The following is a 129,974-nucleotide window of genomic DNA, read 5'->3' as shown; positions in this document are numbered from 1 at the left end:
TGCACTCACTGTGCCCACTTGATCTCTGCTCCTCGTTCTTAATAAATCCACTCCCTTCAGAAATGCTCTGTGTCGGGAAATTCTTTTCCAACCTGCGCTCAGACCGCCTCAACACTGGCCAGCCACAGACGGCGGGCTGAGCCTGGGCTGTGAGTCCTGTGGCCCCAGGCAGCAGAGCTGAACAAGGGGCAAACCTGGCCCCCCGAGGAGCAGGGGCCACACCAGCCTGGCCTGTGACCACCTTGTCTGCACTGGGCTTCCTGGTCAGTCCAGGGCTCTCAGGTATGAAAGACTGAGATGCCCCCAGCATGGGCTCTCCTGGGGCCCGTCCCTACTCTCGGCCGATGGAGCCAAGGATGCCATCTACCTGCCCTCTGCCACAAACGAAGTGTTTGTACCTGCGGGGTCTGTTCTCAGGAGCCTTGTCAGGCTCCCGCTACATGGCACTTCCCTCCCTCGCTAGGGGACAGCTCAGCTGTGCCTGTTGTGCAGGAACTCACGTCCCCAGAGGGCTGGGCCATGGCAGGATGTGTGCTCAGGCCCTGCGCTGCGCAGACATGGCCAGGCAGGAGCGAGCCTGGCCGTGTGTCTGGGTGACACGCCTGCAGCCGTGGGGACACCTTGTAATTCATCGTGCTCTTGCCTTCCAGGCCTTCTCCAGACCTTCTCCAGGCCGTGAAGCAGAAAATACCTACTGAGGTGCAGGCTAGAGGCCAGTCCAGGGTCCTGGAGTCTCCCTGCTGGGCCAAGAGACGACCCTTTAGCTCCTATTAGGGTGAAGCCTGGAGGGGACACGCGGGGGAGCTCCGGTCAGAGCCTGTGCACCACCCTGATGAGACGTGGTGCTTCGATATTTCATGGGCAAGGCTGTTCCCGAGCGTGCCTGTGTGTTGGCAGTCTTGGGGGCATCCCCTGCCCCCTATGCCTCATCTTTCAGTCTTCCCCACAGAAAAGGGTCAAGCCTCCCATCTCCCCGTGACATAACCACAACATAGACTTGGACAAAGAAAGCAGCCATCCTAGGGGCTGCAGCTCGAAGGGCTTCAATCCAACTACCCTTCAGGATAAAGTTGGTATCAACAAGATAGCATTTGTAAACTGGTGATTGTGCGAGACGGTGGACCTCTGAACTACACGATCTCTGACTCTGTCTCAGCCAGAGAAGGGCAGCGCAGGGGTCCTTCACTGGCAGGAATGAGCCCCATTATCCTTGAGAACCGGTGCTCACCCGGGATTTGTCAGATGACAGCCTTGATGAGTGGCCCCCACGTGCCTGACATGGAGAGGCACGTGGCCTCCTAGCGAGATCCTAGGTGAAAACAATTGTCTGAAGAGTCGCAGAGGACATACGCACACCTATGGTTAATTCATGGTGATGTATGGCAGAAATCAAAGCAATATTGCAAAGCAACTATCCTTCAATTAAAAATAAATAAAAAATTTTTTGAGTTGCAGAAACCCTAGAGTTGCTGGAAATCCCAACTCACAAGGAGACAAAATGCTTAAGGAATAAGGTCCAGCTGTGGCTCTAAGAGCTGCATCATAAATACTTGCCCCAGATGTGAAGTGAGCAGGAAAAGGAATTCCGAGGTGAGAGACAGGGATTCCAGGTCAAGGGTCAATCATGGGGCCCCAGAATTGGGTGAGTGCAGATCTCCCCCTGTCCATATTCCCTAGCTGATAATCGCCCCCCTGGCCCGCTTCCTCCCACTTTTTGATGTTTACAATTTCTCCCCACTTAGTGCTGATGGAATTCCAGACTTTGACCTTGAAATCTACAAGTGGTTTCCATGTTCTGGTTCAGTCACTAAGTCTTGTCTGCCTCTTTGCAACCCCATGGACTGCAGCACGCCAGGCTTCCCTGTCCTTCACCATCTCCCAGAGCTTGCCCAAACTCATGTCCATTGAGTCAGTGATGCCATCCAACCGTCTACACCTGTCAACAAGTGGTACTGGTGGTCAAAAGAAACTCCAATGAGATAAGCATAAAATGTTCTGTCTTCCTCAAAAGCTGTAGAAGAGCAGCTTTTGAGGAAGTTTTCTATTTTTAAATTGGGATACATATAATATAAAATGGTCTCCTGGTGGTCTCAGTTCAGTTCAGTTCAGTCTCTTAGTTGTGTCTGACTCTTTGCAACCCCATGAATCGCAGCACGCCAGGCCTCCCTGTCCATCACCAACTCCCGGAGTTCACTCAGACTCACGTGCATCAAGTCAGTGATGCCATCCAGGCATCTCATCCTCTGTCCGCCCCTTTTCCTCCTGCCCCCAATCCCTCCTAGCATCAGGGTCTTTTCCAATGAGTCAACTCTTTGCATGAGGTGGCCAAAGTACTGGAGTTTTAGCTTTAGCATCATTCCTTTCAAAGAACACCCAGGACTGATCTCCTTTAGAATGGACTGGTTGGGTCTCCTTGCAGTCCAAGGGACTCTCAAGAGTCTTCTCCAACACCACAGTTCAAAAGCATCAATTCTTCGGCGCTCAGCTTCCTTCACAGTCCAACTCTCACATCCATACATGACCACTGGAAAACCTTAGCCTTGACTAGACGGACCTTTGCTGGCAAAGTAATGTCTCTGCTTTTTAATATGCTGTCTAGTTTGGTCATATCTTTCCTTCCAAGGAGTAAGCGTCTTTTAACTTCATGGCTGCAATCACCAACTGCAGTGATTTTGGAACCTCAAAAAATAAAGTCTGACGCTGTTTCCACTGTTTCCCCATCTATTTCCAATAAAGTGATGGGACCGGATGCCATGATCTTCGTTTTCTGAAAGTTGAGCTTTAAGCCAACTTTTTGACTCTCTTCTTTCACTTTCATCAAGAGGCTTTTTAGTTCGTCTTCACTTTCTGCCGTAAGGGTGGTGTCATCTGCATATCTGAGTTTCTTGAAATTTCTCCCAGCAATCTTGATTCCAGCTTGTGTTTCTTCCAGTCCAGCGTTTCTCATGATATACTTTGCATATAAGTTAAATAAGCAGGGTGACAAGATACAGCCTTGATACACTCCTTTTCCTATTTGGAACCAGTCTGTTGTTCCATGTCCAGTTCTAACTGTTGCTTCCTGATCTGCATATAGGTTTCTCAAGAGGCAGGTTAGGTGGTCTGGTATTCCCATTTCTTGAAGAATTTTCCACAGTTTATTGTGATCCATACAGTCAAATGCTTTGGCATAGTCAATAAAGCAGAAATAGATGTTTTTCTGGAACTCTTTGCTTTTTCCATGATCCAGTGGATGTTGGCAATTTGATCTCTGGTTCCTCTGCCTTTTCTAAAACCAGCTTGAACATCAGAAATTTCACAGTTCACATATTGCTGAAGCCTGGCTTGGAGAATTTTGAGCATTACTTTACTAGCATGTGAGATGAGTGCAATTGTGCGGTAGTTTGAACATTCTTTGGCATTGCCTTTCTTTGGGATTGGAATGAAAACGGACCTTTTCCAGTCCTGTGGCCACTGTTGAGTTTTCCAAATTTGCTGGCATATTGAGTGCAGCACTTTCACAGCATCATCTTTCAGGATTTGAAACAGCTCAACTGGAATGCCATCACCTCCACTAGCCTTGTTCATAGTGATGCTTTCTAAGGCCCACTTGACTTCACATTCCAGGATGTCTGGCTCTAGATGAGTGATCACACCATCATGATTTTCTGGGTCATGAAGATCTTTTTGTACAATTCTTCTGTGTATTCTTGCCACCTCTTCTTAATATCTTCTGCTTCTGTTAGGTCTATACCATTTCTGTCCTTTATTGAGCCCATCTTTGCATGAAATGTTCCTTTGGTATCTCTAATTTTCTTGAGGAGATCTCTAGTCTTTCCCATTCTGTTCTTTTCCTCTGTTTCTTTGCATTGATTGCTGAGGAAGTGTTTCTTATCTCTTCTTGCTATTCTTTGGAACTCCGCATTCAGATGCTTATATCTTTCTTTTTCTCCTTTGCTTTTCGCCTCTCTTCTTTTCACAGCTATTTGTAAGGCCTCCCCAGATAGCCATTTTGCTTTTTTGCATTTCTTTTCCGTGGGGATGGTCTTGATCCCTGTCTCCTGTACAATGTCACGAACCTCAGTCCATAGTCCATCAGGCACTCTATCTATCAGATCTAGGCCCTTAAATCTATTTCTCACTTCCACTGTAGAATCATAAGGGATTTGATTTAGATCATACCTGAATGGTCTAGTGGTTTCCCCTACTTTCTTCAATTTAAGTCTGAATTTGGCAATAAGGAGTTCATAGTCTGAGCCACAGTTAGCTCCTGGTCTTGCTTCTGCTGACTGTATAGAGCTTCTCCATCTTTGGCTGCAAAGAATATAATCAATCTGATTTCAGTGTTGACCATCTGGTGAAGTTCATGTGTAGAGTCTTCTTTTGTGTTGTTAGAAGAGGGTGTTTGCTATGACCAGTGCATTTTCTTGGCAAAACTCTATTAGTCTTTGCCCTGCTTCATTCTGCGTTCCAAGGCCAAATTTGCCTGTTACTCCAGGCGTTTTCCTGACTTCCTACTTTTGCATTCCAGTCCCCTATCATGAAAAAGACATCTTTTTTGGGTGTTAGTTCTAAAAGGTCTTGTAGGTCTTCATAGAACCGTTCAACTTCAGCTTCTTCAGCGTTACTGGTTGGGGCATAGACTTGGATTACCGTGATATTGAATGGTTTGCCTTGGAGACAAACAGAGATCATTCTGTCGTTTCTGAGATTGCATCCAAGTACTGCATTTCAGACTCTTTTGTTTACCATGATGGCTACTCCATTTCTTCTGAGGGATTCCTGCCTGCAGTAGTACATATAATGGTCATCTGAGTTAAATTCACCCATCCCAGTCCTTTTAGTTCGCTGATTCCTAGAATGTCAACATTCACTCTTGCCATCTCCTGTTTGACCACTTCCAGTTTGCCTTGATTCATGGACCTGACATTCCAGGATCCTATGCAATATTGCTCTTTACAGCATCGGACCTTGCTTCTATCATCAGTCACATCCACAGCTGGGTATTGTTTTTGCTTTGGCTCCATCCCTTCATTCTTTCTGGAGTTATTTCTCTACTGATCTCCAGTAGTATATTGGGCACCTACTGACGTGGAGAGTTCCTCTTCCAGAATCCCATCATTTTGCCTTTTCATACTGTTCATGGGGTTCTCAAGGCAAGAATACTGAAGTGGCTTGCCATTCCCTTTATGACCCTCCCATCTTGGGTTGCCCCGTGGGCATGGCTTAGTTTCATTGAGTTAGACAAGGCTGTGATTAGATTGACTAGTTTTCTGTGAGTATGGTTTCAGTGTGTCTGCCCTCTGATGCCCTCTTGCAACGCCTACCATCTTACTTGGGTTTCTCTTACCTTGGACGTGGGGTATCTTTTCACAGCTGCTCCAGGCTGCTCCAGCAAAGCACACCCACTGCTCCTTACCTTGGACGAGGGGTATCTCCTCACCACCGCCCCTTCTGACCTTGAACGTGGGATAGCTCCTCTAGGCCCTCCTGCGCCTGTGCAGCCACCACTCCTTGGACGTGGGGTAGCTCCTCCTGGCCACCGATGCTGGCCTCGGGCAGAGGGTAGCTCCTCCCAGCTGCCGGCCCTGACCTCGGGTGGGGGGTAGCTCCTCTTGGCTGCTCCTGTGCTGTTGCAGCCTGGCACTCTTGGCTGCCACCCCTGACCTCAGACGCAGGGTAGCTCCTCCAGGCCGCTGCAGCCAAGTGGAGCTACCCCACATCCGAGGTCAGGGGCAGAAGCTGGGAGGACCCCATGCCCGAAGGGAGCTGTGATGGTGCAGGAACGGCCAGGAGGAGCTACCCCACGTCCTGGTGGTCTAGGGGCTAGGATTCGTCACTTTCACCACTGTGGCCCAGGTTCGATTCCCAGTCAGGGAAGGTATGGTTTTGTGACTTCCCTGGTGGCTCAGACGGTAAAGCGTCTGCCTACAATGTGGGAGACCCGGTTTCAGTCCCTGGGTCGGGAAGATCTCCTGGAGAAGGAAACGGCAACCCACTCCAGTATTTGTTCCTGGAAAATCCCATGGATGGAGGAGCCTGTAGGCTACAGTCCATGGGGTCGCAAAGAGTCGGACACGACTGAATGACTTCACTTTCACAACATAAAATGCTAATTTTATAAACATTTATTGAAATATTAATTAGATAATAAATCAATATTATATTTTTAAAAGGATGATTCAGTGCCACTAATTCCACTCACACTGTTGAGCAACCATCACCCCAAACAGAAACTTTATGCTCATTAAGAATTAACTCTTCATCTTCCCTCCGCCCCCACCCTTGGTAATCTATTCTCGTTTCTGTTCCAATCAATTTGCTTATTCCAGATGTTTCTTACAAGTGGAACCTGTGTTTTCAAGGCCCATCCATGTTGTAGCATGAGTCAGAACTCCATTCATTCCTTTTTACGCTGAATAATATTCCCACGCATATTGTTGGCATACAATTGTGCGTGGTATTCTTTTTTCAAGTCTTTCTTCTTTAAAGACTTATTGATTATTTTTGGCTGTGCTGGGTCTTCTGTTGCTGCACGTGGGCTCTCTCTAGTTGCAGGGAGCAGGGGCTACTCTCCAGCTGTGGCGCGTGGGTTTCTCATTGCGGTGTCTTCTCTTGTTGCTAAACACAGGCTCTAGGCACACGTGGCTTCAGCAGTTGCAGCACGTGGGCTCCGAAGCTGCAGCTAGTGTGCTCCAGAGCTCAGGCTCAGCAGTGGTGGAGCACAAAAACTTAAGTTGCCCCGCGGCATGTGGGATCTTCCTGGACCGAGGATCGAACCTATGTCCCCGGCATTGGCAGGCAGATTCTTAACCACTGGACTGCCAGGCAAGTCCTAGTATTCTCTTATAACCCTTATTTCTGTAAAGTCAGTGATGATATTCCCACTTTCATTTCAGATTTTAGTAATTTGAATGCCGATTTTGTCAATTTTTTCCCCAAAGAATCAAGGTTTGGTTTTGCTGACTTTTCTCTATTTTCCTATGTTCCGTTTTGTTTCTCTCCACTGACATTTTATCGTCTTCTTCCTTCAGTTAGCTTGGAGTTTCGTTTGCTCTTTTTCTAATTCTTTAAGTGTATAGTCAGGTTACTGATTTGAAGACTTATTTTTTAATGTGGGTGTGGAAAGCTGTAAAATTCCCTCTTTGCACTACTTTTTCTGTATCCGGTAAGTTTTGTTATGCTTTGCTCTTGTTTTCATTTGTCTCAAAGCATTTTCTTTCTTTTTTAAAAAATGTTTGTTTCTTTGGCTGTGCCAGGTCTTGGCTGCAGCCCTCAGATTCTTTGATCTTCCCTTGAGACGTGTGGGAGCTAACTCCCTGACCAGGGATCAAACCTGGACCCCCTGCATTGCGAGCCTCGAGTCTTAACCACGGGACCACCATGAAAGTCTCTGAATTTGCATTTTAAGTCACACAGGGAAAAAAGGTACAAACAAAAGTGCAACAATAGAGGCTTTTAGAATTACCAATCCGTTACTTTTCCTAGTGTTCTTTACTTTTTCACATGGCTTTGAGTTACCGTCGAGGGCTTTTTCATTTGGCCTAAAGGGCTCCCTTCAGAATTTCTTGTAGGCACAACTATTCATAATAGACTCCCCTAACTTTGTTTATCTGGCAACAGCTTGATTTCCTTTCATCCTTAAAGGATAGTTTACTGGATATAGAATTCTTTTTCTTCCAACATTTGAAATATGTTATGTTATGTCAGGGAATGTTTAACAGGAGGATTCCTATGTGCTGTTTCTCAAAAACTCTCTGTTCCTTATCAGTTCCTATTCCAAGAACAAGTAGAGCTGCTCGCAGCTCTCAGGACTGAGATCATGAGAAACAGTATCTGCCTGGATTCCTTTCAGTAACTCCCTTCAATGACTCTTTTCAGCATCAGCAACCTTGTATGTATTAGACTATCCATATTGTGGCTATTGATAAAATTTCATCCTGTGTAATAGCTGAGTAATCATCTTACTAAAGATATATAAGCCTGCATTTCTGCTAATAAAATACCTTTGCTCCATCAGAGCTTGGGTCCCCATGCCTTTCTTTCTCTCTCTCTCTCTTTCTTTATTTCTCTCTCTCTCTCTTTCACTTTCTTATTGTCGACTCTGGACTGCCAGGTTCCGGTCCATTAAAGGACCCCAACAAGTGGCACCCAGAAACAGGGACCCTGGCATACGTGGCATTTTGGCCGGAGTGACCCACCGACCTATTGAGGTCGTTAAGTACTAAGACACGGGTCAAGCGGCTGGAAAGCCCCATCATTTCTCTGCTTACTTCACCATTTGTTTAAAGCTCAGGGACTCTTGGTTTCGTGCCAATGAATAGAGACTTGCTTTCAAACAGTGGTCAATTTTGATTTAGAAATTTGGCACCAGGTCAAAGGAAATGTTGAACGAGCCACCAAACAGGGAAAAAATATTCCAGTTGATTTCTGGCCCCTATGGGCTCTCATTAAAGCTGTAATTCTGCCATTTCAAGGTAAATTCTAACCCTCTCAATATTCAACAACAGATAGAACACCTATTACATGAATATAATTTAAATGATAAAACTTTACAAAAAGCCCAATTAAAACAACATAAAATATTTCAAAATTTTCTCACTAATCCTATCCTGGCTACTCCAAATTCTCCTCCTCTGCCAACAAGCACAACTCCAAAAGTCTCTTCTTTGCTAGAACCTAATAGTTCTGATAACAACTCTCCTGAGACACCTTTTGACACCAAAACCGGCAATACTTTTTTAGATAACAGTAAGTCCTCAACACAGACTCATATTTGCCAAAAAATCAGCACTTACTCACTCTCCTCCACGGCAGAGGCTCCCTGAATTACTGGCTTTGCAATCAGAAATCTCTGAAGTTGATGGTTTCTCTGCCTTTCCAGTTTTAAGAAATCCTGATGCTCAAGGACACATAATACCTCAATATGACAGTATTAATCTTCTTTACACGCAACAAATGAAAAGGGCTATAATTATGTATGGCCCACATTCGCCTTTTACTAAAGAGCTTCTAAATGCTGTGGCATCTTCTATTGGAAACGTTACTCCCTATGATTGGCGAACTTTAATAAAAGCTCCCCTTAAGCCAGGAGAATATCTTCAATGGACCATGTGGTTTCATGATAAAGCCAGAGATCATGCTAACAAGAATGCTCGAGCTGGCACTCCCCCAAACCAAATTACTTTTGAAACGTTACCTGGCACCAAGCAATTTGATACCAAAGAAGCTCAAATACAATGCCCTCCCTTATTATATGAACAATTAAAAACAGTGGCCCTTCAAGCTTGGGATCGAATTACTCCTCAAGGAGAGCCTACAGGTAGCTACACTAAAGTATCACAAAGACCTAATGAAAGTTATGCTGGTTTTCACTTTCCTGCATCGGAGAAGGAAATGGCAACCCACTCCAGTGTTCTTGCCCGGAGAATCCCAGGGACGGCGGAGCCTGGTGGGCTGCAGTCCGTGGGGTTGCACAGAGTCGGACATGACTGAAGCGACTTAGCAGCAGCAGCAGCAGCAATAAAAGTTATGTTGGTTTTTTAGCTAGATTAGAAACTGCTATTTCCCGTACTGTAATCGGAGAAGAAGCCAAAAAAACAGCTAGAGAAATCACTTGCTTATGTGAATACAAATCAGGAATGTCAAAGAGCTATGCTCCACTTTGTGAGACTGGGACTATTATTGATTATTTGAAGGCGTGTCGCAATCTAGGATCAGAATCTCAGATGCAAATGCTAGCTGAGACAATGGCTATTGCCTTTAGAAAGGGAAATGAAGGATGCTTTACATGTGGAGATAAAAACCATTTAAGAAGGCTAATAAAAAACCTCCAAGAATCTGCCCTCGCTGATGTAGAGGAATGCATTGGGCCAAAGATTGTAAATCTAAATTTGATATTGAAGGAAAACCTATTCCAGGAAACTCCAAACAGGGGACACCCCCAGGAACCCTACAACAAAAACCGGGGGCAGATTCTATCTTTTCCCTCAAACCCTCAACATCCGGCAGTGCTGCCGTCGATATACCAGCCCTAAATGATTTTTTCCTTTACCCTCAAGCAGTCCCTTCTAGAATACCTACCGGACTTTTGGGGCCCCTGACCCCACAAACCATCGGTCTTTTACTTGGCCAATCTATTTTGACCTCTAAAGAAATTGCTGTTCACCCTGAAGTAATTAATTCAGATTATAAAGGAAAGATTCAAACCATGATGTCATCTCAGATTCTATGGCAATTCAGAAAGGGGGACAAAATTGCTCAGTGACTTCTTTTGCCTTACATTTCTATTAACTCCTCTAGTGATGTACACACAGGCAGATTCAGCAGTACAGATCAAAAACAATCCTTAGGGACATCACTGGTATCTGAATATGCCCGACCAAATATAGATATCAAAATTAATGGTAAAAGATTTTCTGGTCTCCTCGACACTGGATCTAATATTACTATTATTTCCAAACATTTATGGCCCAAATCCCGGCCTATACAAAAATCTCTCGCCAAATTGCAGAAATTTCTCAAACCAAAGTACAAGAAATTTATCAAAATGTTCAAATCTACCCATATGAAGGCCCAAAAGGCCAGCCTACAACGTTAAGACTTTATGTGATAGATGCACCCCTTAATTTAACAGTAAAGGACTTCCTATGCAATGGCAAACTCAGATATACACTCCACATTTTTCTAGGGGCCACTGCTCATTTAACAAACAAAGCAATTATTAAAATAACTTAGAAGAATGACGAGCCTATTTAGAGCAATGGCCCCTTATGAAAGAAAAATTACAGGCTACTAAAGAACATCTGGTCCCATCACTTCATGGGAAATAGATGGGGAAACAGTGGAAACAGTGTCAGACTTTATTTTGGGGGGCTCCAAAATCACTGCAGATGGTGACTGCAGCCATGAAATTAAAAGACGCTTACTCCTTGGAAGGAAAGTTATGACCAACCTAAATAGCATATTCAAAAGCAGAGACATTACTTTGCCAGCAAAGGTCCGTCTAGTCAAGGCTATGGTTTTTCCAGTAGTCATGTATGGATGTGAGAGTTGGACTGCGAAGAAAGCTGAGCACCAAAGAATTGATGCTTTTGAACTGTGGTGTTGGAGAAGACTCTTGAGAGTCCCTTGGACTGCAAGGAGACCCAACCAGTCCATTCTAAAGGAGATCAGTCCTCGGTGTTCTTTGAAAGGACTGATGCTAAAGCTGAAGCTCCAATACTTTAGCCACCTCATGCAAAGAGTTGACTCATTGAAAAAGACCCTGATGCTGGGAGGGATTGGGGGCAGGAGGAGAAGGGGCCGACAGAGGATGAGATGGCTGGACGGCATCACCGACTCGAAGCACATGAATTTGAGTAAACTCTGGGAGTTGGTGATGGACAGGGAGGCCCGGCATGCTGCGATTCATGGGGTTGCAGAGTCGGACACGACTGAGTGACTGAACTTAACTGAAAGAACTTATAGACACACAATTAGAATTAAAATATATTGAGGAATCTTACTCTCCTTGGAACTCTATTTGTGTTGTAAAAAGAAATCTAACAAATAGCATCTCTTAACAGACCTTAGAAAAATTAACGCATCTATGAAACCCATGGGTGCATTACAACCAGGGATCCCATCACCTACTACTATTCCTCAAAATTGGCACATTATTATTAATGATTTACAAGATTGCTTTTTAAATATACCTTTACACCCTTTAGCCATGAAATTAAAAGATGCTTACTCTTTGGAAGGAAAGTTATGACCAACCTAGATAGCATATTGAAAAGCAGAGACATTACTTTGCCAACAAAGGTCCATCTAGTCAATGCTATGGTTTTTCCAGTGGTCATGTGTGGATGTGAGAGTTAGACTGCGAAGAAAGCTGAGCACCAAAGAATTGATGCTTTTGAACTGTGGTGTTGGAGAAGACTCTTGAGAGTCCCTTGGACTGCAAGGAGATCCAGCCAGTCCGTCTGAAAGGAGATCAGTCCTGGGTGTTCTTTGGAAGGAATGATGCTAAAGCTGAAACTCTAATACTTTGGCCACCTCATGTGAAGAGTTGACTCGTTGGAAAAGACCCTGATGCTGGGAGGGATTGGGGGCAGGAGGAGAAGGGGCGGACAGAGGATGAGATGGCTGGATGGCTTCACCGACTCGATACACATGAGTTTGAGTAAACTCTGGGAGTTGGTGATGGACAGGGTGGCCTGGCGTGCTGCGATTCACAGGGTTGCAGAGTCATCAATATTATGTAATACTTTTATTATGCCTAGGTTTAAGGTAAACTTAAGGCTTCCCTGGTGGCTCAGGTGGTAAAGCATCTGCCTACAATGTGGGAGACCCGGGTTCGATCCCTGGGTTGGGAAGATCCTCTGGAGAAGGAAATGGAAACCCACTCCAATACTCTTGCCTGGAAAATCCCATGGACAGAGGAGCCTGGTAGGCTACAATCTATGGGGTCGCAAAGAGTCGGACATGACTGAGCGACTTCACCTATTCACCTAAGGTAAACTAAATTTGTCAACAAAAGGGTAACTCTTTATATATAAACATATAAATGAGATGAAAACTTTAGATAAACTCTATTAAAAATAATTATATTTTAATAAAATAATCTATTATTATAATCTAAAATAATCTCTTAGGATTAGGGTAACTTAAATTTTTAGAATTGTACTAAACTAAATAATAAAAGTTTATTAAATAGCTAGGTCATTTCCAAATAAAATAAGATTTTAAAACATTAATTACTAAACATTAACTTCCTCTTACAGAAAGTTTTTCTTACAGAGATTTTAGACTATTAATAAATATATTATATAACATATACTATATTTTATATATTTATTAAAACAAATATATAATAAACATATTCACCAATCTATAAAATGCTCATATACAAGACACTTCATGGTTGCTAAAGAAAAATAAGATGTATATTTTTAATAAAAAGGTATAAGGTATAACAAATAAAATGATAAATACCAAAATATAAAAAAGGTTTATAACAAATGAGAGAGAATTTTATGGCACATGGATGTAACTCATTGCCCTGAATTTTCTTCCTCTTCCTTCTTCCATGTCGATACAAATTCTTCTTGTAAATGGGCCACACCTCTCCGAGGTGAAACTACACGGTATGTTATAACCCACCTGTTAGCTTACTTTGCAATAATGAGAACACCTAATTCTATAAAAACAGACAATGGCGCTGCCTATATTTCTAAGCAGTTCAAAAAATTTTTATATTCATTCTCTATTAAACAGATTATAGATATTCCTTATAATCCACAAACACAAGACATAATTAAACAAACACATTACACACTAAAACTACAAATGAAAAATTAAATACGGGGGAAAGCCCAGGAACATGTTCATCTTCCTTACCCAGAGCAGACTTTACTAGATTCTAACACAATATATTTTTTAAGCCTATAACTATTGTTTTTTTTTTTTTTAATTTCAGTACAATTTTATTTAGGTTGTATCAGATAAAATTATCTTAGAGTATACTAGATGGTGAAGGACACGGAGGCCTGGCACGCTGCACTCCATGGGGTCACAAAGAGACACAAGTGAGCACCTGAACAACACTTGGAAGGAGGGCTTCCTCGGTGGCGCTAGTGGTAAAGAACTCAACTGCTAATACGGGAGACTTGCTGCTGCTGCTAAGTCGCTTCGGTCATGTCTGACTCTGTGCGACCTCACAGACGGCAGCCCACCAGGCTCCTCTGTCCCTGGGATTCTCCAGGCAGGAATAATGGAGTGGGCTGCCATTTCCTTCTCCATATAACTATTGTTAATATAGCTTTATTTGTTTTAAATTTTTTAAACGTACCGCAAGGAGATATTTTGACAAAAGCAGAAAAACATTTCAAGACAATGCAGGACACCTCCCTTCCTTTGCCCATTTGGTATCAAGACGGGTTAACTAATCAATGGAAATCTAGGAAACTAATCTTTCAGGGAAAGGGGTATGCTTGTATTTCTGCAGGTGGATCCAACGGACTCACATGGCTTCCTCTTTGGAAGATTTGACCTAAGGGGGCCCCCGGCGTTCAAACTAGAGACGAAACAACAAAAACCCCAAGAGGAAGAAATTCCATACAAGCCATGGCGACTTTAAAAATTTCCAAAACACGCTGCACTCAATGTCCTCGACCTTATGATCTCCCTACCTGGGGACAGATAAAAACCCTTACTAATCAAGCCGAAAATCTGATTTCTCAACAGGGAATGCCTCAGAATCCTGAAAATATTTTTGTCGCTATGCTTGCTTTGCTTGCTTTTGCTCCCCCCACTCAGGCTGTGATTGATCACACTTATTGGGCTTATATACCTAACCCCCCTCCCTTTTATTGCAGGTTATAGAATGGACAGATAGAGGACCAATCATATCCACTCATGACTCAACATATACGCCCGCTCCTTGGAGCTTGGAGGGCCCCTCTCATCCTGAGGAAGAAGGAAGACTGATTCACGTTTCTGTAGGCTACGAAATCCTTCCTTTATGCATGGGCCCAACAAAACGATGTATTCATGTCAGTCGACAAACATGGGCTTTCGTCCTGCCTCCAAAAAGGAACTTCCACACATTGCTTGGCTTATCTACTGCCCTTTCTTTGTCCGTGAACCATGTTTATACTACTGAAACTTTAGGGAAAGAATTAGGGAAAGAAGAACACTATGCAGAGGGTTTACTAATGAGAACTTTAAATATACTCCTGTTTGTTGGGACAAATGTCAGGCCAAATCAGGAAAATTAATGTTTGTGGCTAATCATACAGTTGTCGATTGGGGACCCCATGGTATGTGGTTATCTAACTGCTCAGATGATATTAACAGCACTGTGTGTGATTATGCTACTCAAATAGCGTAGAAGGTTACTAACACTACAATGGACCATTACCGTGACAGAGGACTTCTTGGGTGGCTTGATGGTGGAATGGCCCCCCTCATCCTCAAATCGTCCTTGATAAACAGATTGGGCCTGAACAATGGGACACCTGGAAACTTGTTGCGAGCACCAAAGAACTTGGGACTCGGCCCGGACATTTCACAGGGACCAATCGTCATCATTATTTCTTTCACTATAATCAATCATATCTTATACATGCCTATGTTCCACTCCCTTTTGTTCTAGCTATAGGAAGCTTACAATTCAATAAGACTTTACGTTCTGTAACTTGTATAAATTGCAAATTATATACTTAACTCTTCTGTTTCCTTAAGAAATGATTCCCTTTTGATTCTTCAATCTCGACGTAGTCTGTGGTTACCAATAAATCTCCAGCGGCCCTGGGAAGAAGGCCCCACTGCTGGACTTGCTTCCAAGTTACTTACTAAACTGCTCTGGTGATCTAAACGATTCGTTGGATGGCTGGTTCTTGGCATTTGGGGATTAATAACTATTTGCACCACTGCTGCCGTCACTGGCGTTGCTTTACAAACCTAAATCCAAACACAGAATTTTATCCAAAATTGGACTAAAGATGCTCATACTATGTGGGCCTCTCAGGCTCCAACAGATGAGGGTATTCAAGATGAAATACAGGAACTAAAACCAGCCATCGAATGGGTTGGAGATCAATTAATAGATGTACAAAAACAGGTGATGTAAAATGTGATCAGAGTTCGACTCAATTTTGTGTTACTCCTGTTCAATTCAATAATAGTGCCTACGGCTGGGAAGAAATCAAATCTCATTTACAAAACATACATGATAATGCCTCTCTGAATGTACAATGCTTACAAAGAGAAATATCTGAAACCTCTTCTAAAAATCTGTCCTCTTCCACTAATTTGAAAACTTTAGCTGAACAACTAGCTGATCAATTATCTAGGCTAGACCCATGAGGATGGTTTCAAAACATTACTCATAGCATCGGGTCTGGAACTGTAATTTTGGTGATTGTCTTGACAATTATATTTGTCGTTTACCATTGCCTTCATGCAAAGATTGTTAAAACTAAACAAACTCAAATGGTCAGAACTGTTTTTACAATTATAAATAAATAAGGGGGAATTGTCAGGGAATGTTTAACAGGAGGATTCCTATGTGCTGTTTCTTATAAATTATCTGTTCCTTATCAGTTCCTATTCCAAGAACAAGTAGAGCTGCTCGCAGCTCTCCGGACTGAGATCATGAGAAACAGTATCTACTTGGATTCCTTTCAGTAACTCCCTTCAATGACTCTTTTCAGCATCAGCTATCTTGTATGTATTAGACTATCCATATTGTGGCTATAGATAAAATTTCATCCTGTGTAACAGCTGAGTAATCATCTTACTAAAGATATATGCCTGCATTTCTGCTAATAAAATACCTCTGCTCCATCAGAGCTTGGGTCCCCATGTCTTTCTTTCTCTCTCTCTCTTTCACTTTCTTACTGTCGGCTCCGGACCGCCAGGTTCCAGTCCATTAAAGGACCCCAACAATTTCACTGCCACCTGGTTGCCATGGTTTCTGATGAAAAAATATCAGCTGTTAATCTTACTGGGGACAGTCCTTCCACAGGACTGTTTTCTTTCTTGCTGCTTTCAAGATCTCCTCTTTGTCTTTAAACAACTGCGTTGTGATATGTTTTGCGTGGCTGAGTTTATCTTGCTTGGAGTTCACTGAGCTTCTTAGTGCGTAGATTTACGTCTTTCATTAAATCTGAGATGTTTTCAGCCGTTATTTCTTCAAATAATCTCTTATTCTGGGACTCTCATTATGCATATGTTGTTACATTCGATGGCGTTGCCAAAGTCCCTTGAGTCCGTTCAATTTTCTTCCCCCTTTCTCCTTTCTGCTCCTCAGACAGAATAACTTCAATTGCGGTAAGACATTACTGACCAGGCAATTTTTGCCGTAATGAACACCCTTGGCCGGCGACTTGTCATGTAAGTGTGTACTGAAATGTCTCTGGTCAATAAATGTTCAGGTAACAAAAAATATATGAATTCTTCTCTGGTCATGAGTTGTTGACTTCAAGTTCACGGATTCTTTCTTCTGCCTGCTCAAATCTGCCAGTGAACCCCTCTAGTGAGTCTTTTCCAATGAGTCAACTCTTCGCATGAGGTGGTCAAAGTACTGAAGTTTCAGCTTTAGCATCATTCCTTCCAAAGAAACCCCAGGGCCGATCTCCTTCAGTTACTGTACTTTTCAGCTCCAGAATCTCCATCTGGTTTCTCTTTGGAATTTCTACTGTAAAATTGCATGCATTTAATTTTTGGCTGCACTGGGCCTTCTTCGCTTGCTCGGGCCTTTCTCCCGCTGTGGCGAGCTTGGGTTCCTGTCCGCTGCGGGGCTTGAGCCACCCACTGCAGCGGCTGCGCCCTTTGCCGAGCACAGACTCTAGGAGTGTGGGCTTCACCACTGGGGCACGGGGGTTTCGGCACACAGGCTCTGTGGCTGCGACTTGTGGGCTCCAGAGCATGGCCTCGGCAGTTGTGGCACATGAACTTGGTTGCTCCGCAGCACATGGGAGCTTCCTGGGTCAGGGATCAAACCTGTGTCCTCTGCATCGGCAGGCAGACTCTTACCCACTGTACCACCAGGGAAGTCCCTATCATTTCTACCTTTTTACTAAATCCCCACATATTCTTACATTGTCCTCTTGATAACCTTTAGTTTCTTGTCTATGGTTTCTTTCAGCTGAGCATATTTAAGAAAGTTCACTCAATGTCTGTGATTATTTTAATATCTGAGCCTCCTCAGGTATCATCAGTTCAGTTCAGTCGCTCAGTCATGTCTGACTCTTTGCAATCCCATGAATCGCAGCACGGCAGGCCTCCCTGTCCATCACCAACTCCTGGAGTTCACTCAGACTCACGTTCATCGAGTCCGTGATGCCATCCAGCCATCTCATCCTCTGTCGGCCCCTTCTCCTCCTGCCCCCAATCCCTTCCAGCATGAGAGTCTTTTCCAATGAGTCAACTCTTCGCATGAGGTGGCCAAAGTATTGGAGCTTCAGCTTTAGCATCATTCCTTCCAAAGAAATCCCAGGGCTGATCTCCTTCAGAATGGACTGGTTGGATCTCCTTGCAGTCCAAGGGACTCTCAAGAGTCTTCTCCAACACCACAGTTCAAAACATCAGTTCTTTGGCGCTCAGCCTTCTTCACAGTCCAACTCTCACATCCATACATGACCACAGGAAAAACCATAGCCTTGACTAGACAGACCTTTGCTGGCAAAGTAATGTCTCTGCTTTTGAACATGCTATCTAGGTTGGTCATAACTTCTCTTCCAAGGAGTAAGCACCTTTTAATTTCATGGCTGCAATCACCATCTGCAGTGATTTGGGAGCCCCCCAAAATAAAGTCTGACACTATTTCCACTGTTTCCCCATCTATTTCCCATGAAGTGATGGGACCAGATGCCATGATCTTTGTTTTCTGAATGTTGAGCTTTAAAGCCAACTTTTTCACTCTCCTCTTTTACTTTCATCAAGAGGCTTTTTAGTTCCTCTTCACTTTCTGCCATAAGGGTGGTGTCATCTGCATATCTGAGGTGATTGATATTTCTCCCGGCAATCTTGATTCCAGCTTGTGTTTCTTCCAGTCCTCAGGTATAGTTTCTGTCAAATTCCCTTTTTCCTGTGAACAAGCCCTACTTTCGGTTTCTTGATGTGGTCTGTGATCTGTTGAGAACTGCATGCTGAGTGTTATAACTTGGCAGCTCTGGAAATCAGATTCTTCCCCTCCTCAGGATTTGCATTTGTTGCCTGAGGGCTACTGTTTTCCATTTCTGCGGTCACTTTCCCCAGCTGTTCTTGCAAGACCGGTATTCCTTGCTGTGTGTAGTCACTGCCTCCTCTGGCCCCTTTATTCAGGGGTCAGCGTGTGTGACCTGGCACAGAGTTCCATAACAGCTGAGGTTCAGCAGCATCGCCTTCCTTCAAGCACTCTCCTGGGTGTTGTGCCTGATAACATTCCTGAGCCCCCAAACTGTTGATTCTGATAGCTTTCCCCCAGCTCAATCGTTGTTTCCATGGAGAGACTGCCCCTCACTCCATCACTTTCTGTTGTGCCCAGCTGCGTCTGACTCTTTGCAACCCCGTGGACTGTTGCCCTCCGGGTTCCTCTGTCCATAGGACTTTTTCAGGGGAGAATACTGGAGTGGGTTGTCATTTCCTACGCCCGGGTAGGGACTGAACCTGCATCTCCTATGGTCCCTGCACTACCGGCAGATTCTCCGCCTTCCGAGCCATCAAAATGCTATTTTTTAAAACACCGGAATTCCGTAGGTTGTCACTATGCCATGTGAAAGCACTTCCAAATTCAAATACCAGGGGTTCTGAGCAGCTGTCTCAGCGTGTGGCCCAGTGTAAAGATACTGAAGTGAATATACGGTCTGTGAAAGGTGACCGTCTCTGTTTCCTAGAGAGAGCCTGAGAAGGCTGGCCGGCCCTTCTTGCTTTTCCTGCCCAAAATGGACCAATAACCCGGCCAGATTTCCTACCTGAACACAGAACGTGAGAGTCTGTGTCTCATTTACATGAGCACGGGCCCTGAAAAGAACAAATTTACCACAACTCTCAGGCTATAGTAGAAACAGGATTTTAATATAAGATTCAAGTCTAGCATTTACTATTTACAACAAATAAATATTGCCCCTCCCCAACTGGTAAACATTTTCTTTTTTCGCCTTTTATACAAATATTCAGTCCCCCTCCCTCCCCTCCATTCCTCCTTTTCCCACTAACCCCCGTCTCGTGTGGTCTTGTTAAGCCCAGGATGCGGCGGTGAGCAGCACGTGCAGGGTCAGGAGATCCGACACCAGTGGGACTCAGCCGAGACCATCCTCACTCACCAGTCAGAGCCTGGCCCGTGAAGGCGGCCTCTCTCTCCCGTCTCCCGGCGGAGGGCTGGAGTGGGCAGTGGGTGAGACCCTCTCGCCTTCGGTTGGCCCTGATGATGGAATCTTTGGTGCAGCCTGAGACAAGGCCAGAATGGTGGGAGGAGAGAACTGCAGTGGTGAGACCTGGTGAGCAGTGGGTGCCCTGGGGGTGCCCATGGGCACGGGGGCAGTGGTCCACACCTGGGAGGGTGTGTGGGCGGTGCGCGGGGGGCCGGGCCCGGCGGCAGGCAGGGCTCGGTGCCCACTGGCCGCACTCCTTGGCAAAGGTTCAGCTAGTCCTCCGGCTCCAGACAGCAGAAGGCACCTAAGGCAGCGGGTGGTCCATGGGAGGCCAGGTCAGCCCGTCGGCAGAGGCGTCAATCCCGGCTGCGGGGGAGGTCTGCGGTGAGACTGGAGTCTGGGGGTGGCCGGGGCTGGGCGGGTCGGGCAGAGGTGTCCGCCTGGCCTGGCTCACCAGTCTGTAAGTGCTGAGTTGCCTGGCTAGCCAGACCCTGGAAAGGGCGGCTCTGTGGCTGGCAGCTAAGGGTCGGTCAGAAGATGCCCTTGGCAATCTTGAGTCCCTTCTGCTTCATGCGGGGGAGGGTCGAGCTGGCTCCATGTCTGACCTTTGTCCCCTTGGTGAAGGTCCGTTTCTTTAGGACAAAGTCATAGTTGGCGGTAGAGTTCATGGCGTAGAACACGTTGGCATTGTCAGGGATCTTCAGCTCTGGTCAGGAAGGGGAAGAGGGTCAGCTGGGCTTACAGGAACCCCACAGCACGCACCACTTGAGAGCCCCAATCAGGGGCTCTGATTACCCCTGCCCGAGGGCACGCCTGATCCAGAGACATGAGGCGCCCCAGTGCGACTCCAGGGCCACCAAGGACCCCTCTTAATGACACCTGCCTGGGATGTTTTACTGAGGCACCGATGGAAACCAACAACTGTTGTTTAAAAACAGGCTCTGACTCCAGAAAGCCAGCCTGCAGTTGGCAAAGGTTTGTCCTGTCCTATCCCCTGCTGCTTCCAATGAACAGGATTCTCCAGGTGGAGTAAGTTTTCCAGAACCCAGACCACCTCCCCTGAAACCCACCCAACTTAGGACAAGGCCTCTGGGGTTCTGTGAAGAGCAGGGTTTGCCCCTGGCCCACAGCAGCGTTGCAGGGAGGCTTCCACACCCCCTGGGCGCCAGGATCTCAGCAGGCAGCTGCTCTTGGCTCTGCTTCCCACCCTCCCCTCTGCCTTGAGCCAGCTATTCCCCACAGCTGGGCTGGAATGTGTGCTCTGGGCTCCATGGTGTGGCTCTTACTCTAGTCCTTAACCTGGTTAGGCCTCAGTCTTCCTTTTCTGTAAAATGGGCGAGTCCCACCCACCCTTTTCACCTCACCTAAAATGGTGCAAGGAGGTGAGAGAGGATTTAGAAAATAACTTCCAGGGACTGTGGCTGAGATGATAAAGAATCCACCTGCAGTGCAGGAGACCCAGATTCGATCCCTCGGTCAGGAAGATCCCCTGGAGAAGGGAAAGGCTACCCACTCCAGCATTCTTGCCTGGAGAATTCCACGGACAGAGAAGCCTGGCAGGCTACAGTCCACGGGGTCACAGAGTCAGACACGACTGAACGACTAATAACACTTTCTAGGGACTGTAGGGGTCATTGCTAACTGTCGGTAATGGCTGTGCGTGGGCGGTCAGCTCATGGGAAAGATGGTAAGAGTGACGACAATATTTGCAGTTCTGCTGTGTTGACGGCATGCGTACATACGTGAGCGTATAACCCGCATACACATGGATTAGCTCACTGCCTGTTTTATCTCGGGATGGGAACACGGGCGCAAAGGACTTTAGTGAGTTGCCTCCCAAGGAAGTCTCCAAGCTGACGCTGTCTGGCTCCAAGTCTGTGCTCGCTTGCAGTCTTTTCCCGTCTCCCCTTTCTAGAATACCGAGCTGTTTCCCCGTAGTCTCTGTGTGCAGTATCTGCTACGAACTCTAACTTGTGTTCTCTCTAAATTCCCTGAAATTCCAGCTTCCAAGGTGATGGGATTGGAAGGTGGGGCCTTTGGGAGGCCATGAGGTCACGAGGGTGGAGCCCCATGAAGGGGATGTTTGCTTTTATAAAAAGGATCCCCAGAGAGCTCCCTACCCCCTTCCACTGTGTGGGGACACCAGGAACCCAGAAGAGGGGCTTCACCAGAACCTGACCACGCTGGCACCCTGACCCGGGCCTCGGAAGCCACTGCGGTGGTGTCCTGTCACGGCAGCCAGAGCAGGCTCACACAGGGTCCCAGGCACGTGGCCTTTCAGAGTCGAGGCTCTGGTCCTGGCTGGCAAGGTTCTCTCTGAAGGACACACTTTCCATCTCAGCCAGAAAGTGCCTCTTCGGACGGCCTGTGGACTCAGCCATCTGGCTGCCTGCCCCAGGAGAAAAGCCTTTTCTCGCCCTTCTTCAACAATGCCAGCGCTGATCGGAGTCTGCCACTGACTGTTCAGGAGCAGGGAAGGGCATGAGACAGGGCCCAGTGGCCAGCAGGGGCCATAGGGAGACCCTAGGCAGGTCAGTGTCTGTACAAAACCCACTTTGACCCTGGTGGGACCTTCTGGGGTGGCAGGCCTGGGGCATGGTGACTCCCCCCGCCCCCGGCTTCTCCCCCACTCCAACACCCACCCGGCCGGCCCTGACTTACTTCGATCATCCGAAATAACCTGCACCAGCTCATAGTCTTCGGGCTCGTCCTCATCCAGGTTGTGTTTGTCCATGGCCTTGCGGATTACAGCCGGAGCCTTGTCTTGGCTGGTCACCTGGACGGAGCAGGGGACAGGCCATCAGGGCAGGGGTCTGGGCTGGGCCCTCAGAGCTGTCTCAGCGCAGTGCGCACGGCTCACAGCCTCTGGCCAGGCGCCGGGTCCGTGCAGGTCACACCAGCTTCTCCTGCTCCTCTGGGGAGGCCTCCATGTGATGACGAGGGGTCTTTCCCAATCACTCTTGCCCCCCATTTCCTTCAAGCCTGCCCCCTCCTGCCACACCATCTAGGGAAACCGCCTGCCCCTGGGGGGCTGCTCCCCTCAACCTCGCCCACCCAGGTCAATGGCATCCATGTGGTCTGGGTACAGACAGCATCTGGTCCCGCCCTGGAGGGGAGAGGAGGAGCTGGCTGGATGCCCGGTGGCCGCCTCCGTGCCAGGCCTGCATGGCCTGCAGGCTGTAGTGGTGGACAGTGTGGACCCCTGCTGCCTTGATCCCGAGGGCCAGATCACAGGCAGGCCTTGGACACAGGGTCACACAGGTGACGGTGTTAAAAAGGGGCACCTGACCCAGCGGGGGTGGATAGGGGGGTTGTGGTGGGGGTGGTGTGTGCAAATGGCTCATCAGCAGCCTGAATTCTGGAGAATGAGGAGTCCCCCCAGCGACCGCCCCCCAGTACACACAGTGTTTGTGGGCGACTCGCGCTGGCTAGATGTCAGAACTTCAAATTATATCCGGTGTCTGAGACTGCCAGCACCAGCCTGGTGCAGCCCCAGCAGCCTCCTAACTGGCCTCCCTGCCCATCCCCCAGGGAGATGAGGGGGGTCCCTGCTGGTCCTCCTCTGCTCCAGCTTACAGGGGCTCCCACCTCCCTCCCCCCAGGTGCAGGTCCCTGACACTCCCCTGACCCCCTGACTTGTCCCCCGATGCTGGTTCCTAACCCAGGGCCTCCTGCTGCTCCCCTCAAGCCCCAGGCATAATGCCCCTCCCCGACTCAAACCCTTTACCACAGAGGCCCTGCCCCACTGCTGCTGAAACCCCTGGTCCACTGCCCCCAGCACTGCTCAGCATCGGTGATCAGCGCTGGCCTCTTTAGTCCTGCATCTGGTTGACCCTCCATCCTCCCCACCCCACTGGGAGGCCAGCTCCAGGAGGGGGCAGGGATGGCCACGGCAGTCAGTATGGGTCTGCGTGCCCGGGGCGGCCCCCGGCTCACCAGCCCACTGGGAGGCCAGCTCCAGCAGGGGGCAGGGATGGCCACGGCGGTCAGAACGGGTCTGCTGCCCGGGGCGGCCTGCGAGCTCACCAGGATGCTCTTGTACATGTTGCCGTTGTCCACGTCCAGGCTCACCCGGATGATGCAGGAGTCGCCCACCTGCTGGTTGTAGAGAGGCAGCGAGGAGCCGTAGCTGCAGACCCCGGACACGGAGCGCTTGTGGGTACGTGTGCTGGCCACGGGCGTGGTGGAGGCCGAGGAGGAGGACGTGCTGCTGGAGGCTGAGCTGATGCCAGAGGTCTCCGGGGATGACTGGGAGGCTGACTCCCAGAACTGTGGGCAACGGCACGGTCAGCAGGTGCCCCGGGCCGGCGTCCAGCGTGGGAGGGGCTTCTGGCATGGAGTAGGGGACCTTGGCCCTGGGAACCAAGGGCTGGGAAGGGCTGTTAGGGAAGTGTTGGGGCGAGGGGTGGTCACCTTCTTCTCCTGGCCGTCGGGGGACTCTGGGACGAAACTCATGTTGATCTCCTCCACGTCGGAGCTGGAGGAGCCGGCCGAGTGGACGCTGAGCGCGTCAGCAATGTCTCCGCTGCTGAGGTAGGGGCCGTACCTGAGTTGGTCACAGGACTTGGAGTGACAGCTGCCGCTGGTACTGAGCTCTGCGCTGGGGGCCTGGCGGCTGCACAGAAGGACTAGCTTACTATCCTGTCCCCTACCCTCTGTGCCGGGTGCTCAGGCAGTCACCCCATGGGCTCAAGCCTCCAACGGATCATTTAGCATCAACCCATTTCACAGAGGCAAAAACTGAGGCCGAGAGAAGTGAGGCAGATGGCCCCATCCCAGGGCTGTAAATGGAGGAGCTGCAATCCCAGTGCCAGCTGTCTGGATCTCCCCTCGAAGCTTCCCTCACCCCGAGGGAGCCTTCCCCCACCACCTGGGCACTCACTCGCTCCAGCGCTTGACGATGGCCGTGTTCTTCTTGACCTTGAGGGTGTTGCTGGCCGACTCGGAGGGGGGCTCCAGCTCGCATGACAACGTGTAGCTACAGGACAGAGCAGGGCCATGAGCCTACCAGAAGCCACACCCGCAGCTCTGACCCTGAGCCTGTCTGCCAGATGGAGTCCAGCGCCCCGACCATCACCCGTGGCAGAGCCCAAGGCTGACCAGGACCCCAGCCCACAGGCTCTAGGGGGTGCCCGCCACGCCCCGCGAGCTCCTGCCTGCACTCACCTCTCAGCCTCGCTGAGCCTCTCCATGGCTCGGAACCAGGCCCCGAAGTGCTCTTCGGGCGCGATGCTGTAATTGTTGCAGGCTGACTGGAGCAGCTTGATCTGCGCGATCACTTCGAATTCCTGGGGGCCAGAGGGAAGGATGGGATGCTGATGGCCGGGGCGGGGTGGGGTGGGCTTGGGGGGTCGGGCCTGGGACAGCCTCTGGGTCCCCTCTTCCCACCTTGTCCTCAGAGCTGGGGTTAAACAGCACCCCCCTCCCCGAAGCTGTTCTTGACTCGACTTCCTGTCCCACCCTCCCGTGGGAGAAGCTCCCCCACCGTTTCTGTATCTAACTCTCCTCCAAAATGTAACAGGTAGGGGGATGGCGGAGCCACGTTTCTAATCGGGTGGGACTCTGACCTCCCTACCCCCCTCCCAGCACTTGCCCCTTTCCCGTGAGGTTGCGGCTGCTCACCTTCCTCCTCTTCTCGAAGTTGATCAGTCTCCCCTGCAAAGCAGACAGCCAGCGTCCATCAGAAAGGGTCCCCCTCGCCCACGACCACCCCCTCTCCCCTGCTCAGGCTGCGCTACCCAGAACAAACACCAGAGGGCAGCGCAGCACATAGCTGGACCTGGGTGGGATCAGGGCGGTGGCCCGAGGCTCTGGGTCTGGGGACAGCTGGAGAGACTGAGGCCCAGGGCAGGAGGGCCCGGCTACCCTGTGCCCCACTGGAGGGCCCAGCCTCTTTCTACCCACAGCCACCGCCTGAGGGAGGGCTGTAGCCTGCTCCCCTTGCAGCCCCAAGCCCCACCTGCTGGCACCAAGCTCTGGTCACCCATTGCTAAGAAAGGCAGGTGTCTCCCGGACACAGGGGCGGCTGGGGGCTCTCGTGAGACGAGGCACGCCCTCTGCTGAGAGTGCAGGGCCCAGGACCCCCAGCCCAGCCCCTGGGCGCACTCACATACAGATAGTCCTTCATGGCCGTGTCCAGCATCACTAGATCGGTGAGGAATGTGCCCAGGTAGGGGACGGTGCCCTGGATGACACCCTGTGACATGGCGGGGGGCGGGGGGGGCTGATGAGTAAGGCCCAAGGCACCTCTCCCCCAGCCCCACCCAGGCCCCCACCTGGAGCACCCTGGGCACCTTTAGTCATCTTCCCCAACCCCCCTCCCAGGGTCCGCAGACCCCAAAGTCCCTCTAGTTGCCTTCAAGGCTGGTATTTGGCAAATCCCCCGATCACACAGTTCCTGGCCCCTGACCCCTATCCCCACCACCAAACGCCACTGAGCCCAGCTCTTCCAGGTCCCTGCTCTGGTGGCTACAGTCCCCTGGGACACCAGCTGGTCAGGACACCACCAGGGCCCGGAGGGGGTCTAGCTAATGGGCATGTCCAGCAATGCAGCCCCAGGAGGGGAGCTCAAGGGGCTTCCCCCACCACCCTCAGCCTCAAGCAAACTCACCGCCTCTTTCGGGCGCCTCTGGGCTCGCTTGGGGTTCATCTCCAGGGTGGCAAACTTGGATGTCCCCTCCTGCAGGGCCGAGGACAGCATCGGTGAGGCCTCCTGCCCTGTCTCCCCGCTTACGTCACCAGCAGACCGACCTCGGCCTTGGTCGCTGGTGCAAACGCTCCAGCCACCCCAGCACACCTGGCTTCTAGAACTGCACCCGACCCAGACTTCACGGGGGTGGGAACCTGGGCTGGCAGCCTGGCCTCCCCGAGCCTGTTTCCTCATCTGGAAAGAGGACTACACCCCTCCGCGGGGTCTCCCAGGATTTGGGCCACACCCACATCACCGGTGCTGCCCACCCCATCTCCCTCATCTTGGAAGGACTCAGAGGAGAGCAGGAATCCTGCCACACACACCCCTGCCCCCTGCTGCCACCCTCCAGGGACCAGGTCCTGGCCCAGAGCTCAGGCGGGCCTTGGCGAGAGGGACAGGGACTCGGGGGGGGCCTGGCTCGGGCGGGGTGTCCGCCGTGCCAAAGGCTCCACAGCCACCTGGAGCCCCTCTGGACGTCTGCTGCACAGAACTCCGCCCTCGCCCTCTCCGGAGGGGTCTCCTGGGTGCCACCTCTGACAGGGGGAGCTGGGGCAGCCACTTTGCTTCCCCTTTTCTGTGGAAGCTTCTGTGGAGGGGCCCCGGTGAATGCAGAGACCCCTTGCACTTGTCTCCAGCCATCTGGGGTATTTGTCATGGCCGAGAGAGGCCCCATGGTGAGAATCCAGGAAGTGTCCCCAGGATGCATTGGCAGGGTCTGCCCTGGGGCAGCATGAGGCCCCAGGCAGCTGCACGCTGCCAGCCCCCAGGCCCACCTCCCGGGCCAGCTCACTGGGACCCTGGGCTGGGAGCCCCTGCAGCAGGGTCCCTGGGCGGGCAGGGGGCTCAGCCCTCGGGGGACAGTGCAGACTGAGGGGCAGCAGTGCCTGGCTTCCTGGGGACAGGCTGGGTTGGGGAGGGAAGAGACCCGCAGCCTGGATCCCAACTACCCCTGGGGGGCGCAGCTGAGTGCCTGGGGGTGGGGGGAACCAGCGCGGACCCAGGGGACTCTAATCTCGCCCCTCACCCCTCCAGAGCTCTGCAGCAGCCCTGCCCCACCCCCTCCAGGGCCTCCTGTCCCCAGAGTGCCCCCGCCCCGCCACTGGCCCATGGACCAAACAGATCCCAGGAGGAGTTTTCCCAGAAACTTCCAACGGGAACGGCAGCACCCTCACCCCAGCCCAGGCCGTGCCCCCTTCTCTACCTTGATGAGCAGTTCTCTGCTTAGGGAGTAGTTGTTCTCGTCAGAGAAAATCTCCGACAGCTTCTGAAAGACGCGGAGACTGTCCCTGGCAGAGGAGAAAGTGGAGAATGGTATGTGTGTTGGGAGTGGCGTGGGGGCAAAAACATTTGAAGACCCAGAGACCCTCTCTGCCTGCGCGGCAGTGGTTTTCAAACAGGGTTCCACTGGGCGCTAAGGGCTCCTCGTGCCTGGGGAGGGTCTCTTGTGGCTTACCCGGGACCCCGTGACTGTTAGAGCATGGGGTGCTGTGTTGATATTAAGAGGACAGAATTGTGTGGCTGTGAAATAAACACAGAAAAGCCTCCAGTGAGGCTCAATCCAGTACCCGGCAGAGAAGGAAACCAAGGCCGGAGGCAGAGCCGCAGGCCTAAGGCCAGTGGGCCCTGGGGGACCCGCCCACAGGAGGCTGCATGTTCTGGCAAGTCCCAGGCTCACTGCGGGCTGGCCCCCAAACCTGCGGGAGGGCCCTCGGAGCCCCTCTGGGGAGAGGGCTGCCCACCTGGAGACCTCTTCCCACGTCTTCTTCAGCCGGTGGATGGAGTTGCTCTGCAGGGCAGAGAGGATTGCGTAGAGGGAGGAGAAGTTCTTGAGGACTCGGCACTCCTGGGGGGCAAGGGGACAGGCCATGAAGGGCACCCAGCTTCCCTGCTCCAGTTTTGGTCCCCCTCGGTGGGGAGCTCCCTCCCGGAAGAGACTGATGCCTTGGGAGGCGCTCCTGGGGCCCCGTGAGTAATGCCAACCCGCCCCCCACCAGGGGGCAGGTCTGAACTCAATCCCGTGGTAAAAAGGGGTGGGTGCCCAGGCCCTGGAGGGCATGCATACCCTGGCCACCTCGATCCAGTGCTCCACCACCCTGGCCCTGTGGCGGGCCGACACGCTCCGGTCCCCGAGGCAGGTGGTGATGACGCAGTTGGCCACGCTGTTGAACTGGGTGACGGTGGCGCGGACGGTGGGGGCCAGGTGCTCCTTCCCCTTCTTGTCCCGCTGGGACCAGATGGAGCCCAGGCAGTGGTAGGGGACCACCTTCTTGAACAGCTCCTGGGGGGAGGGGCAGGGGGAGGGTCACCCGGCTCTGCCGCACCCCAGGTATCCCCGCTCCCACCTCCCCAGGGTCCCTGGTCAGAGCTGGGAGCTCAGGAAGCTGGGGAGGTGGTGCGGGGGGTGGGGGGAGCTGACTTGGGGAGTGAAGTCTCAGGCTTTTGTTCCCCATTGACTGTGGGCGTCCAGCACGTCAATGACCCAGGATGAAACTGGCAGGAGCGAGCTAGCTGGGCCTTGTCACCAGCCCATCCTGAATCGCGGTGCCAGAAGAGGCTCACGCCTGCCCAGACCAGCGGCATCTTAGCCCGAGGTCGTGGTTCGGGCCTGTCCCCTGTGCGGACGCACCTTTACCTGGGCGCTACAACCGCAGCCTTTGCTGCAGCAGACCCGGGGCAGGGGGTGGTCTGTGGAGCTGGCCACACCTCAGCGAGCCCTCCTGTCCCCTCCCAAGGGAGCCAGACCCCACCCAACTTCCGACTGTTCCACCCAGCGTCATCCACAGTCAATGGATGAGGAGGGCAGGGTCCCAGGTCCACAGCCTGGAGGGCCACCAAGGCCTTGGGGCGAGGAAACTGGCCCAGGTGACACATTTATAACGGTGGCACTGGAACTTGGGGCGGGACGCCTGCTCTGGGCTTCCCTCATAGCTCAGTCGGTAAAGAATCTGCCTGTAATGCAGGAGAGCGGGTTTGATTCCTGGGTGGGGAAGATCCCCTGGAGAAGGAAATGGCAACCCACTCCAGTATTCTTGCCTGGAAAAATCCCGTGGACAGAGGAGCCTGGTGGGCTACAGTCCATAGAGGTCACAAGAGTCGGACACGAGTTAGTGACTAAACCACCACCAGCCGCTCTGGATGGGGCCCAGAGGGTCTGGGTGGCAGAGGCCAGAGGGAAGGGGTGCCCACGGCCACCCTTGCCGAGACAGGTTGCCTACCGCATCCATCAGCGTGAATTGCTCTGCCACAAGGTCAGGAGGGAACGCCAGGAGGTGGGGCTTCTCCTCCCCAAGCCCGTTCTCTGTAGCCACGGGCAAAGGCCAGGGGGGCTCTGGGGCTGCAGCCGGATCGAGCTCTAGAGTTTGCGAGAGAGCCGGCTCGAGCTCTGGAGGTGGCGTTGGAGCTGGCGTCGGGGCTGGCTCTGGGGCCAGTGCCGGAGCGGGCTCGAGGTCTGGGCCTAGTGTGGGCTCTGGCTCGGCAGCTGGTTTCAGAGCTGGAACTGGAGCTGGGGACAGAGCTGCAAGAGGAGAAAAGGTCAGTGACACGCCTGCCCTTCCAAGACAGAAAGCACGCCCCTGCCCTCCAGAGAAGCCTTGGCCCCAAAGCCCACAACAGGATGTCATCCCTGATGGCGGTCCCCACGCAGGCACTTGGAGGCCAGTCTCTGCTCCCAGCCCAGCAGCTGCCGTGGGGGTGCCCCCCTGAATCCAGCGCCCACCCTGCCCTCCTCACCCTCCGGCTCTGCCTCGCCGAGGTCCGCGTGCTCCAGCTGGGCCAGGAGGAGGTGGGCCCGGCGCTCCAGGTCAGAGCCGGGCATGTTGAGCTGCACGTAGGCCACCAGCTGCCTGAGGCAGGGGAAGTCGGGGGGCTGACAGAAGTCCTCCGAATACTGGTCCAGCCAGGTGCCCAGGATGGAGGAGATGGCACTGGGGGCGGGCAGGCGGGCAGCAGAGTCAGGGCCTGGCCTTTCCTTCCTCTCCATCCTCCCCTGGCACCCCCTGGGGGCGGGCTTCTGGGCTCGCCCCGCCCATCTGGACGCCAAGGCCTGGTCAGCGGTGGGGCTGGCAGTCATGGCTGGAGTGAGCCCTCCGTCCACGGTGACCACCTCTCCCTTCCTGGGAGAGCCCGACTCTCTCCTGTCTGCCCCCACCCCCACTCTGGGCACCCCCCCAACTCTGGGCCCCCCACCCTACTCGGCCCTCCACCCCCACTCTTGGCTCCCCACCCCACTCTGAACCCCTGCCCCCACTCTGGGCCCCCCACCCCACTCTGGGTCCCTCCCACTCTTGGCCCCCCACCCTACTACTGGCCCCCACCCCACTCTGGGCCCCCGCCCCCACTCTGGGCCCCTGCCCCCACTCTGGGCCCCCCACCCCACTCTTGGGCTCCCACCCCACTCTGAACCCCCGCCCCCACTCTGGGCCCCCGCCCCCACTCTGGGCCCCCGCCCCCACTCTGAACCTCCCTCCAAAGGGAACTGCAGGAGGCCAGGCTCTGTTCCCTGGTTTGGCCTGGCCGTGCTGTACACAGTAGGCGCTGCATAAACATGGGAGGGAGGAGGGGACAAGCAGAGCACCCTGCCCAGCCATCATGAGCCTCCTACACCTGAACTTGCTCTCAGGACACAGCTCTGAGCCCCCTGCCTCCCCTATGCTCCCTGGGGACCCAGGACCCCAGCCAAAGCCCTCCGACCCCTTTCATCCTGCAGAAGCGCCCAGACCTCGACCTTCCAGCGGGAATCACAAGGTGTGGGGGAGCCAGGGTTCTGCCCAGGCCTCCCCAGCCTCAGCCCCCGCTGGACCCCAACCTGTAGACGGGAGACCCTCCCACCAGACCTGAGGTGCACTCACTTTCTGAGTTGGTCCTGGGGTCCGCCGTCCTCGCTGGAGTAAGGAAGGATGCACCCGTATCTAGAGGAGGCCGTGAGGGCGTCACATCTACCGTACCTGCTATGACGTCCAGCGTTACTGGCTGACCCCCCGACTCGCATGGAAGCCCGGGAGGGCAGGATTCTATCTGCTCCCTTCCCTGAATTAAGCCAAAAGCCCAGAAAAGTGCCTGCACACAGTAGGTGCCTCATACAAATTTGGTGAATGAATGAACCCCAACCAGCACTTTACAGACACCTGAGTGGCCTGGGGCCTTCTGCCAGCCTCCAGCGATCCCTGCTCTGGCTAATCCAGAGGGGACCCCAAGATAGGAGGGGACCCCAAGATAGGCTCCTGAACTTCCTTTACAAATGAGAAGATGACTCCGCCCAAAGGCTGGAGGCAGAGAGTTTCTTCATGGGGGGAAAGCGTGAAAGCATTAGTCGCTCAGTCGTGTCTGACTCTCTGAAACCCCATGGACTATAGCTTGCCAGGCTCCTCTGTCCATGGGGTTCTCCAGGCAAGAATACTGGAGTGGGTAGCCACTGCCTTTTCCAGGGAATCTTCCTGACCCAGGGACTGGGTCTCCCACATTGCAGGCAGATTCTCTACTGTCTGAGCCACCAGGGAAGCCCCTTCATGGTGGAGGAACACCTTAATTAAAACCACACCAACCCTCAGCAGCCCTTTCCACAGGGCTGGGCATAAGGCTGCTAATCTGACGGTCCTGCCAATGCTGTGAGGTTAGGCCTCCTGCAGCCTGCTTTCACAGGAGCAGACTGAGGCTCAGAGAGGCAAGGCGACGCTCCCAAGACACACAGCCAGTGGGTGGGCAGGGAGGAGCGGGGCGCTCACCTCTTGAACAGCAGGTCCAGGACCTGCTGGGTGGTGGTGAAGGCTCGGTAGGTGCACAGGAAGATGGTGACGTAGGAGAGGTCGCTGCCCTGGAAGGCGGGCACCAGGTGCTCCACCAGCTTCTCCAGCGTGCCCGCCTTCACGGTGCGCACCTTGCAGGTCTCGTAGAGGTTCAGGGCCGACTCATTTTCACACTGGGGCGGGACAAAGGGGAGGGGATGGTCAGCTGCAGCACTGTGGCCCAAGGGGGCAGGCAGGCAGGGTGCTGGAGCTCAGAGGAGGTCCCAAGTGCTCGGTGGCCTCTGGCCAGAGATGGGAACGTGAGTGCCCCAAATGGAACGAGGGTCTCAGCTCACACTGGAGGTGGGGATGATGAAAAACTACTCCTTGAGGTCATTCTATTAGCTGAGTAGTGGTCAATATGAGGAGTATCATCCCCATGAGCTCTGGCAAAACAGACTTATTCTAGGGGTGAGAAAACAAGAGGCTCATCCCTCAGGTACCAGAACAGTACGTCTGGACACAGAGGCTGTCGGGGCAGCACTGGGGAAACAGACGCAGAAAGGAATTCAGCCCACGTCCCGGGCAGTGAAAGCCTGAGTTGCGGTGGCAACCGGCCTCCCTTCTGAAAGGCTGTGCGTCCATCAGGCCCCTGCTCCGACCTGGAGGGGTTGTGGGGCTGGGCTCCATCACAGTGACTGCAGAGAACCACGTACAGTAGCCTGAGCCCTTTGGTTTTTTTTTTTTTTTTTTAAAGCCCTATTAAGTCAAATGATGTAAGCTTGGAGAGGTGTGGAAGGGCGGTCAGGCTGATGGCCACCCGTGATAGTGCTGGGCAGGGCCTTCCCTAGCGGTCCAGTGGTTAAGACTCCACGCTTCCAACGCAGGGGGCGCAGAACCAACCCACCCGATTGGGGACCTAAGATCCCGCATGCCTGCCGTGTAGTGTGGCCAAACAATAAAACAAATCAATAAAGGTGGACACCTACCAATTATCCGCAATAGAAAAAGAAAAAAAGAAAAAACTGGGGCAAAATGCATAATCCCTGCAGGGTAACAACTTTGGAGAACAGGCCCCCTTTAGACAGTAGATTTCCACATATATGCCTGTATTTACTTACGCTTTTCTTGGGTTAGTGCAGCAGCTCACTAAACTGACTGCTGCCCCTTCTCGCCTTGTTAAAGGCGAGCCATTCCTATAAATTGCCGGTCTTGTTCTTTTTCCGAACTTTGCCTTCTCTAACTTCCTTACCCTACAATCCCAGCCTAACATGAAGGGAAAGAGTATGAAAGTGTCTTTTTGATGTTTCAGACAAATAAGAGAGCAGTGAACTGTGGACTGGGCTGTGGGGGGCAGGGTTGGGGCCCAGATCCCTGTGGGAGGCCCCGGGACCCCAGGCCCTCCCGCACTCACCCCGAGCCAGCGCTGGCCCTTGCTGGCGCCGTGGTGCACTTGGATCTTGCGCAGGGAAATGGAGTAGATGACCCCGTTGACCAGCTCCTCGCCAATCTCCTGCGTGGAGCTCTGCAAAGACAGTGCCCGGCCGCCGGGCAGGCAGGGGTGTCAGCCTGCCTGGCTGTGCGGCGATGGTGGAGGTGGGGGGTAGGGGGCGGGACACCCACGTGCCACCTTCTGTTCCCGGATGAGGCAAAGGGGGGTGGCCACAGGGACCTCCCGTCCAGAATGGAACAGGATAACAGAGAGGGGGCTGGGGACTGCCCTCGGGGCTGCTGGCACTGCCCCCAGCCCCCGCATCCTCACTCCGCCAGCCATGGCGACTGTGGACAAGATGCACCCACCAAGGTTCCAACCGCAGCCTGCTCCGGCCCTGGGTGCCCCCCCGCACCAAGACGAGAACGGTTCCTGGTCATTTCACCGCAGAGGAGGGAGATGGGAGGGACCGCCCGTCCATGGGCACACCACCATGGGCAACTAAATGGCAGACCGGGGAACCAAGGCCCTGATTCGGTCAACTGACCCTGGGGGCTCTGGTTCCCTCCCAGGGGGCCCCCCTCCACAGCTGACCCCCACCCTGGAGTCAGCGCCCCGGCTCTGCGGCAGGTGCGGGCGTCCTCGATGGCCACAAACCGAGGCGCCTCCTTCCCCTGCTGCTCATTCACGGCCTCGTGCCTCTTGGGCAACCAAGGAGTTCCCAGTTCCCTGACTGCCATCTGCATGGGCACAGCATGAGAAGGGTGACGCTGCTGGCATCCGGGCTAGCGCCCGGACTTCCACAGAACCGCAAACCACAGGACTTGCCCTGGGCCAGCAGCATCTGGCAGCTCCTGGACCCCGGGCAGAGAGGCCCTTGTTTTAAAAGGTAGCCACCCCTCCCGCAGGGCAGACAGGCTTTGTGGGGGGGGCTTCACCAAGGCCTGATCAAGGCCTTGGTCACTGCTGACCTGGAGTCCACGCCGTCTCCTCTCCCACTGCTCCTGACCTGGGATGAGGGGAGCTTGAAGTGGGGGAGGGTGGAGAGCGGGGCAGGGGCTAGGAGCAGAGACAGAACTCTTGAGTTTAGGGAGGTGCGGGGAGGTGCTCGCTGACACGGGGCCATCAGTCACAAGGTCAACACCGGTAGCTGGGATCTCAGGTCACTGCCCCCGCTGGGGGTGGGTGTAGAGCTCAGAGAAGGCCCAGTGAAAGCGCTGACTCAGCCTGGGCCTCACCAAGAGCCCTTCTCTAAGGCCCGCTGCCTCGGCTGGGGCCCTGGGAAGGAACCAGGTGCCCAGGGTCCTGTACTCCCAGACATCAGTGCCCCCTGGGCTTAGGGCTGAGGTGGGCGGGTGGCTGGGCCTCTCACCTCCTACCTCCAGGGCTCTGGGAGGGTTCTGGGAGGCCTGGAAAGCCATCCTCCGGAAATCCACTTCCTCTGACCTGAGGCTGCCCTCCCACTCCGGGCATCGCACCAGCGGGAAAGCCAGGGCAACACGCTGGGGCTCCCAGCACTTTGCTTCCTCCGGAGAGAGAGCCAGGCATTTCTGGGAAGTCAGCGGGGAATCCACAGGCGGAGGTTCCCTCAGCCCTAGCACCCCCTCCCACTCCACACACCCCCACAGCCCACGCTGGAGGAGGTCCAGCCCTGCCATCCGGAGGAGAAATCCTCCATCCTGAAACAGAAAACAAACCCCAGACAGACGCTTAGCGTCCTCCCCGGCCTCACACATCCCTCCCCCGCCTAGAGGAGGCCATGGTGCTGGGTGACGTCAGGGGCCTGCCATCCACCTGCCAGGCCAGGGGCCTGTCCACCCACCTCTGCGTCTCCTCTGGGGCTCTTGAGGGGGGCGGGGGGGGGGTGTCTGGGACTGCCTCCCACAAAGGCTGCCACCCACCCTGGAAAGGCCTGTTCCTCCCCCGGGGATTCCAGCCCCTTCTGGTCCAGCCGGGAGCCAGACAGTGTCCTGAGCATGTAAATCGCCAGCAGTCGCCAGACGTGCCTGCCAGAGGGCACTGGACTTGAACGCTGAGGATGCCCACCCGGCTCCAAGTGGGGCTCCAGCAGGGACCGCTGGACAGAAGCACCCCCTGGCCAGGCTGACCCCCAGGGAGGCCTTGCCGTTCCCCAGGCCGGTCTAAATAGCGGCTCCGCAGTGAGTGAGCCACGGGCTTCGCGGCAGCCGAGCAGCTGGCCGGCCCTGCCCGGGATTCATGTAATCCTCCAGCCCTGCCCCCACCCTAGGGGCCCCCTCCCGCCAGCGGGGTGGGGGGCGGGGCAGGACGCTGAGAGCCGCACAGGCTACCCACCAGGAAGGCGGGGCCGGGGGTGGGGGATCACCCCCTCTCCCCCTGTCGCACAGATGGGGAGCTGCACCAGCCCTGCGGAGCCCACCCGCCCTGTCCCCCTCACCGCCACCCCCAGCCCTTCACAGCAGCAGCAACAAGAAAAAAAAACAAAACACCAGATCATCCAAGCAGCGCAGAAAGCAGGCGCCATTTAAACCAACTATCGAGAGACAACAGCGGAGCGGGCTCCCAAGAGAGCTGCAGGGTTGGGGGGTGGGGGGAGCTGGGCACAAAGCAGTCGAGCGGGACATCGGCTGCCCGCTCCCACTGCTCTTCCAGGGCCAGAGAAGGAGAGTGGCCAACAGCGTTTGCCCATGGGACGCTCTGGGGCAGGAAGGGCAGGGCCCTGGTCCCAGCATGTGACCCAGGCTGATAGCAGGCAGTGCACTGGCCTGGGAACTGGGAGCCCATGTGGGCAGTGCCAAGCCCCCCCATCCGCCCCCCCCCCATGCTCTGGCTGGGGCTCAGGGCCGCAGGGGGAGGGAGTGGGCAAGCAAACAGCAGATGCCCTGAGGGGAGGTGTCCATAGAGTTGCCCAGAGCTCTTGAAAAAACTGAAAGTGTTCATCGCTCAGTCGTGTCTAACTCTTTGTGATCCTGTAGACTGCAGCCCGCCGGGCTCCTCTGTCTGTGGACTTTCCCAGGCAAGAATACTGGAGTGGGCTGCCACTTCCCTCTCCAGGGGATTTTCCCAACCCAAGGACTGAACCTGCCTCTCTGCACTGCAAGCAGATTCTTTACCGCTGAGCCACCTGGGAAGCAGCGGAAAACAGCTCCACGAGGGTGGCCGTGTCCTCAGAGGACAGCGCCTCCCGTCCTGCCCCAAGCAGGCACCCACAGACGTGTCCCCGGGGCCCCTCGGGACCCAGCTAGCAGCTGCCCAGTCTTCTACCACCTGGGTCTGGAGGGAGGGTAGTGAGATACTGCCAGGCCCTGGTGAGCAGAGGCCAGCAGGATGGGCACCAGGGTGCCCCACAGCACCCCCTGACTCCATCCCTCAGAGCACAGCCCAGAGGCTCAGGGACAAGGAAACGACTGGGGTGGCGTATGTTAGGGCACCACCTGATCAGCCTTCTCAGGGTGATGGGCAGCAAGGTGCGCCGCATCCCCAGCTGACTGCAGGCCGAGCCCTGAGCCCCTCAAGGCAGAAAAAAACAGGGATCAGCCAGGAACTGATTCCACCTGTATTTCAGGCTAGACCCGCCGGGACCCACTGGGCCTTTCCCAGCCGTCTCCTGCAGGAAGGCGCTCAGGCCTGCACACGTGGAGGTGGCCGTTCTCCCACCCTGGGGACCCCTGCACTCCCGTTCACCTGTTCATTTCTGGTGGAAACTACATCAGAGCCACGCAGGGCCTCCAGATCCATGGATACCTCTGGCTGCAGGATGCTCCCTGCCCCAGGGGACCTGGCCGAGGCAGGGAGGCAGGTGGAGAAGGAAGGCTTGAACCCACACCACAGTCTCCCTGTCCCCCCGATCCCCGGGGGGCGGGGGCTGCACATGGAGAAACCTGGTCTCGCTCAGGTCAGGCTGGGTGAGGGGCGTGGTGGTGGGCCCCACATGCACAAGCTTACTGCTCAGGGGCCTCATGGCACCCTGCTGAGGGCCATTGAGCCACAGAGGTCCCCTGAGGCCCTCAGCACCTGCAGCCCTGGGCACACAGGGCCCCTCTCCAGCGCCCACCGGGCCCCGGGGTGCTGTTTCTCCTGCTGGGTTCTGCTCCCAGCTTGGCTGAGTCCTGCAGCCCCCCAGCCTCAGTGAGCCTGTCTGAGAGAGGGGCCAAGGGCAGCAGCACTCAAACAGGATGAAGCGGGCGGGTCACGAGAAGCGACAAGTGTGAGGAAGGACCAGCTGGGCGCCAGGCATACAAAGCGCCCAGGAACGGGGCGTGAGGACACTGTTATTGGCGAGTTAACGCGGGACACGGGGCGGGAATGGGAGAATTGCCAGACGCCCCGGGAACCTGGGGGAGGGCAGGTGAAAGGGACGGTGGGCCATTCTAAAAGTGCCAGGAAGAGGGAACCAGGCCTGCGGCTTTCTGACCTCTCAGGCTTTTGTTGGAATGCCTTTTGTTGAAAAACACAAGAGCGATCAGCATCAGAGGCAGCTGCTCTGCCTTCCCGAACACAGGCTCCTGGGTTTGAAGACCAAGCCGCACACCCATTTTACACAGGTGGAGGCTGAGGCCCAGGGGAGACGGTCAAGGGACCTGGTTCATCTCTCAGAATGTGTGCCCAACAAGGCAGGGAGAACAAAAATGCCAAGCGTCCGCCACCCTCCCAGTGTGCAACAGGGCCTTGCCCTCCAGCCTGCCCCCACCTCAGATGGGTGGCCTGGGCCCTGGGCCCAAATAGAACCCTGCTGAGGGTGGACAGTCAGTACTGGATAGAGGTGGGCCACACTCCTGGTCCCCAGGAACCACACCCCAGAGGCGGCCTTGATTGGGGGAACCACATGAGGTGCCTGGGTGGCAGGGCAACCAGGGAGCTTAGTGACCCCAGAAACTGGCATTTGGGGACCGGCTTTTGGGCTGAGCCCCACAGAGGCTGACCCATCTTCCCAAGAACCTTCCTGGCCAGCTTGAGCTTCGCTGCTCATCAGCATTTAGAAGAGAAATGTGCTTCCGGGGGAGGAGGGACCAGACTCCAGGCTGGCCTTGCCCACTCAGGACCGGCTCCAGACTTTCAGGCCTCCAGGGACCAGGCCTGCAAGGGGGCCTGGCTGGTGGCAGCGGAGGGGAGGGGCACCTGTCTGGGGCAGGGGAAGTGCCAGGCAGAGCTGGCTGACAACACCACCATGGCCCACAGCATCCAGTACGTGTGGGCATCTCCTGGGTGCCACGCCCCTCGCACACCTGTCACTTGTAATCCTCCTGACACCTCACTTGTGGGTGGGAGGTGATTTCCGTCAGGAGCCAGGAAGAGGCAGCCAGGGCAGGACTGAACCCTGGCCTGGGCCCCTGGTGTCCCGTGAAGTCGCCCCCAGGCCTCCGTGCTCCAACTGGACCGTAGCTGCCACAGCCAGTCACAGGGTCCACGTGGAGTCCAGCCCCTGCTCAGACAGATGCTGGAGGGAGACCAGAGATGGGACAGGCCTCTTCAGATCACACAGCAGGTGTTGGGGGGTGCACCAGGGCCCAGCACCCTCAGACCCCCACCTCTCCACTGAGATGGGTCTGGTTGGGGCCCCTATCGTGGGATGGCCAAGGCAGCCACGGTCCAAGCTCCGCTGCAAGAACCTGGCCTGGAAGCACCACGCTGACCAGGCTAGCCAGCATCCTCCCAGAGTCCTGGGCACAGGCACTCCCCTGGCACCTTGTCAGACAACACAGTGGTGGCAGGCCTGCCTGGCCGGCCCTGACACGGCGCCAGACACTGGTGGGGACCGCTTTGTCAGGCTGCCTGTCTTGTTCAGGCCTCGCCAGAACCCTAAGCAGAGGATGGGGCATCAAACCCACTTTACAGATAAGAAAACCAAGGTTCAGGGAATGCGAGCAGGTTGAGGGCTGTGAGAGGCTGAGCCAGGCTTCCAGCCCAGCTCTCCTCCCTTCAGAGCCCAAGTCTGGTCCAGCCTATGTGGCGCTGCCCCCCGGGTCAAAAGGCCAACATCATGGCTCCAGGTGAGACCACAGAGCTGGCTGTGCCAGCATCTGAGGCTTCCCAGGGGAGGGGGGGATCAAAGAAAATGTTGGGCCACACCTGCTCCCAAGAGCTCCTCAAACCCCACACCCTGCCGGGCACCCCTGCCCGGCTCCCCTAGCACCATACCCTACCCCCGCCGCAGGCTGGCCAACAGATGGAGACTGGGACCACTTAAAGACCCCCTCCTACACCGGGCTGCAGGTTTCAACCCCCACCTCCGCAGCACACGTTTGGGGACAGTGACTTCGCTGGAGCCACAGGTCCAATAACGCAGCGCTTCTACGTCTGGGAGGCTGGGCAGCATGGTGCCATGCATGGGGACCATCCGGGCAGCCGGTCCTCGACTGCCTGGGTGCAGCCTCCTGAAACCGTCCCACTGGCCGCTTGAGGGCTGTGGGTGGCCCGTGCTAAGTCCCCCTCCAAAAGCTCCTCACCAGCAGTGAAGACGGGGCCTGCAAACAGCTAACTGCTGCAAACAGCTAACTTCCAGACTGGGCACAGGGCTGACTCCTCCCAGTGCTGATCCCCACCACTCCTGCTCCAGGGCCATCCTGGAGCCTCCGGGAAACGACCAGACCAGTGGTGAAGTCCCTCCCCCAGATAAGGAACAAAGACAAAGACGCAGTACCAGCCAGACTGGCCCCCTCCCGCCTCTTCTCCTAAGGAGGAAAGCAAGATGGGAAGTGGGGGGCCCAGCAGGTGGCAGCCGGTCAGTCCCCCTCTTGAACTTGACAGGCTCTGCAGCTATCTGAGGCTGTCCCCTTGGAGCCTACCAGGAAGCCTGCTTGGAAGAGGATGGTACACAGGCTTTTGCACACACACACAAACATACACACACACCCCTTTCAGATCATGCCTCTTGGCCTGAGGCTAATGAGCCCTGGGGGTTAGACTAGAACCCTGCACACCCTGAAATCCAGAGAACAGACAATGGGGAAGGAGGTGGGGAGGCTGGAGGGAGACAGGTTTCCTCCTCACATCTCTGAAGCCCTCCTCCTTTCATTCCACGCCCACGCTGAGCTCAGGGCTTCCAGGCTTAGTGCCTAGGGTCAGAATCCCGCCCCTGCCACTTACTGGCAAGTTTGTGCAACTTAGTGCCTTGGTTGTTCCATTTGTTAAATGGATGGCGGGTGATCGTGATCCCAAACAGACACCATGCGTGCACACTGCTCAGTGCAGAGCCTCCCACCAAGTGCAGCCTCATATGAGATGTTATTTAAACTCTCAGGGTCCAGCTGTGGGCTTATTTCTTCCGTGAAGCTCTCCTCCGTGTCTTTTGGCCCAAAGAACTTTCACCTACCTCTGGTCTCTAAGCACCCCTGCCCTTCACTGACCATGGGGGCTCCTGAGCTGCCTGGGCCTGGTTCTTGCCCCTCCACAGCTCCCCCGGCCCCCAGAGACACTTGTAACGATCTCCCCGTGAACTCAGACCCGTCCTTCTCCAACCCCCGTGGGCTCTTGCACACAAAGGCGCCCAGGAAAGAACACGGCCCAGGTTCAAATCTGGGCTGCACTCTCGCTGGTTGCATGTATTTTCAAGGACTCTACTTTTCTGAGCTCCAGAGTTAATCACTCAGTCCAACTCTTTCTGATCCCACGGACTATAGCCCGCCAGGCTCCTCTGTCCATGAGATTCTCCAGGCAAAAATACTGGAGTGGGTTGCCATTCCCTTCTCCAGGGGATCTACCCAACCCAAGGATCGAACCGGGTCTCCCGCACTGTGGGCAGATTCTTTACCGCCTGAGCCACGAGGGAAGCCTTCTGAGCCTGGCACGTAGTCAAGAGAGCTGGTCAAAGTGAGCTCAAATGAGGGAGTCATGTCTGCAGCCAGTAGGTGCTCTGGACTCTGGGACCCATCCCCGCCTGGCTGAGTTGGTGGCCTGCATGGAGACGGGGGCGCGAGCCCAGGGACCTCCACGAAGCACGGAACCGTGCCGGCCGAGCTGGGTCGGCCAGCAGTGGCTTGGCTCTGAATCATGATGACGAGCAGATACCCAGATGTGCGAGGACATCTGGCAGCCCCGAGAGGGAAGGACGGGGCGGAGGCCTAGTAGGAAAAGGGGGCCTGGGGAGGAAACAGAAACTGCCTCGTGGTTTCCAGACAGGACAGGGACCACAGGCAGCCGCCTCAGCTCTGGCAGGCCACCGCAACCAGGAAATTAGCTGCTGGGGGTGGAGGGGGGCGGTGTTGGCAGGAGGGACAGGGACTCCCCACGCCCTCCCCCAGCTCACGGTAAATGGTCATTGTGTTTGGTTTCCGGCAGTGGCCTTCTCTCCTGCCAGGACCCTGGCTTTCCTGCACTAGCCAGAAGCTTCCCCTTTGATATCTAAACAGCGGCTGCGGCCTGGAGGCCAGTGCTGGGGCCAGAAGGGAGAGGCGAGAGGGGGCGAAGGCAGGCAGACCCCCGGGCAGGGGCAGGCCTCAGATCTGCACTCTCCCTCGGTTCCTTGGGGATACAGATGGATAGGGGGAGGGAGGGAGGGAGGAGAAGCAGCCTGGCGGCCTGCCCCTGTGAGTGCGCCGGCCGGACCCTCCAGCACACAAAGCCCGAGGAGCTGCCAGACATAATGAAAGTCAGATGAGCGCCGGGCTGGTGTCAGGGCTCCCGCCCCCACCCTCCCAGGGGTCTCGGTCCAGCTGCCAATGAAGACCAGAGCTGCGGGTGGATGAGGGTCGGGGAGGAGGCCTGGCCCTGCCACCCGCCAAGCTCATCAATAAAGGGTCTCCCAGGCCTGCCGTCCTCCCACCAAGAGCTCCCTCCCCCCTCTCCCACACTGGACAAGATCCGCTTTATCCTCCCATAACTACGCATCCAGGCCCTGTCTAGGCACTGGGGTCACACAGAGAGAGGCCCAAGACTCAGGCTGGCAATTACAGCTCACCGGGGCCTAAAGTAACGACGTGGGGGATACCAGCATGGGGGATCAGGACCTCCACTGAGCCCTCTGACCCAGGAACAGCCTCCCTCCGTTTAGGCCCCAGCCCCCGGATTCTGCCACCTTGGCCCCAGGCAGGGGGTCAGAGTCAGGTGCACAGTCAGGTGGGAGGAGGGGGAGGGCACTGCTCCCCATGACCCACTGGCCCCCTCCTCCCAACACTGCACTAGAAACAGGAGTCCAGCCCTCACTGAGGTCCCGAGAGGCACACCCGCCTGCTGAATCCGACCCGACCTTCACAAATTCAGGGTGGAAGCGCATTTTCTAATCAAGCAGAAGGGAGTCACCCCTCCATCTGAGAGGCCCTTGCCCATCCTCCCCGCCTGGACACCTGGCCCACAGGTTGGGGGCCTGTCTCCCTCCCCGCCCCCCCACCCTTTTGACCAGCTCTGAACATCAGAGTCCACTTCTGCCCTCCAAGGGGGCTGCCTGGGAGGCAACTGTGGTCCCAGCCACCCCTGAGGATTCCCAGAGGCCACCGCCCTAATCACTAGTGCACCACCTGCGTTTCGAAGCCAAACCGCCTAAGCAGGCCCCCTAGCTGGCCACAGGGATGAAGTACGGCCCAGCCCTGCGGCCGGGAAAGGCAGACTCAGAACAGACGAGACCGCCCGCGGGAACACGTCTGCCGGGTTGCAGGGGCAGCAGAGCGGGCAGGCACTGGGACGGAGAGAAGGGTCCCAGAGCCGGATCTGGTCCCGAAATTGTTTTGCCCGCCGGGCGGCCGGCCCTACGCCCACCTGGCTGCCCTGGGGGTGGGCGCAAGGACGGGAGTTTCTGCGGAAGGACTCTCCCCCCGCGCAACTCCTGGGCTGGGGGGTGGTGACCACCACCACCATCGCCACCGCCACTCGTGGTGGGCGATCCCCTAAGCGCGCTGCGTCCCCACCCACTCCTCGCTCGGCCGAGCGCCGGGCCGGCGAGGCTCACCCACCTCCAGGCGCGGCAGGTCAGGGTCGAGCTGCGTGAAGCTGTGCAGCACCACCGGGCAGCTGTCGGGGCCGCCCACCTCCAGGCGCACGGCGTCCCACACGCTGCGGCTCCGCCTGGAGCCCGGAAACAGCGACTCGGCGCCGCCCGCAGGCCCGGCCGCCTCGGCCCACATGCGCTGCACCATGGGCGGCTTGAAGTGGCGCGGGCGGCCGGCCGGGCCGCGGGACCCGGGGCGGCGCGGGCGCGGGGCCGGCCCGGCGCGCAGCGGGGGCGGCGGCGGCAGGCCGCGCGGCTCGGCGCTGCCTGCGCTCTGAGCGCGCCAGCCGGCCCCGCGGAGGTCAGGCCGGGGGCGTGGCTGGCCTCCGGGGGCGTGGCCTGCGGCGTTGAGGGGCGGGGCTGGAGACGTCGGAGGGGCGGGGCTGGAGACGCTAGAGGGGCGTGTGCGCGAGCGCGTCCCCGCCGCGTGTTGCTGGCTGTGTCTTAGCGAAGAGCACGTGTGTGTGCGTGTGTGTGCGTGTGTGTGTGTGTGTGTGTGTGTGTGTGTGTGTGGCGGGCGCGGGCGCCGTGCACGGGTTGTATAGGTGTGTGGGGTACGCGTTGACATGCGGCCAAGCAGTGGGTGTCCATCTGCGACAGACTCCAGTTAAGCCCCTCACTAGCTCTGTGACCTAAGACAAATTGCTTAACTTCTCTGAGCTTCGGGTTCTTCAGGAAGATCACAGCTGATAATCGCTGTATGGCACGCTCTCAGCCAGGTGCCTGTACCTGGCTATGTGCTCCTGAGTCCTGGAGTGAGGACCGGGTCCTCCCTGCACCCCTGTATTTGGCCGTCCTGAGGGTCAGGATTATGACCAACCTAGACAGCATATTAAAAAGCAGAGACATTACTTTGCCAACAAAGATCCGTCTAGTCAAAGCTATGGTTTTTCCAGTAGTCATGTATGGATGTGAGAGTTGGACCATAAAGAAAGCTGAGCACCAAAGAATTATTTTGAACTGTGATGTTGCAGAAGACCCTCGAGAGTCCCTTGGACATCAAGGAGATCCAATCAGTCCATCCTAAAGGAAATCAGTCCTGAACATTCATTGGAAGGACTGATGTTGAAGCTGAAACTCCAATACTTTCGCCACCTGATTGTAAGAACTGACTCATGTGAAAAGGCCCTGATGCTGGGAGAGGTTGAAGGCGGAAGAAGAAGGGGCCGACAGAGGATGAGATGGTTGGATGACATCACCGAAGCAATGGACATGAGTTTGAGTAAACTCCAGGAGTTGGTGATGGACAGAGAGGCCTGGCGTGCTGCAGTCCATGGGGTCGCAAAGAGTCGGACACAGCTGAGCAACTGAAGTGAACTGACGGGTCAGGGTATGGTGCTGGGGGAAGGGCCTCTGCCGGGGCTATCTCAGCTGTAACCTGGAAGAGGTACCAGCAGAAAGGAGATGGAGGAGGGGTAGTCAGGGGAGTAAGGGGGAAGAGTCCACACTCAGCATGACCAGCTTGGGGGTCCACATTCAAGAGTGAAGGGTCACGAGGGACTCAGGCCAGCCACACACCTGCCACTAGCCTGGCTGGCTAGGACCCCTGGAAGCTTGAGTACTCGGGGTCTCCAGGTAGCCTGCCCTTGAGGATGCTGAGGGCTGGCTGGGGAGCCTCAGCTGCTCTTTCTAGAAACCAGTGAGAACGTCCCTCCCTCACACCAACACACTGCCCAGGCCTGCCCGCCTGGCCTCAGCTCTCAGCCCTCTCAGCAGTTGGCGATCGCTGTCAGCAGCCCTGGCAATGCCACCCACCTCTCCAGAACTGGTTCCGTACCCCTGGGCCTCAGTTTCCCATCTGCAAAACGAGGGGGTGGGTCCGGACTCCTCAGCCCATAGCCATATATGGCTCACCCACCCTGAGCCCCGCACAGGTATCCATGGACAGCGGGCCCCACCCGCTCCCTCTGACCTGTGTGCCCACCAGATGTGCAGCGCACATCTGCAGCAGGTGCATGGTCCTCCCTCAGGCACAAGGAAGGCTTTGACAAAGACCCACGGAAGACAGACTGAGGACTTTTATTATAGGCATTAAAAACCTTCATGCCATGAAAAAGCATGCATATATGCATAACTGAATCCCTTTGCTGTACACTTCAGAAGTTAAGATAACATTGTAAATCAACTCTGCTTCAATAAAATAAAATTTTAGAAAACACTCATGCCCTTAGATATGACAACCTCACTCTTAGGAAGTAACCTTAGGAAAGCATTCAGAGTGGGGATGTGGATTTCCATGTACTTCTCTGGATGTATACTACTCTGCCAAAGGAATTACAGGCCACAGGGCCTCAGACAGTAAAGAATCCTCCTGCATTGCAGGAGTCGTAGGAGACATTGATTCCTGGGTCGGGAGGATCCCCTGGAGAAGGGAACGGCAACCCACTCCAGTATTCTTACCTGGAGAATTCCAGGGACAGAGGAGCCCAGTGGGCTACAGTCCATGAGGTCACAACATGACTTAGAAACTAACACTTTCACTTTCAAAGGAACTCACTCTGTGCAGGCTCATTGACAAGACCCCATGTGCCATGACCCACCACAGGAGGACCGTCACACAGGGAGTTGCTGTCCAGTTGCTCAGCCGTGTCCGACTCTTTGCAACCTCATGGACTGCAGCACGCCAGGCTTCCTTGTCCTTCACCGTCGCCCAGAGGGAGATGCTCAGCTATGAAAGTGAAAGTGAAAGTGAAGTCGCTCAGTCTCTTTGTGACCCCATGGACTATAGCCTGCCAGGCTCCTCCGTCCATGGGATTTTCCAGGCAAGGATACTGCAATAGGTTGCCATTTCCTTCTCCAGGGGACCTTCCTGACCCAGGGATTGAACCGGGGTCTCCCACACTGCAGGCAGACTCTTTACCGTCTCAGCCACCAGGGAAGCCTGCAAGTCGGAAACCCAGGCTACAGCACATGCTTTCAGAAGCTGACATTACACGTGTGCATATGACTACAGGGACCCACTTTGCCAAAGTAACGGTGGTTATCTCTGGGCAGTGCTACGCATTTCTTAAGTCTCAGAATTTGCTAATTTTTCTAAAATATTTTAGTAATCACACATACATAATGATAAACACTGGGTTTTGTTTGTTTGCTGATTTTGTTTTTAAAGCAAGATTTGGCTTGGAGCAGAGATCCCAAGAAGGCTGTCTAGGAAGCCCCAGGGGAGGGTGAGACATGTGTGTTCAGAGAGGAATGAGGCTCTCCAAGAGAAGTGAGGGGTGACCTCTAGGCCGGACACTGCCTCGGGCTAGAAGCTTCTCTCTGAGTCAGTCTCTCAGAGCCTGGGGAACTAAGCACCTGACTGCACTCACTTTATCTCTTCTGGGTTCCTTTTATCTCTTCTCTCCCAGGGAGGGGCCTGGCAAGCAAGCTTCTGCCCACTTTCCAGCTGGGAAAGAGGCCGAGTGCCTTCTGAGTGCACCAGGCTCACCACCTCTCTGACCCTGAAGGTCAAGGGGACTGGGGTGAGGGGGCCCAAGCCGAGTGGAGAGGCGAGGACAGGGCGCTCCATCACCACACTCACAGCAGCACAGCTGGCGGGGCTGCCTCCCATCCAGCTGCCCAGACATCATCTGTTCGGGGCAGAGGGGTGGTTTCCTCTGGTTGGTGTCTGTTTGATTAGCGTCTGTACCCCTCCCTGCCTGTTTGCCCCTGCTTTGGGGGTCTCCTCCTGGGTCCTGAGAAGCTTGCTCACTGCTCCAGCTGCCTGCACACACACACACACACACACACTCACACACACACACACTCACACACACACACACTCCTAGTTCCCAGGGGTGCAGTGTAGTACAGAACCCGGCACTGAAATGCCTGGGTTTGCAGCCCAACTCCACTCCTTTCTTACTGTGTGGCCCTCCCTTCTGGCCAATGCCCACCCCCAACCACCCTGCCCCGCTCAAGTCACCATATTTCCAAGGCACAGCTTCCTCCCGTTTAGCAAAGGGACAGCACAGGCAAAGCGCCTTAACGGGGGCTGAGAAGGGACTTCCCTGGTGGTCCAGTGGCTAAAACTCTAAAACTCTGTGCTCCCGATGCAGGGGGCACAGGTTCGATCCTTGATCGCAGACCTGCCACAACTAAGACCAATGTGGCCAAATAAATAAATACTTAAAAACCAAACCAAACCAGGGACTGAGAATCACCGGGCACCTCGCACGTGCAAGGCCCTCTCCCCAGCCCTCAAGCACCTTGTCTCATGATGTTCCCTCAAAGCTGCCAGGGAGACGTCTTCCCAAGGGCAGGGCAGCCCTAAAGGGAGGGAACCGGCACTGCAGGTACCGCAGGGAAGACCACAGAGCCACCCAGGAAAGTGCTCTTGCTGAAAACCTAACCTGAATCCAGCCAGGCCTCTGCGCGCAACAGCCACTGGGGGAATGACAGGGCGCAGAAGAACACGTTAAACGCACACGAGGACGCACCCCGCAAATTCCAGACGCTGCGAATCTTCGCAGGACAGACCACCCAGTTCCTTCAACAAATACATTTCAGGGGGAAACGCAAGGGGGAAAATGTAGATTAAAATAAAGGTGTGACATGCAACCAAATGCAACATGTGGATTCTGGGCTGGGATTCGAACAGGGCAACTGTTTAAAAAAACAAAACACACACACACACACACACAAACAACCTAAGGAACAACTGGGATGATTTGAACACTACTGGGTATCTGTTTGAGCAAACTCTGGGAGACAGTGAAGGACAGGGGAGCCTGGCACGCTGCTGTCCACGGGGTCGCAAAGAGTCGGACACGGCTGAGTGAGTAAGCAGCGACTGGCTCTCTGACGATAGCTGACATCGTTTTTTGGGTGTGATCATGGGATTTTGCTTACTATTAGAGTAACCTATTGAAGTATTGACGGCCGGAGCCGTGTGCCTGAGGTCTGGTCAACGTGGTCCGTGGTGGGGAAGGAGGGTCCACAGAGAGGCAGCAAGAGCGGCCCCGCAGGGGGATGAGGAGAGCTGCGTGTCTTTACGCCATTTTCTCCACTTTTGTGTTCTGGGGAATTTTTCATAATAGATGTTAAGAAAGAAAAAGGAGACAGTTTGTTTCAATTCATCCTCTAATGCTGCTGAGGCTCCATCAGCCCTGAAGGGAGGGCAGCAATCCCCAGACCTGGAGCCCACCGCAGTGACCCCCACCTGCTTCACCACTTCCCACGCGCCTGTGGCTCTCAGAGCATCCAGACAACACAATGGCCCGATGCAGTGGGCAGAATCGGAATCACGAGGCTCAGATGGGGCTCGTGACCTCAGGTCAGTCTGAAATCGAAGCCCTGCTGACCTAGGCCCTTGGAGGGTCTGCTGGGAGGGAGACACGAAGCTGTGTATAAAATGCAGGGTTATATGAATGGGGGTCGCTCCCTGCTTTCCTGCTCCTGCTCACAGCTCATCCCATCCTAGCCATCCCAGGTTTCCAACCTTTCCCTGGGGAGGGGGGGTGCACCCGTCCCTCCCTGGAGATCACAAGGAGCCCTGGATAACATCGCTGTACAGACCGCTCCTGTAATCAGGATGCTCCCCGCACAGGAAGCCTAAAAGACAGGTTTTGAGCTGACAGCCAGGAAGAGAACCAGGCCAAATCTAGCCCACAGGTGTTTTGGTTGGCATGCAAAGTGTTTTTCAACTTTTGAGCCAACAGTAAAAGGTCAGGTGACTTCATATAAAAGTCCCCATTTCTGGCTGCTCCCGTAACTTGGGACAATCCAGCCACACCGGGTCTGTGTCCCCATGTGACAGGAGGCTGGGTGGGAGCTGACGGACACTTGTCCTTTGCAGCCGGGCCTTGTGCCCATGGGTTTGCCCCAGACCCCACTGGGCCTCCCATCACTCCCTGGCTCACAGGCCCCTCAGTAGCCGCCTTCAGTTTGAGAGAAAGGTGTGCTCAGGCCAAACCTCTGGGGCCCCTTTCCCTTCCTGCTATTATCCAATCACTGGTGCCCAGACATACAGCAGTCAGAGCGGGTCTTGACCCTTCAAAGCTCGCACCCCCCCCCCAACCTCTGCCTTCAGACAAAAGACCAACTCCTTGGTATGAGCTCAGCTGGTATCTCTGGGGTCCTTTCTCACGATGCCCAGGGAGGCTCACACAGAAAGGCTGCAGTCCCCAGAGCTTCAAGCCATCCTCTCTCTGCCTGGCCCATGCTTCCCACTTTTAATCCACCCCTTTGCTTGGCACAGGGTCCCAGGGAATGGGGTTTGGGCCTCGGGTGCCACTCCAGGTACCTGGTGGCTCAGAGCAAGAACTGGCTAAAGGCCACATCCAGGTGACAAGGGTCTTGGCCATCACCTCCTCCAACTTCGGTCACGGTGCCGAGGGAGCTGGTGACCCAGTGAGGGACAGGAGTCAGGGACCCAGACTCAGTTTGAGCAAGCTTCGGGAGTTGGTGATGGACAGGGAGGCCTGGTGTGCTGCAGTCCATGGCGTCACAGAGAGTCAGACATGACTGTGCGACTGAACTGAACTGACCTAGACTCAGGTCAGGCCTTGCTAGAAAACCTTTCATCTCTCACTGAGTGGGTGGAGGTCACCTGGTCTGTCTTTTCTGATCTATATTTAGAGTCTGGGGAGTTCACGGATGGGGCGTGGCCTGGCCAGGCTCCTTAATCGTTTCCCTGACCTGATGTCACCATTCCTGGCTGCCTGGATCCTGGGGTGGCCCTCTGTGGGCAGGTGAGCACGCACCTTGGCAGGAGGTGACACACCTGGGCTGAGTGTGGGAGCTGTTGGCACAGCGGGCCACCTCCTCCGCCTCTGGTTCCTGGGAACTTCCAGGGACGGCCTCCTCCTCGGGGCAACAAGGAGTCCCCAGGGGCTGGAGGCCAAGCTCAGAGATGGTCAGGAGGCAGGACATGAAGCTTCCAAACAACCAGGAGACCATCCGGGGTGGAGGGGTTTGACATCATTACCCCAAATCTCTGACCTCACAGGGCGTTGCTGTCCCAGCGTGAGCAGGACAAGATGAGTCAATGCCCGGATCTGTGGCAACGGCCCAGGACTTGGATTCCAGCATTCTGGACCAGCCATGAGTTGGCTCCCCATCCTCCCCTGGAGAGGGGTGGGTACGGCCCCCCGACTCTGACTTTCAGGATGCTGGGGGTGGGGGGCACTCAAGACGAGCACACATGATGTCCAGGGTCTTACAGGGTAAGACCAAGGACCACTCTGCTAACTGTCCTCCACTTCCAGAGCGCTCAGGGCCCAACACCCCTAAAGGCCACCTGTCCAACAGGTGCTGGGCGCAAGGTGGGGGTGCAGGAGAGGAGGGAGGAAGAGAAACAGAAGGGAGAGGGACTCCCGTGGTTAAGACTCCTGGATCCCAATGCAGGGGGCATGGGTTTGACTCCTGGTCGGGGAACTAAGATCCTGCATGCCGCATGGGGTGGCAGGGAAAAGGAGAGGACATAAACAGGAGGAAATGGCCACTGAGACTTGCAACTGAGCCCGACACATGAGAACAGAGAGAGATCAGAGAGGCAGGGTCTCGTCCCTTGAAAAGCCCACAATGACCGGCAGACTGCTGCACCCAGGGCGGAGGAGGGGGCCTGCAGGTTTGGGAAACTCTCTTAAAATGCAGAGCCCAGGTCTGTATTCAGGTCCCTGCTCTGCACCTTCCTAGCTTCAGTTCCCTCTCCCAGAGCCTCAGTTTCTCCATCAGGAGGATGGAGATAATAGTAAGAATAGTAATACCACTACCACTTGGCTCTCAGGGGAGCAGAAGATAAAACAGTGCACAGAAGCTTTGTAATCTGAGAAGAATTACTCGAACAGGAGCCGCTAAGACAATCCCCAGCCACGCCACCCTGCCCAGGCGGGAGCAGGGAGACAGGCGGCCAGCCGGGTGGGCATACACGGGTACCAGTGGCAAGCAAGCCTCTTCCCCACCCCGCCCCCCACCAGCCGCTTCACTCACATCCATATTGGGAGATGGAGCCTCTCCAGGCAATTTCCAGCCAAACTCCTTCAACCAGTTCTGATGGGAGGGGAGGAAGTCGAGGGCGCCGGCCACAACCTAGAAGCACCTGTTGCCCTGGAAACTCACCTCAGTGGCGGGTGCCGGCAGAGGTGTCTTTGGCCAAGATGTGGGGCTCTGGAGGGCAGCGTGGCGGGCGATGGCCCACCTCCTGGCAGTCACCACAGAGACACAGGCGAGGAACACCCAGCCCTTCCTGCCCCTAGGCTCGGCGGGCCTGGCTTGCGGGGCCATCACAGGGAGGCAGGTGGGCCTGGGATGGGCTCCCGGGGAGGCCCTCTGCCAGTCTGCCTGCCCGTCCGCTGGCCCCAGTGGAGTTAGGCTCCCGAGTACCTAGGCCTGGCATTACCCGCGTGGCTGTCATACCTGCTCCTGTGACAAGCAGGGCCAGGAATTCCTGCTCCTACCAGGCTGAGGGCCAGCCAAGGGCGGGTGGACTGTCCCAAGCCCGGCCAGTAGTTCCAGCTCAGATCTGCTGTCTTGCGGGGAGGGCCCAGCTGTGTCCCCAACACCCTGAGGCCCTGTCCTCACTTCCCCTGCTTGGGAGAAAAAAATCACCACCCAGGGACAAGTCACAGAGATCAAGACAGCTCAGCCAGTGCAGCCACCAGCCAGGAGTGAGTCCAGCTGGGTGCTGTGAGACCTGCCTGAACCCCTCTGTTTCCTCTTAAGCCACTGTCTCATTTTGGAAGCCTTCCCCATCACTCAGCCCTCAGAACTCCTCCACGTCTGCCACCTAGACATGGGATTTAATTTTAAATGGCCGGGACCAATCTAGGGTTAGCAACTGTTTATTTTGCCAAGTAGGGTAGTTAAAAAAAAACCAAAAAACTGTCACCATCATCATTATCATCATTTCAGAAAAGATCCCCCAAAAGTAACTAAGAGGGCATACGATCAAAAAAGAACAGGCAGTCACTAAATGAATATATTTGGCTTTAAGGCAAACTCATGACCTTGTCTCCATTTCTCTCATTTTGCCACAGACCAGACACTGAAACCTATGAGTTGAGTCCAACATACCCATTTGACAAATGGAAAAACTGAGGCCGCAGGGAGCAGGGACTTGCCCAAGATGTCATAGGGAGAGTCCGGGTCCTATGTCTGTGCACACCTCTGCAGAGCCCACATATGTACCTTCCCTGCCTCAGCGTTCAGAGCCCAGATCCCCACAGCTAAAGATACCAGTGTGACCCAAAGGCTGGGCTGCCTCCTTACCCTTCTCGGGCCCTGGTGGGTGGCCGGCTGGGCACACAGGATCGCGGGGGCCGAGAGGAGAGGGGGGTGGACCGGGGCTCCGGAGCCAGCCCACAGGCACATCAGGCCCCCAGTTCCTGGAGGAGAGGCAGGGGCCCAGACTGCCTGCCTGGCGCCAAGCCCTGCCTCTCCAAGCTAGCTAGCATTTCACATCCTCTTCCGGTGGCTTTGGGGGCGCAGGGGACCCAGCAGAGGAGGCCGCTCAGAGCCGGGGAACCGAGACCTAGTTCCTGCCCCCATCTGACACTGCCTTCCTCTGGGACAGGCACGTTCCTCTTCTCTCTGAGCCTCACTGTTTTTGATCCGTTATGGGAGGGGGTGTGGTATACAGAGGTTTTCAAATTACAGTTTCACATACCCCAACCACACCGTTGGAGCAGGAGAATTTCTTTCATGGAAGGACGCCCTGGACGGGGGAGCTCTGCAGCAGGGGTTCTCTAGGGCAGAGGTCCCCAACTTTTTGGTACAAGGGACCGATTTCATGGAAGACAGTTTGTCCACGGACTGGGGGTGAGCGGTATGGTTTGGGGATGATTCAAGCATGTTACATTTACTGTGCACTTTATTTCTAACCTGAGGCCGCCGCTGATCTGACAGGAGGTACTAGTCCACAGCCCGGAGGCTGGGGACCCCTGCTCTAGGGGATGTGGGTGGGCATCTGGAGGTGGGTGGGCTAAGGGGCAGGGGGTTTCAGGTAGACCCTGAGGCTGCAGCCTTCCTGCCCCCCCCCACACCCTCCCTCAAGCCTGCACCCAGTACGTGTCTCCCACACTAAAACTCCTCCAAAGGCTTCTGTCCAACCCACAAAAGAATTCAGAGTCCTCGCTGTACCCACCTCCAGACTCCTCTGAGTCAGCCCCAAGCTCACCTCCCCTTGGACCCCCTGCTCCTTCTCCCCAGCCACCTTGGCCCTTCTGCTCACAGAGACACTTAATCTGGACCTTTGAGAAACAGCAGAGGTGACTGGGCTCTCTGTTAGCAGCTCTGGGACTCTGGGCCAGCGACTTGGCGGCCTTGGTTTCCTCATCTGTCAAATGAGCACAAGGACACTGCCGGATTCAACAAGAACTCAGCACAGGCCTGGTTTCTGGGCGACACTCTGATCGTTTCCCATGGTCATGCGCCTGCCCCGGGGCCTGGCACTCAACACACACTCCGTGGATGTTGGCGGAGATTAGCCCTGCACCGGGGGTACCATGGCCTGGCTCTGCCTCCAAGAGCAAGCTCCAGAGGACACTCTGAGGCCTGTTGGGTGCTCAGCATGCAGCCCTACAACCGGGTCCCAGGGGATAACTTGGAAACGTTTGTCTAAAAGCAGCAAGCATACACTGGGCACCGCAAGGCAGCCCTGGTCCCACAGAGGTGAGGCCAAGAGGGCTGGCAGACATGGTCTGATCTACCTTCCTGAGGACAGGCTGGTATAGCAGGGCTCCCCTGAGTGCTCAATCTTGTTGGGGAGAAGCCCCGGGCAGGCCCCAGCAGGACCTGGGTGAGGTGGGGGACAGCCCTGGGTGGGGGGCAGGGCCCTGGGAGGACCCCACCCTTGGCCTCTCTCTGCCATGTTGCCAGTTGACTGGTCGTATGACCTCGGGCATCCCTTGATGTGGTTTGCCTGCCCTGGACATGGACCAGTGAGCTCTCCCCAGCCTTTGGAACAGTGGGTGAAAAAGGAGACCCGGGCCCAGTGCCCGTGGCAGGGATCAGTGGGCAGTGTGGGGACCAACAAGCCTTTCCAATTGTGTGGACACATTTGAGGGTGAGGGGGGGAGTGTCCAGAGGCCCTTGAGGAAGCGAGGGTGGGGTTACAGGAACCAACAGGGAACAGGCTGCCCAGTGAGGTATGCCTGTGTGTTCATGCCTTAGATTCGACAGGCATTTATTGAGCGTTTTCCCTGGTACCAAGCTCCGTGCCAATTGGCACGTCTACCTCCCATGGCTCCTGAGCGCTCTTCTCCAATGACCCCAACCTTCTGCACAGGTCAACCTGGCCTCGGAGCCATTTAGGCCATTCCTCTGCGAGCTAGGCCAGGCCCAGGCAGGGCTGCCGCAGAGCAGTGGGCCCCGAGCCGCTCGGAAGGCCGAGGGCCTGAGTCACAGGCTAGGGGGCAGGACAGGACCAGCTGCAGGCAAGAAAGGCCGGAGCCCCGAAGAGGCGGGGCCTGGTGCAGGGCGGGGCGTGGGGCGGGGCCCGCCCACCCCACCTCCCACCCGCGTTGCGGGACGGCAGAGGCGCCTTTGTTCCCTGCCGGCCTTGTGTCACCACATGGCCTATCCCATCACTGTCACAGCCTGGAACGGAGATGGGACATGGACGGCCAGGGCTCTCGGGCTGGGACGGTTAGGGGCGTTCCACTTGCAACACCGGCCGCCCGCCCAACACTTTTCTCCACCTCCATCCCCGTGCCCCTACAGTGCATGGAGCTCCGGGTGGGCGCGGCTTCGGGGAACATTCACACCAGCCCTGTGATGCTAACCTGCCTCCCACACTTGTCCCAGGACACCTTGGGCATGTGACCTGCCGTTAGCGCTCTGCCCACGATGCAGGTGGCCCCAGAATAAGGCACGTGTTCAGCCACACACGGAGCTCAGATCGACAAAACCCCACTGGTGGACACGCGTGTACGCACAGACGTGAGCGCTGAATTCCGCTCTTGGGGGGGGGGGGCAGGGATTCCAGGGTGGAGGGAGAGGGTCCTGCTGCCTCCTGCATCTGGGCATCCCCTCCAGGCTCAGGGCGGGGGTGGGGGCGGGGTGCAGGCCCCGCGCGAAACGCACTGTTTATAAACACTGCTGGGCTGTCGCTAGGCGCGCTGTGACTCAGAGCCAGAGTGGTGACTCCTCTTCAGGCTGTTTGCTCAGCACAACATCCTGTCCAGGAAGCAGCCAGCAGAGGCCCAGGGCCAGGTTTTCACTCCTCTTTCCTGCAGGCTCGACTTGACTCCGGGTCCTGCTGGGGGTTGGGGGGCAGCCCCGGTTCTCCTCCCTCTCGTTTCTGGGAACCCGAGGCACATCATCAAGTCACTCAACAGACGGTCACCACCGGCCTGGCTCTGCAAGGTAGGGGTGACGCTGCAGCCATGCATGCCACTGACTCAGCCCCCCAAATCGGGAAAGGGGCTGTGGTCCGGGGCGGGGGTTCCCTCCAAGGCAAACGCCCACATTTAGAAGCCTCGCAGGCAGAAGCAGCTACTGACGTCCCCCCAGTCCCAGCCCAAACCCCAGAACCCAGCTTGGCCCTGTCCCTGGTGCTCCTCAGTGGGACAAAGCACCTTTGCACTCAGCGTTTGTGAAACAGATGAAGCCACTGTAATTATACTCTGTTGTAAAACTGAGACAGTTGAGGCCCAGAGAAGGCAAACAAGTTGCCTGAGACTACACAGTGGGTCAGTGCCATGCCCAGGGCTATGCCTGGGCCTGTCAGGTCCCCAGGGCAGCCTGCTTTCCTCTGTTCAGTTCTGGGTTAAAGTGGATTTGTTCCTGGCAGCACAAGTCCAGCTTGGCGCTGCTGGGTCCCTGTCAGCAGGGAGGATGGTTGGTCCCTTGTATGACGTCCAGCTTCATGTCCTTCTCTGCCTCCCCCACATGCAACTTCTAAGCCGGAGTCAGGGGTCCACCCCGCCTCCCCCTCATCTCTGCTGTTCACTGATGTGCCAGTGTGGGTATCGTTTAACAGTCACAATGTATGAGGCAGGTTTGCAGGTGAGCAGCTTGGGGCCAGAAGCTCAGAGACAGCTGCAGACTCACCCAAAGCCACACAGCAGGCTGGCTTTTGAGGCTGGTGTTCCCAAACTGCTCCCAGCTTTTTCTAAGAGCTGAGGATGATTCTGCTCTTATTTCCACTGGCAGGGGTTCCTCTTTAGAGGAGGACCATCAGGGGCCAGAGCCTCAGAGTGACTTGTATGAAAGGTCACATGCCTTAACGGGGAGGCTCTGTCCCCTCTTCCAGGCTGGGGAGAAGTAAGGGCCTGTCAGAAAGGCAGAGGAAAGTGAAAGTCGCTCAGTCCGACTCTGGGACTCCATGAACTACATAGTCCATGGGATTCTCCAGGCCAGAATACTGGAGTGAGTAGCCTATCCCTTCAGCAGATCTTCCTGACCCAGGAATTGAACCGGGGTCTCCCGTTTCCTGTATTGCAGGCAGATTCTTTACCAGCTGAGCCAACAGGACCGCAGAGGGGGCAGTGCTTATTTTGGCAGCTGAGGCTTGGCCCCGCCCCAGGCGGGACAGTAACCCCGCGGTCGCTGCTCTGATTACTGATTCACCCGCTGCAGGGCTCCCCTGCTCCGGCTGCCCATCCGCTGGCCCACTGAGTCACACAAGTTGCCAAGAAGCCAAGAATCTGAGAATCCGGGCCTTGCCCCAGCCGCTCCCACTGGCTTCGTGCCCAGCAGGATCTAGCTGGGGCTCTTCGCTAGTGGCTCAGACGGTAAAGAACCCACCTGCCAATGCAGGAGACTGGGATTTAATCCCGGGCTTGGGAAGATCCCCTGCAGAAGGGAATGGCAACGCACTCCAGTATTCTTGCCTGGAGAATCCCATGGGCAGAGGAGCCTGAAGGTTAACGTCCATGGGGTTGCAGAGTCGGACACGACCTAGTGACTGAACGATGGGACTGGAGAGCTGCAGCTCTGAATAAGGAGGAGCTAAGAAAGTAACATTAATAAAATGTCAATAAAAGAACCATCCACTGTGGGATTGGTTTGTGTCCCCCAACTCAGTTGGGCTCTAGCTCAATCTGCCCTGTTCGCCCCTCATGCCCAAGTGGCTGGAATGATGCCTGGCCCAGTCGATCAGTAGATGGATGACTATGTCACTCACACACGCACGCATACACCATCACAGGAGCACAAAAGATACTGGTGTTCTGAGCATTTTTTAGTTCTTTCCTCTCTTGAAAATGGGAATGGGAGTGAGCTCCTTGAGAGCAGGGAGTCTGTTCCCCTGACACATCGATGCCTAGAACGGTCCCCTGGCACACTGTGGGCTCTCAACAAACACTCCCTGGTCCAGGTGGCTCCTCCAGCTTCCAAGTTCCAGGACTTGAAAATATTCAACAGTTCGGGGCCACCTACTTTGTTCTGGGAAGATGACCAGGAAAGCTTCCTGGAGGAGGCAGCAAGGCAGGAGAGGCACATGATGGACGGTAAAGCAGAAGGGCAAGTCCCTGTCTGCCAACCTGTTACTAAAATGTTTTCCAGAGAACACAGCTGGGAGCGGAGATGGGAGGCAGGGCCGGTCAGAGGAGTCAGAGCAGCAGGTCAGCCAGGTTTTCCGGGAAACAGGGGCCTGGAGGTTCCCAGAAGCCCGCCTGCCTGGGGATATCGGTTGGGGGAGGTGGGCAGTCAGTTCAGCTCTGGTTCAATCCGGAGATTTTTTTCCTCGTTCCTGAATTCCCTGCTCAGTAATGATTCTTGGGGAATGGAACTCTGCTCACCGGCTACAAAGAGTTTGCTTTGCAGTGGTCTGGCCATGAAGAAGCCCCTTCCCGAAGGGAAGCCAAGCCTGTGGGGCAGGAAGCCGAGCCCACAGTCAAGCCCCTGTGCCCAGCTCAGCCTGGTCACTTGGGAGCTTCAGGGCCAGGGGAGGCAGGACAAACGGGCTCTTGTGGTGAGAAGACTGCCTGCCGTGCCAGGGACACTGAGTGCCCGGTGCCACCACCCACCCCGCCACCCGCCTGCGGGGGGCCAGGGCTGCCCTTTCAGAGGGGACCTCTTAAGCTGTCCCGGCCTCTGGAAAGGACCTGGAGCTCCAGATGGCTGCCAGGTGGTGGTGGGGGGTGCCCGCTGCCCTCTTTCCCACACTTCTTCTCCAGCAATGGAGTTCCTGCCGGCCGTGGGGGTGGCAGGGTGAAGACGCCTTGGGTTTCCAGGTTCTGGGGCTGAGCTGCACAGCCTCTGTCCCACCCTCCTGCCACCCACTGTCCCTCTGCCCAGCCCTGGACTTTGCTCCTTCCCTGGTATCTCCCACAGAAGGCAAGACGCCAGGGCCTTCCCTCTCGACCTCCGCCTGCTCATACCTGGGACTGGCGAGAGGGCATCAAGGCACCAGGTGGCCTCCCCTGCCGGGGGAGTCTCCACGAGCTGGACAGGTCTCCGTGCGACTGCCGGGCGAGAGCACACCAGCATGTGCCAGGTGTGCGCCAAGCACCTTAGAGCCCTGTGAGCTGGTGAGCTCGCCTGCCCATTCAAAGATGAGAGGCCGGGGGGTCTGGCATGAACACTCAGGCCTCCTCACGGCCGAGGCTCGGGCCTGGTGCCTTGAACAAGCAAGATGCCCGCATGCGTGTGCACACGCTTTCTCAATGCGCGCTCTCCCTTCCCCAGGCACCTGCCATGTGTCTGCACATGTCCTTTCACACATGTGCTCGCTCAACTACCGCCGGGTTGACACACGGTCACATATTCACTCAGAGGCCGGGGAGGCTCCCAAGGTACACAGGTGTAAGACGGCACACCCAGGCCCACGACCCCCGCCCTACTGGCAGACGCCGCCACCTCGTGCCCCCAGGCCTGGAAAGCACACTTCCTCAGGGACGCTCCAAGCCCACTCCTGGCAGGGTGAGTGAGAGGGGAATGAGGCCTGACCCTGTGCAGGGATTTCCTGGACCCAACGGGCTGCGGAGGAAACTGCTCTTGAAATCCTGGAGCACTGCCATCATCTGCTGCCAGTCCAGCCCTTCCACACCCGGCACTGCCCACCTGCCAGCTCCCGAGCCAGCCAGGACCTCAGGCCAGGTGGACTGCCTCACCCTTGAACTACAACTCCCAGTAACTAGAAGATCAAAGGGCAACCTCCTGGTCAGTATACCTTATGATAGGGTGGGGTGGTGGAGTGCTGGAGGTCAGAGGCCTGGAACACCAGCCTCAGGGAGGAAGGCCATCTCACCATATGGCCTGGGCAACTGTCTCAACTTCTCGGGCCCCCTGTTTCCCCACAGGGGTGAATTCAAGTTGGGGCCCTGCCTCCAGCTCCTCGAGGGCAGTCACGGCTTGTCCACACAGCCAATGGACCACCTGGCCACCTGCCTTCCTGGAGGGGAAAAGACATCTCCTGCCACCTATGGGCTTCCCAGGTGGTGCTAGCGGTAAAGAACCCACCTGCCAATGCAGGAGACATAAGAGATGCGGGTTCGATCCCTGGGTTGGGCTGGGGAATCCCATGGACAGAGGAGTTGGTGGGCTATAGTCCCCAAGTTCACAAAGAGTCAAACACGACAGAAGCGAGTGAGCACGCACATGCACGGCACCTGTATAGGGCTTGCTTGTGCCTGGGCCAGACGCTTCACACACTCTGACTTCCAGGAGTCCACAAGGTGAGACTGCCAAGACACCTAAGAGTGCAGGGACCCACCTGCCTGGATGCTGCAAACCCTAGCCAGTCTCCCTGGTTCTTGCCTCCTCTTGGAGGACGCAGCAAGGCAGGAGAGGCGCATGAGGGATGGTCAAAGCAGAAGGGCAAGGCCCCGTCTGCCAACCTGTCCCTAAAATGCTTTCCAGAGAACGCAGTTGGGAGCGGAGACAGGAGGCAGGGCCAGTCAGGGGAGTTGGAGCAGCGGGTCAGCCAGGTTTTCCGGCAAACAGGGGCCTGGAGGTTCCTAGAAGCCCGCCTGCCTGGGGACGTTGCTCAGGGAAGGCAGCCTTCCAGGGCCTGAGTTTCCCCAACCCAGACTTCTCTCTCCCTTCTGACCTCTAGACAGCCTCACCTCCCAATGCCCTGGGGAGTCAGGGCCTCCCTGATAGATGGCGAGGGGGATGGTCCAGGCTGGGCTCCCCCACCCTTTGCCACAGCCCAGACAGATGGGAGTGGACCCCGGCAAGAATCTCTCTGGAATGGAGTCAGGCGCAGGCAGCCCTGGGGATTAAAGAGCGTCCTCTGCCCCTCCCCTCCACCACATTCTCACTCTCAGTTCTGAGCTGGACAGTTACTGGGAAAGGGCCTCCTGGGACAAGACCGGTGATCAGGGGAGACTCCCAAGAGGGGAGGAGGTGGATGGGGGGGGGGGACGGTTCCTGGGCTCAGGGCCACTCACTGGCCAGGCCAGACGACTGCCCCTCCCCATCCCAGCTCCAAACAGTCAGGTGGGCACATCTGGACTGACCGGTGGTACCAGAAGAGTCCCTGTGCCTTCTCCAAGCCAACCGGTTCTGGATCCCCAAGCCAGAAAGTGGGAGAGGATCTGGGGTGCCCCCAGACCCCGGGGTGGGACCCTCCGCCTCTTACCCTGAGGGGGCAGTGGGGCGGGGTGAGTAGGAGAGCCCAGCGGCTTCAATTCGGTAAACGGCGCTCCCGCCCGGGGGCAAAACCCAGGAGGTGGCAGCGCCCCCGCCCTGTGGTTCCCTCCTGCCCCTCCTCCCGGGCCGCCCGCTGGGCCGTGGCTCACCTCATCCGCCCGCGCGCCCGGCGGCGGGACCACCAGCATGAACCCGGGCAGAGGAGCGCCGCCGGCTCTCGCCGCCAGGCCGGCCGCGCCCCCGCGCCCCGCTCCGGGCACAGCCGCCGGCGCCCCGGACCCGGGCCATTGTCTGCGCCGCCCTCGCCCCGCCCCCTCCTCCCGCGGCGCTCCACAGGGCCGGGGGTGGGGCTGGGCAGTCAAGGCCAGGGTGGTCAGGACCCCCTACCCCGCGTATAGCCCGCACGCCCAGCACATTACCGGGTACCACCGGAGCCTCCCCCAACTCCGGCGGTGGGCACGCCCCCTCCGCCTTTGACAGGTGCGGCCAGGGGGGCACAGATGGTGACGGCTTGAGGTCACTTAGAGAGTGCATGGACCCGCTCATACTAGGATGCTGGCTCCCTGAGGGCACCCAGAAACCCCTGTGTGTATGGGGGTGGGGGGCGGTCACCAGCAGTCCCATCCCTCACTGCCCTCCCCAGAGAATGTCTGAGGGGCTCACACCCTGCCCAGCTCCCAAATCCAACCCCTGGGTGGCCTGGCCCCAACCAGGCTCCCTCCATTCCAACATGCCCTTCTCTCCTGGGGTCAGGGGCTCCATCCCGGCCAGACACGGCCCTTATCCATGGGCTTGGCTCTGTTGGACACAGGATCAGCTCCCACAAAGTAAAGCGTCCCATGGGAGGCCCACAGGGCCGGATTGTCTTCCCTCCCCACGGCACCCCCGTGTCCTCACACCAGGGATTAGTGCCGGGTCCAGGCCACTCGAGGCTAAGCCCTGAGCTGGGGTACAGACACAGGTGTCCGTCTCCAAAGCCAGTGGCCTTCCCCACAAGGCCGCCTGCCTCCCCTTGAGCATGGAGATGGATGCAGGTGGGCAGAGGAAGAAGAAACGGTGGCTGGCCTGGTCCTGGCCGCCCCCCCCACCCCAGGGCCCCATAAGTGGCACCATTGACGCACTGAATGGTGAACACAGAGATACAAGGGTAGATGGGGCTACAGATGGGGAAACTGAGGCTAGCAAGAAGGGGCATGCCAGGGTCACACAGCCAGTCTCAAAACTGGCCCAGAACCAAAATCCCCTATTCCAGAGGCTCCACCTACTGCCCCCCTCCATCCACAGCCTGCCTGGCCATCCTGCTCCAGGCTAGCTTGCTCATGGTTTCAGGTTGCAAGGGGTACAAAGCATAAGGCGCCGTGCTCTCCCCAGCTCTGGCTGATGCCTGGCTCCATCCACTGTGCCCTCTGACCCTGCATTTTATGACATTCTGCTACCATCAGCTGTCACACAGGTTTTCAGGAAATGGATGTTGCTAGGGGCCAGGCCTGATGCCAGATGGCTGGCTGGCAGGCTGGGGTGATGGGGAGTAGGGGAGAAGGCTAGGGTTTCCCTCAGGAAAGCTCAGAGGGTGAAGCTGCTGGGTGGAAGTAGAGGCTGGTGTGGGTCAGCCACAAAGAGTAGCTAAGGTGTACACACAGGCCATGGGAAAGCCCCGGCCCTGAGCCTTCCTGCAGGCAAGTATTTTGGGGACCTGCAGTTGCCAAGCGACTGCTCCAGGTTGCCATGGGAACTCTTTCTCCCGGGGCTTATCATTTTTAGGGGGATGCCCTCTTATCTCCACCTCCCTCTCCCTGGCTTGGCTGCCCCAGGAGGATTCATCAAGTTCCCCAAACCTCATTCGCCCCCTGCCCAGGGAGACCTCCCAGCCATGACCCTAGGAGAAGATTTTTTGAGGTTCAAAAACCCAGAATCCTGAGAAAATGCAGAGCACAGAGTCCAAGGCCTTCATTATAGTGGGGAGAGGGCGAAAGGGGTTCATTAGCTCTGTTTACGTCTCTGCTCCGGCTGTTAACCACCACCTTGGGGCCGGCCCTGCCCTGACCGTTGGGAGCCCGCTGTAATTGGAAGGAATTTGGCCCCAGCACCCACGCCCAGCCCCTCCCAGGCTTGTCTGCACACAGAGACGTGCCCCTACCAGCCCTGCCGCCAGCTGGCTGTGGGAGCCCCCTTGGACTTCCAGGGCCTCAGTTTCCCCAACCATCAGTGGCTATGGCAGACGAGCCATCCTGCAGATAGAACGAGACGTTGTGGCCAAAGCGTGGGCAGAGGGAAAGTGCCACGGGCTGGCTCTCGTTAGCAGGCACGCGCCCTGCGACGGATGGAGGTGTGGGGTCACTCCACGGAGGGCTGGCCTCATGGCTGGTGTGCCCCTGACGGCAGAGTGGCCAGCAGAGCCAGGTCTCCAGGCTCCCGGCCCAGCGCCTTCCCCATGGATTTATCACTTGCCCTGTCCCCTGTCCCTGCGTTCTTCCTCTACAGGGTCTTATCCCCTTGGATGGAAGCCAAGGTGCTCCGTGCAGGCCAATTGCTCAGCTCTGAGTCTCCATGGATAAGGATCTGCTGTGTGAACCAGTCAGTGACCCACCGCCAAGGGCTGTTGGCCCCGGCCTCGTAAGATTCAGAAGCACCCGAGAGCCGCGGTAAGAGATGGCTTCCATTTCCTAGGCCAGGGCCACGCGGGGCACTTTGCTGCATCTCACTGATGCCTGGCGATGCCCACTCTCCCTCGGGGAGCCCAGAGCCCCTGCTTCGCAGCTCCAAAGGGAACGCCCAGCTTTGTACAACAGGGCAGAACCCCCCCAGGTGGGCAGCAGGAAAATCAACGCAGCATCGCCTCTTCTTTGGGCAGGGTCTCTGGGGAAGGGGCTTCTCCAGCCGCCACCTGCATGCCCATCCATCTCCGTGGTTGCCTTCAGGGTCCCTCTCCCCCCGCCCCCTCCACATCTGGGACACACGGTCCCTGGCCCTGCAGTAATGGGAGAACTGTCTGGAAACCGCCAGGGTAATCATAGCTGCAGGGGCCCCTGCGAGCAGCTGAGAACAGCCGGCTCGGCTTGCAGGTAAAGCAGGAAAAATGCAGAACTGACAACCCACGTGGGTCTGACCCGGGCCGGGCTCACTGGCTGCCCATCCAGGTCGCCACCCAGTCACTCCCCTGCGGCCCCGCCCTGTTTGGTTTCCTCCACCGTGCGTCACCCCTGAAATGACTGCGGGCCTGGTCTGTTTACAATTTTGAGCGTCTCCTCGCAACTACAAGGTGAGACCTTTGTCTCTGTCATGTGGCCTCTGAGGGTGGCCACCAGCAGGGCACGGTGCCACCTGCTGGTGCTGTGCCAGGACACCCCCAAGCCAGGGAGCTGGGCTGTCCCTGACCGGGCACCCCCAGGCTCCACTCACACCCCACAGCCCTGTGCCAGGGGCCACATCCTAGAGACCTGATCAGACCCAAACGCTCCCCCAGCCCTGCGGACATGTGGGAACCTGGCCTTCGGGGGTAGGATCACTCCAATGCCCTTGTCCTGTGTTCCCACAACATATAAGTTGGAGTCCTAACCTCATGCACCTGTGAATAAGACCTGATGTGGAAATAGGATTTTTTAGAAGCACTTAAAAAAAATTTTTTTTAATTGGAGTATAGTTGATTTACAATTTTGTGTTCGTTTCTACTTACTGTACAGCAAAGTGACAATTTATATTGATACATATACACATATTCAGGCTTCCCCAGCGGCTCCGTGGTAAAGAATCCGCCTGCAACGCAGGAGACTGCGGTTTGGTCCCTGGGTCAGGAAGATCCCCTGGGGAGGGCATGGCAACCCACTCCAGTTTTCTTGCCTGGAGAACCCCATGGACAGAGGAGCCTGGCGGGCTATGTAGTTCCTGGCGTCACAAAGCATCAGACATGACTGAAGGGACTTGCCACACGTATACATACATTCGCTCTTTTTTAGATTCTTTTCCTGTACAGGCCGTTACAGAGCACTGAGTGGAGGTCCCTGTGCTATGCAGTGGGTTCTTATTAATGACCTACCTTATGTATGGTTGTGTGTATACGTCAACCCTAGTCTCCCAAGTTATCCCTCCCGCCGCCTCCACCCTTGGTAACCGTAAGTGTGTCTTCTACATTGGTGATTCTGTTTGTGTTTTGTAAATAAGTTCATTTGTACCATTTCTTTTTTAAGATTTCACATAGAAGTGATATAGGGCCTTTGCAGATGTGATCAAAATGAGGTCATTCAGGAGTGGGCAGAGCCCTAATCAAATGGCCAGTGTCCTTATAAGAAGACAAGACTGAAGACTGGACACAAACACACCAAGGAGGCCAAGTGAGGACAGAAGCGGACTTTGGAGCGGTGTGCTTACAAGGCGAGGAACATTAAGGGTTGCTGACAACCACCAGAGGCTGGCAGAGGCGAGGAAGGATCCCCCTTCTAGAGGCTTCAGAGGGCCTGGTGCTGCCGACACCTTGATTTTGGACTTCTGGCTTCCCGAACCAAGAGACTATAAATCTGTTGATTTGAACCACACGGTTTATGGTACTTTGTTACCGCAGCCACATTAAACGAATAAACCTGGCTCCTGGGGCCAAGCCATCTCTCCGCTACCCCGGCCAAGTACAGCCAGGGCACTCAACAGACGCCAGACCCAGGCATCACCCTCACATACAGCATCACATTCCCCTCCTCAAATCATCCCTGAACACAGGGCATCTCCTTCCAGAATGAATACCTCTCTGCACATCCACTGCCTCGGTGAATCCCACCGATAACCCATGAATGGTTTCACAGACGGACCCACCCCGGCTGAGACCCCAGCCCAGCCCCCTGGTCCCAGACACCGTGAGATGGTCGATGTGTGTCCCTGTAAGCACCCAGGGAGGGGGATTCTGTCACATGGCACAGACCGCAGGATACCCTTCCACCTCTCGCCCTGCCCTCCTCTCTGCCCTCCGCCCACAGCTCTCAGCCACGCTGGCCCCTGTCTCACTTCCTCTCCGGCCAGCATGTCTTCTGTCTCCAAGTCTCTGCATCTCTGACCTTCTTCCAGACTCCTCACAGAGTGCGCAAGGCTGGCGCCTCTTGTCCTTCTGGTCAAGGCATCAGTGTCACCATGGTGGCCTTTTAGACACCACCCCCCACAGGGGTTCTTGACCCTCCTTCTGGGACCCTGACTCATTTCCCAGGAGCACACGCTGTTCTCTCGCCCATGGATTCACTTTCCTGCTTTTTGTCCATCTGCCCTCTGAGCCGTAAGCTCCTGGGTGAATGCCCGGGGCACAGTCGCTGAATCTACAGAGGATCTCAGAGCCCCCTCCTGCCTCTGGGCCGCTCATATTGCGGACGTGGAGTCTAGTAATAAAAGCTGCCTGTTGGGTGGGAGGCAGCCGGACTCCCCGGGGTCCCTTCCCTGGGCCAGTCGCCACCACTGAGCACTGTGGGCACAGCCCGCCCCCTCGTGATCAGCCCCAGCACTGCAGACCCAGACAGGGAAAAACCAGAAAACAAAACACACACCTTTGTTTGGGTGTAGTCAAGGCAGCAGCTCTCTCTCCCTCACAGGGGCAAAGGAGCCGGACCGGCTGGCTCCAGGGGCGTTGTGCAGGACCTCAGAAGCTGCCCTTGTCTCCCTGTTTCCCTCCACTGTCCTGGTGCCCAGGTCCCTCCGGAGGCCTCCTCATTCCAGCCGGGGGTAACTAACTCCACCCCCTTCCAAATGAGGAACCCCAGGTGCCAACAGAGATGGCACTTTGCCCCTGGAAGAGTGATCCAGGGCTTTGCCTCCTTCTGCACCACCCAGGTCCCCAGCCCTCCAGGCTGCCATGTGTTCAGAAGGACCTGAAGGGAACAGATAGTATTTTCCAAGGACTCGGAGCACAGTGGGTCATGGATGGAGAACCAAGGCCAACAGACTCTTCTACAAGCTGTAGAACCCTCGAGATCACCCCAGCCATGCACCCTAAATTACAGCGGAGTAAACTGAGGACTTCTCTCCCGTAGCTCCCTCTCCACTAGGGGCGAACCTCATCGTGGCTCCAGGTGCCCAGAGCAGTGGATGCAGGACCCCAGAAACTGTCCTCTCCAGGCTGCTCTGGGGATGCTCCCTGCCCAGGTCGACTCCCAGGAACCTGCCCACCTGCCCCTGGCATCTCTGTCCTTCAGCCTGGGGCCCTGAGCCTGTTGCCAGGAGACCGGATGGTCCTGACCCCTGGTGGAGCTGCTTCCTACAGCTTTCTTCTTTCCCCCTTGTCATCTCCGTGTCCACTGCTCCCCTGAATGTATGCCACGGTCTCCACCTGTGAGGTCACTGTGTGTGTCTGTGGGCACGTCGGGAGGCCGAGAGGACAGGGCCCCTCGTGGGAGGGGGAGGGGATGGACAAGGGTCCCCCCAGGATGTCAGGGGCTCTCCTTCCCCAAGGAAACTCCATGGGAGTGGCTGAGCCCTGAACTAGGAGGCTGGAACCTTTCCTTCTCTTCTGGAGTCTGCCCCCCCCCTCCCACGCGACTCCGCGTGGGCCCCGGGCCAGCCCCTGTACCTCTCCTGGCCTCAGTTTCCCAATCGTACCAGGAGGGGCTGGACATGGAACTGCGTAAGCGCGTGCTCTGCGTGGACTCTCCCTCCCGGCTGGGTCCGGTGTGGGCGGGGTAGTCGGGGTAGGGGGGCAGACGGTCCTCCCTCCACCCGCGACGACTGGGAGGGCGATCGCGGCCGGGCGGGGCACTCACCTGGCAATCTACCATCATTCTCAGCCCCAGCAGCACATCGCCGGCCCCAGGGTGGGGCCCCGGGCTAGCAGAGGCCGCTCGCCTCGGCCCGCGCGCGGCGCAGGGGGGCGCCCGGCTGCGGGGCTCATGGCGCGGCCTCCCGTCCCCGCCGGGCCCAGGGCTCCGCCGGCGCCGGCGCCCGCGCCGCTCCCATTGTCTGCGCCCGCGCCGCGCCACCGGCCGCTCGGGCCGCGCCGCTCGGTTGCGCCCCGGCTCCCGGGCTCCGGCCGGGTGGGCGGGCCCCGCCGCGGCCCCGCCTCCGCTCGTCCCGCCCCCCGCCCGCCGCAGGTGTGAGGGGCGGGCCCCGCCGCGCGCAGCGGCCTCCCTCCTGCGGGAGGACCGTGGGGGTGGACACCGGCGGAGGCAAGGCGGGCCGCGAGCCTGCGGCCGCGCGCGCGCGCGCACAGCCAGGGCCTGCGCGGGCCCGCGGGCGGCGCGTGCACCGGAGCCCCGCCTGGCCGCGGGCTCGCGCGCCGCGCCCCGAGGGCTGACCGCGCGCTGCGGACCCGGCGCGTCCCCCAGCCCCCGCCGCTTGCTGCGTTCCTCCAGTGCCCCCTAGCGCTTCCGGCCACCCCTACCCTCACCGGGCGTGGGTGCTGGGCCGGTGGTCGTGTAGCCCTGGAGATGTGGGAGTCACGGATTGTGCACCCCCATCCTTCTGTCCCCGGAGAAGGCGATGGCACCCCACCCCAGTACTCTTGCCTGGAAAATCCCATGGACGGAGGAGCCTGGTGGGCTGCAGTCCATCGGGTCAAGAAGAGTCGGACACGACTGAGTGACTTCCCTTTCATTTTTCACTTTCATGCATTGGAGAAGGAAATGGCAACCCACTCCAGTGTTCTTGCCTGGAGAATCCCAGGGATGGGAGAGCCTGGTGGGCTGCCGTCTATGGGGTCGCACAGAGTCGGACACGACTGAAGCGACTTAGCAGCATCCTTCTGTCCTGCACCTCGTGTCTGGGCCAGCTCGATGCACGGCTGGGACAGCAGTCCTGAAGGAGGAGTAGGAAAAGGAGATCACGCTCCCCCTACCCCAACTCCCTGTCTCCTGGACTTCCAGACAGGAGGTCCAGCCTTTCTCCAGCTGCAGCGCTGGTTGGCAAATGGGGGGCTGGAGCCCAGGGATGAGGGGGGCGGCCCACCTGGGCTGAACGCCTGTCAGTGGGCGTTAGTGTGACTAAGGATACCCCTGGGTGCTCAGGGATTTTGCACCTTTTATGAACAGTGACCTCAGCTCTCAAGGTCACTCAGCTGTAAGTGAGCAAGGCCAGCTGTGAACAGAGGACTCAGAATCACTGCCCCTCACCTTTGCTCAGCCCATGGCGCTGACCATCAGAGAGGCCTTGTCATGGGTTGGGCTCTCCCAGCCAGGCCACGTCCTGAGCCCAAATCCTCTGGGTGTCTTCCTCTCCTTGCTTTAATCCCCAGCCCACCTTCCCAAGGGCAGAGTTCAGTAGAGTTCAGTTCAGTCGCTCAGTCGTATCCGACTCTGCGACCCCATGAATCGCAGCATGCCAGGCCTCTCTGTCAATCACCAACTCCTGGAGTTCACTCAGATTCACGTCCATCAAGTCAGTGATGCCATCCAGCCATCTCATCCTCTGTCGTCCCCTTCTCCTCCTGCCCCCAATCCCTCCCAGCATCAGTCTTTTCCAATGAGTCAACTCTTCTCATGAGGTGGCTCAAGTACTGGAGTTTCAGCTTTAGCATCATTCCTTCCAAAGAAATCCCAGGGCTGATCTTCAGAAAGGACTGGTTGGATCTCCTTGCAGTCCCAGGGACTCTCAAGACTCTTCTCTAACACCACAGGTCAAAAGTATCAATTCTTCGGCGCTCAGCCTTCTTCACAGTCCAGCTCTCACATCCATACATGACCACTGGAAAAACCATAGCCTTGACTAGACGGACCTTAGTCAGCAAAGTAATGCCTCTGCTTTTGAATATGCTGTCTAGGTTGGTCATAACTTTTCTTCCAAGGAGTAAGCATCTTTTAATTTTCTGCAGTGATTTTGGAGCCCCCCAAAAATAAAGTCTGACACTGTTTCCCCATCTATTTCCCATGAAGTGATGGGACCGGATGCCATGATCTTCGTTTTCTGAATGTTGAGCTTTAAGCCAACTTTTTCACTCTCCTCTTTCACTTTCATCAAGAGGCTTTTAGTTCCTCTTCACTTTCTGCCATAAGGGTGGTGTCATCTGCATATCTGAGGTGATTGATATTTCTCCCGGCAATCTTGATTCCAGCTTATGTTTCCTCTAGCCCAGCGTTTCTGATGATGTACACTGCATAGAAGTTAAATAAGCAGAGTGACAATATATAGCCTTGACGTACTCCTTTTCCTATTTGGAATCAGTCTGTTGTTCCATGTCCAGTTCTAACTGTTGCTTCCTGACTTGCATACAGATTTCTCAAGAGGCAGGTCAGGTGGTCTGGTATTCCCATCTCTTTCAGAATTTTCCACAGTTTATTGTGATCCGCACAGTCAAAGGCTTTGGCATAGTCAATAAAGCAGAAATAGATGTTTTTCTGGAACTCTCTTGCTTTTCCATGATCCAGCGGATGTTGGCAATTTGATCTCTGGTTCCTCTGCCTTTTCTAAAACCAGCTTGAACATCAGGAAGTTCACAGTTCACGTATTGCTGAAGCCTGGCTTGGAGAATTTTGAGCATTACTTTACTAGCATGTGAGATGAGTGCAATTGTGCGGTAGCTTGAGCATTGCCTTTCTTTGGGATTGGAATGAAAACTGACCTTTTCCAGTCCTGTGGTCACTGCTGAGTTTTCCAAATTTGCTGGCATATTGAGTACAGCACTTTCACAGCATCATCTTTTAGGATTTGAAAATAGCTCAACTGGAATTCCATCACCTCCACTAGCTTTGTTCGTAGTGATGCTTTCTAAGGCCCACTTGACTTCATATTCCAGGATGTCTGGTTCTAGATGAGTGATCACACCATCATGATTATCTGGGTCATGAAGATCTTTTTTGTACAGTTCTTCTGTGTATTCTTGCCACCTCTTCTTAATATCTTTTGCTTCTGTTAGGTCCAGACCATTTCTGTCCTTTATCAAGCCCATCTTTGCATGAAATGTTCTCTTGTTATCTCTAATTTTCCTGAGGAGACCTCTAGTCTTTCCCATTCTGTTCTTTTCCTCTATTTCTTTGCATTGATCACTGAAGAAGGCTTTCTTATCTCTTCTTGCTATTCTCTGGAACTCTGCATTCAGATGCTTATATTTTTCCTTTTCTCTTTTGCTTTTTGCCTCTCTTCTTTTCACAGCTATTTGTAAGGCCTCCCCAGACAACCATTTTGCTTTTTTGCATTTCTTTTCCATGGGGATGGTCTTGATCCCTGTCTCCTGTACAATGTCATGAAACTCCGTCCATAGTTCATCAGGCACTCTATCTATCAGATCTAGGCCCTTAAATCTATTTCTCACTTCCACTGTAGAATCATAAGGGATTTGATTCAGGTCATACCTGAATGGTCTAGCAGTTTCCCCTACTTTTTTCAATTTAAGTCTGAATTTGGCAATAAGGAGTTCATGATCTGAGCCACAGTCAGCTCCTGGTCTGTTTTTGTTGACTGTATAGAGCTTCTCCATCTTTGGCTGCAAAGAATATAATCAATCTGATTTTGGTGTTGACCATCTGGTGATGTGTAGAGTCTTCTCTTGTGTTGTTGGAAGAGGGTGTTTGCTATGACCAGTACATTTTCTTGGCAAAACTCTATTAGTCTTTGCCCTGCTTCATTCTGCGTTCCAAGGCCAAATTTGCCTGTTACTCCAGGTGTTTCTTGACTTCCTACGTTTGCATGCCAGTCCCCTATCATGAAAAAGACATCTTTTTTGGGTGTTAGTTCTAAAAGGTCTTGTAGGTCTTCATAGAACCGTTCAACTTCAGCTTCTTCAGGGTTACTGGTTGGGGCATAGACTTGGATTACCGTGATATTGAATGGTTTGCCTTGGAGACAAACAGAGATCATTCTGTCGTTTTTGAGATTGCATCCAAGTACTGCATTTCGGACTCTTTTGTTGATCATGATGGCTACTCCATTTCTTCTGAGGGATTCCTGCCTGCAGTAGTAGATGTAATGGTCATCTGAGTTAAATTCACCCATTCCAGTCCATTTTAGTTTGCTGATTCCTAGAATGTTGACATTTACCCTTGCCATCTCCTGTTTGACCACTTCCAATTTGCCTTGATTCATGGACCTGACATTCCAGGTTCCTATGCAATATTGCTCTTTACAGCATCGGACCTTGCTTCTATCACCAGTCACATCCACAGCTGGGTATTGTTTTTGCTTTGGCTCCATCTCTTCATTCTTTCTGGAGTTATTTCTCCTCTGATCTCCAGTAGCATATTGGGCACCTACCGACCTGGGGAGTTCCTCTTTCAGTATCCCATCATTTTGCCTTTTCATACTGTTCATGGGGTTCTCAAGGCAAGAATACTGAAGTGGTTTGCCATTCCCTTCTCCAGTGGACCACATTCTGTCAGACCTCTCCACTGTGACCCGCCCGTCTTGGGTTGCCCCGCGGGCATGGCTTGGTTTCACTGAGTTAGGGCAGAGTTACTGACCCCATTTTCAGTGGAGGAGACTGAGGCCTGAGAGTCACCACACGAGCTGGCCTGGCACAGGACCGTGAGGTGGCTCCACCGTGGGTTTGAGCCCAGGTCGTTCTGATCCCAACGGCTGTGCTTTCACAGGAGCCTGCGGAGGTGGCCTCTCAGCCCGGCCTTGGAGGTGAGTCCCTGCTGGATGGGGGGGCTGTGGGGAGGGGCACTGCAGGCAGGGGGCTGTGAGGGGGAGGGCATGGTGGGGGCGGGTCCCTGAGGGAGCAAGGCTGCAGGGAGGCTGGGTGGGGGAGGTGAGGGGTGCTCCGTGGGGAGGGTGTCTGGACCAGCCTGCACAGGGCTCTGAGTGCAGGGTAAGAAGTCGCGGGTCACCGCTGGTTGGTGGGGGTCATCGCAGGCTGCAGCCGCAGTTCACACGGTCTCCAGGTGATTTTGTCAGAGCCGCAGCACCTCAGCCGGGAGGAGCTTAGCAAGAGTGTTATTCACCCCACCACTCAAGCATGCACCCCTGCAATGCCACCAGGGATGGGGCCTGCTCCTCCTGTGCACAGAGGGGGCTGTGGTGGTTGTCTGCCTCTTCCCAGGGCTGGGCATATTCCCTGGCTTCTTCTCCAAGTGCCTGCCCAGAAGGCAGTGCCCAGAGGGCTCCCAGCCATAGTCCCATTTGATCATCGCCTCAGGCCTCAGGGTGGTGGAGTGGCCTGCTGAGCATTCCATGTGTGCTGCTGCTACTGCTAAGTCACTTCAGTCATGTTCGACTCTGTGTGACCCCATAGACGGCAGCCCACCAGGCTCCTCTGTCCCTGGGATTCTCCAGGCAAGAATACTGGAGTGGGTTGCCATTTCCTTCTCCAATGCATTAAAGTAAAAAGTGAAAGGGAAGTCACTCAGTCGTGTCCGACTCTTCGAGACCCCGTGGACTGCAGCCCACCAGGCTCCTCCATCCATGGGATTTTCCAGGCAAAAGTACTGGAGTGGGGTGCCATAGCCTTCTCCCCTGACGTGTACCAGGACAGACTAAAACCCGATTTCTTTCAGCTGCCTCACGTTCATGCAGTCATTCAACAAACATTCAAAGAATGCATCCTGGGTTTCAGGTACTGGGGTAAACCTGGTTGACCACCACCTGTATCCTCTTGGGGTTTACGAACTGGGAAAGTGGTGGAGGTGGACAGAACATTGTAACTGATGACATAGGGATGAGGATTTATGGGAACACCAAAAGGCACTCACTCTGGAAGGGGGAGCAAATCAAGGCAGGCTTCCTGGAGGAGGTGATGTCATGAATATATTCCTGGAATTGGGCCAGGTGATTGGACAGGGAGGCCTGACCAGTAGGCAGCATGAGCGAAGGTATGCTGGTCCTGGCCCTGTGGCAGAGCAGCGATGTTGGACTGTAAGGCGTGGGGAGGAGGTAGTTGGTCATGAGGGGACAGGAAGCTTACGTTTCAGGGGCCTCCATTGCAGGGGACACCGCAGACATTTTGCATTTGTGATTCTGTTGATTTCTATTTCTGTACTCCCCCTCTCTCTGCTGGGTCAGGCCTGTCTCCCGCCACCCCTCCCACTCCTGCCAGGCCCTGTACTTCTTCCCACCCACAGAGCAGCTCTGGCCCCAAGCCCTCAGCTCTCTGGGAAAGGAGCCTGGACCCTGTTTTAGGTATAGGAGTTGGGTAGTCATTCACTCAACTGTGTCTGAGGGCCATGCCTGGGATGTGGTCCAGGGTAGCCATAGTGCCTGGGGGCTTGGGCCGAGGCTGAGAAGGGCCCATCAGCTGGACCCAGAGCTGGGCTGGAGTGAGCAAGGGTTCATTTCTCTCCTGCGATGCTGCCCAGGCTCAGGGCCACCTCCTCCTCCTCTGATCTCCACGTCAAGGGCCTTTTCCCTGCTCCAGCACAGAAGCTTGGTGAAGGCAGGGCCTGCCCCTTCAACACTGCCAGCTTCATACACTCCCCAGGGCAGGGCTGGGCACCCTGGGAAGGTGAGGACACACGGGCCCTCTGCCCGGGGAGCACCCCAGGGCCTTTCTGACTCGTCCTCTCCGGCTCAGGCTATCTCCCCACGTGGTCGCTCAGCCTGTCCGTGCGCCTGCGGTCTGTCCTGGCTTGCCAGCCAAGCGCCGGCTGCAGGAAGAGTAGCTTCGGGCTGGCCCCAGCTTTGCTCAAGGCGCCCAGGTGGGTGGGTTCCTGCTCCTCATGACTTGGCCACAGACCATACCCCCTGCCCTCTACCTTATGTGGCAAGGATGCTGCTGCCCCCAGGGGAGTGCATACTGGGCCCCCCGCCCCCCTGCCCACCGCTTCTGTCCCACCAGGCAGATGCGACCACCGCAGGGCTCTGAAGCCCCTCTATTCCTAGGCCTGCCTTGTGGCCTAGTGCCCCACGCCCACCAGGAGTCCCCCAGGCTGAGGTTGATAGCAGAAGCATCAGACACACGTGCTCTGCACTTAGGGACCAAGAGCCCAAAGGACATCCAGCTGGGGGGCAGGGGCTCTGCTTCCCCCGACTCAGGAGAGCTGCATAGCCGGTGATGTTTTCACTTCACCCATCTCCCAGGAGAACTGGGATGGAATCCTGCCTGTTGCAGTGGCCAGCAGCAGCCCAGGCTTTCTAGAAAACTGTACCCTACCCTCCCACCCACGCTGACTGTACTTACAATCCAGGCTGCCTATATCCCTAGGGGCCTGGCAGCCCGGATGCTCAGAGATGCAGGTGAAGAAAGCCCGGTTAGGGCCTAGCACACGCTACTTTTATTAAACGCTGCCCAAACCCTCTTACAGAAGAGGTGCTTGGTGCCGGGGACCGTCCACCTTGAGTGAGGCAAGGACAGGAAACCAGAGGGCCTAGAAGGCTTCCTCTGGGTCCTGAGTGAAGAACTGGCAGGGACACAGCAGGGGCCCCTGCAGCCAGAGAAAAGCAGGGTGGGGATGCCTTTCCTATGAGTGTTAGAAAGTGCAGCTTCAAGGGCAGCAGGCAGCGAATGGGCCAGCGGCAGAGAGGGGATTTGGGGCGCTCGGTGGGGCTGCCCCGAAGGCTCGTAGGCTGGCAGAGGCCCCATCTTCTTCCACCTCTGGCCTCCCCTCCTTGGGCCTCGGACAGTGTGATCTTTGCGTTCTCCTCCACGTGGACACCGCTCTTCACAGTGGACAGAGGCCTTTCCAGGCCCGTCTTCCCGCTGGATTCCACCAGCAGAGGCGGAGGTTAGAAGGCACAGGGCTGGTCCCACCTAAGGCTTGAGGAGTGAGGCCCTGGTGCCCGGAGGCTCTGGTGAGCTGGGTGCTCGCTGGGGTTCCCCCGTCCATGGCGGCCCCGCCTCTGCTGTCAGCTCCGCAGCCAGGCAGTGTCCTTGTTCAGGGTGGAGAAGCGGATCAGCTTCAGGCTGGGGGGCTGGGGCTTCCTGTCATCCCAGAGGTACTCAGGGGACAGCACCTTGGAGGGCTTGTGCGAGAGGAAGCGGCGGTTCAGGTGGCTCTCCTCCTGCCAGGCTGCCATGATGCCGTTGGCCTTGTCTGCCAGGATGCCCATGTGGCAGCCCCTGGTGAACTCGTACACCCTGGCCACCCGCCCTCCGAAGACTGCCCCGCCATAGTAGAAGTCCCCCTCGCCGTGTGCCACGAAGGCGGTGGAGACAGGCCGGCGTTCGTAGGGGAACTGGTGGCGGGGGACGGTGAAGTAGCCCGGGTGGATGGCAGCCACAAGGTCCCCCAAGGTCTCGGGGCCCCACGGGTTCCGGAATGCCATGTCCACATCCAGGCAGAAGAGGTAGTCCACCTCCCGGTGCGCCCTCTTGGCGATGTGCACGCTGATGGCTTCCATCCGGCGCATGGAGGCCTCCTCCCACTGGGAGGGCCCGGGGACTGGGATGACACTGAGGTGGCGGCCGGGGCCCAGTGGGACCCGAGGAATGGCCTGGGGGTCGTGAGTGAAAATGTAGTAGTGCACGCGGTACCCCTGCATGAAGAACCGCTCGGCCGACTCCAGGAAGTGCTGGACGAAGTGTGTGTACCTGCTGGAGAGGACCCGTCATGTACCACAGCCTCCGCAGGGCGCACCCTGCCCACCCAGCTTCCCGTCTCAAGAAGTCATACCTGGTCTGCCCCTCGTCTGTCAACTTCCCTTGATCACAGTACCAACCTCTAGGGACTGTCCTAATGATATCTTGATGATATTCACAGGCTGCACGCCCTGACTTTTTCTGAGCACTTACAAGTGCCAGGCAATGTTCTAAGGGATTACCTCCTGGCCTCACAAACTCCCCGCTTTACAGACAAGCACACTGAGGCTCAGAGAGAAAAAAGTAGCAGAGAAAGTGGCTGTACATCAAGGGGAAGTGAGTGGTGCTGGGTGCTGACTGGTCTTGGGGGGAGGGAGCCCCGTGACTCCAGGTGGGCCATCCATTAGCTTTAGTCATTGGCCACCCCCGCATTGGGGTCCCTCTCTCAGGAGTCCCAGAAAGGAAAGGCCAGGTGGGTAAGGGAGGAGGGGGGAAAACAGGGGGCGTCCAGAGAGCAGTCAGGCCTAGGGGCGGAGGAGAGAGGGTCCCCAAGGCAGGGCCAGCTCTCTCTTGACCTGCCTGTGGCCTGACCGTGGACCCTCCATTTCTGGGGACTTGCCATTCCTTTACACCTGCCTGGACGGTTCAGGGGAAACAGACGGGGTGAGGCAGCAAGGCGTCTCCTGACAAAGGCTCCTGGTGCTCCCTCACTGGGCTGCCTCCCCTCCCCGCTTGCATGCCAGGCCCAGACCACCTCCTTCCTCCAGGAAGCCCTCTCCCACCATCACACTCTGCTCTGTCGCTTCCCACCTGGCACAGCCTCCCTGGTGCCCGGGCAGAGTCCTGTCTCTTCCCAGACCCCACTCCCACCCCCACCCCCAGCCCAGCCACCTACTCACTTTCCCACGGCAAACGCCGTAAGCCCGATGGTCAGGTTCAGTGGCTGGTAGATGTGACGCAGAAGCTCGGCGTTAAAGGTTCCCTCGGAGACGATGGGTGCCAGCCAGGGTGTGAGTGTCAGTAGCTCTGTGGGCCTGGCAGAAGAGGAGGCCGAGGGGGCTGAGACCCTCCCCTGGGGAAAGCCTCCGTCTCATCTTGGTCCTGCCTCCCAAGCTGTGTGACCCTGGGCAGCTTCATCCCTGTCTCTGGGCCACCGTATCCTCAAGTGGGGATGATAATAGCTCCTTCCCAGCGAGAGCAAGAGGACCAGGAGTTACTGCACGTCCAGTGTCTAGAGGAGCCTGGCATTTCTGGGGTCTGCTACGGGCCTCGGAGATGGGGGTTATCATTCTCGTCATTAATAACGGATCGAGCACCGAGGGCACGGTGCTCTGCAGTGTTTTTGGTTTGTCTGATTTTGGCTGCAGAGCCTGGCTTGCAGGATCTTAGTTCCCTGACCAGGGAGCGAGTCAGGGTCCTTGGCAGTGAAAGCACAGAGTCCTAGCCACTGGGGCTGCCCAGGAATCGCGGCGCTGCATTTTGCCAACCTCATTTCATCTGGTCCTCTGCCCTGTCGAGTGGGTATCACTAACCATCCACCTGTACAGAAGCAGCTCAGAAGCTTTGGGTTACCCACCCAAGATTACAGAGCTGGTGACAGAGCTGGACTGGAGCCCAGGCCCCAGAGTGCCCGGACCCTGAGGTCGCTGACCCCTCCAGCACCCCAGCTTCTAAATCAGGGCTCTGCCCCCGACCCCCACCCCCTCGAATCTCTCTATCCTGCACCCAGGCCCTAATCAACACCTACTTTTGCTCCAGCAGCTTGGGCTGAGGGTACTGTGACCTGCAACCAAGAAGGGCGAATGATTAAAGGGATGGCAGCCCCCTGCCCTGGGGCCACAGAGGGCGAAAGGACAGGCTGCTTACTGTGCCACAGACTGGGACGGCTCCTCCTTGTACTGAAGCTTCATGTTGCTGGTGGGAGAGGTGAGACAGGGCCATCGGTGTCATTAGTAGAGATGCTCAGCAGGGATGGATGAAGCGGGGACAAAACACCCCCATGGGCCGGGTACCCCCTCCCCCACGCTCCCTGGCCCCTCCTCCATGGCTCTGCCTGCTTTCCGGGGGCTGGGCTCCTACAGAGGCCATCCACCCAGGGTCCCCGCGTGGCAGGGCGGTGATTCAACCCGGTGCCATTTGTCTCCACAGTCTTTTTTGGCTCTGGAAGAGCCTGGGCACAGTGGAGAAGATTTGAGAAGCTGCAAAGTGAGCCCAGTTCTGCCTCTTTCTAGCCCGGGAGCTCAGACAGATGAGGCTGCAGGTGAGGCCCCTCCAGCTGGAGAGACCCAGGGCTGGACATCCCACTCCTTGGGGTTTTGTCCCCTCTCCCTTAAAGTGGGGACAATAACAGGGTCACTCCGCAGGGCGGAAGTGAGGCCTGGAGACGGGAAAGGCCTGCTGCTCTGACCCAGGGAGCCAGTCAGAGCCGGTTCCAGCAGAGGCCTGAGGTTGCCTGTGAGGCTCAGACCAGCTGAGGAGGGTGCCTGCCGTTCATTCTATCACCCATGGTGGGCTGGCTTAAGCTTCCTGGAGCTGTCCTGGTGCTTTCCGTCAACGCTTTGTGTGTGTGGTAAGATATACAAGACAAAGATTTACCACCTTAACCATTTGAAAGCATAGAGTTCCAGGGCATTAGGTAGACTCTTGTTGCTGTGCAAACATCACCTCCACCCATCTCTAGAACTTGTTCATCATCCCCAAACTGAAACTGTCTCCCTGAGATACTGCCTCTCCATCCCTTCTCCCAACCCTTGGTAACTATTATGCTTACTTCCATCTCTGTAAAAAAAATCTTTTTTTTTTTTTTTCAATAAGATCTTTATTCATTTTGGCCACACCATATGGCATGCAGGATCTTAGTTCCCCGACTTGGAATCGAACCTGTGCCCCCTGCATTGGGAGTATGAAGTCTCAACCACTGAACCACCACGAAGTTCCATTTCTCTATACTAGAGACCTCTTATAAATGAAACCCTACAGTATTTGTCCTCTAGTGATTAGCCTATACTCTGGAAGATATATTTTTTAAAGTTGATCCATCAATTTGGCCCTCTGCCTTAGTTTCACACAAACAAGCACATTTCAGGTCCTGCTCAGAAAGTGACGGGACTCTGAGAAGTTGGTCAGAAATGAGAAGAGGAAAGGGGCCCTCGTCCCACACTTCCCTGGCCAACGGTGTCTCCCTTCGCCTCACCAGCCCCGACACGCTCCGCTCTGGCCACATTAAAGAGTCAGACATAAGAACACCAAAGCACAGATGAGCCAGAGCCAAAATAAAAAAAGGAACTTCACGTTTCCAGACCTCTGAAGGTAATAACATTGAAAGAAGAAATCCAAATGAACAGAGAGGAAGGTGTGACCATTTAAAACTAACAAAAAACCTCCAACTGTAATCTGTTTAAAAAACTCAGAACCTGAAGATAGACTGCAAATAATTTTTTAAAAACTCTCAAAGAAGTGAAATTCAAACCACAGCACATTTCCCATCTCTCAAATCAGCAAGGTGGTTTGGTTTTTGTTCTTCATGACACCTAATACTTGCAGCCCCAGGTGCACTGCAGCTGCTGGGGGTGGGGGAGGGTGGGGAGGTGTATCTGTGTGTTTGCCATGGTCCCCCTGGAGAGCTTCCAGGTGGTGTCAGGTCGTGTTAGTGGTAAAGAACCCGCCTGCCAACGCAGGAGATGCAAGAGATGCAGGTTGGATCCCTGGGTCCAAACAAAAACCCTCGTGTCCTATTGGCCTGAATCACTCTGACTCAGGGTCAGGAAGACCCCCTGGAGAAGGAAATGGCAACCCACTCTAGTATTCTTGCCTGGGAAATCCCATAGGCAGAGGAGCCTGGCAGGCTGCAGTCCATGGGGGCACGAAGAGTCGGACGCGGCTGAAGCGACTGAATGGGCAGCCTGGAGGGCAGCCTGGTGAGATGGATGAAGACCTTGGCCATATCCTTTGGCCCAGGAACGCACCAAATAAAAGGATTTCTAAGATGTAAAAAGCTGGGACTTCCCGAGTGGCCCAGCGGCTTATACTCCATGCTCCCAAAGCAGGGACCTGGGATTCAGTCCCTGGTCAGGGAGCTAGATCCTATGCGCCACCCACAACCAAAGATCGTGCACGCTGAGCCAAAGATGGGAGATCCTGTGTGCTGCCACTAAGAACCAGCACAGGCAAATAAATTAATTGAAAAAAAAAAGATGAAGAAAACTTTATATCCAGAGTTGCTCATTACGAACTAACTTAGGAGCTGGTAAACCACAAGCAACCTAAACGCCCCACAGTTGCTGATGGAAAAAGGAGACAGTTTAAGAATTAGGGCCCAGCCCTTGGGTGGAGTAAAATGACGGTGACCAGATGCTGAAAATTGAAGCCAATTCTGGGGAAATAAGATAAGAACTGCAAAAACATTCTGGTCACAGCTACTTTCAACAGCAAGCGTACTTTCTGCTTCCATAACCATCTGAATAGAGAGTGCAGCAATCAGCAAGCTGACAATGGAGTCAGAGTGTGATCCAGGCCACTGGACACAAGAGGGGTTTTGTTTTCTTTTGCCTTTTCTGTTGTCCTGCCTAATTTACCACATTCTGTTTATAATAGTGAAACACACCTTACTGTTCATTAGTAGTCTATGGTCCAGATTTTAAACTTTCCTTTCGGTGTCATGAAAACCAGAAGACCACGGGGCCAAACACCACCTTGAGACTGTCCCAAATCATCTGAACTGAACTGTCACTCTGAACTGTCCAAATGTCAGATCTGTTATCTGAGGGAGACTGGCCATGTGTGCATTTGTCCTTCGAATTCACAGAGAGCACAACATTGAGCAAAAAAGTCAAGTCCTAAAACCATTCTTTCCTGAGCACCTCCTATATACCAGGTGCAGCACCAGGATATTTACAGGCATCATCACACCCCAAGCTCTATCATCCCGTTTTACAGATACGCCAAGTGAGGCTCTGAGCTATGCAACACGCTCAAAGTCACACCGTGGAGAGGGCACTGCAAAGATACCTGAAGACGGAAACAGGGAACTTCCACATTCATGGCTCAGAATCATGAGTTTAGGAACCTACAAAGTGACCTGAAAAACCTTCCCATCTTCCCTATTCCGGGGGCCTCTAATTCTGCCTGCCCCATACTTACAAGATCTCTGGGCAGGGGAGATAATAGGGGATGTAGGAGACCAGCAGCCAGTTCTCGACATACACCCTGGGAAGGAAACACATGTGTTGACTTGGATTTTTAAGCTGAGGCTGAGAAGTCACGTTGGTGCATGTTAGTGGAAATGCAGGTCCCCAGTGGTGCACCCCCCCCCCCCCCCCCCCCCCCCGCCCTCCACCTATCAGTCCTTGGGTCTGGCTGACCTCAGAGGACAAAGCTTCCTGGCCTTCTGCAGTGAGTCATTACACAGCTATGCAGCCTTTCATTCCTTGGGCAGGAATATTCTTGACACCAGTCCCACAAGGGACTGGTGGTGTGGGGGAACCCCCAGAGCTTTGCGGAAAGGACACACGAGGTGAATTCTGGAGCATGAACAGGAGTTCCTCATTAACACGGCTAGAAGAATAGTTCAGGCAGAGGCAAGAGTCAAGTGTAGAGGCCGGGAGGTGAGTGCAAAGGAAAACCCATAAGCCAGGCTGGTTCAGTCGTACTGAGGCTAGGGGGAGGGACAGGTGTGCCTAGAGAGGAGGGTGGGACCTGGAAATCCTGGGAAGGGGTCCAGGTTTGGGGGTTGAGATGCTGAGAGAGGAAGGAGTCTGGGGTGGGGACAGAGGGCTGCAAGGGGCATGCTCACCACAGAGAGCAGAGGGCAATGCCCAGCAGCAGGCAGAATCCCAGGCCCAGGGCCAGTCTCGGGCAGTGCATCGCTGGGGGCGGCATCTGAGCCTGGGCACCTGCAGAGACCGAGTGGGTCTTGGTGAATTGGCCCACCTCTCTCAGGGGTGTCAGGCTCAGAGTCTGGGTCTCCGTGGTGGGGGAACACCTGCAAAGGGATGCTCCTTATCCACAGGACACTGACCTTCCCTTCTTTTTCTTTGTTTTGCTGCTCTGCCCTCCCCTGGGCACCACCATCAAGGGGAATGTGGAGTCCGGGCGTTGCCCTGTCCAGCTGGACCCCAGGCCCAGATCTGGCAGTTCCAGGTGACAGAGGCTCAGGATTCAGCCAAAGCCTGCTGCTGTGCCTTGGGAGAGGCACTGGGCCGGAAAGGCGACTGGCCGCCTCCCCTGCCTTGCCTCGCAGGTCTCCCTCCTGAAACCTTCCACCATGAGCCGGGCTTCCTAGCGGCTAGGGCCAGAGCACATGGAGAAGGATTCTGGGGGAAATCCAGCCCGGAGCCGGCACTGCGGGGGCACACACGGCCTGCGGAAGAGGGTTGCTGGGCAGAGATGGGCGGCGGCGATCTCCCTGGCCGGGGGTGGGGGCCAGGGGAGGCAGGCGAGCGTTCCTCCGGGAGGCAGAGCTCTCCTGGGAGCACGTTTCACCTCTCACCTGCTCGGCGCCAACCTTGGGCAAGGCACTCTCCTCCCCGGTCCATCACAGCCTGGTGGTGGGGGCGGGGGTGGCGGTCCTCCTCAGCTATAGGCGGGGTGGGGATTGGTGCCGCGGACAAGACGCAGTACGCGCCGCTGCGGACACGAGGGGAGGGCTGTGAAAGCGCTAGGCCCAGCCCGGGCCATAGGGAGCGCGGGACCCCCCTGCGTCCTCCCGAGGTCAGAGCGAGATCCCCAGGCAGGCGCTTCGGGGCTTTGGTCCCGCTCACGCCGTGGCCTCTGGGCAAGCTCGTTGGCGCTCTCGCTCCCTCTGCGGACCTCGGCTTCCCCACCCGGGCTTGGGGCGCCGGTTCCTCCAAAGGCTCCACCTGACGCGTCGGCTCCGCTAGATCGTGGGCCGCGCCGCCGACGCAGAGCCCGGCCCGCACTCCGGCCGCCCCAGCCGGTGACTTGCACCCCGGAGCCCGGGGCCCGCACGCGAGCGCCTCCACTTCCGCCGGCCACTGCGGGCCCCAGCCAGACCCGTGGCGCGGCGGACGGAGCGCGACTGTCCTTGCCGCCTGCAGACTCACCCCTTGAGGCCGGACCGAGGTGGGGACGAACGGAGGGGCGCAGCTGGGCCCGGAAATCAGGGACGCGGCTGGCCGGGGCGCCTCAGGTAGCGCGGTTGGCGGAGCGGGACGCAGGGCTCGAGTGGGGCGGGGAAAGGAGCCTCGGGCCCCGCCCACCGGCTGATGCTCCTCCCACCCGGCCTCGACCCGCCCACCAGCTGCAGCCCCCGCCCCCTAGAGGTCCCCCGGGGGCTCTACTCTCTGTGCCACGTGGGCCACGCCTCCAAGGCGGAAGACCCATCTTAGGTGAGAGGAGCGCGGGTCAGGGAACTCCGGGATGGGGGGCCGGTGCGCGCTTGAGAAGTCAGGGATCCGATTTGGGAAGAAAACTTTATTGTTTTTAGAAGAGCGTTGAAACAATCACTGGAAGGGAAATCCAGAAGGTCGTCGTCCTTACTTTCTGGCTTGGGGTCATCACTCTTGCTTAGGAGCCCTGAGCTTGGCATGCTGGCCTGGAGACCGTGAGCAGCTCTCGAAATCTCTCGGAGCCTCTACCTCCTCTCTGAACGCAATTAGCTATGCTTTCCTCCAGAGGTTGTACTGACCCTAGTTCATCCTAGGGAGTCTAGGAGCCCCAGGAGGACTGTCTTAGATATCTCCAAGGGTAGGCCAAGGGCAGAGATAGTGGACCTCAAAGGCAGAGGGGTGGTGAGGGAGGGGGCATTCAGAGGGACAGAAAGGAAGGCACCCTGTTTGTAAAGAAGGGAGCCGTAGCAAGGGCCAGTGACGAATAGATTCAAGGGATTAGATCTGGTAGACAGAGTGCCTGAACAACTGTGGACAGAGGTTCTAACACTGCAGGAGGTGGTGACCAAAACCATCGCAAAGAAAAAGAAATGCAAGAAGACAACGTGGTTTGTCTGAGGTGACTTTACAAATAACTGAGAAGAGAAGAAAAGGAGGGAATGTACCCCTCTATATTCAGCTGGGTATGTCTTTTCTAGCGAAAGGCAAGGGAGAAAGGGAAAGATATACCCAACTGAATGTAGAGTTCAAGAGAATAGCAAAGAGAGATACGAAAGCCTTCTTAAGTAAACAATGCAAAGAAATAGAGGAAAACAATAGAATGGGAAAGACTAGAGCTCTCTTCAAGAAAATTGGAGATACCAAAGGAACATTTCAGGCAAGGATGGGCATGATGAATGACAGAAACTGTAAGGACCTAGCAGAAGCGGAAGAGATTAAAAAGGCGTGGCAAGAATATACAGAAGAACTATACAAAAAAAGTTTTAATGACCTGGATAACCACGATGGTGGTCACTCACTTAGAGCCAGACATCCTGGAGTGTGAAGTCAAGTTCGCCTTTGGAAACATTACGACAGACAAAGCTAGTGGAGCTGATGGAATTCCAACTGAGCTATTTCAGATCCTAAAAGATGCTGCTGTTAAACTGCGGCATTCAGTATGCCAGCAAATGTGGAAAACTCGGCAGTGGCCACAGGACTAGAAAAGGACAGTTTTGATTCCAATCCCCCAGAATGTTCAAACTACCATACAATTGCGCACATTTCACAAGCTAACAAGGTAATGTTCAAAATCCTGCAAGGAAGACTTTAGCAGTAAGTGAACTGAGAATCTCCAGATGTACAAGCTGGATTTAGAAAAGGCAGAGGAACCAGAGATCAAATTGCCAGTATCCACTGGATCAGAGAGAAAGCAAGGGAATTCCAGAAAAACATCTACTTCTGCTTCATTGACGATGCTAAAGCCTTTGACTGTGTGGATCACAACAGACTGGAAAATTCTTGAAGAGATGGGAATACCAGACTACCTTACCAATCTCCTGAGAAACCTGTATGCAAGTCAAGAAGCAACAGTTAGAACATGGAACAACAGACTGGTTCAAAACTGAGAAAGGAGTACGTCAAGGCTGTGTATTCACCCTGCTTATTTAACTTATATGCAGAGTACATCATGAGAAATACTGGGCTGGATGAAGCATGAGCTGGAATCAAGATTTTAGGGAAAAATAACAGCCTCAAGATATGCAGATGATACTACTCTAATGGCAAACAGTGAAGAGGAACTAAAGAGGCCTCTTGAGCAGGATGAAAGAGGAGAGTGGAAAGGCTGGCTTAAAATGCAATACTCAAAAAAGAAAGATCATGGCGTCCAGTGCTATCACTTCATGGCAAATAGATGGGAAAAAATGGAAACAGTGACAGACTTTATTTTCTTGGGCTCCAAAATGACTGCGGATGGTGACTGCAGCCATGAAGTTAAAAGACGCTTGCTCCTTGGAACAAAAGTGGTGACAAATCTCGACAGTGTATTAAAAAGCAGAGACATCAGTTTGCCAAAATAGTTGGACCATAAAGAAGGCTGAGCACTGAAGAATTGTTGCTTTTGAACTGCGGTGTTGGAGAAGACTCTTGAGAGTCCCTTGGACTGCAAGGAGATCAGTCAATCGTAAAGGAAATCAGTGTTGAATATTCATTGGAAGGACTGATGCTGAAGCTGAAGCTCCAAAACTTTGGCCACCTGATTCTAAGAACTGACTCGTTGGAAAAGACCCTGATGCTGGGAAAGATTGAAGGTGGAAGGAAAAGGGGACGACAGAGGATGAGGTGGTTGGATGGCATCACCGACTCAGTGGACATGAGTTTGAGTAAGCTCCGGGAGTTGGTGATGGACAGGAAGGCCTGGTGTGCTACAGTCCATGGGGTCGTAAAGAGTCGGACACCACTGAGCCACTGAACTGAGCTGAACTGAGGAGGCTTGACCATAAATATCAAAAAGTGGGCAGTGACCCAATTTCTGAAAATCTTCTCCACTTCCTAAAACAGCTATAATACTCCTCCCACTCATTCAGTTCAGTCGCTCAGGAGTGTCAGACTGCTCCCCCATGGACTGCAGCATGCCATGTCTCCCTGTCCACCACCAGCTCCCCGAGCTTGCTCAAACTCATGTCCCACTCAGTAGCCTGTGTAATCACCCACCCCGTCAAAAACTGACGACTCTGTCCTGCTTCTCCAGAGGGCGCACATTCTATGAAGTGTGTTTCTTCCTTGAATAAACCTTGTTTCACTTTACTATGGCTCGCTCTTGAATTCTTTCCTTCAAGAAGCTGAGAACTGCCACTTGGCTCTCCCAGGGACTGAGATGTGACCATCCTCTCTCGCCCCCACTCTCTTCCCTGCAACTATAGGTTTGTCAGGGTCGCGATGATACAGTTTGAGGCTGCCAACGCGGATCCGTGTGGCACCGGCCACAGCATCCTTTGTGGGTGCCTTTGCCTGGGTCCCTGGGCTTTCCCTTGAGGGTCACAGGTTCCTGTAGGGCAGGGCTTGTTTCCCCAGAGTCTGCAGGGGCCTGGCACAGGCCAGGGAGCTGGTGACTACTGACTGAAAGATTGTGCTTCCATTTTTAGCTGCAAACAACTGGTTCGCTGGGACTTGGTCTGGGGCCAGCTGACTGGTTTATCTCACTCAGAGGTCTTCAAAGTTCTCTGGTGTGCCTTCCGGGCGCTGGTCCCTGCGAGGAGCCAGATGCGCAGATCAGCCCCGGGGCCCTGGCACGCAGGCCAGCATTCCATCAACAGCCAAACCAGCATTCTCTGTTTTCCCCTTCCCCCTTCCCTCTAGGAGAGGATAAATCCAGCCCAAGGACAGCCTCAGGGCTGGCCTGGGAGAAGCTGGGTGAAAGGGTGAGGGAAGATAAAAGGTCCTGGTCTCTCCTGGCGGGGGACTCCGCAATAGGACTCCGACACCCCTCCCCACTTCCAATGTTCATATTCACCCTTCCAATGAGTGAATGAATATTCATGGGAAGGAACAATGCTGAAGCTGAAACTCCAATGCTTCGGCCACCTGATGCAAAGAACTGATTCACTGAAAAAGACTCTGATGCTGGGAAAGATTGAAGGCAGGAGGAGAAGTGGGCAACAGAGGATGAGATGGTATCACTCTGAGAGGTTGCATGGTATCACTGACTCAACGGACGGGAGTTTGAGCAAGCTCCGGGAGTTGGTGATGTACAGGAAAGCCTGGCGTACTGCAGTTCATGGGGTCACAAAGAGTCGGACACGACTGAGCGGCTAAACTGAACTGATCCATCCCCCCTTCAACTGGGTTTATCTACTTCTAGAAACCAGAGGAAATGGCTCAAGACATATAAATATACATCACTGTTCATCTCTGTAGGGGACCCGCAGGGCTGGGCAGGAGGGTCTGGTGTCCTGCCAGTGGGAACACTCCCAGGCACCCACAGTTCTCACCACTGCTCGGGGGGCTGTGGCCGAATTGGAAGAGCTGGGACTTTTATGTAAAATAGAAAACGTTATAGGGACTTCCTTGGTGGTCCAGTGGTTGACTTTGCCACTCAGTGCAGGGCACATGGCTTTGACCCTTGGTCAGGGGGCTGAGATCCCACATGCTGGAACTTTCTCAGGCCAGTGGCTAAGACTCCCAATGCAGGGGGCCCAGGTTCAATCCCTGATCAAGGAACTAGATCCCACATGCTGCAACTGAGACCCCGTGCAGCCAAATAAATAAATAAAATATTAAAAAAAAGATTCCTTGTGCGTTGTGGCCAAAAAGTCAAAACATAAAGCAGAAGCAATATTGTAAAAAATTCAATAAAGACTTTAAAAAAGGTCCACGTTAAAAAAATTTTTTTTAAAAAAGAAAAGAAAGCATCAGAGGGCAGCTCTTTGAGGAAGAGCCAGTGTTTCATGGACTGTGTGTGTGTGCGATTTCAGATGTGAAGTATGCCCCAGACGGGGCTGGGCTAGGGGACAGATATCCCGGGTCCCAGGGTTCTGACACCCTTGCTTGGGTGTCCCCGAGGTGGAGGCCAAACCAGTCATGGGGAAGGAGACGCACGGGAGGGCAAGCTTGTGTCTTTGGACCAGAGGATGCACGCCTGCTCTGCATGCCAAGTCATCTCATTTGTGGGTGACTCTGGGTGACTCCGTGGACTGTAGCCCACCAGGCAGGCAGTCCATGGGATTCTCTAGGCAGGAATACTGGAGTGCGTGGCCACGCTCTTCTCCAGGGGATCTTCCCGAACCAAAGACTGAAACTCCGTCTCTTATGTCTCTTGCGTTGACAGGCAGGTTCTTTACCACTAGTGCCCCCTGGGAGCCCCGAGGGCTGCTTTAACCCCTGGGCTGCTACTCACAGGCCAGGGAGGGATTTAGCATCTCAGTGTCCACTTAGAACAAGGGGGAACTGTGGTGCCCAGCTCAGAGGCTTTTGTACAGATGATGGAGGTCCGCCTGCAAGCTCTGGGCCCACATGAATGCAGCTGGAGGATCAGTGGACCTTTGTCCTGGAGCCTCATCAGGCAGTGATCTCACCCAGCCAGCTTCTCTGAGCCAGGCAGGCTCTAGGATCACTTCACAGCCTGGCCCCAGCAGCTCTTGGGCAAGCCCTCTTCCCCTGTGGAAGCTGGGGTCCTCCTAGGCTGACCAGATCTTCAGCCCTGGCCTCCTGTATGTGATCTTCAGGGCCTGGCAGGAGGGGGGAGGTGTCTGGAGGACCCCGTGTGACAGAGGCGAGGCAGACACTGTGCTGGGGTTTCCAGCTGTCAAAGTGCCCGGTGTGTCTGCATGGCAGGGGCAGCAGGAGCGGGGCTGGACCAGGGCGGCGTCCATCCTCACGCTCCCAGAGCGACTTTGGGGCTGTCCCTTCCTCCCTGAGCTTTGGTCTCTTTGCAACTTTGTTTTCACACGGTGGTGGTGCCCGCTCCCAGGCTGGACAGAATGAAATCAGCAGGCCGAGCAGGCCACAGCAGGACCAACAACGGGACTTAACAGGTTGAGAACAGAGGCGGGTGTGGCAACCTGCTGCAGAGGCTCGAGGGCTTGGATGTGGGAAACCTGGGGTGGGGATGCTGCTGTTGTGCTCACGTGTCCACCTGAACGCACCTGTAGCTGGGGGAACCGGTCCCCGAGAGGCCGACAGCGCCTGCCTGGAACACCTGTGTCCTTCCTCTCAGCCTCGGGGAGCATCCTGTAAACTAGTGCCAGCCTGCAGTGAGGAGTGTTAATATCCTGGCGATAACCCTCCACCTGTGGGGGACGGAGCCAGTCCCTTTGGGACCTGATTGCCCAACTAGTCTGAGCTGATGCCCACCACAGCGCTCCCTCCCCCAGGCCCCCTACCCTGGTCCTCCCCCAGGCTTCCTGGGCTCATTTGCAAGCAAACAACTTGCCCCCAAGTCCCATTCACTCTGCTCCACACTGTGACAGGCGGGCTTCCTCACCTGTAAGAAGGGGACAAAAGGCCCGCATCACCGAGGCCCCAGAGGGGACGCAGCCCCTGAAAATGCAAACCGAGGCAGAGCACTGTGCCAGGTGGCTACAGAGCGGAAACCAAACCCGGCCAAAGAAACACAAGGCCGAGGAAGGAATCTGGGTGGCGGGTAGGCCCTGAGAAGTGGAAGAAGAGACAGGGACAAAGATGGAATGGAGGTTCCCAAAGAGAAAGATTTCAGAATCAGAGGGTCAAAGGGCCCTTTGGAAAATTAGGGGGACCTGGAAGATGTTTGCTGAAATGCTCTTATTGGCTAGAAAAAAATGTGTCACAAATATCCAGTTAACTCTAGATTTATTCTTCGCTGGTCCTGGGAGTCAGGAGAATGGAGACTTTCCAGCTGTCCTTCAGCACTGAAACTCCTTCACCTGTGCTGTGCTGACCTCCTGGCCCTTCTTCACATAATGCTGCCTATTCCTGGGGGCAGGACTGCAGGACGTGCCCCTGAGGAGGGACATCACAGACCCTGACCCCTGCAGGACCACTGTGAGCCTGGCAGGGGGCTCTGAACACATTCTAGGCTTTGGGCAAGAGATCCACGTGTCATTTTTTGAGTAATTCTCCCAATAACCCACCAGGCAGGCCATTTCACAGATGGGAAAACTGAGTCTCAGAGTTTTGCCTGAGGTCACCAGCTAGAACGAGGCTGAGCTGGATCTAGGATCCCTGCCTCCCTGGCTTTGGACCCTGTGCTCTTCGCCAGCCACTGTCCCAGGCTGTGGCCTCTTGGAGCTCCGGAGCCCTGGCTTCCCTGGGGGCCGCACTCTCCCAGCCTCAGCCTTCTCTGAACTAGAGGGGTGTGGGGCAAAGCTTATCTCTTTGTCTGGGGCTGGGAATGACGGCTGGGGAATGGCCACCAGCCCTGGGCGCTGTGGGCTCTCGCAGTACCTGGACCAGCCTATCCCTACCAGAGGACGAGGTTCCTCTCTGGGCACTGGGACCAATGGCTCAGGGAACGTCAGAGCCCAGAGGTCCCTCCTGTAGCATCTGGATGCAGCTTTAATGTCAGGTGGGCCCCGTGGGGTCTGACAGGCACTGGGTTCAAATCCTGGCTCTGTCACTCTGTAGGGCACAGAGGGGGCAAGTCTCTTTCAACTTCAGTTTCTCCATCAGCTTATGGCACAATTCTACCCCTACCTGTGTTGGGGGCCAGAGGTGGGAGGGAGGGAGGGATGGCGAGCCTCGCTTCCTCCTTTCCTTCCCAAACCACCAAACCAGCTGCCCTAAGCTCCCTGGAGTGTGCCCCACCCACCCGTCTCTCTGTGCACTTGGTAGGCAGCATTTCCCTTTCCAAGGGCACTGGGTGGTCAGAGTCATTCTGGCCAGATCCAAGGAGTTCACAGATGGGTGGGCAGGCGTTCACAGACGCCTGGGGGTGGGGCAGGGGTGTGTTGGGGGCGAGGCTTGCTTGGGGGCCTGAGGAGGTGCTGGGACTGGAAGGGGGTCAGGGTAGGGAGCAGAGAATGAGAAAAGGGCTGGGTGGAGCCTAGAACAGGCTGGGGTAGGTGTGGTTGGTGCCGAGGCCTTCCTGCTGGGCCAGTTCAGGCGCCTTCGTCATCTCCATTCCTAGCTCCTCCCCCTCCTGCCTCCCTAAGGTCTCAGCCCCAAGAGTCTGCACCCCTAAGAGTCTGCACCCCTGGTTTCCTAAACAGGGATCAAAGTTGACACCACCGACATGGAAAACTGCAGCCAACACAAGAAGTCCTTTACATTAGGAAAAAGAGATTCTGCTTCTGTGGATCCGGGGTAAATAAAAATTTACGGGTGAGGATGTTCCTTTCCGCAGGACGATGGAAGTGAAAAATCGGAATGGTCTCAAGTCCCAAAGCAGGGGGCTCCCCAGAAATTCTGATCTGGGCCACGGGGGTCACAAAAGAGAGAGGACCGATGGACCAGTGTCCAGCCCTTGGGGGAGTCAGGTTCTGGAAGAGCACACGCCCCAGAATTCCTGCCAGGCTGGAACCAGACACCCCGTGTTACACGCTGTGTTACAGCTCTCCTTCTAGGCAGAAGGACTTGGTTTCCTTGATTCTTAATCTCTTTATACTTCTCTATTTTACTGTGATAAACATTCATTGTCCTCTTAATAAAACAACTTTAGAAATAAAAACTAGGGCTGCAGCAAAAGCAGTTCTAAAGAGGGAAGTTCATAGTGATAAATGTCTACCTCAGGAAACAAGAGAAATCTCAGATAAACACTCGACATGTCAAGGAATGAGAAAGAGAAGAATAAATGAAGCCCAGAGTTTGTAGAAGGAAGAAAACAACAAAGATCAGAGTGAAAAATAAACAAAATGAAAATAAAAACCCAACAGAAAAGATCAGCGAAACGAACAGCTGGTTCTTTAAATTTGTTTAACAAAAGTTAAACAAAACGAACATAAGCTACACTCAAGAAGAAGAGAGGGGGCTCGAATCAATAAAATCAGAAATGAAAGAGGAGAATTGGCAACCATCACCACAGAGTAAGACCACAACGCTGGAGTTCCTTAGTTGTAAATCTCAGTGTCACTGTGATCACAACTGTATTGTGCTCTGCAAAAACAAACAGAAAAAGCACTAAATAATATTACTCCACAGAGGAGTGATAGAGGAATAACTTTAGAATGGTTTTCAATCTTTTTAGAATTGTTAAAGTAATATACACATTCTAAAACACACAAATACCAAGTAAAGGAGAAGACTAGACATTGATCACGCTCAGTGTTGACCCTGGTGAAGTGGTTTGACGCTTATCTCTCAGCTGCCTCTCTCCTTCTATCTCTGCCTCTCACAGACGCATTCATTCACCTCTGTTTGAGTCTCCCTGTTGACATCACGTCCGTGTGGTCTTATAGCCGGGATCCTGGATGCAGAGGGTTGGGCCACGTGAGTCTCAGGTAAGACCACCCTGGGATCTCCCTGCCGACACCCACTTTAGCAGCTATAGGGCATTTACTCGTCCATGAGGACCACGCCTGGTGGATCCCATCCCTTTCCACAGACATGAGTGTTTCCGGTCCCCTGATATTTCAGCCAGTGCACTGATGGAGAGTCTTGACAATGCATCTCTGAAAAACTAAGCAAGGATTCCTGTGGGTGAGGTCCTAGGAGTCGCTCTGCAGGTACACGCCCTTGGGATCCTCCCCACCTGACACCCCCAATGGGCACACACATCACGTGAGGTTTCCTGTGGGTGAGGTCCTAGGAGTCGCTCTGCAGGCAAAGGGATGCATCTGTGGAGCTCTGGGGTCCCACACATGGTTCTCCCAGAGAGGAGTGTCCTTCCGCACTGCCCGCCAGGGGGTCTGCTGGGCCGCACACTGTCCCCAGGGCTGCTTGTCACTGGAATCCCAGTGTGACGGTGGCACCGCTGTCTCCGCGCTTGCGTTCTCGGGTCCTTCTTGGGGAGGTCGTGCGTCTCTGGCGTGTACTGACCGTGCGTGTTGCCTCTTGTTGGAGTTGCACGTGTGTGTTCTTCGTCTCCTTTAAAAACACAGACTTTGCAGAGCTTTCAGGACCACAGAGGTGTTTCCCTGGGCTATGAGGGGGCTTCCCTGGTGGCTCAGATGGTAAAGAGCCCGCCCGAAATGCGGGAGACCTGGGTTGGATCCCTGGGTTGGGACGATCCCCCTGGGAGGGGGAGGTCATGGCAACTCACTCCACTCTTCCTGCCTGGAGAATCCCGTGGACGGAGGAGCCTGGTGGGCTACAGTCCACGAGGCCACAAAGAGCTGGACATGCCTGAGCGACCAAGCAGATAGCACAGATGTGAGGAATGCTGTTCCAGTGTGTGATTTATCTTTCCACTTTCTGCATTTTTTTGGTTTGTTTTTGCCACAGGAACGGTCAGCTGTTTTCCTTATGGCTTCTAACTCTGGTGTCACACTCAGTACAGGGGTCTCTATCCTGAAATTATGCACAAATTTACTCATAGTGCTTTAATCTAGCTGGGATTTCCCTTCCAGATCAAAAAAAATTTTTTTTCAAATAATGACATAAAACAAAAATTAGTCTTTCTTCAAAGATGCAGGAAGACACAAAAAGACATTTACTATATGATTCCATTGATAGGAAACATCTAGAACAGGTAAAGAAACAGATTAGGTGTGGCCCGGGGCTGGAGGAAGGAGGAAAGGGGAGTGAGTGCTTTGGACACAGGGTTCCCTTTCAGGGGGTGAAACGTTCTCCACGGAGAGAGCAGTGGCGGCCATACAGCATTGTGAAGGTACTTAATGCTCATGAATTGTCCGATTCAAAATGATGACGCCTGAAATACTATTATATCTGAATATTCTAAATCATCAAATATAAGAGTGTAGAGCGGAAAAAAAAAAAAGAAGCCCCAAGACAAAAAGATGCGAAGAGCTGACTCACTGGAAAAGACCCTGATGCTGGGAAAGATTGAAGGCGGGAGGAGAAGGGGACGACAGAGGATGAGATGGTTGGATGGCATCACCGACTCAGTGAACATGAGTTTGGGTGAACTCCGGGAGTTGGTGACGGACAGGGAGGCCTGGCGTGCTGCAGTCCACGGGGTTGCAAAGAGTCGGACACGACTGAGCCACTGAACTGAACTGAAGACAAAAAACCCCATCACGGGGAGGGGGGAAGTCCTATTTGGGAAGCAGGTGGAAGGTTTGGGCCGGGAGCTGGCCCCGGGGGCGGGCCCAGGGGAGGACCTGAGCGGCCTCCTCCTCTCACTCCGGAGGTGCTAATGGAACCCGCGCTGGTGTCGGCGCCGCTCTGGAGCCGCCGGTAGGGGGAGCGCTCGAGCTGAAGGCGGACGCAGGCCCTGGGGCCGCCTGGACCTCTCGGCTCCGGCACATGGCTCCTCCGACAGACGGGGGTTGCAGCCACCTCTGCTTCTGGAAGTGACGCTGGACCTGCAGAGGAGAAGAGACCATCCACACGCCTGCCTTTCCAAAGACAGGACCACACCCCACAGGTTTCCGGAGAAGCCTCGGTCCCCAAACCCACAACACGACGTCGTCCCCGATGGTGGTCCCCACACAGGTGGTCTGAGGCCAGTCTCTGCTCCACGTCCAACAGCTGCCGTCGGGGTGCCCCCCTGAGTCCAGCGCCCATCCCGACCTCCTCACCCTCTGGCTCTGCCATGGGGGTTCCCCGAGTCCAGCGCCCACCCTGAGCTCCTCACCCTCCGGCTCTGCCTCGCCGAGGGCCGCGTGCTCCAGCTGGGCCAGGAGCCAGGCATGTTGAGCTGCACATAGGCCACCAGCTGCCTGAGGCAGGGAAAGTCGGGGGGCTGACAGAAGTCCTCTGAGTACTGGTCCAGCCGGGTGCCCAGGATGGAGGAGATGGCACTGGGGGTGGGCAGGCGGGCAGCAGAGTCAGGGCCTGGCCTTTCCTTCTTCTCAGCCCTCCCCTGGCACCCCCTGGCGCTGGGCTTCTAGGCTCGCCCCGCCCATCTGGACGCCAAGGCCTGGTCAGCAGAGGGGGGCGGGCAGTCTCGGCTGGAGGGAGCCCTCTGTCCACGGTGACCACCTCTCCCTTCCTGGGGGAGCCCGACTCACTCCTGTCTGCCCCCACCCCCACTCTGGGTCACCCCCCAACTCTGGGCCCCCCACCCCACTCTTGGCCCTCCGCTCCCACTCTGAACCCCCCTCCACAGGGAACTGCAGGAGGGCAGGCAGGGCCGCGCCTGCTCTGTTCATTGCTCTGGCCTGGCCGCACTGCACACAGTAGGCCCTGGATACAGATTTGCTGAATGAATGAACCCCAACCAGCACCTTACAGACACCTGAGTGGCCTGGGGCTCTCTGCCAGCCCCCAGTGATCCCTGCTCTGGCTAATCCCAGGAGGGGACCCTGAGTTAGGATCCTGAGCTTCCTGTACAAATTGGAAAATGCCTCTGTCCAAGGGCTGGAAGCAGAGAGCTTCTTCATGGGGGGCGGGGAGCAGGGAAGAAAATCTTAATGAAAACCATCCCATCCCTCAGCAGCCCTTTTCACAAAGCCAGGCACGGGGCCACACGGTCCACACTTATCAGAAGGTCCTGACAACCCTATGAGGTCAGGCCTCTTGGTAGCCCAGCTTTCATGTGAACAAACTCAGGCTCAGAAAGGTAAAGTGACATTCCCAAGACACACAGCAGGTGGGTGGGTGGGGAGCCGCTGTGCCAGGGAGGGGTGAGGCACTTACCTCTTGAACAGCAGCTCCAGGGCCTGCTGGGCAGGAGTGAAGGCTCGGTAGGTGTACAGGAAGCTGGTGACATAGGAGAGGTCGCTGGCCCGGAAGGCGGCACCAGGTGCTCCAGCGGCTTCTCCAGGGGGTCTGCTGTGACCTCCCTCACCCTGAGGGACTCATCCAGGTTCAGGGCGGATCCATTTTTCACATGGGGCTAATTTTCAGACAAAGAGGGATAGTTTGAAAAAACAAGCAATGCAAAAACACTCACGTTCCTGTCCTGAAATTCATTTCCAATAAAGGAATTGGCTTGAAGAATCTTACAAAGATGTGAAAACTGACTCCGTGCCTGGCCAAGCCAGGGGCCGGATGGTGGGAGGGGAGGAAGGGAGGTGCCCAGACTCCTTGGGTTGGGACGATGGCCACTCAAGAGGCAAAGCCCTTGGTGGAACCCCGGGTGGATTCCTGGGTGGCTTCTGAACAGGAAGTCTCCCCAGACATCTCACCAGCATTGACTTGGGAGGTGAATGCAACCAGCCCGCCAGCCTTCTGACTCATCAGCCTGCTCCTTGCTCTGACATGAGCCCCTTCTCCCCTTCCCTTCTGCACATGGCGGGGGCAGGGGACACAGGACTGCCCAGGAGGGATCAGAGTGGTGGCCTGCCCTGGTCCTCCCTGTGTCACCTCTGGGTGCCTCCGGGCCAACACCCTGAGGCATCTGAGGTGCAGACGGAGCCAAGGTTTACAGCTTTGGAAAAGGCTCTCAGGACGGGCTTTGCTGAGGCCAGAGCCTCGGACGCTGGGACGCAGCAGGAGAACGTGTTGCTGCCTCCAGCATCTGCAGACAAGTGGGCTGGGCCGGGTGCCGTCTCTTAAGATGCAGGGAAAACCTCTGGGCACCTCGGGGACCCCCTGCCATCAGACTGGCATCTCTCCCTTCATCATGCTATGAGCCCAGGCCTGTTGTCAGGAGACTGAAAGAGACTGAAAGAGACTGAAAGAAGCCCCTGCCCCCGTGGCAGAGTGGTCTCAAAACCACAATAGCTTTCTTCTTTTTCTCTTGTCCCCTCCCTAGTGTTCACTCCCCTCTGATCCTTAACAGGGCAGTGAGAGAGAGTGTGAGTGTGGTGAGTGTGTGTGTGTGCTCCAGCATCTGTGTTTGTGTGGCGATACCCAAAGGAAAGGGCCCCAAATGGGAAGGGGCAGGCAGCTCCAGGATCTTAGAGATTCTCATTCCCAAAGCAAACCCTCCCCAGGACGGTTGATCCCTGACCTAGAAGTGGAATCTTCCCAGCTCCTCTGGACTCGGCCCACGTCGTGGCCTCAGGCCAGTTCCTGCCTCTCTGGCCTCAGTTTGCCAATTGCCCCATTGGAAGTATTTGGAGGAGATGCTGTTAGCCCAGCTCCTGGCTCCCGCGTGGGTTTGGCGAGGGAGAACTCTGGGCATGCGCAGGCCTCTCACCAACCGCTCGAAGCAGGTGGACCCCGCGCGAGACGCACGCAGGCCGGTGGGCGGTGCACGCGCAGACCCCGCCTCACTGTGGGGGCGCCCGCCAGTAACGGCCGTCCAAGTGGTGGGCCCCAGGGTCTGCATCTCTGCCCCTGGCTCTGCACCCCCTCGTCCGGTTAGGCCTGGGGCCGCCCCCACCCGAGCCAGGCGGGGCCACAGGGCCCTGGCTGTTTGCTGGGAAGGCCTGGGGACCAGAGAGACACGGAACGTGTCCCCCGTCCTGGTCCCTAGACACCACCGCGCGGTCCGCCCAGGGCCTGGCCGGGTCCCCGGGAACGGAGCTGGAGACACTGAGTCTGGCCATGGCGGGGGGGGGGGGGGGGGGGGGGGGGCGTCCCCTGCCCCTCCTCCTCTGCACCCTGCCCCCTTGGCTGATGGCAGGACACTGGAGACAAGGCCCAGCACTTTGAGTGCCTTCCTCTTCTTGCTTTAAATCCCAGCCCTCTCTCCCGAGGTCAGAGTCGCTGACTCCATCTTCAGTGGAGGAAACTGAGGCTCTGAGAGTCGCTGCAGGAGCTGGCCTATCACAGGGCTGGGACGTGGCCTTGCTATAGGTTTGAACCCAGGTCGTTCTGACCCCAAATCGGTTCCAGCACAGGAGCCTTGGAGATAGCTCTGAACCAGGTTGGTGGGGAGTCTGTCATTTGGGGGGCAGTGGGGAGGGGGCGCTGCAGGCAGGGGGCTCTGAGGGGAAGGGCTTGGAGGGGTCCCAGGGGGAGGAAGGCGGTAGGGAGGCTGGGATGGGGGCAAGGGGTGCTCACGGGGGAGGGAGGGTGGACCAGACCGCACAGGGCTCTGAGTGTGGGGCCGGGGGTCGGAGGTCACTGCAGGTTGTGTGTGGGGACAGGACATGAGGCGGCTGTCCTATTAGATCCGCAGCATCCTAGATTTGGAGGGAGCAAGGAGGGCACCCATGCATGCTGCCCCGCCCCCAAGCATGGGTCTCCAATGACCTACTAGGAGGAGGAGGCCGCCTCAGTTTCCCCCTGCGCACGGGGGGGCTGTGGTGGTCATCTGCCCCGTCTCAGGGTGGGGCCCGCTGCCCAGAGGGTCCACAGGTGGCCTCTTGTCAAGGCGGCCATTCAGCAGAGGTCTGTACCCAGGGCCGTGTGAGTGAGGGGACCCGAGGCGTCGCCCTCCCGGTCAGCATGAAGCTCTTGTCCATGTTGGGTTCTCATGTCCAGGCTGACATGGATGAGGCAGCATCGTCCACCTGCCGGATGGAGAGTGACAGTGAGGGGCTGGGCCACGGTCCCCGAGACCCAGCGTTCGTGTGCCCAGGGCTCCACGACGTGTGGGCAGCTGAAGGCCAGGTGCGGCTGGAGGCCCTGCGGGGGCCCGAGGTCCCTGAGGACGAAGACGGTGTCGACTCCCAGAGCCCAAGGATGGCGAGAGCAGCGGAGGCCCTGGACTCTGCGGGCGCCCCATGCCAGCATCCCGCAGGGGCGCCTCTCAGCCACTTCTGTGGTGTGGAGGGGGTGACTGGGCACCGGAAGGAAGAGCTGGGAAGAGCTGTTCGGGGAGGGGGGTGGCGTAATCACCTTGTTTTCCTGGACATCAGGGGCCTCGGGGTCACAGCCCACATTGTCGTGACACACTGCAGAGTGGGGGAGCTGGGCACGTGCTCACGCAGTGCAGGGCAGCGTCCCCACGGCTGAGGTCGGCGCCCCACCTGAGCTGCTCACGGCCGTGGGGTGGGAGCTGGCCCTGGCCCTGGAGTCTGTGGGGGGGACCTGGTGACTGATGGAGGGGCCAGCTCTGCAGGGGTCACATCTGCTGGGTGAGTGGTGCTCTGGGGTGTCCATGGGCATACCCAGGGACCGTGTGCCCTGTACCCGGGAAGGTGCAGGGGACGTGCACAGAGGGCAGGGCCTGGGTGGTGGACAGAGCGCCGTGCTGGTGGGCAGTGCTCCTCGGAAAGTCAGCTGAAGCTAGCCTGGTGGACTGGCTCCAGGGCTGGGCCGGCTCTGCCTCTGGCAGCTGTGCCCAAAGTGCTGCCCGAGCCAGTGGAGATGGGCGTGGCTTAGCTCTGGAGGGGAAGCCAGAGCGCGCTCTGACCCTGGAGCTGGTCCACAGGTGAGAAGGCGCTCGCGGCTGTGAGTGGGCCAGGTCAGGTCAGCCTGTTGAGCAGCGTGTCATCTTGGCAGCAGAAGTGCGCTCGGGTGGTCTGGACTGTCTTTTTGGGAACAAGGTGCCCAGCTGGTCTTGGTCTCCAGTCTGTAAGTGCTTGGCTTCCCAGCTGGGTGTAGACCCGGCAGGGCACCCTGTGACTGCCCAGTGCAGGGGCAATGAGAAGGTGCTGTTGGCAACCTTGAGCCCCTTTGGCTACATGTGGGGGAGGGTTGAGCTGGCTCCATGCCTGACCTCACCCCTCTGGTGACGGTCAGCATCTCCAGGACAAAGTCATGGTGGGTGGTGGAGCCAGTGGCACTGAGCACATGGTGTTGTCAGAGGTCTTCACCTCTGGTGGGGCGGGGCACAGGAGGGTCAGCCGAGCTCTGGAGGGGGCTGCAGGCCAGGACAAGGGGCCTGCGGGCCGGGGCGAGGGGCCTGCTCGGAGACCGCAAGCAGGTTCAGCTGCGCCTCTTGCAGGGTCTTAGTTCCCTGACAGGGGATTGAACCCGGGCCTGTAGCAGTGAAAGCCTGAGTCCTAACCCCTGGGCCACCAGGGAGGCCCCTCGGGACTGTTTCATAAGAGGACGGGAGCCACTCTGACGTGTGGTGACAATGAGTAGTTCCAGCTGATCATTTCCTCTTCTCAAATTTATGTGCTCTCGCCTCATGTATTGTTAAGATGTTTCTTCTCCCCTGATTTAACACACACTCGATAGAATACCGTAGCACACATCTCATTGTGGAAACTTGGCCTTTTCATTCTTCGCTCCCATCTCTGCCCCGGTGGCCTTCTGAATTGCTGCCACAGAGGACGTTGTTGTCGTGGTCCCTGTGTGCACAGCACTGTTTTCGTACGGTTGTGGGGTTCTCTTTGCCTCATTGCCCTGCATGCTGCCCTTCTGGCCTGGGGGCTGAAGCCTGGGGCATTCTTCATGGTGTGGCTTTTTGGAGCCGTTGGGTTTACATCCTGGAATGTGAAGTCAAGTGGGCCTTAGGAGGCATCACTATGAACAAAGCTAGTGGAGGTGATGGAATTCCAGTTGAGCTATTTCAAATCCTAAAAATGATGCTGTGAAAGTGCTGCACTCAACATGCCAGCAAATTTGGAAAACTCAGCAGTGGCCACAGGACTGGAAAAGGTCAATTTTCATTCTAATCCCAAAGAGGCAGTGCCAAAGAATGCTCAAACTACTGCACAATTGCACTCATCTCACACGCTAGTAAAGTAATGCTCAAAATTCACTAAGCCAGGCTTCAACAGAACATGAACTGTGAACTTCCATATGTTCAAGCTGGTTTTAGAAAAGGCAGAGGAACCAGAGATCAAACTGCCACCATTCGATGGATCATCGAAAAACTGAGAGAGTTCCAGAAGAACATCTATTTCTGCTTTATTGACTATGCCAAAGCCTTTGACTGTGTGGATCACAATAAACTGTGGACGATTCTGAAAGAGATGGGAATACCAGACCACCTGACCTGCCTCTTGAGAAACCTGTATGCAGGTCAGGAAGCAACAGTTAGAACTAGTCATGGAACAACAGACTGGTTCCAAATCAGGAAAGGAGTATGTCAAGGCTGTATATTGATACCCTGTTTATTTAACTTATATGCAGAGTACATCATGAGAAACGCTGGGCTGGATGAAGCACAAGCTGGAATCAAGATTGCTGGGAGAATTATCAATACCTCAGATATGCAGATGACACCTCCCTTATGGCAGAAAGTGAAGAACTAAAGAGCCTCTTGATGAGAGTGAAAGAGGAGAGTGAAAAAGTTGGCTTAAAGCTCAACATTCAGAAAACGAAGATCATGGCATTTGGTCCCATCACTTCATGGCAAATAGATGGGGAAACAGTGGAAACTGGCTGACTTTATTTTTTGGGGCTCCAAAATCACTGCAGATGGTGACTGCAGCCATGAAATTAAAAGATGCTTACTCCTTGGAAGAAAAGTTATGACCAACTTAGACAGCATATTAAAAAGCAGAGACATTACTTTGCCAACAAAGGTCCATCTCATCAAGGCTATGGTTTTTCCAGTGGTCCTGTATGGATGTGAGAGTTGGACTGTGAAGAAAGCTGAATGCCAAAGAATTGATGCTTTTGAACTATGGTGTTGGAGAAGACGAATCTTGAGAGTCCCTTGGACTGCAAGGAGATCCAAGTAGTCCATCTTAAAGGAGATCAGTCCTGAGTGTTCACTGGTAGGACTGATGTTGAAGCTGAAACTCCAATACTTTGGCCACCTGATGCGAAGAGCTGACTCATTTGAAAAGATCCTGATGCTGGGAAAGATCGAAGGTGGGAGAAGGGGTCGACAGAGGATGAGATGGTTGGATGGCATCACCGACTCAACGGAGATGAATTTGAGTAAACTCTGGGAGTTGGTGATGGACAGGGAGGCCTGGCATTCTGCGGTCAATGGGGTCGTGAAGAGTTGGACACAAATGAGCGACTGAACTAAACTGAGCTGGGTTTGTTCAGCAGGACCCCAGCCCTTCTCTGCCCCAGCTCATGAAGCAGCTGGTGAGGAGGAGAGGCTAGCAGATTCCATGCTGGAGTGGGAGTTCTGTGGGAATAACGGGATCACTGATGGAATAGCATTTGCCGGTCCCAAGTAAGAGAGACAGACAGCAGACAGATGCCTCTAGAGCAAGGAACATGGGAGCGTCCGAGTGTGTGAGCAGACCCTGGGACCAGAGGGGCAGCCTGGGGGCAGAGACAAAGGTCTTCACTGTCGTTTTGTTTTATTATTCACTTAGTTTATATATGTTATATATTTTTATTTTACTTTTTGGCCTCACTATGCCGCTTGTGGGACTTGGTTCCCTGACCAGGGATCAAACCCATGCCCCCTACAGTGAAAACACGAGTCCTAAGCACTGGCCTGCTGTGGAATTCCCTTTACTGTGTATTTTATAAAGCCTGACTCTCCTGTCTCAGCTTTATGTTTGGAAAGCTCTGGGCCCAGGGAATACCACGGTCTACAGTGTGAATACCAGATTCCCCTGGTCGTCCGGATCATCTCCGAGGAAGCAGCCTGACCCTCTCCAGAACGCACACCAGCCTCACCCCCCAGGAAAGAGCTCCGATTGCCCTTCTTTGGGATTGGAATGAAAACGAACCTCTTCCAGTCCTGCGGCCACTGCTGAGTTTTCCAAATTTGCTGGCATATCGAGTGCAGCACCTTCACAGCATCATCTTCTAGAATTTGAAATAGCTCAGCTGGAATTCCATCTCCTCCACTAGCTTTGTTTGTAGCAATGCTTCCTAAGGCCCACTGGACTTCACACCCCAGGATGTCTGGCTCTCGGTAAGTGACCACACCATTGTGGTTTCCAGGTCATTAAGACTTTTTTGTATAGTTCTGTGTATTCTTGCCACCTCTTTTTAATCTCTTCTGCTTCTGTTAGGTCCATACCGTTTGTCTTTGATCGTGCCCATCTTTGCATGAAATATTCCTTTGGTATCTTTAATTTTCTTGAAGAGATCTCTAGTCTTTCTCATTCTATAGTTTTCCTCTGTTTGCATTGTTCACTTAAGAAGGCTTATCTCTCCTTCCTATTCTCTTGAACTCTGCATTCAGTTGGGTGTCTGTCCCTTTCTCCTTTGCCTTTGGCTTCTTAGCTATTTGTAAGGCCTCCTTGGACAACCATTTTGCCGTTTTGGGTAACTTTTTCTTAGCCAATGGGAAAGCAAGCAGCTCAGCCAATGGGAAGCCCTCACCAGCCCTGAACTGGCACTTTCCTCCAATGGATTTTCCTCCAAAGCTCGGTTTCCCAACTGCCTACTATTCTCTGCAGAGTATTCTGTTTTGCGGACTTGCCTATGGTTTTTGCTGTGGTATGCTTGTCCTGATAGCAATCCTCTTGCCTTTCCTGATGAAACCCACTTTGTTAGTAAAATCACTGCTTTTCAATAAATTTGGATTCCTTACTCCACTGGCCCTAGGCACCCCAGCCAGGTTCTTTCAAATCCAAGTTTCCCTTCCCTTGTGTATCTGGTAACAGGGAGCACAGAAGGCCACCAGAAGCCCCGAGCGTCTCCTGAGTTAGCTGCGCCTCTTTCTCACTATCCGCTCATCCATCAGCCCCTCACTCTCTCCTCCTCTCCAAGCCCCTCCCATTTCTCCTGCACCTGATGACCTGGCCGAGCAGTCAATTTCAGGGTGCTTTCCTCTCTCTCCCAGAGGTTCTGCCCACCTGGTAACAGTCCCCCAATTCTACTGTGGGGCACTGTTACCCCTGCTAGCCTCCCGGGGAACCAGACAGACAGCTGGACAGGTATCAGGGGACAGCAGCCCATAGCTAGCCCCCTCATCCTCTGGACCTGCCCTGCCTCCATGCCCTTCCCACCAGCAAAGCCTCTGCCCCCTGTCCTGCCCAAGGGGCCCTGATCTGAGCCAATGGCACAAAACCTTCTATAGAACTCTTGGTGTGCCAGACATTTTAAGAGCTTTCCCTGTATTAGCTCATTAATCTTCACCTGATTCTTACCTTTAAAAGGTAACCAAGGCCCAGAGAAAGGAAGTGACCTACACAAATTAAGTAGTAGAGACATGCTTTAGACCCAAAGAACTGGTCCAGAGGCTGCCCTCGCATCCAGTCGACATACTCCAGCACTTGCTGGAGCCCCAAACCCGTTCCTGTCCAAATCGTGGTTCTTAAGGGTTGCTTTAAGCCCTTTCTGCTCTCCTCAAGCCCTCAGTTCTTTGCCCCAGTGCTCGGCTGGACCATGAAGAGCAACTTCGGTTTTGGTCCATTGAGAACTAAGAAGGGTCTGAGATTGGGCCCACTTGCACACTAACAACTGAGCCTGTCACCATTTCCCAGATGCTGGAAGAAGACCCGGGGTTCCAGGGTCAGAGACAAAGGAATTTACAACTCTCCCCAAGGCAGCGAGCACACGCTTCATGTTCCCAAGGGGACCCTGTGCCCTCCCAGCCCTGTCCTGGTGATGGGATGCTGAAAGGTCCCCAGGGAGCCCATTTCTCCTCCAGCCTGGACTATGGAACTCCAGGGGCCTTACTTAGGCCTCTTGTCAGACCCGTCTCCTGAGAACTAACCCTGCCTGGGAGGCGTGTGTGCCTGGGCATGAAGACCTCATCTGTCAGCCTGTGCTCATGGCTCTGCCACCAGCATTTAGGAGGCGCCTGCATGGGATAGGGGGCTTCCCAGGTGGCGCAGTGGTAAAGAATCTGCCTGCCAACGCAGGAGATGCAGGAGACTGCGGGTTCAATTCTTGGGTCAGAAGATCCGCTGGAGTAGGAACTGTCAACCCGCTCAAGTATTCTGGTCTGCAGAATTCCATGGACCTAGGAGCCTGGCGGACTACAGTCCATGGGATCGCAAAAAGTCGAATATGACTGAGCACGCGCGCAGGCGGAAGCCTTCAAGGAATAGGCGCTCGATAACTGGGGGAGAATGAAGGCGTCCAGGCAGCAGGGAACCGCCTCTTGTGCCCTCCCCACCGGTGGGTGCCATCAGGCCACTTCCCACCTCTTTCTTCTCCTCATCTCCTTCCAGGGTGCACTCCCCAGCAGGGCATTCAGTGTGTGTGTGTGTATATGTGTGTGGCACGCGCACACTTGAGCCCATGTGCGGATGCCCAAAGGAAAAGGTCCCACGTGGGAGGGGTGGGCAGGGTGGGTGCGCAGGGTACCCCAGGACCTCAGGCAGTCTGGTTCCCAGAGCAAACCCCACGGCAGGGCTGAAGCCCGGCCTCCGAGCCTGGAAGCCTGCCTTCCCCTCTGCGCGGGGCTCTCCTGGCCTGTTTCCTAACTGTCCCGTGAGGGCTTGGACAAGGACTGCTCAGGAGGCTCAGGGCGCTCACTGCGCTGACTCTCCCTCCTGGGGGCTGGGGGTGCGCTGCAGGCTCTCAGCCCTCCCCGCGCGCCTCGGAGGGGGTGCGGGGTGACCCGCCAGGGGGCGGGGCCACCCGCCAGGGGGCGGGGCCTCGGTCACCCCGCCCCACGCGGCCGCACCGCGCACGCGCGTGCCCCCTCCCGCCCCGCCGCCAACGGCGCCTCTGGTCGTGACCGGCCCGGCGGCCCCCCAGTCGGCTGCGCTGGGGCCTGTGTCCCCTTGAGCTCCGACTCCGCCCCCGCCGCAGCCAGGCCGGCCGCCGAGCGCTGGGCTGGGTGCTCCTGGAGAGCGGGAGGCAGGCCAGTCCCCGCGCAAGCCCCCAGCCCTCCGTCTGGACCCCAGGGCCCGGCTGGGTGAGTCTCTGGACGCCGACTCGGCAGGGAGAAGGGGAGGCCACCACGTCCCCGCGCCCTCTGCCCACGTTGCTTGTCTTTCTGACAGCACCCCAAGACGGAGGTCCGGCCTGTCCCCGCGGGCAGGCCTGGCTGGTGGCCGAGGGTCAGAGGGAGCCGTGGAGAAGGGCGCCCAGCACCCCTATGGGCGAGAGTTGGGGGGCAGTTACTGTTAATAGTGAGCCCTCTCGCACTCAGTGATGTCACCCCGCTTTGTAGATGAGCAGAGGTCCCAGCACTCAGGGTCATTCAAGTCTAAGTGACCAAGTCCAGCCGTGACTGGGGCGGTCAGAATCATGGCTCCTCACGTTCACTGAGCCCACGCTGAGACCTTGTCCTGGGGGACTCCCCCAGACAGGGGACCTCCTGAGTCCAAGCACTTTGGGTGTCTTCCTCTCCCTGCTTTAACCCCAGCACCCCCTCCCAAGGTCAGAGTCACTGATCCCGTTTTCAGTGGAGGAGACTGAGGCTCAGAGAGTCACCGCGTGAGCTGGCCTGTCACGGGCCATGACGTGGCCCCGCCGTGGGTTTGAGCAGGCCAACCTGGCCCCGAAGGCTGTCCTTGCACAGGAGCCTGAGGCTCTGAGTCCGGCCTTGGAGGTGAGTCCATTGTGGATGGGGGTGACGGGGTGGGGAGGAACTTGGGAGGGTCCCTGGGGGAGGAAGGCAGTAGGGAGCCTGGGGTGGGGAGGAGAGGTGCTCACAGGGGAGGGTGTCTGGACCAGACCACACAGGACTCTGAGTGTGGGGCCAGGGGTCAGAGGTCAGTGCAGGGTGAGGGGGACAAGGTACAGGCTGTCTGGTCAGAACCCCCACTTCCTAGCTCCTAGATTCAGAGGTGTTTTGTTGAACCTGTGTTCCAGCCCGTATAGCATGGATCCCAGAGAACCCCCCAGAGACGCGGAGGCGGCCTCTGTCTCCTCCTGTGCTCAGTGGAGGCTGTGCAGTCCTCCTGCTTCTCTCAGGGAGGGGCCTGCTGCCCTGAGGGCCCAGGGGGGCTTCTCGTCAAAGCCCTTCGGGTGCCGTCTGGACCAGAGAGGTCCGCGTGAGGGGCCGGGGGGATCAGCAGGGCGCTCTGGCCCTTGTCGCTCTTCTGATGTCCAGGCTGACATGGATGCAGGGCGTCCCTCACCTGCTGGTTGGAGAGCAGCGAGAAGCTGCCGTGGCAGACCCTGAGACCAGCCCTCATGTGCCCGAGGCTGCCAAGGGCGTGTGGAGCTGAAGACGAGGGCTGCTGGAGGCCGAGGGCCGTGGGGATGCTGAGGACGGAACGTCTACTTCTGGCCCCCGAGGAGTGGAGGATCAGCAGCGCCCAGACCCCGCAGGGCGCCCCGTGCCAGTATCCACCTCCAGGGGCTTCTAGGAGCTGGGGCGTCTTGGTCCCCTCTGGGTATGGAGGGAGTGAAGTACGCTGGAACTGGGAGGGGCTGTCCCAGAGAAGGGGTGGGGCAGTCATCTCCTCCCCCTGGCCACGAGGGGGGCCAAGCTCATGTTGGAAAAGCTCACGTTGATCCTCTCTGCTTGGGCCTGGAGTGCACACCGAGCAGGTGGGCACCTCCCCAGCTGCTGAGTTCAGGCCGTCTCCTTAGCTGATCCCAGATCCTGGAATGGGAGCTTCTGCTGGTCCTGGGCTCCGTGTTGGGGAACTGGTGGCTGGATGGAAGGACCGGCTTTGCCGTTGTCAGACCTGACGGATGGATGCTCTTGAGTGCCCAAGGGCATAGGCACCAGGGACCCAAGCCTGGAAGGTGTGAGGGAAGCACCCAGAGGCAGAGCCTGGTGGTGGTGGTGGGTAGGGCCTGTGACGTGGGCAGTGCCCCTTTGCAGACTTCAGCAGGTCCTCTTGTTTGCAGATCACAGACAGCACCTGAGGCTGTGGTCTGTGAGGGGCCGGGTCAGCCCGTCCATGGCAGCCACCAAAGCCTGGGGGCTGGCAAGGTTCAGGATGAAACTGTAGTCTGGGAGAGATCTGGACTGCCAGTTGGGGTGAAAAGTGCCCGGTAGCCTAGTCCACTCCAATCTATGATTGTTGTCCACCCAACAACGCATATCTGGAGAGAGGCCCTGGCTGTTGTCGGGGGCTGGTGAGATGATGCCCTTGATTAGATAGGCAAAGAAGAGCAAAATAAACCCAAGGTTAGCAGAACAAAGTAAATAATGAAATTCAGAGCAGTGATAAACAGAATAGAGGAGCACTCGAGAAAATCAGTGACACCAATAGTTCTTTCTTTTAAAGATTTAAAATATGGACAACATGGGACAATTGTATGTCAACAAGTTGCTTAACCTAAATGAAATGGATGAATTCCTAGAAACACACAAGCTAGCAAAACTGACTCAAGAAGAAATGGAAAGTCTGAGTAGACCTCTTAGAAGTAAACAAACTGAAGCAGTAATAAGAACCCAACAGGGAAAAACCCAGAACCTGATGCCTTCATTGGTGTTTTGTCTCAGATACTTAAAGATAGAAAACAGATCCTAAATTCTTCAAAAAGTACAGAACAAGCAAACACTTTTAAACTCATTTTGTGATGACATTAACATAACTTCAAAGATTCTGTAAAGAGAGTAGGACCATAAAGAAAGCTGAGTACTGAAAAATGGATGTTTTTGAACTGTGGTGTTGGAGAAGATTCTTGAGAGTCTCTCGGACTGCAAGGAGATCCAACCAGTCCATCCTAAAGGAAATCAGTCCTGAATGTTCATTGGAAGGACTGATGCTGAAGCTGAATCTCCAAGACTTTGGCCATCTGATGTGAAGAACTGACTCATTGGAAAAGACCCTGATACTGGGAAAGATTGAAGGTGGGAGGAGAAGGGGACAACAGAGAATGGGATGTTGGATGGCAACATGGACTCGGCAGACATGAGTTTGAGCAAGCTCCAGGAGTTGGCGATGGACAGGGAAGCCTGGTGGGCTGCAGTTCATGGGGTCACAAAGAGTCAGACGTGACTGAGCGACTGAACTGAACTGAAAGATGCCATAAGAAAAGACATCTGTAGGCCGAAAATCCATTAGAAAGATGCGAAAATCTTCAGCAAAAGGCGGGCAGGCAGAACCCAGCAGCATATTGAAGGAACTGTATAGTCATCTCCAGTGCTGTCTATCTCAGGAATGAGCAGGGCTGTTCAGCACAGTTAATCGGTGTCATACACCACCTCAATAAAAGCACGTGGTCATCTCAACTGATGTAGAAAAAGCATTTAGAACTTTGAATAAACACAAGCCTTTTTTTTTTTTAATAGCTGCTCTCAATAAAGTAGAAATAGAAGAGCATTTCCTTCACATGATTTAGGATATTTGAGAAAAACACATACATCATACTCGGGAGAAAGGCTGAAAGTTCTCTCCCTAAGGATGGGAGTAAGTCAGTGATGCCCACTTTTGCTTTTCATTTCAAAATGGTAATGGAAATCTGATATGGAAATAGATATATGTCTTGCTTAGACGGTATAAAATTCGTTTGCAATGTGGGAGTCCTGGGTTCAATCCCTGAGTCAGGAAGATCCCCTGGATAAGGAATGGCAACCCACGCCAGTATTATTACCTGGAGAATGGCGTGGGCAGAAGTCGCTGGTGGGCTACAGTCCCTGGGGTTGCAAAGAATCTGACATGATGGGGCAACTAACACTTTCACTTTCATATCAATAGAATTGAGAAATCCAGGCAATTGATTTTGAACTTGTATATCAAGATCATTCATAAGAGAAAAAGTCTTTTCAGCAAATGGTCTGGGGAAACCGAATGCCCACATGCCACAGAACGAGGGTGGAGCCTTACCTCACATGAAAGAAAAACTAATTATGGAACAAGGACCTAAATTTAAGACCTAAAATGGAACCATCTTAGAAGAAAACATAGGGATAAATCTCATACCCTTGATGTGATATTTAATAGAATGGCTATTATACAAGAGACCAAAAAAAAAAAAAAAACAGAAAAATTGGACTTTATCAAAATGAAAACCTTTTGTGAATGAAAGGGCAATCTCAAAAGACTATAAAGAAGACCCAAATAATGGTTTAAAATATTGGCAAATAATAAATCTTCTAAAGGTCTTATATCCAGAATACATAAAGGACTTTTACACAAGAGCATAGACACAGCATCATTGCAAATAATAGACATTTCTCCAAAGAAGATACACAGATGGCCCGTGAAGCTCATGGAAGGATGATCAGCATCACCAGGTGTTAGAGAAATGCAGGCCAGTGCCACAGGGACACACTGCTTCACACCCACTGGGACAGCTGTCATGCAGTGAACAGTAACAGATGGTGAGGATGTTGATGAATTGGGATTCTTGTACACTGGTGGGTGGGGGGTGCCGTGGAAGAGGGGGAGTGGGCAACAGCAAGTGAGTGCTACATGGCTACAGGGTTTCTTTTGGGGGTGATGAAAACGTTAGGGAACTAGAGAATGGTGGTGGTGCACAGCATGGTGAATGTAGTTAGTGCCACCAAATCATGCAGTTAAATATGTTGGAAAAGATGAACTTTTACTTGAAAGTTAACTCACAAAGCACCATGAAGAAACCATAGAGTATGTGCAACGAAAAGCAGAAAAGGATACCCTCACAGGTGAGGAAGGAAGACTCTGGTTCTGGAGGTGACACCAGCTGGGTTTCATGAGCAGCTACTGGAGGTGGGTTCAGGGCTTTGTGGGTTGGTGGCTGGAACAGGCTGAGCTCTGGGGCTGGTGCTGGTGTTGACTCCTGCTGTGTCGACTGCACCAGCCATAGCTCTGCACGGGGCTCCAGAGCGGGCTCTTTGGCAGTAGGTGGGCGAGAGCTAGATCTGGGGCTGATTCTAGTCCTGAGACTTGAACTGGCTCTGTCTCTGGAATTGATGTTGGAGCAGGTTCTGGCTCTGGAGCTGGGGATGGAGCTGACTCCAGCATTGGTGACAGAACTGCCCTGTCTCCCGGATGATGGTGACGGGAGGCTAGAGCTTCTCCCAGCTTTGGTGTTGGAGCGCGAACTCTTGTTGCAGCTGCTGTTTTCTCTGGTGTTGCAGTCCTTTAATGGACCAGAGCCTGGCGGTCCGGAGTCGACAATAAGCAAGTGAAAGAGAGAAAAAAGAAAGACAGATATGGGGACCCAAGCTCTGATGGAGCAAGGGTATTTTATTAGCAGAAATGCAGGCTTATATGTCTTTAGTGGGATGATTACTCAGCTATTACACAGGATGAAAATTTGTCAACAGCCACAATATGGATAGTCTAATACATAGAAGGTTACTGACGCTGAAAAGAGTCACTGCATGTCTCATCCTATGACCTCAGTCCTGAGAACTGCGGGTAGCTCTATTCATTCTCGGAATAGGAACTGATAAGGAACAGAGAATCCTCGAGAAATAGAAAACAGCATGCAGGAATCCTGTTAAATGTTCCCTGGCACTCGGGACTGCGCGTGCTTAAGAGTGGACGTAGTAGTAAGAACCAACTAGAGCTGGTTCTGGAGTGGATGTAGTACTAGAGCTGGTTCTGGAGTGGGTAGATGTAGTACTAGAGCTGGCTCTTGACTGGATGTAGTTGACTGGACGTAGTACTAGAGCTGGTTCTGGACCAGACTCTGATTTGAGCTGGTTCTAATTCTAGGCCTGGTGCTAGAACTATCACTGGAGTTTCCACAGGAGCTGGTAATAAAACTGCCTCTCTCTTTGTAGTTTGTGTTCAGACTGGCATTCAAGATTTTTCTACCTCTAGTTTTGGTGCTAGAGCTGATGCTGGAGCTCTTTCCAGCCCTGGCGGTGGTGCTAGAACTGCCGGTAACTCTGGAGCTGGGGCCGGCCCGTGCTCGAACCCTGGAGCTCATGCTTGAGCCAGGTCGTCCTCTGAACCTGGCATTGCCTCTGACTCTGTTGGAGCCAGTGCTGGCTCTTGATGAGCCCGCCTCAGGGCTTCCCTGGTGGCCCAGAGATTAAAGCGTCTGCCTGCAATGCAGGAGACCTGGGTTTGATCCCTGGGTCAGGAAGATGCCCTGGAGAAGGAAATGGCAACCCACTCCAGTATTCTTGCCTGGAGAATCCCATGGACGAAGGAGCCTGGTAGGCTACAGTCCACGGGGTCGCAAAGAGTCAGACACGACTGAGTGACTTAATTTTCACTTTCCAGTGAGGGGAAGGGTGGCATCCTTTCTTTCAGGGATGGGCATGCTGCCAGGAAGGCAGCCATTCAAAAGAGGTTGGTACCCAGAGAGGTCCTGAATGAGGGGATCAAGAGGACACTCAGCCTGACAAGCTCACAAGGATGCTCTCGCACATGTTGCCATTGTCCTTGTCCATGGTGGATGATGCGGTGCTGCCCATGTGCTGGAGGCAGTGAGGAGGTGTGGGTGCAGACCCCTGAGACAGAGAGTTTGTGGGTGTGTGGTTGAAGCTCAGAAGGGGGAAGTGATGCTGGGGGCCGAGCTGATGCCAGATCTCAGTAATCATGGAGCCAGCATGGTCAGCAGAGTCTCTGGACCCTGCTGGGCAACAGAGGCTGACCACCCACTCATGGGCTTCTAGAAACTCCGTTTAGGACCCAGGACTTCCTGGCCCCTTTTGTGGGTGTGGAGTGGGGAGCTCCGGTCCAGGAATGAAGGGGCTGGGAAGGGATGTCAGGGAGAAGGGGTGGGCAATAGCCTTCTTTGGTTGGACATCATAGGGCTCTGTGCCAAAGCTTGTATCATTTCCTATACTCCGAAGCTGGAGGAGCTGGCCAAGTGCACGGTGAGCACGTGGGCAGAGTCCCCGCTGCAGACCTCTGCCCCCGTCTGAGCCGGTCACAGCACTAAGGTAGGAGCTGCCCCTGGTCCTGAACTCTGTGCCAGGGACCTGGTGACTGCGTGGCAGAGCTGGCTTTGCAGTGGTTAAATCCACAGGGTGAGTGATGCTCGGTGGAACCCATGGGCACAAATGACAGCGACCTGCACTAGGAACTTATGAAGAAACTCCGGACGGCAGTGCCTGGATGGCACGCTGCATGGGTTGCAGTGCCTGCAGGGGCTGAGGCCCGTGGGCAGTGCTCCTTGGCAAAGCCAGGTAGTCCTTTGGACCCCAGGGGTGAGAAGGCGCCTGAGGCTACAGGTGGTCTACTGGAGGTCGGGTCAGCCTGTTGACTGGCAAGCGTCACGCTGGCAGCAGAAGAGGTTCAGGGTGAAACAGCCTGGAGGTGACCTGGGCTGGCAGGTGGGAGGCAGGTGCCCACCTGACCAGTCTGTAACTAACTAGTTGCCTAGTTACAGATGCTGGGGAGGGCAGCCATGTGACTGGCCAGTGCTGAGGACCAATTAGAAGATGCCCTTCGCAATCTTGAGTCCCTTTTGCTTTGGGTGGGAGAGGGTTGAGTTGGCTCTGTGTCTCACCTCCACCCGTTTGCTAGAGGCCGTCTTTGTCAGGACACCATCACAGTTGGTGGTCGAGGTCATATGATGGAACGTGTTGGCATTTTGGGTCTTCACCCCTGTGATGGAGGGTCAGTTGGACTCACGAAGGGGCTGTGGAGCAGGGAGACGGAAACACATAGAGACAGGAAGCAGACGCGCGACTGTCAGGGCTGAGCGAGTGGAGCTGGGGCATGACTGCTTAATGGGCACAGGGTTCCCATTGAGATAGAAATGTCTGGAACTAGAGGGCAGTGGTGTGCACGAGCACAGAGAATGTGGTTAGTGCTGCTGAATTGTACAATTTAAAGCAATTGCAGGGCTAATTGTCATTGAATTTGAATTTGAACACATGAAATATAAAAGCAAAGATGATATGCAAAAGAAAAGCAAGAAAAACGTGCCTTCCTGGGCAGGTGAGCGAGCCCTGGGGCTGGAGCTGGTGTGGCTGGAGGTCAGCTGTTGGAGCTGAAGGTGTTGCAGAGGTGGAGCCGGCCCAGAGCGGGAGCTGCGGCTGATGCTGAGATGCTGCTGGCCCTGCCGAGGGTCTGGCCCGGGAGCAGTGCCTGCACTGGGGCTGAAGCTGGCCCTGTCTCTGGCCGTAGTGTTAGAACCAGCTCTTGACCTGGCTGTGGTGCTGAGGCTGACTCTAGGTCTCTGGTATTACTCCCAAATTTGGTGCAAGAACCAGCACCTGCCGAGGCTTCCATTGTGGAGCCGGTCCCTGTGTTTGGGTGGAAGGGGCTTTGGTTCTGTTGCTGGTGACAGAGCTGACTTTAGTCCAAGTTGGTGCAAATTGTGGGGCTTTTTTGGCCTTAGCTTTGTAGGGCAAGGCGACCCCGGCCTTCCTGCGTGTATCAGATGTGCCTCTACTTACCCAGGGGGCGAACAGTCCTGTGATGACTCTGGCTCTCTTCCTGGTCCTGGTGCAGACGTTGGCCAGGCTCCAAGCTGCTGCTGTAACTGGTTGTGTCGTGGGTGCCAGTGCCCGGGGGTCTGCTGAAGGTGGCACTACAGCCAGTGACAGAAGTGACAGTCTAGAGCTGCTCTTAGTTCTGCGGCTGTTTTCTGAAGCTGGATCTAAGTCTCAGATGGTAATAGGCCTGGTGCTGGAGCCAGCTCTGCTCTAGATCTTGAGATGGCGCTGAAACAGCAAGAAGAGGAAAGACCAGGCACCTGACTGCCCTTCCGTGTGACTTCCCGAAGAGAGACACGTCCTGCAGCCTTCCCCCGCGGTGCAGGGCTGGCTCCCTAATGGGAGCTGATACTGGGGCCGGCTCCAAGCCTGGCGGTGGTGTGAGAACTGGTGGGAGAGCTGGTGATGGAGATGGCCTTAGCTCTGGAGTTAGAGCCAGAGCTCGCTCTTGTTCTGGAGCTGGTCTGTTTGAGCTGCAGCCGGCTCTAGTCTGAGCTGGCACCAGCTGCAGCTCAATAGTTGCTGTCAGGGTGGGCACTAGTCTACGGATGGGGCACGTCCTAGTCCTTCAGGGGACTCTGGCCCTGGACCGGCTCCAGAGCCCGCTCTAGCTCCACAGCTGTGCAAGATGTTGTGCTGGAGATGCCCTGGTTCTGCCCCCCCACCTGCAGCTGTGGCTGAGATGCTGCCCTCGCCTCTCCCCCTGCCCCGTGGCTGTGAGCGCCGAGGAAACAGTGGCATCTAGGATATAAGATGATGTGATATTTCAGCTGACTGCACCCAGCAGGGAACAGTGCACAGACGCTCAATGCACGCAAAAGTAAATGAATGAACCCAAGCTATTGCCCCCTCATTCACAGATGGACAAAATCCACATGATGATCCGAACTGATGTAGAAAAGGGACAGGCAAGATTCAACACCTTTTCATGATAAAAAAAGACAACAAACTAGGAGTAGACGGAAACAACTTCAACACAATAAAGGCCGTTTCTGAAAAACCCACATTAACACTGAGTGATGACAGACTGAAGTATTTTCTCTAAAAGCGAGAACAAAGCAATGATACTGATTCGCCATTTGTATTCAACACAGTCCTGGAAGTCCTAGCAAAGGCAGTCAGGCATGAAAAGGAAAGGTATTCAAATTTGCAGGGGAGAAGTGAATTGCTTCTGTCGTCACGTGATGTGACCTTGTGTGGGAGCTCTTATCTAAGGATTCCGCCAGAAAATACTGTAGGACTAATAAAGTACTTCAGCAAAATCACTGGACACAAAGCCCGCCCACAAATGAGCTGCCTTTCTGTATGCTAACAGTCACAATCTAAAATTCAGAGTCCATGTACGGTGGCATCAACAGGACAAAACACTGAGGAAGAAATCTAACCAAGAAAGTGAAAGACTTCTAAATTAAAGACAAATAAATGGGAAGAAACCTCGTGCACAGATGAGCAGACGGTGTCACTACAGTGTTCGTACTACCACAGGCAGTCCACAGAGTGCAATCTCCGTCAGTCCCTCTGTGTTTTCTTTGCAGAAATAGAAATATTTATCTAAAACCCTTTTGCAATCTCAAGGGAACCTGAGCTGCAGAAACAAAATTGTAAAGAGCAACATAGGAGGATGCCACCTCCTGACTCCAGAACACATCACAAATCTTTGTTAATCAAGGTGGCGTGGCACTGGCATGACAATAAGTAGACCAGAGGGACGGCATAGACAGCCCATAGGGGAACCCTTGTGTGTGTGTTCAGTTGGCCTTCAGGAGGGAGCCAGGGCACGCAGTGGGGAAAGGACAGTCTCTTCAGCAAATGATGTTGGGACAGCTGGATGTTTATGTGCGGAAGAACAGAACTGGGCCCTTACACTGTACAAAAATTCACTCAGAACGGATTAAAGACCCAGATGAGAGTCCGAAATCTACGAAACTCCCAAAATAAAACGGGCAACGCTCATGACACTAGATTGATAACGATTTTCTGTATGTGACTGCAGTCACAGGAAACATCAGCAACAGAGCAAATTGACCCACGCCAGAGGATGTGGCAGTTGAAAAGACAGCCTGCAGAGCGGCAGGAAATATTTGAAAGTCATGTCTCTAACAATGGGTTAATATCCAAAAGGAGTAAAGTACTCGTGCTTGTTGAAAAATGGGCAGAGGGCTTGAATAGACATGTCTTCAATGGTACACAGATGGCCACAAGCATATGAAAATGTGCTTAAATCACTAATCATTAGAGCAATATAAACCCCAAACACAAAAAGAGAAAATGTCACACATCAGATGAGGCTGACTGCTTAATTAAAAATAGAGAAGATACCAAGTATTTGCAAAGATATGGAGAAACTGGAACTTGCGTGCGCTCTTGATATGATTTTAAAATGGCATAACCACTGTGGAAAACAGTATGGAGATGACTTAAAAAAAAAACAACTGCTTTGTGATCCAGTATTCCAAACTCTGTGTATATATCCAGAATTGGAAGCAGAGTCTGGAAGAGCAATTTGCGTGCCAGTATTTCACAACAGCCAAGGGGTGGAAGCACCCCCGTGTTCAGCAGTGGATGAGTGGGTAAACAAACGTGGCTGAGTCATACAGTGAAATACTATTCAACCTTATAATGAAATCCTGGCACATGCTAATGTCATAGGTGAATCTTGAGGACATTATGATAAGTGAAATAAGCCATTCACAAGAGAGAAGCACAGTGGAATCCACTTCTTGGAGGCCTCTAAAGTGGTCTTACTCATGGAAATGGAAACTAGAATGGTGCTTACCAGGAGACTTGGGGCAAGGGAGACGGGGGAGTCTTGTGTGGGGTGTGGAGTTTCCCATTTGCAAGATGAAAAGCTCTGGGTGGAGATTTGTTTCATAGCAATGTAAATGTACTGAGCACTACTGACCTGTGCACTTAACATGGTTAAGATGGTAAATTAAATGCTATATCTTAAAAAAAAAAAAACCCGTACAATAAAAAGAGAGTAATTTTATGTGAAGCTGTTTAAACTGAGCCCAACACAGACTTACTTATATGGACAATTTCATCAGAAAAAATTGGACAGAAGATTTGACTAGGCGTTTCACAAAGAAAAGTCACCAAATGGTGGTGGTACGCACATTATTACTCCTTTAGGTATACTGCTCTAGGAAAATGCAGATTAAAGCCATAGTGAGATGTCACCACACGTACGCCAGAGTGGTTGAGGTGGAAACATCCTGCAGCGCTGGCGAGGACGTGGGCAGCTCAGGCCTCTCACTCATGGCTGTTTGAGTAGAAATTGTTCAGTCCCCTTTCTGAGGTTTTGTTGATAGGAATGGATTCCCCAGTGGCTTAGTCAGGAAAGAATCTGCCTGCAGTGCAGGAGACTGTGATGTGGGAGACGTGGATTTGATTCCTGGCTTGGGAAGATCCCTGGAGAAGGAAATGGCAAACCACTCCAGTATTCTTCCCTGGGAAATCCCATGGACATAGGAGCCTGGCGGGCTACAGTCCAAGGAGTCTCAAGAGTCATGCACGACTTATCAACTAAACCATCATCACCACCACCATTGATAGGGATAGAGTAGGATAATTAAATAGTCAGTTTAGAAATCCCACTACGGGATTAAAGATAGAACAGAAATTTTAAGGGAGTTTGGGAGGCTGTTGTAAGCTAATAACCACTCAAGAAGAGAATCCAGTAACCTAGTGACAATCTGCGCTACTTTGAAGGAAGACAGGTGCATCTAAGCACTAGGAACACTCACGCCTCGAGCCAGGTAGTTAAAGCACAAGACATGAGATTCGGGGTTTCTGAATCCTGTTCCATGAAGTCAGGGAGTTAATAGTTCTTGGAGGGTAGCGTTTCTACATGTAGCCAAGACAGAAATGTAGGTGGGAGGGGACGGTGTCCTGAAAGCTGATGCGTTGCCGTGTTTTAGCGCTGCCATCCTTGTGCTAACTGTACATGTGATTTGAACAGTGCCGTGACAGTCTGGGCTAGACCCTGTAGGGTCAGAAGAGGAGCTAATGATGTAAGCCTTGAAGTCTGCCAATGAGGAAGAAGGTGGGGGTCTCCCCTGCCCACTTTTGTTTACAAAAATAAAGCCCTCTCAGTCCTCAAGGCAGGGCCTGCTCACCTGCCCACTTGTATCTCTCACAAGCGCGGATGCTCATAAACTCACTCTTTGCCTACCACTTTGCCTCATGTTCAGTTCTTTCTGTGATGAGACCAAAAAAAAACCCTGAGCTTTAGTAAGTCCTGACACCTGGTTAATGGTTTCAGTGAAGACAGTGGGTTCAAGTTCCCTCCTAAGTCAGGGATTGTGGGTTTAAGTTCCATCCCGAGGTGCGGGTGGGTTTGAGTCCCACGCAAGGAATGCAGTTTCAATACTTTGTCAACATGGACATACACTTACTCCGTCCTCGCACTTCTGCCCAGACGTACGACCCAGCACAGGTGTGTGTTTCACCATTACATTTCCTCTGGCTGGGGTAGGGAAGCCCACCTTGTATAATAATAGATACTTTCAACATTGTAGAAATATAAATTTTTAGTAACGAAGTTTGGCTGTAAAACAAGGTTACATTGTACATGTGCATTAATGGCTTGAAAAAATTATTTTGGAGCCTATTTTTATTAAGAGGAGGGATAGCTTCCAAAGAGACCTGAGGCTCCTATGTAGTGGACAAGTCCGTCTCCAGTGGGTGGAAGGGTATGAACAAGGCTGACTGGGCATTTGAACTAGACAGTGAATGAAAAATCTGCCTCAGGCAGAGAAAATGTTCTCAAAATCTTATGTAAGTTTTGTCCAGCTTCATGATGGTCTTAGCACATCAAAGACTGTCAAGTGGCTGTTCCACGCATCCTCTGAGACAGTGGTTCTCAAGTCATCAGTAGCACCAGCTACTAGTCAGAAATGCAGGTACTCAGCACACACTCCACCCTCTTGATTTGGAAAAACTGGATGAGGCCCAGCAGACTGTGTTAGGAGGGAAGGTGTTTGTCCTCTCTCTACCTGGGCCATTTTTACTCTCGTAATGGTGTCATTTGGTGTAGAGAATTTCTTAATTTTATAAAGATCCAATTTATCAATTTTTCCATTTGTTAATGTACTCTGGGTTCTAAGAAGTCTTTGCTTACTCCAAGAACAAAAATATTCTATTCTACTAGAAATGTCATCGTTTTAAACTCTCACACTCAGATCTAATATCCACCTTGATTTTTTTTTTAAGTATTTGTGCTTTTATTTTGCCTAATTAAGGTCATGCTGTGTTTACAGTGTTCACACCTGATTTTTGTACATCTAGTATTTCATTATTTTATATTGTTTTATAAAACCTTTCTAAAAGTGTTTTATCTTACTTTTTTAAATTATGAAAGTATGATAACACATTTAATATTTACAGGAGACTTGGAACATACAGAACTAGTATAGTCCCACTATATATTACTATTTTTTTAAAAGTAGATAAATTAAGATTTTTAGTCAACGTTTTAACGTCAGGCTCCCCAAAATTACTAGAATAAATACGCCGAGAAGGAGAAGGATATGGTAGGCCTGAAAAGCACAGGCACCAATTCAGCATAACTAAGCTTCATGCAAATGTCTCACAACAGTAGGCTACAGATTCTATTCAAGTTCCCATAGACTGTAAAGTAGGAGACATTGGAACACACCCAGGGACATAAACCAGGGCGCCGAAATCCCATAGTCTGAAACTATTGGAATCACACAGTCTATTCCCTCATCCCGGTCCCCTCCAGGATCTTTACTTATGATGTGGAGTAAGAGCAGGATGAATGCTTTTCCCAAATGAGGAACAGGTGGCCCTGGACCAGTCACCGAGAGCGCCCGCCCCCGCTGCCCTGCAGTGCCTCTCAGCTGCAAGTACGACGCCTGTGTGTCTGTGCTGGACTGTATTTCCATGGAAGGATGCAGTCTGCTCTTTAGGTCCGGGTGTCCTCATCAGGCTGGTCAGAGTCACGAACGTCCCCCTGTGTGGGTCTGGGCTGGACTGTCCCAATTCCTGGAGCTTCATAAGAAGTCTGAATGCCTGGTGGCAGAGCCTTCCGCTGTCTTCTTCAAGATCACCCTGCATGTCCTCAGCCTTTGTATTTTTATGTCAATGTTCAAATCATCACATCAGTTTCTCCCCGAGATGTCTGCTGAGGTATTATAAAGGATATGTTGATGTATAGATATTAACAGATTGGGAAAGAACTGACATCTTGACAATATGTAAAGGTAAGGCGCATAAATTGAAAACAGATAATCCGCTGGGACAGATATTTGTGCCTCATGTCACAAGCAAAGTGGCTTGACCGCCTTATATAAAGATGTTTAGACTTTAAAAAGAAAAAAGCAATCATGCAGGGAATATGCACAAAAGACACTATCATTAAAAAAAATAAACAGAGACTTCAGTCCAAGGAAGTAAGCTCAGTTCTGGTTATAATATCTCTCCCTCTGTCACATACACACACAGGAAAGACCTGATAAGCTAAAATAATACTCGGGGGCTGTATGCAAAAAGGAAATTTTATTCTACGCTGTAGAAACACCTCTACACCTGCTATGTGTATGTTTTATTTCCTGCACCTTCCTCATCAGAGCAAAGGACTGAAAACACCCCAGCTCCCTCCAGTAGGGGAGAGGATACGTGATGACCGTCCACACGAGGAAACACAATGTTGTTGGGGAAGAAAATCAGCAAGACGAGGGAAGGGAGGAAGACCTCTGAGCGCTGTCCTGGAGAGATCTTCCCTGGTGCTGACCGCTGGCAGGGCTGAGCCTCACTGGACAGTCCCCTGGACTTTGGGCTGCCTTTTCCAAGCACCTCCAAAAGCTCCTGGACCTGTGTGTCTTCAGTCTCCTGCTTTAAGGCCACCAGGGGTGAGAGCCCAGGACTTCTAGCCTAGCTCATCTATTAACCAAAAGGAGAACTCTAACCAGTCCCCTAGGAAAACACTGTCTAGCTCCCCTGCCGAACGCAGACCCTACCTCGGGGGTTCTGTTGAGAAGACATGCAATGAGGAGTTCTTCCTTGTGCATCTCAGAGGATCAAGACCAACTCCACAGAGGAGCCTAGGAATGAATATCCTACACCCACCTCACAGAGGGCAAAACTGGGGACGGAGAAGGGAATGGCCACAGAGAGAAAACAGGCAGCCTGGGTGCTCAGACTGAGGGGTGCCAGGGGGTTGCCTCTGACAGGAGAGGGGTGCAGGTCACTTGGAAGCACCACCAGGAGGAGGTGGGCTGCAGGGTCCGTGTGATTCTGCCTCCTGAGCTACTCCTGTGCACCAGGAAATACGGTGTAACTGACAGATGCCTGCAGAAGTGGGGAGATAGCACGGTGAGGGGCCGTGAGGGGCCGTGTATATTGCTCCAGGCTTCTCACATGGTTACCGTAGTACATGAGGAAGGACAGGCCAAAAGTCATTTCCTGGGTTTAGGACCCACAGCTAAAAGGTCAGAAGAAATAAATACACATTCTCGTTACCAGCCTGAGCCAGGTGGATGATTTCTGTCTTGTTCCACCCTTCGCCTTCCACAAAACCCTCGAATATTCTCATGACCTCTGGGTTCTCATCCAGGGTGTGGCCTGCAAGGGAGATGCGTGAAGCTGGGTCCAGGATGTTGAGGCCTGCCGACCAAGCCTGTGTCAGGAGAGCCGTTGTCTCAGCCAGGGCCCTGTGGGCTCGGAGAGGACACCTGCCCGCTGTCCTCAGGGACAACCCCAGGCTGGAGCCTGCCCTGCCAAGGCCTCCAAACAGGTGGGGCCCTCCAGAGCCTTCAGGCACAAGGTGCATGTGAGTGCCACTTGGGGCAGGAGCCGCCCGCATGACTGGGGGCCCTGGGGTGGTCCCCTTATCTGAAGGCTCCAAAGGCAAGGGGGCCCACCCGCCCCCTAGTCCTGGAGGGCAGAGAGCTGCTCTGCTGGTGGATGGTGGGGAAGCCCCCAGACACACCTCCTCCCTATGCCTTTCTTCCTCAGCCTCGGAGGAAGGGCCTCCAGCATTTGATGGCTTGGTGGGGGTGGGAGGTGCCACTCTAACAGAAAGGGCCCCAGCTCTTTGTGCCTGACCTCCAGCGTCCCGTGATCTTCCCATCTCATCATCCTCACCCTGAACCAGCCCCCCAGTCCCTCCTGAGGGGGCCCCCATTTTCCCCAGCATGGCCAGGAGCTCCTCCACCCCCACCCCGTGCAGACACTCATCCTAGAATCGGCTGGTCTCTCGCTGCGGCCCTCGGCCGCCCAGGGCGTCTGCCCCTCCCAGCTGCCTGGGCCAGCCTCTCCCTGCGGGAGCCGGGGACCCAGAAACTGCCCCCAAGCCCCTCCCAGCGGGCAATGGCACATCGCACCTGCATCCAGGCCTTCCCAGCTCTGTCCGCCCGGGGCGTGCGCAATCCAGGGACGGAGGGGCCTTGCTCAGGGTGAAGGTTTGTCCTGCACAGGAAAGCAGGGGTGGACGGTGAGGAGAGAAGGCACCTGGGAGATGCTGCCTGGAGCAGGGAGGAGTGAGGCGACCCAGGGACCCCGGGGAGGGGTCTGGGCGTCCCTGAGGGCCCTTGTGGTCTGTCGTGATACTGTGAGGGCGAGACCAGCCCCTGCGCGGCCCCAGCCTCTGCCTGGCTCACAGCTGCACATGAAGCGGAGAGTAGGGCTCCCAGGGCGGGCTTCACCAGCCAGGACCCGGGGAGGACAGGTGTCAGGGGCTGCCCCAGAGCCCAGCAGGTGCAGAGTTGGGAGGGATGTGATGCCAAGGAAGGAAAGTGGGCATGGGGCAAGGTTGGCAGGAAAAGACCCAGAGGGCTGGTGACTTGTCAGGGGCAGGAACCCACGATGAATTGGCGGGAAAGATACCAAGTAGGTACTGGCAAGGGCGGCTGGTTGCAAGTCACAGGTGTTGAAACGTGTCAAGGGAGGCCGAGGCAGTGAGTGGTGGGGGTCCAGGGAAGGAAGAGAGGAGGCCAGGGCCTGAGGGTTCAGGATGCTGGAAGGATCATGGGGAGGGGGGATGAAGAGTGACCAGGAGGGGGCTTCCCTGGGGGCTCAGTGGTAAAGAATCTGCCTGCCAGTGCAGGAGACACGGGTTCGATTCCTGGTCCGGGAGGATCCCACGTGACAAGCCCCCATACTCCAACTAGAGAGAAGCCCATGCAGCAACGAAGACCCAGCACAGCCAAAAATAAAGACATTATTTTTTAAAAAAGAGTGACCGAGAGAGGTCACCGACAGTGATGGTGGCAGACAGTGCAGGCACGCGCGCGCGCGCACACACACACACACACACACAGGCCCCGATCAGTTATCAGGGTGCAATGCAGTTTGACCCAAAGGCTGAGCGCTACTACCAGAGGTGTCCGTGGAGGTGGGCAGGCCCTCTGTGGCCAGGCTGCAGTCCTGACGGCCCCTCCTGCCCTGGAGCCCCTCACCAAAGAGCGCCATCATCTGGAAGTGCTGGCTGTTCATCAGGTCCTTGAAGTAGGCTAGGGCCTGCCTCCTCTCTTTGACGAACCAGATTTGGATGATGGGTCTCCACCCTGGAAGGGATGCAGGTTGGACTCACTGGGGCCCACGGGGTCAGAGAGAGGCCCAGAGCCCGAAGTAGGGTGACCAGAGGGAAGAGGGAGGCCTGTGCGGGGAGCCCTGAGGTCAGGAGGGGGTAGGCTCCCGCTGCCCCGTGGAGGGAGGCAGTGGCTGAGGGCTGCGGGGACCAGGCACGGTGCCCCCTCTCTACTGGCCCCAGCAGGGCTTCCAGCAGCCAAGGCTCCTGGAGGCTCTCCCTGTGGATTCTCCCAAATGCTGCAGGGAATGGGTGAGCAGCTGACTCGTGGCCCGCAGAATTCCTGGCTGGGTCTCCGGATGAAATAAGGGGAGACGGCAGGCACTGTGCCGACAGGGTGCCATGCCCCGAAAGCGTGGGACCCGGTAAGTAGGGAGAGCACAGCGGTCCTGTGCCTGGGTGCAGGGCCAGCCTCAGTGAGAAGGGCCATCACCAGGGGCGGGGGGTGGCCTGGCAACAGAGCTCCTGGGCTCCAGGAAACCGGAGGAAGTTGGCTCTCAGATGTGGTGTAGAAGCCAGGAGCCGGTGCTGGGCGCAGCCAGGGACCTGAGAGATCCGAGCGCGGGACAGAAAACTGCCAGCCCCCACCCGCCCGTGGAGAGCTAAGGTTCGCAGGGGACAGAGAGGCCCAGTCTCTCACGTTCAGGGGCTGGGTGTCCCCTCTGACATCCCCACGGGAATGCTGTCTCCTGAAGACCTGGAGATCCGGCCCTCCATGTGGCTGAGCCAGTGGTCACTTACAGGATTGGAATTTCTCAGGTGATAGTTCCTGGAAGGGCATTTTAAACAGAAGGCATCTGCTTGGCTTCCTGGAAAACAGAAGTGACCTTGGAGCCCACGTCTGGTGATGAAAGTGTCCCGGAGTCTGGAGGGGCTGGGCCCTGGCTTCTCAAACAAAGGGCCCGCTCCTTCCCTGCTGTGTCCCAACCTGCCTCCTTCACCCAGGGGCCATCTCCAGCTCATCCTCCCAGCCAGGCCCCTGCCCTGTCAGCGCCCCTCACCGCCCCACCCTCCCCAAGGCTTCCAGGACCTCGTCCCGGAATTCCGCAGCATCTTCGCTCAAACAAAACAAGAGGATGGTTTCAACACTAGCCCCTGCTGTCGCCTTTCGGGTGCTCTGGTGTCGTGCTCTTCCAAAGCAGGTGGACACCTATGGCCTCCCCCATCCAAGTCCCCAGCCAGCACCGACTTGGCCATGCAGAACGAACGGTCACAAGTTATCCGAGGAAGCTTGCAAATTTCTTCTCCCCCAGACCTCACCCTGGATGAAGTCCCCCCATCTCAAGCCTGGTGAGGTCTCAGGCAGCAGGACTGGCCTTTCTCTTGGATCAAGCTTGCCCACCTGTCGCTCAAGGAGGCTGTGAAGTTTTGGGATGAGAACACATCTTGTTTACCTATGTGTCTCCAGAGCCGAGGGCGGCGCAGAGCAACACCTGGCAGGTGCGGGGGGTGGGGGGCCGGGGTTGGGGTGGGGAGGAGCTGCTGGAAAGGTCAGTGCCCTGACTGGCTGCCCTCCCCCTACGAGGACATGGGGCTTGGAGCCTCTCGTGATGGGACCTTCGGAACTGCACCATCGGGTCTATCCTCAGAAACACAAGCTCAGCTTGCTGATAGCACCCAGCACCATCCCAGCGGGCTGTCGACCTGCGATGGTGAAGCCCCGAGCCTGTCTCCCGCCCATCCCACCTACAGTGCTGAGCTGCAGGATGAGCCCACCGGGGGGTCTATCCTCAGAAACACAAGCTCAGCTTGCTGATAGCACCCAGCACCATCCCAGCGGGCTGTCAACCTGCGATGGTGAAGCCCCGAGCCTGTCTCCCGCCCATCCCACCTACAGTGCTGAGCTGCAGGATGAGCCCACCGGGGGGTCTATCCTCAGAAACACAAGCTCAGCTTGCTGATAGCACCCAGCACCATCCCAGCGGGCTGTCAACCTGCGATGGTGAAGCCCCGAGCCTGTCTCCCGCCCATCCCACCTACAGTGCTGAGCTGCAGGATGAGCCCACCGGGGGGTCCACCGAGCGCATTAGGATGACCACTGGCCTGCCTGTCCAATGGACGAGAGGCCTCCGTTCCTCGTCTCCATGGAAGCCAGTCTGACTGTTTGCCGTGTGCCTAGCTAACCATTCATTTCCAGCGCGAGTGAGAGCCTGTAAGAGTGGTCCTCCCACGAACCCGCAGTGCCGAGCTTTGCGAGGTGCGAATGAGACAAGGCTTGTGAAGCACTTCCCAGGTAACTGAGGCTTAGTTCCTTCTCAGTCCATGATGGCGACTTGGCCTTGTTTTTCATTACCTCCACCCTCATCATTACTCGCATGGAGTCTGCCAGGAGAACCAGCATACAAACCATGTGGAAGACACAGGATCGACCCTGGTAGCTGCTGCCTGGCTCCGGAGCTCAGGACAGTCCAACAGCCCCAAGGTCAGGATGGCGGACCCCAGGAATTGGCAGGGGGAGAAGGGCACTCACATGATGTGCATTCTAAGTTCCAAAGCAGCATTGATGTTCATCACGAAGGTGAAGCGTGGCAGGGGGTGAAGCTTCTTTTCCCTGGGGATATCTAGGGTTCTGACCCAGTGCTTTATATACGATGTTCCTAAAATGCTGGGGGGAAAGGATGTCTGTAATGAGAGCTTTTGTGAGGAAAATATAAAGTGACTGGGGGCTTCCCTGGTGCTCCTGGTTTTCCCAGTGGCTCAGGAGTAAAGAATCCGCCTGCAATGATACGGCTCCATAGGAAACGGGGGTTTGATCCCTGGGTTGGGAAGGTCCCCTGGAGTAGATCGCCTAGAGGAAAAATGGCAACCCACTCCAGTATTCTTGCCTAGAGAACCCCATGGACCGAGGAGCCTGGCAGGCTACAGTCCATGGGGTCGCAAAGAGTCAGTCATGACTGAAGCACCTGAGCATGGCTGATGGTCCAGTGGTTAAGAATCTGCTTTGCAATGCAAAGGACACCGGTTTGATCCCTGGTCTGGGAAGATCCCATTTGCCTCAGAGCAGCTAAGCCTGTCGCCATAACTACTGAGACCGCCTCGGCCCTAACCTCCTGAGGAGGGTGGGCTGATAAACCCATCAAGTGGAGATGTGCAAGGCGCTGGACCCCATGAGCATGGGACAGTTCTGGATTCAGAAGGTGAGAAGCAACAAGTAAAGCGAGAGGAGAGGAGGGAGCAAGTGTGCAGAGAGCACACAGTGATGGTCAAGTCAGTTTAGACTGTGCCCTTAGAGGTGTCCACGTGCGCCTTATCAGTCCTGGTCTCACAGGCATCCACCCCTCTGTCTATTCATCTCATCTCATGTGTTCATCACCCCACCATCCACCATCCCTCCCTCCAACTGTTTATCCGTTCGTTTATTCATCTATTCACGCACGTACCATCCATTCATCCATCCATCCACACCCTTTTGTCTTTTCACCATACATCCACCATCGATTCATCCGTCCACCATCCGACTATTACCATCCATCCGTCCACTATCGTCCACCCACCATTCATTTATCTATTAATCCATCCGTCCACCCACCATTCTCCCATCCTTCCCCTACCCACCCACCCTTCCGCCACTCTTTCATCCATCAGCTGTCCATCCACCCATCCATCCATCCATCACCCGTCCATGGGGCCGTGCATCCCTCCATTCTTACATTCCTCTGCCCACCGTCCATTCAGCTATCATTCGTTTATCTATTCATTTACTGGGTCATCGAGGAACCTGCCATAGAAATTACTGTGACCGTGTGGCCAGACCTTTCTTTGTCCTGACATACCTGAGGGCCCCAGGCCCTCTAACCCCTGCTCTTGCCAAACCCCATCCCCTGAAACCCAGGGCAGTTCTGTTCTGATGACAAGCACACATGTGCTTGGCAGTCCTTGGGTTTGGGGCAGGACCAGTGACCAGCATTTGGTTTCCCAGCACCAGCTCCTGCCTCATCCTCGGGTCCTGGAACTCACTTTCTTGGGAGAATGAGGATGACTCTCAGGATTGAATGAGTGCAGTCCTTTCGTGGGTGGGGAAGAGGGAGGACTCAGATATGGACAGCAGCTGGAAGGAGCCACCCACGCTCGAGGCCAGGGCCCAAAGCCGGGAGGAGCAACCCGAGGAGCGGTCTAGAGGAGCTATCCCACGTTGAAGGTCAGGAATGGTGGCGGTAAGGAGATACCCCTCATCCAAGGTAAGGGGCAGCGGCTGTGCTTTGCTGGAGCAGCTGTGAAGAGATACCCCCACATCCAGGGTAAGAAATACCCCCACATCCAGGGTAAGAGAAACCCAAGTAAGATGGTAGGTGTTGCAAGAGGGCATCAGAGGGCAGACACACTGAAACCATACTCACAGAAAACTAGTCAGTCTAATCACACTAGGACCACAGCCTTGTCTAACTCAATGAAACTAAGCCATGCCTGCGGGGCAACCCAAGATGGGTGGGTCATGGTGGAGAGGTCTGACAGAATGTGGTACACTGGAGAAGGGAATGGCAAGCCACTTCAGTATTCTTGCCTTGAGAACCCCATGAACAGTAGGAAAAGGCAAAATGATAGGATACTGAAAGAGGAACTCCCCAGGTCGTTAGGTGCCCAATATGCTACTGGAGATCAGTGGAGAAATAACTCCAGAAAGAATGAAGGGATGGAGCCAAAGCAAAAACAATACCCAGCTGTGGATGTGACTGATGATAGAAGCAAGGTCTGATGCTGTAAAGAGCAATATTGCGTAGGAACCTGGAATGTCAGGTCCATGAATCAAGGCAAATTGGAAGTGGTCAAAAAAGAGATGGCAAGAGTGAACCTTGACATTCTAGGAATCAGCAAACTAAAATGGACTGGAATGGGTGAATTTAACTCAGATGACCATTATATCTACTACCGTGGGCAGGAATCCCTCAGAAGAAATGGAGTAGCCATCATGGTTAACAAAAGAGTCCAAAATGCAGTACTTGGATGCAATCTCAAAAATGACAGAATGATCTCTGTTCATCACCAAGGCAAACCATTCAATATCATGGTAATCTAAGTCTATGCCCCAACCAGTAATGCTGAAGAAGCTGAAGTTGAATGGTTTTATGAAGCCCTACAAGACCTTTTAGAACTAACACCCAAAGAAGATGTCCTTTTCATGATAGGGGACTGGAATGCAAAAGTAGGAAGTCAAGAAACACCTGGAGTAACAGGCAAATTTGGCCTTGGAACGCACAGAATGAAGCAGGGCAAAGACTAATAGAGTTTTGCCAAGAAAATGCACTGGTCATAGCAAACACCCTCTTCCAACAACACAAGAGAAGACTCCACACATGGACATCACCAGATGGTCAACACCAAAATCAGATTGATTATATTCTTTGCAGCCAAAGATGGAGAAACTCTATACAGTCAACAAAAACAAGACCAGGAGCTGACTGTGGCTCAGATCATGAACTCCTTATTACCAAATTCAGACTCAAATTGAAGAAAGTAGGGAAAACCGCTAGACCATTCAGGTATGACCTGAATCAAATCCCTTATGATTCTACAGTGGAAGTGAGAAATAGATTTAAGGGCCTAGATCTGATAGATAGAGTGCCTGATGAACTATGGACTGAGGTTCATGACATTGTACAGGAGACAGGGATCAAGACCATTCCCATGGAAAAGAAATGCAAAAAAGCAAAATGGCTGTCCGGGGAGGCCTTACAAATAGCTGTGAAAAGAAGAGAAGCAAAAAGCAAAGGAGAAAAGGAAAGATACAGGCATCTGAATGCAGAGTTCCAGAGAATAGCAAGAAGAGATAAGAAAGCCTTCTTCAGCGATCAATGCAAAGAAATAGAGGAAAACAACAGATTGGGAAAGACTGGAGATCTCTTCAAGAAAATTAGAGATAACAAGGGAACATTTCATGCAAAGATGGGCTCGATAAAGGACAGAAATGGTCTGGACCTAACAGAAGCAGAAGATATTAAGAAGAGGTGGCAAGAATACACAGAAGAACTGTACAAAAAAGATCTTCACGACCCAGATAATCATGATGATGTGATCACTAATCTAGAACCAGACATCTTGGAATGTGAAGTCAAGTAGGTCTTAGAAAGCATCACTACGAACAAAGCTAGTGGAGGTGATGGCATTCCAGTTGAGCTGTTTCAAATCCTGAAAGATGATGCTGTGAAAGTGCTGCACTCAATATGCCACCAAATTTGGAAAACTCAGCAGTGACCACAGGACTGGAAAAGGTCAGTTTTCATTCCAATCCCAAAGAAAGGCAATGCCAAAGAATGCTCAAACTACCACACAATGGCACTCATCTCACATGCTAGTAAAGTAATACTCAAAATTCTCCAAGCCAGGCTTCAGCAATACGTGAACTGTGAATACCCTGATGTTCAAGCTGGTTTTAGAAAAGGCAGAGGAACCAGAGATCGAATTGCCAACAT

The 129,974-nt window shown here is 54.8% G+C and overlaps 3 protein-coding genes and 1 long non-coding RNA gene across 29 annotated transcripts; 2 read left to right on the top strand and 2 right to left on the bottom strand.

Annotated features, from left to right (window-relative positions):
• Window positions 1-19,503: 19,503 nt before the first annotated feature.
• On the bottom strand, window positions 19,504-57,622 carry RALGDS (ral guanine nucleotide dissociation stimulator). 10 transcript variants are annotated; one of them, XM_042245493.2, is made up of 18 exons: window positions 52,754-57,622; window positions 33,646-33,756; window positions 32,232-32,425; window positions 31,359-31,457; window positions 30,241-30,434; window positions 29,727-30,025; window positions 28,574-28,789; window positions 28,251-28,354; window positions 27,713-27,797; window positions 26,431-26,499; window positions 25,930-26,016; window positions 25,443-25,475; window positions 24,987-25,108; window positions 24,703-24,798; window positions 24,234-24,435; window positions 23,847-24,089; window positions 22,482-22,596; window positions 19,504-20,526 (listed from the first exon to the last, which is right to left on the bottom strand). In XM_042245493.2, exons 1-18 carry the CDS (start codon window positions 52,853-52,855, stop codon window positions 20,351-20,353), a joined length of 2,547 nt encoding a protein of 848 aa, XP_042101427.1. In that variant the 5' UTR covers window positions 52,856-57,622; the 3' UTR covers window positions 19,504-20,350. The 10 variants fall into 10 exon arrangements, with proteins under 10 accessions (XP_042101427.1, XP_060269723.1, XP_060269724.1 ...); XM_060413740.1 differs by lacking the exon at window positions 52,754-57,622 and adding an exon at window positions 51,605-52,443; XM_060413741.1 differs by lacking the exon at window positions 52,754-57,622 and adding an exon at window positions 51,605-52,443 and having other exon boundaries at window positions 31,359-31,454.
• LOC121818985 (uncharacterized) lies at window positions 55,707-65,602 on the top strand. 6 transcript variants are annotated; one of them, XR_009600085.1, is made up of 3 exons: window positions 55,707-55,849; window positions 63,506-63,666; window positions 65,209-65,602. XR_009600085.1 is itself a non-coding variant. In XM_060413742.1 (2 exons), the coding sequence occupies exon 2, from the start codon at window positions 57,591-57,593 to the stop codon at window positions 58,641-58,643; it is 1,053 nt and encodes a 350-aa protein (XP_060269725.1). In that variant the 5' UTR covers window positions 55,707-55,849; window positions 57,065-57,590; the 3' UTR covers window positions 58,644-59,108. The 6 variants fall into 6 exon arrangements, 2 of the variants coding, with proteins under 2 accessions (XP_060269725.1, XP_042101428.1); XR_009600083.1 differs by adding an exon at window positions 59,117-59,590 and having other exon boundaries at window positions 63,506-65,602; XR_009600086.1 differs by lacking the exons at window positions 63,506-63,666; window positions 65,209-65,602 and adding exons at window positions 59,117-59,590; window positions 59,731-61,076.
• A 9,495-nt stretch (window positions 65,603-75,097) lies between these two features.
• Window positions 75,098-83,548, bottom strand: GBGT1 (globoside alpha-1,3-N-acetylgalactosaminyltransferase 1 (FORS blood group)). Of its 11 annotated transcripts, none has more exons than XM_027966210.3 (8): window positions 83,426-83,548; window positions 82,852-82,988; window positions 82,156-82,255; window positions 81,504-81,569; window positions 78,231-78,278; window positions 78,112-78,147; window positions 77,264-77,398; window positions 75,098-76,379 (listed from the first exon to the last, which is right to left on the bottom strand). In XM_027966210.3, the coding sequence occupies exons 2-8, from the start codon at window positions 82,895-82,897 to the stop codon at window positions 75,692-75,694; spliced, it is 1,119 nt and encodes a 372-aa protein (XP_027822011.1). In that variant the 5' UTR covers window positions 82,898-82,988; window positions 83,426-83,548; the 3' UTR covers window positions 75,098-75,691. The 11 variants fall into 11 exon arrangements, with proteins under 11 accessions (XP_027822011.1, XP_027822013.1, XP_060269722.1 ...); XM_027966212.3 differs by having other exon boundaries at window positions 75,098-76,376; XM_060413739.1 differs by having other exon boundaries at window positions 82,156-82,344; window positions 82,852-82,938.
• Window positions 83,549-105,481: 21,933 nt separating this feature from the next.
• LOC114113859 (uncharacterized) lies at window positions 105,482-118,190 on the top strand. Of its 2 annotated transcripts, XR_003588596.2 has the most exons (3): window positions 105,482-105,692; window positions 106,160-106,331; window positions 106,836-118,190. It is a non-coding gene; the product is annotated as an uncharacterized LOC114113859 (long non-coding RNA). The 2 variants fall into 2 exon arrangements; XR_003588594.2 differs by having other exon boundaries at window positions 105,482-106,331.
• Window positions 118,191-129,974: the final 11,784 nt, after the last annotated feature.

Source organism: Ovis aries, chromosome 3, assembly GCF_016772045.2.
Source record: "Ovis aries strain OAR_USU_Benz2616 breed Rambouillet chromosome 3, ARS-UI_Ramb_v3.0, whole genome shotgun sequence".
NCBI lineage: Eukaryota > Metazoa > Chordata > Mammalia > Artiodactyla > Bovidae > Ovis > Ovis aries.
Note: the sequence above shows the minus strand (reverse complement) of the source record. Positions and strands in the feature narration are given on the sequence as shown.

What these genes read in the sequence shown, in the direction of transcription:
- GBGT1 (XM_027966210.3), bottom strand. Translation starts at nt 82,897, where the DNA reads ATGGACCGGGGAGGAGAGTGCCTTGCCCAAGGTTGGCGCCGAGCAG. An exon ending in CCAAGGTTGGCGCCGAGCAG is followed by an intron (nt 82,256 to 82,851) that starts GTGAGAGGTGAA and finishes CGGTCTCTGCAG; the next exon opens with GTGCCCAGGCTCAGATGCCG. An exon ending in CCCAAGCTGCTGGAGCAAAA is followed by an intron (nt 77,399 to 78,111) that starts GTAGGTGTTGAT and finishes CTCTTCTGCCAG; the next exon opens with GCCCACAGAGCTACTGACAC.
- LOC121818985 (XM_060413742.1), top strand. Translation starts at nt 57,591, where the DNA reads ATGGATGACTATGTCACTCACACACGCACGCATACACCATCACAGGAG.
- RALGDS (XM_042245489.2), bottom strand. Translation starts at nt 34,409, where the DNA reads ATGCAGATGGCAGTCAGGGAACTGGGAACTCCTTGGTTGCCCAAGAGG. An exon ending in ACTGGATCGAGGTGGCCAGG is followed by an intron (nt 28,355 to 28,573) that starts GTATGCATGCCC and finishes CTTGCCCCCCAG; the next exon opens with GAGTGCCGAGTCCTCAAGAA. An exon ending in ACATGTACAAGAGCATCCTG is followed by an intron (nt 22,597 to 23,846) that starts GTGAGCTCGCAG and finishes TGCTCCGTCCAG; the next exon opens with GTGACCAGCCAAGACAAGGC.